The sequence below is a fragment of the Malus domestica genome, chromosome 11, assembly GCF_042453785.1.
Source record: "Malus domestica chromosome 11, GDT2T_hap1".
Lineage (NCBI taxonomy): Eukaryota > Viridiplantae > Streptophyta > Magnoliopsida > Rosales > Rosaceae > Malus > Malus domestica.
Genome location: NC_091671.1, coordinates 14,672,728 through 14,816,906, shown reverse-complemented (window position 1 = coordinate 14,816,906; position 144,179 = coordinate 14,672,728). Strand labels below are relative to the sequence as shown.

The 144,179-nt window shown below is 38.4% G+C and overlaps 8 protein-coding genes and 2 long non-coding RNA genes across 16 annotated transcripts; 5 read left to right on the top strand and 5 right to left on the bottom strand.

The window, feature by feature from the left end:
• Nucleotides 1–733: 733 nt before the first annotated feature.
• LOC103401158 (arogenate dehydratase 3-like) lies at nucleotides 734–2,892 on the top strand. Its single transcript, XM_008339871.4, has one exon. It carries the CDS (start codon nucleotides 1,518–1,520, stop codon nucleotides 2,811–2,813), a length of 1,296 nt encoding a protein of 431 aa, XP_008338093.1. The 5' UTR covers nucleotides 734–1,517; the 3' UTR covers nucleotides 2,814–2,892.
• A 12,824-nt stretch (nucleotides 2,893–15,716) lies between these two features.
• Nucleotides 15,717–19,455, bottom strand: LOC108169595 (histidine-containing phosphotransfer protein 1-like). Its single transcript, XM_017323095.3, has 6 exons — nucleotides 19,360–19,455; nucleotides 18,569–18,696; nucleotides 18,417–18,485; nucleotides 17,302–17,376; nucleotides 16,223–16,295; nucleotides 15,717–15,981 (listed from the first exon to the last, which is right to left on the bottom strand). Exons 1-6 carry the CDS (start codon nucleotides 19,405–19,407, stop codon nucleotides 15,934–15,936), a joined length of 441 nt encoding a protein of 146 aa, XP_017178584.1. The 5' UTR covers nucleotides 19,408–19,455; the 3' UTR covers nucleotides 15,717–15,933.
• Nucleotides 19,456–51,823: 32,368 nt separating this feature from the next.
• LOC103447991 (uncharacterized) lies at nucleotides 51,824–52,809 on the top strand. Of its 2 annotated transcripts, none has more exons than XR_011573205.1 (3): nucleotides 51,824–52,168; nucleotides 52,350–52,426; nucleotides 52,564–52,809. It is a non-coding gene; the product is annotated as an uncharacterized lncRNA (long non-coding RNA). The 2 variants fall into 2 exon arrangements; XR_011573206.1 differs by having other exon boundaries at nucleotides 52,561–52,809.
• Nucleotides 52,810–55,346: 2,537 nt separating this feature from the next.
• Nucleotides 55,347–64,687, bottom strand: LOC103447992 (DEMETER-like protein 3). Of its 6 annotated transcripts, none has more exons than XM_008387227.4 (21): nucleotides 64,546–64,687; nucleotides 63,609–64,346; nucleotides 61,780–62,715; nucleotides 61,230–61,544; nucleotides 61,039–61,129; nucleotides 60,656–60,944; nucleotides 60,107–60,478; nucleotides 59,857–59,936; nucleotides 59,666–59,750; nucleotides 59,487–59,578; nucleotides 59,342–59,410; nucleotides 59,215–59,251; nucleotides 59,032–59,114; nucleotides 58,237–58,656; nucleotides 57,344–57,380; nucleotides 57,200–57,257; nucleotides 56,908–57,023; nucleotides 56,728–56,793; nucleotides 56,491–56,605; nucleotides 56,301–56,339; nucleotides 55,347–55,706 (listed from the first exon to the last, which is right to left on the bottom strand). In XM_008387227.4, the coding sequence occupies exons 2-21, from the start codon at nucleotides 64,321–64,323 to the stop codon at nucleotides 55,573–55,575; spliced, it is 4,149 nt and encodes a 1,382-aa protein (XP_008385449.1). In that variant the 5' UTR covers nucleotides 64,324–64,346; nucleotides 64,546–64,687; the 3' UTR covers nucleotides 55,347–55,572. The 6 variants fall into 6 exon arrangements, with proteins under 6 accessions (XP_008385449.1, XP_017191408.1, XP_070663901.1 ...); XM_017335919.3 differs by having other exon boundaries at nucleotides 60,107–60,388; XM_070807800.1 differs by having other exon boundaries at nucleotides 63,609–64,308; nucleotides 64,546–64,667.
• Nucleotides 64,688–66,161: 1,474 nt separating this feature from the next.
• LOC103447994 (beta-amyrin 28-monooxygenase-like) lies at nucleotides 66,162–78,610 on the bottom strand. Its single transcript, XM_008387228.4, has 3 exons — nucleotides 77,449–78,610; nucleotides 67,518–67,705; nucleotides 66,162–66,589 (listed from the first exon to the last, which is right to left on the bottom strand). The coding sequence occupies exons 1-3, from the start codon at nucleotides 78,464–78,466 to the stop codon at nucleotides 66,284–66,286; spliced, it is 1,512 nt and encodes a 503-aa protein (XP_008385450.3). The 5' UTR covers nucleotides 78,467–78,610; the 3' UTR covers nucleotides 66,162–66,283.
• Nucleotides 78,611–87,316: 8,706 nt separating this feature from the next.
• LOC139189443 (uncharacterized) lies at nucleotides 87,317–87,889 on the top strand. The gene has a single exon (XM_070808398.1). It carries the CDS (start codon nucleotides 87,317–87,319, stop codon nucleotides 87,887–87,889), a length of 573 nt encoding a protein of 190 aa, XP_070664499.1.
• A 1,460-nt stretch (nucleotides 87,890–89,349) lies between these two features.
• On the top strand, nucleotides 89,350–90,015 carry LOC139189442 (uncharacterized). The gene is made up of 2 exons (XM_070808397.1): nucleotides 89,350–89,729; nucleotides 89,820–90,015. The coding sequence occupies exons 1-2, from the start codon at nucleotides 89,350–89,352 to the stop codon at nucleotides 90,013–90,015; spliced, it is 576 nt and encodes a 191-aa protein (XP_070664498.1).
• Nucleotides 90,016–116,681: 26,666 nt separating this feature from the next.
• LOC139189683 (uncharacterized) lies at nucleotides 116,682–117,493 on the bottom strand. Its single transcript, XR_011573528.1, has 2 exons — nucleotides 117,101–117,493; nucleotides 116,682–116,984 (listed from the first exon to the last, which is right to left on the bottom strand). It is a non-coding gene; the product is annotated as an uncharacterized lncRNA (long non-coding RNA).
• A 278-nt stretch (nucleotides 117,494–117,771) lies between these two features.
• On the bottom strand, nucleotides 117,772–123,287 carry LOC103447995 (beta-amyrin 28-monooxygenase-like). Its single transcript, XM_008387231.4, has 3 exons — nucleotides 122,142–123,287; nucleotides 119,634–119,821; nucleotides 117,772–118,271 (listed from the first exon to the last, which is right to left on the bottom strand). Exons 1-3 carry the CDS (start codon nucleotides 123,154–123,156, stop codon nucleotides 117,966–117,968), a joined length of 1,509 nt encoding a protein of 502 aa, XP_008385453.3. The 5' UTR covers nucleotides 123,157–123,287; the 3' UTR covers nucleotides 117,772–117,965.
• Nucleotides 123,288–125,498: 2,211 nt separating this feature from the next.
• Nucleotides 125,499–129,766, top strand: LOC103448076 (protein TIC 100). The gene is given in 7 exon segments (XM_029088627.2): nucleotides 125,499–125,567; nucleotides 125,675–125,741; nucleotides 126,312–126,415; nucleotides 126,579–126,705; nucleotides 127,027–127,689; nucleotides 127,692–127,756; nucleotides 129,064–129,766. Coding segments are annotated over 7 exon segments (1,527 nt in total). The 3' UTR covers nucleotides 129,496–129,766.
• The last annotated feature ends 14,413 nt before the right edge of the window (nucleotides 129,767–144,179 follow it).

Below are 144,179 nucleotides of genomic sequence, written 5' to 3'. Positions count from 1 at the left end.
TCAGGATAGTTAGCAACTTTCATATTTTGATCTTCTCGTTCTTTCTTTTCGGATATCCTTCTCATTCTGCCATTTTACACAATAATATGTATTGTCTGTCTTTTAAGCCACCCTTCAAAGACCAAATCTGCTCAAAATCAAGAAAATAAAAAACCATTAGGGCTTGTTTGGTACACATGATTGGATTGGAATGGAGAAATCTCAAATTTCAAGGTATATCGAAGGTGGAAGTGAATGTTTTTCATTTGGAGGGAATTAGACAAGGATTAGCTATGAAAGAAGTCCATCCCTTCTAATCCGACCATTTTAAGGAGGATTGGAATAGATAAGTTTTCTTCATGAATAATTCTTCTGTCCTCTAGGTTGTCCGTAGTCATAATTGTATAAATTCTCCCTCAACCTATCCTTAACTTAGTAGATTATCCATTCTAATTTAATTATGGATACCAAATGAGCTCATAAACATGTAACTATTGTGTAATAAATAGACCAACCAGTTATTTAGTTAAACTCTCAAACATTAATCAAATAGTTATACAATCTCAAAAGCTGATTTTTAAATAGTGAACTAAAAATGAACAAATAGACCTAGAAAGTTCGACAAAAAAAAAACACCAAACTTCTCATTCGTTTATCTAATAAAAAGTGCCCCACCTTTTAAAATGCAATATTAAACAAAAACCACAAATGGGACCCCCACATTTTAGTGGATCCCACACGTGTTATATTTTTTTTTTCCCAAATACTGCACTTTTTTACTGAATACTAATAAAATTCTCAATATATATATATATAACGATAAGAAGAAGGGAACTTTAACGAAAAGCTTCCGGTACTGATCACTTTAACGAAAAACCACATTTTTACACTAAAAAGTCAATCCTGATACTATTCACTTTACCCTTTATTTTGTCCTTATCGTTAAAACTCAAAGCTTTCAAGCTCTTTTCATTAGTTTTTCTTAAGAATAATCCAAAAGAATAACGATAAGAATAATCCAAAAGAAAGAACTAAAAAAAAAAGAAAAACATTAAAAAAAATTGTAAGAAGAGAAATATTAAGTAAATTCTTTAAAAATAAGGCTTTTCATGAATTTTTTGTCATCTCACCATTTAAAGTTAATTGCTGTACTAGCATTATAAAATATATTCTAAAAACTTTAAGTGATAAAAAAATTATATAAAATATTACTTTGAAAAAGCCATTATTGATGTAAAAAATGAGGGAAGGTGAGGCGAGCGAGGGTAGGTGTGGGATTTTACCAAACCCGGCCTCCAACTCCTCCCAACGGACTCGTTCGCTGCTTCGCCCTCTCTCAATAAATACCGAGCGCCAGGCTCCTCTCCTCTCAGCTTGACGTTCCCTTCTCCCAAAGAGAACACCAAGCTTCTTCTGTTTCCCATTTTTTTCACCAATAAAACAAAAAACACAACAAAATCTCAACTTCCGTTTCTGTTCCCATTCTTTTCTCTTAATTCCGTCCGAGTGCCCGACACTATCTCACACACAACAACACAATGCAGGCTCTTCTTCCACCCTCACCTAACTACCTCACAAAACCCGCCCTCCGCCTCCCCCGGGTCGCCCCACCCCGCCTCGCCGTCTTCAAATGCGCCTACCGCTCCGACTCCGTCCACTTCCCCAACAGCGTCGGCTCCAGCCGCGCTGACTGGCAGAGCTCCTGCGCCATTCTTGCCAGCAACGTCGTTTCCCAGCAGCCCCAGCCGCCATCTGACAAATCGAGAACCACTGACCATGTCGGCTCGGTCAACGGCCACAAGACCTCCGTTGACCTCGAGATTGTCCCCATGGAGAAGCTCTCCTCCTCGTCGTCATCCCCGGACGACAAGTCGTCTTCTCCGCCTCCCAGGGCGCTCACAATCACCGACCTCTCTCCGGCTCCGATGCACGGAGCCCAGCTGCGTGTCGCCTACCAAGGCGTCCCCGGGGCGTACTCCGAAGCCGCCGCTGGAAAAGCCTACCCGAAATGCGAGGCCATCCCCTGTGACCAATTCGAAGTCGCCTTCCAAGCGGTCGAGCTCTGGATCGCCGATCGAGCAGTCCTCCCAGTTGAAAACTCCCTTGGCGGCTCAATTCATCGCAATTACGATCTCCTCCTCCGCCACCGCCTCCACATCGTCGGAGAAGTCCAGCTTCCGGTCCACCACTGCCTCCTAGCCCTCCCCGGAGTCCGGAAAGAGTACTTGAACCGAGTCATCTCGCATCCTCAAGCCTTGGCTCAGTGCGAGCTGACTCTCACCAAACTCGGCCTCAACGTCGTTCGCGAAGCCGTCGACGACACCGCCGGCGCAGCCGAATTCGTCGCCGCCAACAACCTCCGCGACACGGCGGCCATCGCTTCGGCACGCGCCGCCGAACTCTACGGCATGGAGATCTTGGAGAACGGGATCCAGGACGACTCGAGCAACGTGACCCGGTTCGTGATGCTGGCCCGGGAGCCGATCATTCCCCGCACGGACCGGCCGTTCAAGACGAGCATCGTCTTCGCGCACGACAAGGGGACATCGGTGCTGTTCAAGGTCCTCTCGGCGTTCGCCTTCCGGAACATCAGCCTGACAAAGATCGAGTCGCGGCCGCACCGGAACCGTCCGATCAGGCTGGTGAGCGATTCGAACGAAGGAACGGCGAGTCACTTCGAGTACCTGTTCTACGTGGACTTCGAGGCGTCGATGGCGGAGGTTAGGGCACAGAACGCGCTGGCGGAGGTTCAGGAGTTCACGTCGTTCTTGAGGGTGCTGGGAAGCTACCCCATTGATATGACTCCTTGGAGTCCATCCAGGGGGGGTGATTAGTGCAATTACTTGATTCTTTAGCCCCGTAAATTGTAAAATTATTACTGCAAAGAACAAGGACTTGGGAGAAAATTTGATATTTTTCGATTTTTTCTCTCATTCACTTTCCTACTTTTTTTATTTTTGTCTTTTGCAATTTTGATGGGATCTGAATCGAGATCGACGGTTGGATCCACTCCATCACAAACAAATCAAAAACAATTTGGAACGTGTTTGGGTAAATATATTTTAAGGAAAACTAATGAAAAAAACTTGAAAATTTTGAGTTTTAATGATAAGGACAAAATAAAAGGTAAAGTGAATAGTACTAGGATTGATTTTTTAGTGTAAAAATATAGTTTTTCGTTAAAATAAATAGTACCGCGCGGGTTTTTCGTTAAAACTCCTTATATTTTATTAGAGTTTACATTTTTAATTTTTTAATGAACTTTTCGTATGGGGTTACTCACGTGTCAGAATGTAAAAGCTCCCCTCTTCCCGCTCCATGGATATGGGTTCAAATCTGGGTTGGGGCGAGGCGAGCCATGGTACGACGGGAACCAACGAACGGCGACGGAGATCGGATTCTCGATCTTGGGGTTTGGGTTAAAAGAAACCTAATTTTATTCTTTTGTTTTTTTTCCTTTCTTTCACAATAATCAATTCATAATATATTCGAAAAAGAATGGGAACACAATTTAAGCATAATCTATAATTCAAGATGCGTAAAAGTTAAGTTCATGTATCATGGTGAATGTTGTATGCACTCAAGGTTGAAAAGTATTGATAATTAAGACTGCGTTTTTATAAGAACCTAGATTGCGTGATGATAATTGTGAACTAGTTTGTAGCAAAAAATACCTTACACATTGCTTAGTGCAACGACATGAGCATGCTTATAACGTATTGTGGCGATTTGCTAAACGAAGAGAGAGTATGTGGCGAGAGAGAGAGAGAGAGAGAGAGAGAGTGTGGAGAGAATAAGGTGTAGAAAAATTGTAGGATGTATTCTCCCTATGTCAGTGCCTATCTAAAGTAAACTATGAGGAGAGAGGAACTTGTTTCCTAAGTAATATAAAGTCTAATAAAAAAATCACTTGAATAAAGAGTAATCATAAACTTATACTACCTAAGATTTACACAATTATACATGTGCTAAATATTAATTAAAATATTTTTGAGATTTATAAGGCTATCGCAACGCCCATTTTCCCAAAATATGATTTCCATTTTGTCACTAGCTTAGCCTTCATATTTTATACTTTTTTGAGAATTAAGTAATTTTCTTTTTCAATTTTTATCAAGCGTTGACAGCGTTTAAAATATCGATATAGCTCAGAATATTGACATGCAAATTTATGAAGATATTGATATTGATTGCCTTCGATAGAATTATGGAAATTTGCAATTGGGTGGGTATCAACTCATTTAAATTTAGTCAAAAATAGAGAAATTTTTCTAAAAAAATTATTCAAAAGTTTAAATTCTGCAATGGGTTCCGGAAAATTTCTGTAGTGAATCAATAAATATCATCGATATTTGAAACATTGAGTGTTGCTTGTATACCGATTTTGCTTGCTCTAAACTTTTAAAACATTTCCTCAAAAAAAAATTTAAGAAACATTTAACAGTGTATTTTCCAGGACAAGCATGCAAGCACCATTTCTCCAAATTAGAAACATGCAAAAATGCTCAATTTAGGGAAGCATTTTTACTTATCACCATAACTATGGTATATGCTCATTATACACCTAATTATTTGTCATGTGTTCTTTCACGTAATTTTAGTTAACTGTCACATTAAATGTTACTTTTTCAATTTTTTAAAAAATTAATCAAAATTAAATGAAAAGATACATGATAGATGATTAGATATATGATGAGCATACAACAAAATTTGAAGGCCTAATTGAATAAATGGTCTCCATGGTCATAAAGTATTCGGATGATAACCCCTGTGGTAAAAAAATTCAGATTTAAACCCCTGTGGTCACAGTCTGTTAGGATTTAAACCCCTGTGGTCTAAGTCTGCTAGGATTTACTCCCTTCTGTCATTCCTCCATTAGGTTTAGGTTGGCCAAATCGGATAAATGGTCTCCGTGGTCATTAGGAATTCGGAAGATAGCCCATGTGGTAGAAAAAATTCAGATTTAAACCCCTGCGGTCTAAGTCTATTAGGATTTATGCCTGAAATTAGAAGTTCTGTCATTCCTTCGTTAAGCTTACAGGTAGAGCAGAGTTTCTCTGAGTATCTATCAATAAAAAAATATCTTACAATAAAAAGAGGGGGTAGAGAAGATTTTAGTTTATGGTAAAAAAATTCATTCATCTCAGTTATTTCACAAGAAGAAAAAGACAAAAACAGAGAATCTGTTGAATTTCAAATAGTTAGTTTCACCAATAGGATACGAAGACTTACTTCACATTTACAATTACACAAAAAAAAAACTATTTATCTCAGAGAGGTTTACGTAAAATTATGGGAAAACGCCAACGATTACTGTCTTATTTGTCAAAGAAAAATAGAATATGTTATAAAGAATTAATTAATCAGTTGGATATTCGGGAGTCAAAAACTCGTTAATTTTATAAAGGCATTTTGAATTATTAGATTTATTAGATCTTGAATTTTAATGAATTATGTGATTTATTAGTTCCACCTCGTTCTGTTGCGTCTCCTCAAAGAAACTATGCTCCACCCGTAAGCTTAGCAGAGAAATGACAGAACCTCTAGTTTCGGGCATAAATCCTAACAGACTTAGACCATAGGGGTTTAAATCCTAACAGACTGTGACCACAGGGATTTAAATCCGAATTCTTTTACCATAGAAGTTATCATCTGAATACCTTATAATCACGGGAACCATTTATCCGATTAGGCCAAATTTGCCAATAAAAATAGAAAATGAGAGACCCAAGGTGAATGTGGCGCTTGTGTTCTCACCCTTGTGTTTAATTAGGTTTGACATTTTAGAAATATGTCATTTCTTGAAGTTGGCAGTCTGACATTTTAGAAATATGTCATTTCTCGAAGTTGGCAGTGGCACAAAAACGGACAAGGATTGTCTGCCCTTCTAGTTGTGGTGCTCTTCCATACCCTCTTATTTTGTGCGGTCACGGTTAAATCTCGTCAATATTTTATATTAATTTTTTAATGAGATAATAAGACAAAAAACAATAAAAATATAAAATATTGACGTAGTTTAACTGTGACCGCACAAAATAGGAAGGCATGGAAAGACACCACAACTAGGAGGGCAGACAATCCTTGTCCCACAAAAACACCTAGAGGATGAGGATCCGGGAAAGATCTTCTAATAACATTTATTTATTATATATTATACGATAAAAAATTATTGTAAATTTTTTTATTTAAAATTAAATATAAACAGTACGTGATAAAAACTGACCGTATGATATACGATGAACAAATATAATTAAAGAATTCCTCACGAAAATAATCCTACGAAAATCCTCTCTTCAGAAACACTAATATTTCTTGTACTAAATGTTTCTAATTCTACCAATTTATAGCATTTTGGTGATTTCCATTTTTTTATATATTCACTTGAATTACATATTGTGTTTGAAACTCCATCAATATAAGGTGGTTTGATTGTCAAATCACACAATTAGAGAGATAATATTGGCCTTGATACTTGATAGCAACAACTCCTCTCAAAATGTTATGGTGGGGAAGACCATTTCTCGTCCTGTGGAGACAAATTGTTACAACATTTTTGTTAATGGGACAAACTATATTTTAGGGGGCATCAAACTCACAGATTCCCCCATCTTCTTTTCTTTAAATTCAGGAACATACCGTCTTACGACATGTTTGAGATGCTTCTGGAAGATTGAAAGCATTTTTATTACATTTGAAAAAACTTAGAAATGTTATTGACTTATAGATTTTATTTTATTTTATTTTACATAAAAACACCTGTCTCAGCAAGCATTTAGATTTTTAATAAAATGTCAACGTATTTATACTAAAATAATAAATCCTAACCAAAACGCTTAAGAGAGTGCCTTCTAGAAAAACAGACCTTAGGTTCTACAGGAACAAAATAGTCAAATTATGATACATATTTTATGTTTTTTTTTTTTTTAAAAAGGGACTCGTTGGTGGTTTCACCATGACAGTCCACCTTTCTGAGGCCGATAAGACTCACAGAGGCAATCCATACTCCATCTGGCCACCATCTTGTGATTCACCAGTATCAGGAATCGAACTCAGGACGTGTTGTGTGAAATACGGGTCTAGAATTCGTCTACAATCACTAGACCACCCCGTGATGGTTATACAGATTTTATGTTCACATACTATTTTTTCTGTAAATCTATTATTGTTAAGGGGAGGGAGGACGGTTCGAAACTTGCCCAACCATTTTTATAATCAAGGGAAGTGGTAGAGTTAAGCAATAGAAGTAGTTTGTGAATGGATAGGAATGTTTGGAGAGGCTCGTGCTTGGGGTCGTTCAAAAATTTACGAAGGCTTGTTTTCACCAACCAAAACCGAGTGACATAAGTCTAAGTTTTGATTCAAGCTATTGCGTGCGAATTAGTCAAGTCTCCAAACTATATATAGAATAAATAGGGGTTCATGCACTTGTCTTTGTTCCTGCTTCTACACCATTTTCTCGGCTTCACCAACCAAACAAATGACTTCGATCAACAACATCCCTAAGGTTTCAAATTTTCATTTTTATACAAAATGTGAAATTACCTTCTATTATGATGAACTATTCTCGCTTAAAAAATGTCATCGTCAATCTTTTGCGCACACGCTTGGAAATTGACAATTTTGTGTAATTTAGATCTCAAGGTAGGAGCTACATTAATTAATGGCTTTTAATTGTTGATGCACGAAGCAAACGCTTGGAGCATATATATATATATATATATATATATATATATATATATATTTAGGATTGGTCCAAAACTTTTACTGTATTTTAGATTTGGTTCATGATCTAAATTCAATTAATTGGGGTCCCTGAATTTAACAAAAACCATTGATCCATCAGTGGGATATCTTATTTTGATTATGTTGACAGGATCCATGAACTTTCACCCTAATTTCGATTTGGTTCATAAACTATTACCTTAGTTTAAATTGATCTATGAACATATATTTAGAATTGGATCTGTATATGCCCTTTAACGAAAGGGATCCTCATTTTTGGGTCAAAATGGGGACTAGTTGCAGAGTCCACTCCACATCGAACTTCAATGATCTATCTATTTTGTAAGTCTCGGTTCATAATTCATCCTTGCAAAAATTCTATTTATTCCGAAACCATTTACCTATTTAATTATCACGATGAAATTTCATTGTTTCTTATAAAATAAAATATTCGTCAATTTCTTTGAACTTAATTAGATGTCTCAAATATTTTCAAATTGGCTAATATTTTGCAAGGATGATCTATAAGATCCCACTTAAAATAGACGGTTTAGATCGTTGAAGTTCAATGTGATGTGAGCCTCACAACTAATCTCCATTTAAAAAATGAAGATCCTCTCTCTTAAAGGCTTTCTGAATATGTATATTATTATTATTATTTTTTTAATTCAGCAACCTCAGTCCATGAATTTCTAGTGTATGGACCTATTGTAAACTATGACGAAATCTAAGACCATTTTTAAATATCTATCGTTCCTTGTTTCAAAGTGCTACGCAAAGGAATATCAACCCAAAACAAATGTGTACATGTCCTATATCTTAATAGGAAAGTCGACCCTTAAATGATTGGATTATGACCAAAATTATATTCAAGTGTCATTAAAGTAGAACAATAAACGAAAAAACCAAGAATAAGATAGGATTAAGTGGGTGAATATGTATAGACCCAAAACGAATATTAATCCAACGGTCATATGGTTTCAAATTTAGATAATTTTTTATAAATATAATTTTTTAGGGAATATCTAAAAAATAAATAGTTCAAATCGTTGAAATATATTACGAAGTAAGCTCCACAAAAATATATTTATAACGTTGTGTAAAAAAAAAAAAACGTATGCCACGAATCTGTTCAATGTCTATAAACAATGAGAAAGAGAGTTTGGTGGGGGAGAGGAGGGGCATGATGGAGAAAATGGGTTGTGGTAGGTGGAGCATTGTGCAATTTGTGCTTTGCCACCTTTGCTTTGCTTGCTAAACAAGTGGTTGATAGCTACTCCACTTCACTCTCCCTTCACCGTGACGCCCTCCCCACCTCTCCCTGACGTTCGTAGGTGTTCCCTTACATATGAGTGGGCCATATTGGTCTTAGGGCCCATGTAGCATCAATAATATCTATCTTAATCATAAATATTGGATATTGGCCCATGTAGAGAATTATTTGTATGGGCAATTGATATAGACGTGTAGTCTGTATATGTGTGAAGTTTCATCGCAAAATTTCACTTAGTATAGTTGATTAATTTTGTTCAATTTTTCTTTCATCGAAGAAATTTCTATTAATTAAAGAAATATTACATGAAGTAGAAAGCCCAAAGACAGTCCAATAGAAAATACAACATAAAAGCTTAAAAAGAGCAAGCCCACAACAATAAAAAGCTCTAGATCTGGAATACTGCCGCCTCCACCATAGTAGCTACGCTGCTATCACCGATCCGCCACCAGCACCAAGAGCAAGAAGCCAGAATAAGCTGGATGAACGAAAAATGATGTGAGCAATCCTCCCACGCAAAAAGCGCACCCATAATCCTACCAAATAGTGCTAAAAGCACTTTAACAACCACCCGATACCAAATTACTCCGTCGAGTGGAAACACAAGATGGGCTGGGTAGCAAAGGTCAACAGTGGAGGACTGGCGACGACGAGGAAGAAAATGACATAAAAGCTCAGATCTGAGACAAGCTCAGTGAGGTTGAGACAAACTCAAGGAAACTAGAAAATTAAGGAGGGTTACTGAAAAGGAAAACATGAAAGAGAGGGGACATATAAGATAGGAGGGAAAGGAGTGGGGCTAGGAAGAAGTAAGTGGAGATAAGCTGACAAGATGGGAGGGAATGAGGAGGAATTAAGGGAGGGGTAGCAGGTTAGAGAGGAGTAGGAAAAGGGGGGAGATCGGGGAGAGGGGGGGGGGTGACATGCCAGACCCTAACCAAAGGAAGGAGTTGGTGACGAATAGCAGGGAAATTTGGCACTATTACCGTTACAACTTAAAACAATGTCATTAATTTTCTTCATTTGTATTTGGCTTTAGAATTCCTAATAGTATTGACCATTTTTTGCAATCATCTACACATCAATATCAAGTGACCTTCTATCACAGTGGTGGAGATATGCGTTGCCTTTGCATTACACCGTGGTTTCGAACTCCATTAACTCCTTAATCTAACATCTAATCTATAAATCTATCGTTTGATAAAAAAAAACATATCAAGTAGGAATGAGCTCTCTTTAATAACGATTCGAAAACTACTTAATGACCAACGACTCGTTTGGTATTTAAATAATTCACTATATTCAAAATATGAGGATAAAATAAACAAATGTTTCTCCAACTTAACAGTTGAAGATAAATTACTAGTAAAGAAAACTTAATAACTTATCCCTTTCAATTCCTACAAAATGGTAGAATTAAAAAGGACAAATTTTCTTTATACATTTTTCTTGTCCTTTCAAATTGAATAATCATTTAGCTCTATATACACACGTGAATGTTGACGAAGAACTAATCTCTTACAATCCTTACGAAAAAAAAATTAATATGAGTTATCTAATCCAATTCAAACCTAAACTTTAGAGTGGTAAAATAAAATAGGAAGAAACTAAATGTCCTTAAAAGACAAACCCTTTTAAGTTGAGATTCAAAATTTCCTCAATTGGTTGGTTATGCCTTTGTTTGGATTTTAAATTTTATGCCCTTTACCAACCACGATCGCATTGCACTTGTGCATTTTATACCAAGTCATGGGGTGGAAAAGTTCCAATTGCCCATTTTTTGTTAGGTCTAAAATTGAGTTGGTGCCAAAAACATCTGGGTGTTGTGTTGGTGGTGGCTGCACAACAAAAGGATACCCTGCATGCACGTACGTCGTCAAATGGTATATTTGACTCTAAATTTCATTCAAAACCCTCCCCAATACACCAAAAAAGTTGACATCATGTATAACTCTGGTGCTATATACAAAGTTATTGTTTACTTTATATATAACTCTCTAGAGTTAAAAGTGGAACCTCCATTTTGGGAGATACCAAAATTATGTTTAGCTCTAAGATTGACTGTCCATCTCTAATGCATAAGAGTTAGAAGCTAAAAGTAAATTCTGACTTTATATGTTGATTTGCACCAATGCATTTGGAGTCAAATATAACTTTATAAATTTTAACTTTAGCCTTTTGGATTGGTGATAACTAAGTCCATTGTTTGTTTCACTCTAATAAAAAAGGTCCTTTTTTTTTTGGAAAATTACACATAAAATTTATATTTTCTTTTCAAAAGTTACACACAAAAATTTATATATCCTTATGTAAGGTAATTAATATGCTTGTAAAAATGTCAGATGAGTAATATTTTTGTGATACTTGTTGGAAAATGGACTCTAATTACTATTTTAGTCATATATAAAAATAATAAATCATTTATGCAACTAAATGCCAAATTTAATGAATGCTCATAGTGAAAAATAATGTCAAATGAACATGAATATGGATTAGAAAAATCTGAAAATTAGTCAAGGCAAATGTTAGACATTTTTTTAAGACAAGTTTACGTTCCACTATGGTGCTCATGGCTGATTGAGGTGTATCTCCAGAATACGACCATGTCCTTGTAGAAGTAGTACTCCAAATCACAAGGTTCTAATGAACCACAATTGTTTTGAATACTTTCTCATATAGACTCATTTAGAGACTACAAAACTCTCTAACATTAGTGCACTATGTGTATGAATATGTGAATGTAAAAGTGATTTATGCCTATAGGGTGGCCTCCTAATTTATAAAAGTTGACACTGATGTCTCTTTGCAAAGTATGTGATCATTCATGAAAAATGTAAAGTTGCAACAGTTCATATTAAAAATATACACATCTTTTCACCAAACGCACCACTTCTAATTTCCTATATCAATTAACAAAATTTAATATTATAGTACAATAATATTAAATTTTTCCAGCAATACTTTGATGCAATTAAAAATTATGTGTTTCGATTATATGTCCTCTTGTTCTTATGTTTCAATCTTGATTATGCTAAATAATGGTGCTATAAGATGACTATATACATTTTCGAATTCTTGTAATGATTTTTGGGAGTCCTTAAAAAACCAGACTCAAATAAATCCATATGAAGAGTTTAGGGACCATTCCGATGGTTTGCATCGGGGGCCCAAAATTTCATGACCAGTCATCTTCTGCGTATACTTTTTTAACAAACGATAGTATCTTCATTAAAGGTGAGGGAGTAGAGTAAGCCTTACAATAAGTTAGCAATAATGTGGTTCAAATTCGTCTTAACAATAATATGGTTCAAATTCGTCTTAGCAATAATGTGGTTCAAATTCGCATTTGCCGATAATTGAACCTAAAATCTCTCATTTACAAGTAAAAATGAGTATCACTAGACTATTGCGAGTAGTCTCTTTTTTTTGTTTAAAGCACTAATTACTTACCATAAATAAGAATTATAATCATTTTGATCCATCTACATTTATTAAAATAGGCTTCTGCTTTTGCTTACTTGTTAGAAATAGGGGAAGTGCAAGTTTTTTATTAAAATCCGTAATCAAATACCGAAAATACGGAATCAGATTAACTTGTTGTTTGGATTCTCTTTCCTTGTCTTATTTTTAAGTTTTCCACTTCGTTACTTTTCTCATTTATGATAAGTAAACATGTCTGAAATCATGAGTAAGATTTTTAGTTGTTTGTAAACATTTGAACACTCGAATCGGTAAAAATCTTGTAATATCAATCCAACAACATGTGCTCGTTGGGTATTCCGAAGTGCATATCCTGTATCAGTATGAGCCACTCAATTCTGGTATAATTGTCACCTAATACTATGATTAAGTTATTGTAGATTTGAATCTTGTGAATGACAAAGTTTGATTCCAATTTAATCTTCTTCCTTCGGTGCAAAGAGGAATGCTGGGCCGCGAACAAGTTGAAGTTGATAAAGGACCAGGGTCAAAATGTTTTCTTGGGCTTGGAAAGGCCCAAAATGAACTGGGCTAAAAGGCTAAAACGGTAGTTTTGTTTTACTTTTGTTAGGATAATAATTAAGTACTCATTTTTTAGATTTCGGTCAATAAAATTTTAACATCTGTTTTATTGTTTTAAAATGGGTGATACTATCTGCATACTTATTTTTACCTCTTTATATATATGTTGTTAGTTTCTTTCTTTGATCTTTTTAATTTATTAAATTCGACGGCCGAATATTGAATGGATGTGTGGGAGGCAATAAGGGGTGTGTGGATAACACCACTCTTAAAAAAATAGTGCATATGTTATTTAATTTTTCTTAGACTTTTTCTTTTGATTGGGACAACTTAGAAAGTGAGTATTTATGGTACTCACTAGTGAGTACATACGTATTATCCATTTTGTTATAATCGTTGGCTAAAATGCTATTAATGACAAAATTCTATGGTACCACTGTTGAAATTGTTTTTTGAGTACATCGATCGATATTTTTACACTAGGGAGAGAGGAATTTCGGCTAAACCACATAATGGGCAGCCTAATTTGGTATCAAATTCGTCATCCACGAGATTCATACCAAAGACTTCTCACTTCTAAGCAAAAATGAATACAACCAGACCATAATACTAAGTGGCATGTACTACTATTGAAATTTATTAATTTATTTTTTGTTTTTCCATTCCTATGGTAGTGAGGGTGGGTAGGTGATGAATAACAGGTACAGTATTGGAAACTCTCCAATGGTACAGTAAAAGGCGTGGGAAGTTTCGAACTCAAGAATGGTTGCAAGATCAAGTCCTATCCATCAAGATGGAGTAGGATTATCTCCTTTTTTTTTTCTCTCCCTTTCCCTCTCCTCCTATTTGAACAATCACGGTTAAGTCACGTCATTATCTTATATTAATTTTTTATAAAAAGAGAAAGACAAAATAAAAAATGTGAAGAGGAGATGGAAGGGGATAGAAAGAGGAGGGAGATAATCATAATCCCGAAATATCTCGAGTTCAAAACACTTGGATAGCAGTTTTTTAGTTGAAAACACTTGGGTTGTTTCAGTCCTCTATATTTTCATTCTATCTATTAACCATAAAAAAAAAAAAAAAAAAATACAAGCTAAAAACCTAAAAGTGAAAATGTTATTCGACATGCTCTAGAAAGGAAAGAGATCCTCTTCCACCAAGGTTATCGGATCAAGTCATTCGGGCCTTTGAAATTTCATCCAACAGTAAAAAATTATTATAGCTTTTAAGGGATCAAAATAGGTGGGCCATTGGATAAAATTTCAAAGACTCAGATTACTTGATCCGATGGCCATGGTGGAAGAGATCAAAAGAAGATCTCTTTCCCTCTAGAAAATCACTCTTAGACCATATCCAATCCATGAGATAAAATTTAAAATATAAGCTTTAAACCCCTGGAGAAAATATATCTTTGGGTTAGATTTTCCAACATTTAAGTTTATAATCCAACGGTTGTGATCAAATGTGATCAAATCTAATGGCAAAAAAAAAGATTTGACGGGCAAAATTAAACCTGTCGCCTTAAATGATTATTTAATAATCTCAGGCTAAAATGATTATTTAATAATCTCGGATTAAAAAATTAGACTATAATCATTATTTAAGAGTTTAAGGAAAAAATAGTTTTTGGGTTATGACTTAAAATTTTGCTAGCTTAAATTTTTAAGCTTTATCCGCAAGGTTAAAGATGGTCTTTAAGGGGTGGTTTGGGAGTGAGGTGCTTAAAAAAAACACCCATGAAAAAAAGATGTGAGGGTTTTAGGTGTTTGGTAAACTAAAAAAAAAGGTTTATTTTGGAAGCTGCTATGAGAAGAAGCTGAAATCAAAGGAAAAAGCTGAAATTGCTATTTGCAGCTTTGAAAAACTGGTTTTTTTTCAAAGCACACGGAGCTACAGTGCTCCTTTAATGAAAATACCCACTATCAGACTGTTTTTTTTTCTTTTCCAAAAGCACTTTTACAAAAAAGTTTACCAAACACTCTGCTGATTTATTTCATAGCCACTTATTCTCACAGCACAGCCGCTTATTCTCACAGCAGTTTTTTTTTCAAAGCACAGTCGGTTTTAGGTGATCCACAAAAAGAAAGACCTATATTAAAGGTCTTATTATACGCTACTTAATAAATCAATAAATTACAATTTAACGGTATTCTAAATTAATAATGTCATTTTTCGCAAAGTTAAAAAAGTACAAATATATTAGAAACAAACAGATCACTCACTGACTATAAATTTCATGTCTCATGCTCTTCCACGAAATCATGAGGAATGCAGCATAAAACATTATGTAAAATATAAAAAGACAGAAAAGGGGCAGACTGGTAAGTCAATGTCAACAGCAGAGAAAGCAGAAAGTTGAAGGGTGAAAGTTTCACTAGTTTAATTGACAGAAACATGACTCTCCAGACTCTATTACAAAAGAAACATCAAACATGCTGAGTAATAACATAATGCCCCTACTTCATATCATAAAACGTTGTATAGGAACATCCGTATATGGAGTGACTCACATAACAATTGAGCCTTACGTGTGTATCTCACATATGCTCATTCTTTGTGTGAGTGTCGTCGTATAACCTATATACAAGATTTATGATCTCTACATTATAGCATACAAGTTTATACCTAAAATTGACCATGAAAAGTAGAAAATAGCCATAAAAATAATATTGAAAAACACATAATATTACCAAATTTAATAATAAGATATACAGAAACTTATCAAATAGGTAGAAAATTAACCAACTCTTAGCACAATATATATATTAGTTCACTCCACAGTGAACTTATTCAAATTAACTAGTTCAGATGCCAAACCCAACATAAATTGAGCAAGTCATAAATCAGTCTATAACAAAGTAAGTTATGCTGATAGAAACTTATTCCATGGCTAATTAAAACAAAGAAAACATCACGTCTTCCGGAGACGATCGAACAAAGCGATCGAGAACTCTCTACTTTCCAGCCTCAGCCTGCTCATCTTCAGACATTTCACGCTCCAGCTGTGGGGAAAAAAACAAGAAGATTAGAAGATTCGTGGGAAGTCAATTACCATGAAAATTAGTGTGTATCTCTGTACTTGTCCAGTCTAGAAATTATCAGTCAATGTATGTATTTATTTTTTATCATATGCACGATAAATATGACATCTACATAAGGCGTTGAAGAAACAAAAACATTAATTATCCTATAGCATATAAGCTGAGAAGAGATCAAATTAGTTAAAAATTATATGTTTAGTACCTTGGCAATGCGAGTCAGATGCTCCTTCGTGGCATAATATTCAGTCTTGAGGCTCTCAAAAAGTATCGGGCACCTACAAACACAACACCTTCCTTAGACAAGAATTTGTATAAAGGGTGGTGTTTCTATAAAACCATACATACATAATTTGAAATTAGGGACACTTTAAATAAAACCCATAATTTATGGGATTAAAAATAATAAAATATAAATTATACTCTCTATTATACTGTGTGTGTGTATATACACATATATGTATGGGTACATTAACCAAAATTAACAAAAAAAGTTATTGTACCAAAACATGGATACATTCTCAAATCAACGAAAAAGAATGTACTCATATAAGTTTAAACATGGATTAAAAAATTTGAATGGATTTTATATTAAAAAAAGGGTACATTTTACATATAACAAATTGATATATTTGAGAATGGGTACATTTAAGATTAAAAAAATTGAAAAATTATATGAATAGGTACATTTAAGATTAAAAAACTGAGAATCTTTTTATATATAAAAAAAAACTAATAGGTACAAACTTAATTTAATTTAATTTTTTATTATTTTGGAAACGTTTGAATTGAAAATTAATTAGAAGTTCAATAGAGGTGTGAGTATTAAACCCTAAATTAATTACTAATTTTTATATTAAAAAATTATATAATAAACATGTAAATTCATTATCACATTAATGCTAAGGACTTGAATCAAAATTTGAGAACTAATAAGGTCTTAGTCAATGAACAGTAAAAACTAGGGACCAGATACTAATTTTTCCTTGAAATTACCATTGTTCTGAAAGAAAAAAATAGAGAACTTATAATCGTCTAAGAGACGAAGGCAATATATTACTCTAAATAATTGACGAAGAATTTGAAATTTTGTTGGTTGTGGAAATTGAAAACATGTTTTGTTCCCTCAAACTTGGTTATATATGTCGAAGAACATGATCAGCTGATCATTAAACATGTTAATTAGAAGCTTAATTAAGTGCTGATGTGTGTGTGTGTGTCTGTATATATATATATATATATGAATGATATGATATGATATATGGTGAGGGAACAAAGTCTTACTCTTCTTTGTTGTTTTCTGAAGCACATGTATCCCAGAGGTCTTGCGAGTAATTGGCCAACCGAGTACAACCGTAACTGTAAGTCCAAAATTAACGCATCAATCTTAGCTAGCTTTTGAGTTTGATCAAAGCAAAAGGTTATTATATAATGCACAACAAAAAATGGAGAGGTGATGAAAATTAAATTTTTTATGATCATGATCTATAAATTATCTGCGGATGCATGGTAATCAGTGGCAAAGCCAGAATTTCTTGTGAGGAGGGGCCTCACACAAGTATAGAAAAAGAAAAAAACAAATAGTGGTTATAAAATTATGAATGCAAAAACATCATAAAAATATTCAAATAATTAAGTAGTCAAAATTAACATATGCAGAGATAATTTTATATATTTATAGTAATCATAATTATTCTTGACAAATTTCATATTTTAAAACCATTGCATGATGTCTTCTATACTACTGAAAAAATTATTAAAATTAATGGAAAGAATTACTAAAAATTTTGCAAGCCCTAAAACTCAAGTAAGGTGGGATAGAATAGAAACAAATATTTTATAGAGAATAATAGAGTTTTACAAACCTTATTTGTCCTTTATTCAATAAGTTTGGGATTTGGAATGACTAAATATATGAAATTCAAGAAGAATATGGGGAATAGCTCTGCCAATGCATGAGTAAAAGACAATTTTATTAGTTAAAAATGAATGATGGGTTTTAATTTACGAGTTTTATTGATTTGTAATAAATGACCATTTGAAATATTACTCTTAATTCTAGGATGGGATTTGGATGAAAAGATAGATAAATAATTAGATAAGTGTTGAGAAGAGTTGCAAAGCAATAGAAATAGGTGTAATACTAATTTTGTTTTTTCAAGTCAGGGTAGGCTTAGGACTACTCTAGTCCTCATGTGGCTCCGCCAGTGATGGTAATAATATTTTTATTTAAAATTTTACTTATGTAGAAGCTTTATAAATTAATGCACTATATGTGATTCAGTTTAGATAGATCTTAGACACCAAATATCTTTTTCACAAGCATATTATTTAAGAACACACACATATATCATACACGAAACAGCTTAATATGAAATTATTAGCAATCAATTACGTACGTCTCGGCACATTCCTTGATCTTCTGGGAGAAATGTTGCACCATGGCATAGTTGGCATTAGCCTCACTCCTAAAATTGAATTTTCTCCAATCAATATATAAATAATGTAAAAACACTTGATTATTCTTAAAGGAAATGGTGAAGGAAATTACAGATTTGGTGCGAGCTCTTCTATTTTCTTTTCAATAGTAGTAAAGAACTCAGCGAAGAGATCTTCGTAAGGGCGAGGATCCTTTTCTTGTAACGCTTCCATGTCACCAAAAAAGTCTTCAAAAATGCCCTGCAGGAAGCATGGTTGATAATTAGTCTATAAAATTCCTATGCATGTGTTCAAGGCGAAACTGCGGTGGGGAATAATTGAGAAAAAGTATAAAAAAGTGGCAGAGAAAGTGAGTGTAAAATTTGAAATTAAATTACTGTAACACTTACATTGTTTAAAAGCAATAACTACAGCCTCTTTATTGCAGAGAAAGTAAGTGAGTGTTTAAACCCTTCTTTGATATCATAATCTTTATTCAAGTAATCGAAAAGACTACTTGATACACAACTAACATTATCATATGTTTTTTTCTTTCTCTGTTACATTAAAACTGAGAATATTGACCTAAGTCACAAAAAAAAAAAAAAAAAAAATCCAAACCACTGACCTAACGTTGAACATATATAGATTATCTGAAATTTCATATCAATAAAATATACTCTTTCCCAAGTTAATTAAACAAAAAGAAAAAAAAAAATAGATTAAGTTTGTTTCTTAATAAAATATATGCATTTCATTAAGGGAGACACAAACATCCATATAATCTTGCAACGGATGGAAGAAATTATAACATCAAACTCCAAACAATGACTTAAAAAGATAAATTAATCAAAATAAACATAAGCAGATCCATTAGCAAATAAACGGAATAAAGAACTAATGGGGTGAAGTGAACGTAATTACTCGTTGTTCCAAGGAGCCGACGAGTAGCTCGAGCTCTCGCTCAGCCATTCTCCAAGTAGAGAGAGAGAGAGAGAGAGAGAGAGAGATTAAAGGATGGTAATGCTGTCTCGAAAGAGAAATATGCATGCATGATTTTATAGCCTCAGACTGAGATTCATGTTGTTTTCATGGTTCATACGATGTCTGAGTGGTCAATTCGTATGGTAGAGAGTTTTGCATGTATTCGGTTTTCATGAGCTTCGCGCTGTCTGATCGGCTACTTTCTTCATTTTTGACCAACTACGATTGTCAAGTGGGGACCGGTTCAACCAAAACCCGGCGGACCCGAACTATGAATTTTACTTCATATATGGGCTGGTCTCATACCAAGTACTAGTTCGGTTTGGGCTGATAAGTTATCTTTTGGGCTAAGGTAGAAACTTGCCCGAATTAGTGCCTGCTTGGAATTTGAAGCACACGACCTCTATATGTTTCTTAATGAATGCGTGGCTGGAATAAAATCTCATTGTTACTCAATCTTCTACAACTTTGATCAATATAGTACTTTGTTACTTTGATTTGTTATTTATGGTGTAAAATTACCATGTAGATTAGTATATATTTAAGTCTTTAATCTCGGATGGGTTAAATGCTTAGACGCTTCATTCAAATCTTCCTCTTATTGTTCGTCATTCTTTGCATTTGTATGGTGTACTATGTTGCTAAAAGCATATCTTATGTAAAGATTTCCATTCTTAAAGGGGTGCATTGTGTATGGATTTAATGGAGTTTACCTGATTAAAAAACTCAGGTGTATTCTGAATCAATAAATCACATTGTATTGAAAAAAGGAAAAAAAATCCTTTTTATGACTTCTAAAAAGTCTCTAAAAATCTTGTGGTATTCCATTATAACTTTCTACAAATCTACAAAAGTTTAGGTGTATTCAAAAGTTCATTGGTTTTAAAGGATGTTAAAAAGTTATGGACTTTCACTTTTTATGCTATATTTTATGTCATAGCAAATCCAAACTCTCCCTATAAGATTTTGATGGACTTTCATAAACTTTGATACTCCACCACCCACCATAATGCAATGAGGATTACTATTTCCACTTCCATCACACCATGTCTAACCATGACCATCCCCACTACCATGTTGCTGCCATCGCCACTATTGTTGCAACTGTCATCACCACTGTTGGACCATCATATCACTTCCTCTACCACCACCTTGTCATACTCATAATCATCATACCACAACCTCCTACAATCATCTTTCTGCCGCCATTGACACGACCACCATGATTGCCACCTATATAGTACCACCATGTTACCTTAGTCGTCGACACCACTCCCACCACTATCTTTACTACCATCCCCCCGTCACAGTCCTCATCACCTTAACTTCGTACTGCCACCTTACAAAGTCTTTAAACTCCTTTTAAACTCTACAAAAGTCTTCATTAAACTCTCAAAAATTTGTTGAAGTCTACCATTAAAAAAATTGTAGATTTCATAGAGTTTCTAATAATCAATAAAAGTCTACGAAATCTACAAAAGTCTATCACATAAACAAACCTTTGCAAAAGTCTATAAATTTTGAATATAATGACTAATATAAATTTGGAATGCAATAAACCCCCATCGACCTACATATATTTTGAATTTTAAGATTTGAGAGTATTTACATAGGTTGAGAAACATTGGAGTCAATACCCAAATTTTGAGTTTTGGTAATTTTGAGTATGAGCATTTAATATGATTGGACTTATAACTCAAACTTTATTGATGTGATGTTTGGACCCCAAATACTGGTTTGGGCCGAGTTTAGAATTGTTCTCTGCCCGGAAGCTTTGCTTAGGGGCCGGCCGTGTCCTATTAGGATGAGGTAGTTGAATCCTCATACAATAAGGAGTCTCAGTAGGATGAGGATGCTGAAACTTGGGAATAAATGTGGTCTGATAAAGGGTTGAGTTCAAAGTCCTAATAGGAGTAGGATTGGTCGATATGAGATTGGATCAGGGTAAGGAGTCCTAATCCGAGTATAGTGTTGATTTGATCATAAGCAGGTTTGCTACTATAAATAGAGGCATGAGTGCACCATTCAAGGCCTCTCCAACTCAACACACAAACTACCCTGCGCAAACCCTCGTTATACGTTAAACCTCTCACCAACCTTGAGATTTTTATTTTCTTTTTTCGCCGACACATCTTTAGTTTGGATAAACAGCATTGTGAAGGCAATCGGCGAACACCTTCAGTTTGGATAAACAACACTGTTGCCGTAGAATCAGCCAACCATGGAACACCTTTAGTTTGGATAAACAACATTGCGTCGAGGCCGACTGGTTATCTATCCAAGTTTCGGTCGAGAAGGGTTTGTGAATTCTTATTGGCAGAGGTCATCTCACTAGCCTTCTCGGCGAGGTGAGATGTTACAAGTTACTGGGCTTGACACATTGAACGTCAAGTTGTTTTATGATAGGATATTCGCAAGTGAGTTTTAGAGTTCGGCATTCTGACGGCCGAACCACATTCACCATCAAGACATACATCTCTTTTGAGTACTTGTGTTCGTATAGTTTGATGTCGATTCGGCATGCTTATACTCTTACGAATATAATCATTGTAACCGAATCTGGCGCCGATGATTTGTGAACTTCGCAAAACTAGTAGCCTTGTCTTCAGGCTCCAGAATCCGAAGGCCGAGACGTGTTCCTTCATCGACCGCATTCGCAAGATTCAGAAGTTAGCATTGCACCCAAAGCAACATCAACAAATTTTACTTACCGGCCTAGCTTAGCTGTTGAGTTGGCATGCCCTGCACATAACTGAATGACGTAGTTAGCTTATTAATTACTCGGCATGCGCGCCACGTAGGCTTGGTAGTTTTTAGGGTCAACATTTTGGCACACCCATCGGGACCAAATGCTAAAACTACAAAGTTCATGACCATCGAGACACGATCAGTTAATAAGAAAATAATCATGGGAAAGTCAACGACCGATCTGCCAGTTCAGAATTCTGGACAAGAAGTGTGACATGTGCGAAATCCCCCCATTACTGTGACCTTTGAGGCTACAAGTGTGACACACCAAGAAAAGGAAGTTTGTCTCGGTACCCAACCCCGAAACATAGAAGTACCCAACCGAATATTAGGCGTTTTCATTGAAGGAATAATGAAGGACTACAATGAAGACGGTGGTGAAGGCTCTGACCCTCCAACTAGGTCGTTTCTTCGAAAATGACTTGACGAGCAATCTCAGTAGGTTGAACAGACAGTTATCCAAAAACTGAACAGTTGGCTCGAGGTAATATGAAGTAATGGTGAGACATACACCTAATTGCTTGAATTATTAGTTAGCAGAGTCTTCGCATGGGGACTTGCTGATCAGTCTCGACAATTTCCACTCAAAAGTAATTTGCTACAGGTCGAAGTAGGATCTACTCGGCTTAAAACAATTGACTTGGAAAAAAAAAGAAGGATCAAGTAATAGGTCAGATGGATCCAACCAGAGAGTGGAAGTAGAATCCGTCGATATGGTCAAGGTCCAAAGGATGATTGATTTAGCCATGAAAAAAGGGGTCGAAGTTCCTAAAATTCATCCATCCATATCCAACTTATGTGGAAAAATTCGAATATCCTAAAGGCTTTAAGATCCTAGATTTCAGCCTTTTTGCTAGAGAATTGTCCTTGTCCTCGTTAGAACATGTGGCCCAGTTCACTGCGTAATGCGGAGATGTTAATAGTGATTTCCATAAACTGTGACTGTTCAACTTTTCGTTGATGGGCTTAACATTCACATGGTATATCAACATCCCACCAAATTCCATCCAAAGTTGGGAGGAGCTAGTCAAGAAATTTCACGAACAATTTTATCGGTTGGGGATGGAAATGTCAGTTTCTTCATTGGCTAGGATGGCTCAAGCATCTGATGAGTCACCAATGGACTATCTTACAAGGTTTAAATCGGCCAGGAATTGGTGCCGAGTACCTCTACCCGAAGTCGAATTTGTTAGGCTTGCTCTAAATGGGCTAGACGTAGAGTACAAAAAGAAATTTTTGAGGGCAAACTTCCGAGGTATGTACGAATTAGCCCAACATGTTAAGCAATATGATTATTTGCTCTGAGAGGAAAAGATCTCGAAGTCCCCATCCCGAGGAACGATTTACAAAAATCCTACGGTCAGCTATGCATCAGCCGAAGGCGAAGATTCCCAATATGTCAGTATGGATGTGACTGAGATAGTAATAGATAAACCATATGTCTGCAAGGCATTGACTCAAATTAATTATAAGGATGCCAAAACCCGCTCACCCACTGAAGAGATGGTAAAAACATCAAAAGTTTACACTTTTGATATCACCAAGGTGATGTAATTTTCGACCAGTTGTTGTTAGCAAAGATTATCAAACTTCGGCTAGGACATAACATTCCTAAGGCCGAAGAGCTTAAAGGAAAGATGTATTGCAAGTACCATAACTCGACTAAGCATACCACAAACAATTGCGTCGTGTTCTGTGATGATATTCAAAGCTAGATTGATAAAGGCAAGCTAAAGTTTCCTGAAAAACAAATGACGATCGACGTTGATCCATTCCCTTCAGCAACAGTTGGCATGGTAGACGCCCATTTGCCCAAGAGCAAAGGGAAAGGGAAGGCCGAGTTTGTCCCAATACAACACGTCCCAAAGAAAAACTCTCAGCCACGACTCAAAAGGGAAGGCCGTAGTTGAATTTATGTCAGACTCTAGTGTAGAAGAAATTGACAGGCCGATGGTTTTGGGCAATTGGGCAGCAATTGTAAGTCGCGAGTCATATTAACCAAACCGAAGGAGAAACAGCCTCAGACTCTAACACCACGGCAACCATCCAAGGCCGCGGTGACACCTCCAAAGGAACTTAGCGAAGGCCAGAGCCAGAAAGTGTTCGATAGGCTCGGTCCTCAGGAACGGACAGACGGCCCTACCTCGGCCAGACGACGTCTTGATTTCGAAGTGCCATTTTATAACGAGGATTATTACTCGCGTAATTCCAGCAGTTCAAGTTCATCGGCGAATCAAAAAACCTTCAAGGCGCCTGAGCCACGCGACCAACGTTGGTACAGATACAACTCTCCCACTGGTATGTATACTGCACTATCAAAATCTCAAAAACGTCGACGCCAGTGGATAGATTACATGGCTCAATGACAGGCAACCCAGACCATTTTATCACCTAAATGGCACCCGAAAAAAGTAATAAGAAGCGGAGATGACCGACAAACCCCAACAATCATGGTTGAATTACAAAGGCGAAAGGGAACCGATCGCGACTTTGAAACCACCATTGAAAAGTCTGAGAAGCGCATCAAACTCCTCATTCGGCTTGGGAGATGAAAGTTCATTTCGAGCAGTTTGGGAAAGACGCCGAAAGCAAACTTCCCTTGTTACCCCCGCAAGAGTCATTAATAAAAGTTCGACGGAATCTACACCCTCAATTCCTTGGCGAATCCTTGGAGTACATGAGAGAGTTTCATAAATAATATACAGCTAACGATTTGTATGACCTACCCAAGGCATGTCAAGAAGCTCTCGACCTGGCACTAACTTGTCCTGATGCTGAACAGATTATCCAAAATACCATCGATCCAACAATGAAGGCCAGGATCCAGCACCTACGAGAAGCTAGGGTCCTTAGCTTCGAGGTCAATCCATACACGGACATTGATATGGCCGAGCTTCATTTTTCTCTTGAAGACCTTCAATACTTACGACACCACTTCGAAGTCTTCTCGGCCGTATGTCTCTTTGGTCTTACGGATAATGAAAAAGATCGGGTGGCACGTCTAGACACCTACCTAGACACAAGGGACGTCTGGATCGCCTATGAAGAATGAACTCGTAATGCACTGTAGGGGCAAAGTCAGACATCCTAAACAAACGAGCTCGAAGACGACAGTCAGAAGGAAGCAAGGTCGGGTTACATATCACAAGAGCAAGTACCTGTTGAGGCACATGATGATCAGGCCGAGGATGCTCTAACGTAAGATGTTGCAGTCATCGATAACCCGGAAAACGACGACCAAGATTCAATGGGCTCTTCAGTCTTTGAGAACATGGAAATCAATATGGTTTATGTTCTACTTGCTGAATTTCAGCCAACTGCACACCAACCAAATTTCTTGGATGGTGATGTGGTTGCCTAGGAAGCAACACAAGTCGATTTCGTCGCCACCGCCGAATATAGGCAAGCAAATAACGATGACAAACTTAAAGTAGCTCTGGCCATATTGTTTCCCCGCTCATCCTCAGTTAATCTTTAACATTTAAAGTCGTTGTATGTCACGGCTCACATTGAAGGTTATCGAATCTTTAAAATTTTCGTCGATTGTGGGGCGACGGTCAATATCATGCCCATATCCATCATGAAAGCATTAAGACAATCCAACAACCAACTCATCCCATCAGGAATAACCATGAGTAGCTTCGTAGGTGACAAATGCCAAACCAAATGAGTGCTCCCTTTAGAGGTAAACATTGCGGGTCATAATCACATAATCGTATTTTTTATCGTCGACTCCAAGACCAAGTATAATGCATTGCTCGATCGGGATTGGATTTATCAAACGAATTGCATTCCCTTTTCTTTATATCAAGTTCTCATCTTTTGGGACGGAAAATCAGTTGTGGTTCATCCGGCTGATAATCAGCTGTTCGAAGCCAATATGATTCAGGCATGGTATTATGATGATCATTTCGGTTATATTACCTTACAGGGTTTGAACAAGGAAGGGCGACTGACTTGAATTTCGGTCCAGAAAACGATCGAGGTAGGCGCCAAGACTGTCCATCAAGATTTGGCGAGACTTGGGTTGGCCGATTTGATCACCGACATTGTCTAAAGAAAGACAGGACAGACGTCGAGCCGCGGTTTTATCTACCATAGAAGGCCTGCTGGCCCACTGGTATGCTATTTCCAAACACCCATATTCGGCTGTTAACTTAGTCAAATTTTTGGCCGAATAAGACAACGGCCCCATATAATCACTAGACAAAGTTCAGGTTGCACTAGTCAAGCTCGAGGATAGTTAACCTCAAGTAAGATCCATTAGAGAAAATAAATGTTGGAACAGCCGAAGAGCCACGGCCTTTGTTCATTAGTGCTTTGTTACCCTAACATGTAAAAATTGAGCTTTGTAATTTGCTTAAAGAATTTAATGATTGTTTTTCTTGGAGTTACCATAAGATGCCTGGTTTAGATCGCACACTAGTTGAACATGAATTACGCATCAAACCTGGGTGTAAACCATTCCGCCAACCATCTCGATGATTCTCGATTGAAGTACAACTCGGCATAAAAGATGAACTCGTTTGACTTTTAAAAGCTGGGTTTATTCAGACAGCTCGATACGTCGAAGAGCTGGCGAACATCGTCCCCATTTTAAAGAAAAGTGGTGCCCTGAGCATTTGTATTGATTTTTGAAATTTAAACTTGGCAACGCCTAAAGATGAGTATCCAATGCCAATTTCAGATTTCTTAATTGACGCAGCGGCATACCATGAGATCTTATCCTTTATGGATGGACACACTGGTTATAACCAAATTTTCATCGCCAAAGCTGATGTCCATAAAACCACTTTTCATTTCCCCGGGGCATTCAGCACATACGAATGGGTCGTCATGCCATTTGACCTCAAGAATGCCGGTGCCATTTACCAACGAGCCATGAACACTGCTTTCCATGATTTGATTGGTACCATCGTCAAAGTCTACATCGATGATGTTGTAATCAAATCAGAACATCGACAGACATATTGGATGACCTCCGTTGGGCTTTCCTACGTATACATCGGCACAATCTTAAGATGGATCCCGCCAAATGTGCTTTCGACGTATCAGCCGGTAATTTTTTAGGATTCCTCGTACATCATCATGGTATTGAGGTAAACAACAACATGGCTCGTGCAATCATCAATGCCCCATCCCCAACGACTAAGAAACAACTAGAATAGTTGCTTAGCAAGATTAACTTTCTCCGTCGATTTATTGCTAATTCGATTGGGAAAATGAAAGCCTTCTCCACGCTTTTGAAACTTAAGGATTCTGACATCTTCGAATGGCGTGCAGAACACCAAGAGGCATTTAGGTAGATCAAGGTCTCCCTAACAACTCCACCCGTCCTTGTCTCACCATGACGTGGCAGGCTCTTAAGCTATATATCTTGATGGCCGAAGAATCCATCGGATGCCTTCTTGCACAAGACAATGACGTTGGGCAAGAACATGCCATTTTTTTACTTAGTCAAAATCTCAATCCACCAAAGATTAATTACTCCGCTGTTGAGAAGCTTTGTCTCGCCCTATTTTTTGTTACATCAAAACTCAGACATTACATGCTCCCGTCAGTCACTCAGGTCATTGCCCAGACTGATGTTATTCGTTACATGCTCACTCGGCCGATCGTAAAAGGCTAAATCGACAAGTGGACGATGGCCCTCTTTGAGTTCAGCTTGCAATATGTGCCCTAGAAAGCTGTTAAAGGCCAAGCGTTGGCTTATTTCTTGGCCCAACACCCTTCCCCGTACGAGTTCGAGGGCAATGACGTTGAAATCGGTATGGTAGAAACATGTGATAATTACTGGACGATGTACTTTGATGGTTATAGTACTTCAGACTCAGCTAGCGTTGAGATTGTTATTCAATCCCCCACTTATAGCCGCTGTTATTTTTCTCTCAAGCTCGATTTTGATTGTACGAATAATCAGGCCAAATACGAAGCCCTTGTCATCGGCCTCGGTGTACTACATGATTTACGGACGACTCGTGTTCTTGTTCTTGGTGACTCCGAACTTGTCGTTGCATGAGTTGTACTCTGGTGCCCTACCACATGGTTGTTAGCTATTTGGCCGAGTTTTTTAACGGCGTTACTTTCAAACATGTTTCACGAGTTCATAACACCGATGCCGATGAATTAGCTCAACTAGCCTCCGGAACACAACTCTTGGGGGGCAAATTAGGTCGAGAAACACCTGTGTCACGACAAGTACAATTGGCCTTGATTAATTAGCAAGTTCTCCAAATCGATTGTGTGATCCGTACACGGGTCATGTCCTTACCTTCGTTGTTAGAACGGACGGACACTATTGAGGTTTGTGCTATTGAGGCATTACCAGACAATTGGAGAAGGACGATTATGCGATATATTGATAACCCCATAAAAAAACACGACAGATGGACAAGGGTCCATGCCACAAACTATGTATTATACCAAAATGAATTATATCGAAAAGGTGAAGATCGTTTATTACTGTTATGCCTCGAACCGCAAGAGGCTGCCTAAGCAATCGCAGAAGTTCATGAAAGAATTTGCGAGGCTCATTAGTCCAGCCGAAAGATGCGATGGTTGCTTCGTCGACACGACTATTTCTGGCGAAGTATACTAAAGGATTGTATTGAGTTTGCACGAGGATGTGTACAGTGCCAAATTCATGGTCTTATATAGAGGGTCCCGTCCGAATCATTACATTCAATCACTAAGCCATGGTCGTTCAGAGGATGGGCCATGGATGTAATCGGAAAAATTACACCATCTTTCGGGTCCGCAAAGCATGCATGGATGCTTGTCGCGACGAACTACTTCACCAAATGAGTCGAAGCGAAGTCATATGCCGAGTTAACGTCTAAAGAAGTTCATAATTTCATAAAAGAAAACATGGTGACTAGATTCGACATACCAGAAACAATCATAACAGATAATGGTACGATTTTCACATTCGACAGGTTTAAAGGGTATATGACGAATTTGAAAATTTAACTTGAGCAGTCTACGCCATATTACCCGCAGGCAAACGGGCAGATCGAAGCAAGTAATAAAGTTTTGATTGGTATTCTTGAAAAAATGGTGAGAGAAAGGCCTGGTATACATCTAAAGCTAAACGAAGCGTTATGAGCCTATCGAACTTCTCTCCGATCAGCCACTAGAACGACTTCATACGGGTTGACTTATGGACACAACTTAATGTTGTCGGTCGAGCTAAGTATAAACTCATTGCAAGTAATCGAACAAAGTAGTTTGTTCAGTGCCGAGTACAGTCGGGCCATGAGACAAGAGTTAGAAGATTTAGGAGAAGCTCGGCTTGATGTTTATAACTTATTAGTAGCACAAAAGAAGGTCTCCGAGGGAGCTTATAATTAACGAGTCAGATAAAAAATGTTCGACGAAGGGGAGTTGGTTTGGCAAACCGTACTACCTGTAGGAATTAAAGACCCCAGGTTCGGCAAGTGGTCACTGAACTGGGAAAGGCCATTCGTTATTCATAAAGTTCTTGGCAATTGGGCATACCATCTTAGGGATCGAATTGGTGTAATTCACAAGTTGCCAATCAATGGGAAGTTTTTAAAGAAATATTATCCAGTCACATGGGAAATGCGAGAATAAAAGTTCACTTCATTAAGTTTGCCAAATGGTGTACAAATAGAGTTAGTTGATCATTTTATAACTAAATAATTCTAGGTTGATGAAGGAATGAAAGATTCAAGAATGACCTTTAACTCCAACCACTTCACCTCGTCCATGGTGACCTCAGCTTGCCGATTCCTCTTATCCATCTTTAGCTGTTCGACCTACTTCACACTAGCTGTATATTCGGTTAAGCAAGATTTGCCGCTCAACTCAAAATTTTCACCTTCAAAACTTCGACCTTTGGACGAAGAGCTTTTCGAACGACCGTTGCAGCTTTCAAGTCATCTTTGACCTAAAGAGCTTCCTTGAAAATACCAAAATATTCTCAGGTTTGTTCCAAGGTAGAAAACGCTTGAGTGATAGCTTCAATGCTCAATTGACCATCAGCTGCGAGATCGTTCAGACATGCATCTACTGAGTCGAGGTCCTGGCGTTAAAGAACTTGTGAAGTTACCAACAACATAATCATACCTCTTCCAAGATGATTGCTGATTGTTTTAGATTTTTGGGGAGACTTTTCCTAACCGAAGGTGTTACCTCCTCCAAGACGGGTGCAACGGTCGGCCCTGGAGTTGCAGGCTTTTCGACTAGCGGTGTAACAACTCGTTTGACCATGGCCTCATGAACATCAATGACGGGTTAAATTTGGGGTGCTGGGCTATTTGGAGTTGGCCATTTCTCCGTCGAGGCCTAGACAATGGGAGCAGAAGGAAAAGCACTAAGAGTGGTCACTCTCGTGGTCTTGCTGGAGATAATGTGAATCTCTCGTTCTCATTTCTTCGCCAATTTATTGACATGTTTTGTGGGACGAGGAGCTTCACCTGCCATCTCGATTTTCTAGCGAGGCCGTTTGCTCGGCAAGGTTTGCATGGCAGTTTTAGTTTTCTTGGAGGAAAATGGTAACTTTTTCCTGGCCGCAGCTGCGGTGATCACGTCTGCTTGCTTCAGTACTCGACCGCTTGAGAAAGTGAAATCAAGTTAGTAAAATCGAGTAAGTGTTTGAAGAATAATGGTAGAGATAAACATATACCTTGGGTCGTCTCTTTGGATTGAGGGGCAGAAGTTTGTTTTGGGTCGGTTGCCAAAAATTTTGTTGACCACGTTTTCGACTGAAGCGCCAAAAAAGTCATAAGTGTATCATTCCCACCAGTCGCCGAAGGTGTCAGTGCCGAGAGATTCAGGAACAGTTGGTCGGAGATGAAATTTTGTGCATCGTTCATGAAACTCTTTCTCGGTATCTTTGCACTTCCTCTCTGAGGAACCAGAGATGCGTCATCAGCTTAGGAAAAAACGGGAAGTAAGTAGAGGCACTGGGCAACCTTGGAGGTAGCTGAGCTGTTAGGCAATAAAGTAGGGGTGGTCGACCTCCCAGCTCGCTCAGCGAGCGTCGCAGCCAAGAGGAAGGTCACGTGTTATCACGAACGACCCCCAGTTTTGATGAAGACTAGCATCTTCACTTTCACTCCATGTTGATGTTGGAAGCCTGATGGTAAATGGGTACTCTTGACGACGACATATCAAAAATTTGTCGTCTGAGAGGACATCTAGGCCGAAGAAATATTTGAAGACTTCTTCGGCTCGATGATGAAGCGACGGTCGAGAGGCAAACTGAAGGTTGAGCGCTGCAATATACTGAAAGTTGGGGATTTTTGGCCGAATTGTGGAAAAATAGACTTGCAGCCAGAGTTGGAATACCCAGAGAGGTGCGTTCTGGTACGGGTCGATCTTGTTGATGGTCGTTTCAGCTAGACATCATAGGAGGTTGGTGAGGATAGCTGGACTGAGTGCCAGGGAGTGACCACTAGCCAGGGCTTTAGCCATAGAAATATTTTCGACCAAGCATTTATTTGACTTGGTACAACAGATAAACTTGTTGTACCAGTAAAATAGGAAGGCTTCGTGCTCTCCCTTCAGCAGACTCGCCTCCCCTCGGCCAGCAAAATGGAAGATGAGGGTGTTGTAGTTGAAGAAGTTCTTGTGAAACTTATGAACTTCTTCTTTTAAAGGCTCTTGACCTTCTCGGCTCAACGTCTCGATAGCCCGTTCGTCGAATAGTGCTTTAAGGTCGAGATTCAATGTGAAGGGAAATCTATGAGTTTCATGTGGGATTTCTTAATGACTAGCATGCATATACAATTCAAAATTTATATACATGAGCAACGGAAGCATGTTATCATATAATATCAAAGCTATAGTCATGCAAATCCCCTTCAAGGTTCATAGGTTTATATATAATGCATCAAAACATTTTATAGAATCAAGAACAAAGTGAAGGTTAGTCTTATACCTCTTGATCTTGATTTTAGACCAGGCATGGACCACCTCCAAGCTCTTTGCTCTTTGAAATCCTTGAGCCTAGCTTCCCTCCTTGCCTCCTCCACTTTGTTAGAATGAGTGCTCCTAGGTTCTCTTCAAGTTTCCAAAGTAGGAAACCTCTAAAGATCCTCACCCACAAGTGTAGTGAGAAAGATGAAGGAATAACCAAAAGGGTGAAAGATTGTTAGCTAAATCACTCCCTTTGGTGGCCGGCCCTTTGTAGTGTTTTTGAGAGATATTCTTTTGCCTTTTGTTGTTCTAAACACCCAAAAACTCTTAAGGAAAATATCAATATAAAGTTCCTTATATAGACAAAAGAAAACCTAGCCAACAAATTGACTAAATATCTCACCCAATCCACACCTATATGGCCGGCCTCTTTGTTGTTTATTTGGGCTTTGGGCTTTTATAATTTCAAGTCATCCAATGCTTGAATAAAAGCCCAATGGGTTTAGGCCCAATGGGCCCAATTAAACCCGAACGTTTCTTTAAACCCAAAACGATCTTTATCGCTTTTATGATTTCTTTAGACTTTCTAAATTAATCACAACAATTAATTAATCCAATTAATTATTTCCATCATCCATTAGTTACTCACTACAATAGTGTATTGGTGAACAATCTTTTAGGTTCTAATTAGCAAGGCAGTGAGGTGATCGGAATCAATCCAATTAATTCAATCACTTATTGAATTGAAACTTCATTTCAATTCACCATTCTTCTTTGGTGACTACATTTAATCATCTAGAAGAACTCACAAGCTATGAGTGACATCTAACCATATGTCATAGCTACCCAAGCTAATGTAGAAGTTTATTCGAAGAACCTATTCAGTTGGAATTACAATGTAATTCGATCCTTCTCTAATACAATACTCTCAATCACATCATTAGGGTATGGATATTATGTCAAACCCCTAATGTGATTATTCCTTCATATATGATTCATTTGAGTCGTATAGGAACGCTTTCCTTTTAATACGCTCGATACTTCGGCCGAAGATTCCCGAATCATATCTTAAAGTATTCTTCCTCTCTTATCGAGGATTAGAGATTCCTTGTTGCGCATACACTTGCCTTCATGACTAAGTGGCTTAACCCCAATCATGCCGTGGACACCCTCGAATGGGGAGACTTTGACATAATCAAAGATTAAGTACTTAACCACAAGACAACGACGATGCCTCAGGTCTAAGGATTACTTACATTATTCCAACCATTAGAGTTACTTGCTTGACATGTGAGTAGACCTCCATGCAAGTACTCTCGTTCGATTGTGTTCAGTGAACTCATTCCCCTAATGAGCACCTACATACTTGTCTTAGTGTCACAACACGAATGGGATGAGACTTTCCATCCTTCCATTTGAAGCAGACATAGTATGTACTGGTCTAAGCATTGTCAGTATCCCTCCGACAATCCAATGACCAGGAACCTTTTGGACATCTGGTTATGTGAAGAAGGTCTCTGTAGTCTAACATCATTAGATTACTTCTTCAATCGATCCATTGTCCATGGATACACTATTAAGGACATATTTCGTTTATTGAGATAGTCCTAATTCGTGTCTTTGCCTTTGATGTATAAGATTCATCCATACATTCATTTATTTGTCCTGAAAGATTTCTTCCAAAGATTGACTTTCAGGGCATATTTCCAACACAACGAGCACCCAAAAAAGGCGGCATCTACTAGGATGCCAGAGGGAAAAGTCCCAAGGATAGCTGAGATGTCAATGATGGTGGGGGTGATAAGGCCGAAAGGTAGGATCATGGTGTTAGTAGCCGAGCATCAGAAGCTCAGAGCTGCCATAAGGAGTTCTTTATCCATGGCAATCTCCATGGTCGAAAGTTTAATGGCTTCGTGGATGCCAAGAGCCTCTCATTCTTTGCCGAAAAATCTTTCCATCCGTTCGACCCAGGTCGCGTTGGTCGAAGGTAGGCTCCATGGGGCTTCGTTAGGCACAATTTCGACCAATCAAACCCTTACAGCAAAGGGTGTCAGGCAATGGTCTTTGAAGAGGTTGGTGATGGACGATGGCATTGCATCCTTGAAAAGTAGTCCCAAGATTTGATGAGTGGCGCTTAAATCACTCTCTAAGAGTAGAGTCTTGATGGCACTTCGGTCGATGAAGTTTTTGCACTTGTTGCATTCGTCGGAAAGCTAGGAGATGAAGGAGGCCATTGATGAAGACTCGAGGATTTATAGGTTAAGAGCTTGGGGTTTTTTGGGATTTTGAAAGCAAAATGGCAAGAAGGTTTCAAGGATTTTGGAAAGCGTAAAGTACGAATGGAAAGGATTTAGGCGAAAAGACCGAGGTTTTTGCGGTTTAAGGATGCACGATTGCGCGTTGCAGTGGATTTAATGTAAAAGAGACGTTTTGGCTGTCGCACATTTTCGAGGGTCATGATTAAGGGCTGCTAGGTTAACCAAGGGACCGACACGCATAGTGGTATTTCTCGAAAGGGTTTGATCGGATCATATTTATATATATTTTTACTTCGAATTCACTCGTCTTTTCTTAGTTAGTTCCTTATATTTTTGAGCTATTTACGTTATTTTTGTGAAACATCATCATATTTATGTTTTGTAGAAAGAATAAAGAAAAGAAATGAAAAAAAAAATAAAAATAAAGAAAGCTAAAGAAAAGGGAATCCAAGAGAGGACTGACGTGGGAGAGAAGTGAGTACACACGGGAGGGTGAAAAGAATAAAAGAAAGAAGGAGCTGGACACGTGAAGGAGTCAGAGCAGAAAAGAACGGTGAAAGAATCCAAGGGCAGCTGGAAAAAAGGGAATAAAAGAATGGAAAGCAGAGGCAATTGGGGGGGGGAGATGGAGCTACCTTTGGCAGCACGGGGTCAGAGAGGATAGAGAGACGTGAGGGAAGCGAATAAGAAAGAAGAAAGAAATAAAGGTGAGGGACTGACAGAAAAGCAGGGGGCGCAGCAAGAAGACAGAGGCGTGTGAGACGCGGGAGAAAGGCTGCGTTGGCAGCTATGTAGAGAGAGACAGCGTGAGCTGGAAGAAAAAAAGGGAAGAATAAAATAGCAGCAGGAAGGAGAGATCAGAAGCAGCAGATCATCTTCTTTCGGTTTAATCTTTCCAAACTTATATTTTATTTCTGTTTTAATAATGTGTAATTAAATTTATTTTGGCTAGAGGTTAATTCGAAACCATGAATATATTTGTAATATGAATTGATTACCTTCAGTTGTGATCTCTGAGTTGTGATTTAATTTGCTTAACTGCTTGATTGATAACTTATTTTTGTATGTTGATTAAGGATGCATACTTAATTTACATGCATGAATTTGATGCTAGAATATAAGTGAATTTCACCTAATCGTTATGAACTTATATTCACAAGTAGTGAAGGTTGCTATCCACAATCGTGTTAAGTAAATTCTTGCCAAGAGTATCATGCTTTTCATAGTTACGAATGCCTCGTCAATGCTTATAGTTTTCACAAAGTTTAATGATCTTTGATTGTATCTCTATTGTGCTTTTCACGTAGGGGACTTTTGAAGAATGGTTTGAATTGTTGTATGCGTTTTCCCGTCCAATTCAATAACTTAAGGAAAACTTGAAGATTAAAAAAGTGCTATTCACGGTTAATCTGAAGTGTTGAAATTCACAACTTATTGAAAGAACAACTGAAAATCAATTTAGGTTGCATATGTGTCATGTGTGGAGAAAAACCCTCTAGCTAGTCCGTCATTTATCCTTTCACCTTAATTTCATGTTTTTGTCAATTCTGTAATTTATTTAAGTTTGTCAAAACCAAACACCCTTCCATTATTAAATTATATTATTTAGTTAGTTTTCATTATTGTTAGTCTTTCAATTCGATTTCCGTCCATTTCAGTTCCTAGTGTTTAATTTGATTATTTTCATTATTTTGAGTCATCTTAAGTGTGTTTCGAGTTATTAGAGTTTTTAGCCTAGTTTTGTGTCCTTGAGTCTTGTTTAATATTTTTAAATTAATTTAGAATAGATTAGCAATCCCTCCTAATCCCCGGCCTAGAACGATACCCTACTTACATCTATACTACAATTGTCAAAAAGAGGGTTTAATTTGTGTGTCAAGAAATTCTCACATCAAATTTTGGCGCCGTTGCCGGGGATTAGCAACTTTGCTAATCCCTTTATTTTTGTTTTTGTTTATGTTTATATTGGTGTTTGTGTATTTTACTTTTGATATTTGATTTATTTTTCTTTCTTTGATTTTAGGTACAAATGGAGCAAGACATGGCACTTGCGACCATTCAAGCTCAATTGGCACAGCTCACTGCTCAATTGACTCATAATGCCGAACGGACCACAATGCCAAGTGTCCCTACACTTGATGTGCCCTATGGGCAAGGATATCAAAGTCCTCAATTTTCTGCAAATGAAGATGTTTGGGGATATCAAGGCCATAACCAATCAAGGGGCAACATGCTTTCCAACGCTTGCAATTCAGATTGGAGAGGTAATTCAGATTATATGTGGGATGAACCTCAACAATTTCAACAAGGTGGATATTGGCAGCAAGACGAGTTCTATTCAAGACCTATGCAGCCACCACAACATCCCCCACAACAATTCCAATCAAATCAAAGTATGCCCGTAAATTATAATGAAATTCTTGAAGGACTAATTTCTTTGACGCAGGGTTCACAAAAGAAGAACAATTGCCACCATCGGAAGAGTTCTATCAGTGGCCATATGAACCGTCACAGCCACCACAACAATCAGCCCAATTCAATTCAGGTACGTCCTTGAATAATGATACACTTAATAAGTTACTCACCTCTTTGAATCAGGGAGTAGAAAATCAAAACCAGGAGATGCAAGACCGAGTCAAAAGAGTGGACAAATTGGATATGCAAGTTGGGCAGATTGTGGAATTCATGGCACAGATTCGAGATCAAAGCGAACTTTCCAACTCAAACATTGCAAAGTCAAAGGCAGAAGTTGAAATCGATGAAGCCATCACTTTGGAAGGTGACATGAAGGATGAAGCTGTCCCAGAACCATCCAAACACAGCCCGAACATGGATGAATTGTTGCTGCAAGCAGAAGAGGAGGAGGACGACCTGGGCAGTTTAGAAGAATTCTTGCTGCAAGCTCCTCAAATCCCTATGTCATCCAACTCAGGTGAGGAAGTTCTAAATTCACTTCATTCTAACATTATTCCACCGAATGTCCTTTGTCCTTGCAGGTTTTTGATTCCAAATTTCAAAGAGAGTGAAAAAGACATTGTGGAAGCTCTTCCAAAGGTGCAAAGTGATATCCCAATTCTTGGTGCACCAAAACAAGTTCCCGATGGTATTGAAACGTTCAAAGAACCTTGCACACCAAGAAAAGAGATTCAAGAAAATGAAGTGGTTGAAGCATATCAAGAATACATCCAAGAGGCTGTGCATGAGACAATCAAGCCCAAAGCAGTTGAGTTTGATAAAACGGGACAAGCCACAACCATCATAGTAAACCTGGCCAAGTTCAAAGTCCCGGAAATGTTCAAAAATGTGGTGTTTGTCATTGAGTTTGTGTCAGAAAAAGAAAGTAAGCCATCTTCTCCAATTTTAATTTTTATTTATACTAACATTTTTCTGATTTTGATGATTCAGGCACCCACTCTTGAATTTAAACCATTGCCGAATCATTTCAAGTATCACCTCCCATTAAAAGATAAATTCCATGCTTTGGAGCCGAGGGGAGTTTAAAGGAAAGATTCGTCCGGCTAAAGACGTTAAATCAAGCGCTTCTTGGGAGGCAACCCAAGCATTCAACGAAGGGAGACTTTGGAATCGCTAACCAAATCAGATTTGCATTCTTACACCCTTATCTTTACTGATTTCATTTTGTTTTGTTCAGTTAGTTGTGTTATTTGGTTGATTTCTGTGAGTTTGTGTTATTTAGTTTAAGTGTGGGGGAAGGTTAAACAAAGTCTTTTTACATTGATTTACATATTTTGCATTGATAAAAAAAAAAACAAAAAAACAAAAAAAAAAAAGAAAAAAAAAACAAAACACACCTAAAAAAAAAAAAAACACATAAAAGTAAAAATATTTTACAATGATGTGTAAACTAACAGCATTCATTGGTCAGGTGGTGCTTCAGTAGTCGGCGGAGCTTCAGCAGTCGGCGGGGCCACGGAAGGAGGAGGTATCGGAGGTTGATCAGTTGGAGCTTCACTACGCGGTGCCGCCCCAGAAGACGAAGGCAGATGCGGTTGGAACAAACCCACAAACCTCCGGTGATCAAGTAAAATCTGACCATCATTTTCCTGCAGCTGGTCAATTTTCCTCTTCATGTTTGTGGCATAATTGTGTGCAAGCTTGTGCAATTGTTTATTTTCATGCTTGAGTCCTCTAATCTCCTCTTTGAGACTCTGTATTTCAGCCACCAACGATTCGACGTGACGGGTTCGAGCAAATAGGCGTTGGGCCATGTTGGACACAGAACCCGCACACTGCACGCTAAGAGCCAGAGACTCCTTAACCGCCAATTCATCAGACCGTCTAGCGAGCAGTCTGTTATCTCGGGGGGTGACAAGGTTCCGGGCCACCACCGCAGCAGTCATGTCATTTTTCATCACCGAATCCCCAACGGTGAGAGGACCTGTAGGGGATATGAAAGATGGGCGCCATATGTTGTCTGGTGAAGGCGGAGCTGCCTCTTCACCAATGTTCAAGTCAAAACGACGATCGGAAGGGCCAGACATTTTCTGAAGGTGGTGAAGAAAGAAGAGAGTCGGACTGATTAAGATTTTGGAAGTTTACAGGAGGGAGTGTTTACAAGAGGGAGCTCAAGTGTGTTGTGGAACAAAATTAGCGCCTCTATAAAAAGAAGAAATCGGAGAGGCGCTCCTCAGAGAAGCGTCCTCTCGCAAATCGAAGAGTCGGGGCTCCTTTCTCAAACGCCTGATTCTTTTCTCAAAAGAGGAGTTTCCTTTCTCAAAAGCCGGATTCTTTTCTCAAAAGAGGCGTTTCATTTCTCAAAAAATGGGCTTGCTCAGAAACCACGAGCCGAAACCCGGATTTCAAAAGATCAATTTGTCCAGACGTGTCGTCACTCGTCACATGCAACTTGCAGCTTTGCGGAAATTACGGGCAGCTTTGTCAGAAAGCGCGTAATTTGTACTATTCATCCATCCACCGGCTGCCGACAATAAGTGAGAGAACAGTTCCGGTTGTGAAGAAAAGTCCTATAAGTTTCCACCTTCGCCTTCCACAGCAAAAGCACTTCTCTCTCAGCACTTCTTCATCTCCGAAAATGCATTCCCAAAGAATCCTCCTAAGTTACTCTGTGTTCCTCATTCCTTGGGATACTCCTGCGAACAACCCATTCAAAGCAAGAGTATTTCATATCATAAATGTTGAAAGCAAGAGTATCTCATATCATGCATTCTCCATGTCCTTTTCCTTGTCTTTGTTCTAACCTGCAGGACATGGAGAAATTGCTCTCGAGTACTCGTCTTCCACTGCTGATGTACTTCCAAAGAAGCTGCCACATCTACCTGAAGAACAGATAAGGCAAGCGAAAATGATACCAGCAGCATGTGGAGACAACGTACAGAAGAAACAAGCAGAGAAGAATGCAGCTTGCACAATCATCCCAGCGGAAGGAGTCCGAGCTGAAGAACTAGAGAAGCTGCCACATCTGCTTGGAGAACAAATAAGGAACTGCAACATCACCAAAGAGCAAAGCTTCGCCGTACAATATCATCAAATCATCACTTGCAAGTAAAAAGCTAAGTGTCACCCCGTTCAAGAGGAAAGCTGTGGAAAGTCAACAAACACGACCAATGATTACTTATTAGTTCTATTCATTGTCTTTTATCGTGATTTTCAATTTTTCGTTTGCAATTTTTTTTATTTATTTTTTATTATTATTTTATTTTCTTGCGTTACTTAACTGAATTATTTCTTTTCTTTGCAGGAACTTTTGGTTATTTCCACCCTTGAAGTTGATTGCAGAATTTTAGCTTGGGGGTCATCGCTTGATTTTACTGCAAATTAGGGAAGTTTTTAGTCCAATTGCTTTATTTTGTTTCTTATTATTTATTTATTTTATTTTATTTTTATTTGCGTTATAGTGTTTTCTGACATTGGGGACAATGTCAAGTTTAAGTGTGGGGGTAGAAATCTCTAGAATTTCATTTGTTTCTGTGTTGTTGCTTTTTGTTTTCTTTAAAAATAAAAAATAAAAAAAATCGGAAAATTTAAAAATCCAAAAATATTGTCTTGTTTCCCTTATTGTTTTGAATTAGATTTTTGTTAGTTTCCCGACCCAATGATATAATTGGATCAAATTCGAACCATGATCATCAAGAACTTAGTTAACATGTGTTTTGTGAAATTCCTTATTCTCTTGTTAGTTTTGTACATGTTTGACCATCTTTGAAAAACCAAATGCACATAGCCTTGTTAATGTGAAACTAAAGTATGAATTAAAGCGTCATATGTGAATTTAGTGACCATATACATCCTATGTGAGTTTTTGAGCCTATTGAAAGTGTGTGCATTTTTTATACACTCCTATTCTTTCATGTGTGATGAACTTATGTGAGATACATCTCTAGAACTTGCGTAACGATCTTTCGAAATGTTTGTCATTGATTGCATGAACTTGGAAATGATAGAGGCATTAGGTTTACCACTATAGCCCAAATAACCATGTTTCCCAAATAAAAATGATATCATTAGATTGCCAATTTGAGCTGTGTATGTTGAGCCTTTTATTTCTTACCACCAGATATGTCTACCCTTATACCTGAAACATTCTTCTTTACCCTTTCCAAGCAAGCTAGTGAGCAATGTGAGATTGTCTTATGAGAAATGTTTGTGAAGTACTTTGAAGGTGTTTGGCAAAAGAATAAGTGTGGGGGTATTTCATGTTTGTATTTAAAGAAAAAAAAAATTTGTATACAAAGAAAATAAAAAGTTTTTAAAGTTTCAGTTTAAGGGTGTGGTTGGAGGTGCTAGAAGAATCGCTGGAAATATTGAGTTCTTATAAATCTAAACAAAAGAATTGCTTGCAATGTAGCTTGGAACTTGTGTTTACCTATTCTTTCATTTCAATAACCCTCTCCCTAAACCTCATTACGTCCAATAAAAGTCCTCTTGATTTAAGTTTTGCAATTATGACTGTGGAGAAGTGATCTTTATGCAAGCTTATGGTAGAAATTTCACATTTGATTCTTTGAGCGAAACACATTAAAACTAAACACATATGTGATTGAGTGTATATCCCGTGAGAATGTTACTAGTTTGCATATGATGATTTTAAAAATAAAAACTTGAAATTGCATTAGCATGGCTATCTCACACACTACACTTCAAGGATGATTCAAAGATTACTGCTAATATTTGAATAAGGAAGATGAACTTGGATTAGTTCCTTGATGCTAGCTATGGTTCTTGATGATTTGTTTTCTTAAATGAATTTCTATGAGGGTCACATAGAAGGAAGCTAATGTTTTTCTTGTTACTTCTTGTTCTTATTTTCTTTGTTTTGCTCAAGGACTAGCAAAAGTTAAGTGTGGGGGTATTTGATCGGATCATATTTATATATATTTTTACTTCGAATTCACTCGTCTTTTCTTAGTTAGTTCCTTATATTTTTGAGCTATTTACGTTATTTTTGTGAAACATCATCATATTTATGTTTTGTAGAAAGAATAAAGAAAAGAAATGAAAAAAAAAATAAAAATAAAGAAAGCTAAAGAAAAGGGAATCCAAGAGAGGACTGACGTGGGAGAGAAGTGAGTACACACGGGAGGGTGAAAAGAATAAAAGAAAGAAGGAGCTGGATACGTGAAGGAGTCAGAGCAGAAAAGAACGGTGAAAGAATCCAAGGGCAGCTGGAAAAAAGGGAATAAAAGAATGGAAAGCAGAGGCAATTGGGGGGGGGGGAGATGGAGCTGCCTTTGGCAGCACGGGGTCAGAGAGGATAGAGAGACGTGAGGGAAGCGAATAAGAAAGAAGAAAGAAATAAAGGTGAGGGACTGACAGAAAAGCAGGGGGCGCAGCAAGAAGACAGAGGCGTGTGAGACGCGGGAGAAAGGCTGCGTTGGCAGCTATGTAGAGAGAGACAGCGTGAGCTGGAAGAAAAAAAGGGAAAAATAAAATAGCAGCAGGAAGGAGAGATCAGAAGCAGCAGATCATCTTCTTTCGGTTTAATCTTTCCAAACTTATATTTTATTTCTGTTTTAATAATGTGTAATTAAATTTATTTTGGCTAGAGGTTAATTCGAAACCATGAATATATTTGTAATATGAATTGATTACCTTCAGTTGTGATCTCTGAGTTGTGATTTAATTTGCTTAACTGCTTGATTGATAACTTATTTTTGTATGTCGATTAAGGATGCATACTTAATTTACATGCATGAATTTGATGCTAGAATATAAGTGAATTTCACCTAATCGTTATGAACTTATATTCACAAGTAGTGAAGGTTGCTATCCACAATCGTGTTAAGTAAATTCTTGCCAAGAGTATCATGCTTTTCATAGTTACGAATGCCTCGTCAATGCTTATAGTTTTCACAAAGTTTAATGATCTTTGATTGTATCTCTATTGTGCTTTTCACGTAGGGGACTTTTGAAGAATGTTTTGAATTGTTGTATGCGTTTTCCCGTCCAATTCAATAACTTAAGGAAAACTTGAAGATTAAAAAAGTGCTATTCACGGTTAATCTGAAGTGTTGAAATTCACAACTTATTGAAAGAACAACTGAAAATCAATTTAGGTTGCATATGTGTCATGTGTGGAGAAAAACCCTCTAGCTAGTCCGTCATTTATCCTTTCACCTTAATTTCATGTTTTTGTCAATTCTGTAATTTATTTAAGTTTAATTTACTTCTAGTCAAAACCAAACACCCTTCCATTATTAAATTATATTATTTAGTTAGTTTTCATTATTGTTAGTCTTTCAATTCGATTTCCGTCCATTTCAGTTCCTAGTGTTTAATTTGATTATTTTCATTATTTTGAGTCATCCTAAGTGTGTTTCGAGTTATTAGAGTTTTTAGCCTAGTTTTGTGTCCTTGAGTCTTGTTTAATATTTTTAAATTAATTTAGAATAGATTAGCAATCCCTCCTAATCCCCGGCCTAGAACGATACCCTACTTACATCTATACTACAATTGTCAAAAAGAGGGTTTAATTTGTGTGTCAAGAAATTCTCACATCAGGGTTCAATGTTTGTTTTAGGTCGGTTTCGCTTCTTCAAGGCTGAGGCTCGAACCAAGGAATGTAGGTTGACAACCTCAGAAGCGAGAAGGCAATGTTTGGGCCCAAAGTACTGGTTTGGGCTGAGTTTAGAATTGTTCTTAGCCCGGAAGCTTTTGCTTAAAGGCCAGTCGTGTTCTATCAGGATGAGGTAGTTGAATCCTGATACAATAAGGAGTCTCGGCAGGATAAGGATGCTGAAACTTGGGAATGAATGTGGCCTGATAGGGGGTTGAGTTCAAAGTCCTAATAGGTGTATGATTGGCCGAGATAAGATTGGATCGGGGTAAAGAGTCCTAATTCGAGTATATATTGGATTCGATCAGAAAAGGTTTGCTACTATAAATAGAGGCATGAGTGCATCATTCAAGGTCTCTCCAACTCAACATACAAACTGCCCTGCACAAACCCTCGCTCTACGTGAAACCTCTCAATAACCTTGAGATTTTTATTTTCTTTTTCCATCGACACATCTTCAGTTTGGATAAACAGCACTGTGAAGGCAACCGGTGAACACCTTCAGTTTGGATAAACAGCACTGTTGTTGTAGAATTAGCCGACCGCGAAACATTTTCAGTTTGGATGAATAGCACTGCGTCGAGGCCGACTGGTTATCTATCCAAGTCTCGGTCGAGAAGGGTTTTCAAATCCTTATTTGTAGAGGTCATCTCACTAGCCTTCTCTGTCACAGCCCGTTCCGAAATACTTTTATCGAAGGTGTGAAAAGACTAGAATGCCCTTAGGCGTTGAGATGAGTCGTATGTGACATGGTTTTAGAAGTGGACCAATATAATTATTTTCCTAAGTTTTTGGGGCTAATGAGAACTAAACCTTGGTTAGTTGTGATTGGTGTGTAGATTGAACCACACACACACATCCACATTACTTTATCTCTCTCTTCCTTCCCGTGTTCTCTCTCTATCTCTCGGACTCTCTCTTTCTCATTCTTCTTGTACGGACAAACACCAAGGACCTCTCAAACCTCACTGATCGAGGAAGAAAATGGAACCATTGTGTTCATGAAGCCCAGACGAGTCGATTAGTACCCATTTCAGGTAAGGATACCTTCGAAAACCCTAGTTTTTCATAACCCCTGATTTGTGCACTATTCATGCACACGTAATTATGGATGTTTTTGGGAATTTGAAGCTTGTAGGAACCTCGGAGTGGTTCGTTTGAAGGTTTTGGACATCGGGGATCGTGTGGACGAAGTTTGGCTGGTTTTCTTGGAATTCTCCGGTGAGATTCTGTGACTTTTAGAACTTTAAATTAGTATGATTGTGTTCTACAAGTTAAGAGCTTCATTTTGGTATAGAGTACTTGAAAAATGGTGCAAAAATGAGTGAAAAATGGGCAGTTGCAGGTCTGCCCAGAATCCGGCACCCGTGACACAATTCTGGCGTCTGGAGGTTGAAGATGATGCACGTGGGCCACGCGTGAGGCCGTGCCCTCCTTGGCGCATGAGCCATAGAAATTTTTTTTCTAAAAATATCACGATGTTCGTGAGGTTGTGTAGATCACTGTGGTATATTCATATACCAAAATTGAGCAATGTATGAGAAGTTATTAGCTAGTTTTGTATATGTGCTTTAAAATAATGTTTTTATAGTTAATTCCCATATAGGTGAGGCCTATCCCGAGGACGAGGGTATCTATGGGTGACTCGGGGGCTACGACCCTTCGACATATCAGTGAGTGGGCTTTTGTTTTCAGTATATACTTATATACATGATATATTTCCCAGAAATGCATTTTTAAGGAAGTATGCATTGAAATAATATGCCAAATGCTTTTATAATTTGATTATGCATTTCATGGTTGCATACATATATAAATATGGTGCTGTGGAGGCATAGGTAAGTTCAGGTAAGTTATGTTTGATTATAGGAATCATCGATGATATGATATGCGATTGATTAATGTTGAGCTCATAAAACTACACCTAGGGTGTTTGTGATTTAGCCAAAGATGTGAAGTACATGCTTGTTTAATTACGTCACCTCCTGCACTATATGCTCATATTTGATTCAACTTAAGTGCACAGTCATGTCGTACAGACCTTATTTATGGTTCCGACTCGTAGGTGACTAGCGATTTATCGCCCGGCTATTATGAGAGATTAAAATTGAGCATAACTATATTACACCCAATCTTGTCGTGCAGACCCCTTTTTAGTGGTTCCGACTTATGTGCAGTATATTGCCGTATAGATCATTGTAGTGACTCTGGCTAGATTGACTTTTGAGCTATGAATTCAGCCGTACAGACCACCTCAAGGGTTCCGGCTAACATATCATATTTCCATGAAATCATTCTTACCTGGATTGTTTACTTTGTTATATTCTGGCATGGCATACATATGAATATGATTATGTGAAGCACGAAGTGAATTGTTATGATTTCAAATATATATATATATATATATATATATATATATGTATATCTATGTATATGCTTATATCTTAATTCTGGGAAAATCTTACTTGTTTTACAGCGAGGGATTAGTATGTTGATAATTGAAATGATTTTGCAAACCATTTGTTTTTACCCACTCACGTTTTCTGTTTTGCGCCCCTCCAAGTTTTAAGTAAGCTTGTTGTTGGGGGCTTGAGGACGTTGGCAGTTTTGACTTATTCAAATAATAGTAGGACATTCCTGGTACTGTATAATAAGTACTTGTCCTACTGGACTGCACCTAGACTTTTATGCTTTGATTAGGAGTGTTTATTGATGTAACTAACTCCTATCACTTTCTGTTTAGTAATGCACTCTAGTAATTTGGTTTTTAATTATTCGTATAATTCTTATCATTATTGCTTCCGCACTGTGCACATGGCTACGTCACTCTCACGTGACGGCCATCACGCCTTGATCTCGGTCGGGGTGTGTCATTCTCGACGAGGTCAGGTGTTACAAGTTATTGGGCTTGACACATTGAACGCCGAGTTGTTTTATGATATGATATTAGCAAGTGAGTTTTAGAGTTCGGCATTCTGACGACCGAACCACATTCACCATCAAGACATACATCTCTTTTGAGTACTTGTGTCTGTATAGTCTAGTGTTGATTCGGCGTGCTTATACTCTTACGAATATAATCACTGTGACCGAATCCGGCGCCGACGATTTGTGAACTTCGCAGAACTAGCAGTCTTGTCTTCGGGTTCTAGAACCCGAAGGCCGAGACGTGTTCCTTCCTAGGCTGCAGTCGCGAGATTCAGAAGTCAACAGCGCACCCAACGCAACATCAACAAATTTTACTCATCGGCCGAGCTCGGCCGTCGAGTTGGCACGCCCCGCACATAAGCGAATGACGTAGTTAGCTTATTAATTACTCGGTCTGCACGCCACGTAGGCTTGGTAGTTTTTAAGGTCAACATGTGAATAACATTTTTCTAAGCAACATGAGGTGGACTCAAATCTTACATTAAAACTTAACTTTAAATCTCACTTTGGCCGGAAACTTATATATAGATTTTAAATTTCTAGTGCATTAAACAGGCGTTTACACATATTAATTATATAAGATTTGAGTTCAAATTTTCCTCTACACTCGTAATACATATAAGCAAAGATAATCAAGCACTAAAACAATTACTAATATTTAAAAGGTTATATATGATATCAAGAACACAATGATCAGTTCCCAATGCTAGTGTGAGACATAACATGGTCATGATCATGTTCTCCAATCACACTTTTGGACTATCAGACGCAACCTTCCAATATTCCAACTCACTTCCCTAGAGAGTAAGTTACTATGATAAATATGTCTTCACACAACCCAAACCCACTAATGGCCTTTGCTTGAATAATTACTCGTGCTCAATAATGAGTCAATTGTATATTATATATTTAATTATATTTTTAGTATGCTCTGGTAATTATTTTAGTAAAATTCTGATACTTTGCTTTATATTCTTAAAGTAGGATTTGTGATTTCTTCTTGAGAAAAAAGTATTCAAATGGACGAATTTTGGAATGATTCCAATTAAAGGATGTTCGTAAGCCTTTTAACTTACTCATTTCAAAGTTTCAGATTTTTCTACCTAACTATTAATTTATAGCGATGAAATAAAGGACCTGGGTGCAATATTGTCAAAGTGATGTTTTGGGCTTGTTTGGACTTTTTGACGTCCAGTATGGTGTCTTTGGGCGATGAGCCCTTTTGGAAATATATTCATGACATCTTAAGTTTTTTTTTTTTTTTAAATTTAATTTAATTTAATTTTTAAAGTAATTTTGGATTGTTTTGGAGGTATCGAAGGTTCATAACGTGGCAGATTAGTTTGCTTGCAGTTTCTCCATGTTTGACTAGAAGATTGCTTCCTAGTTTTTCTTAATTTATTTTGTTTCCTAGATTTTAGAACATGAAGGATTTTATTTTGTAATAGTGTAAATAAGGCTAACTAGACACTAGGGTTCTCTACACACTACTTTGAAGAATTCGGTTTAGAGAGCTTTTGACGATTGAAGTTTATTTATCACGTGTTTTCTATCCATGTTCTTAATATATTTTGTATGATTATGCATAACTAACTTTCTTTTGCTAGGGCGAGACCATGAGTCTTAGCTTGAATACGTATTATTCAATTGCTTATGATATTATGCATGTATACTTTGAATTATTAATTTCTGTGTTTAAACTGTCTTTATGTCTTAATGCTTCGCAACCATTAGGTTGTTTATATAAGTAATCAGATGCAATTTCTATTGGAGCGTCACCCTGAAAATTGAGTAATACTTCTTGTGGTTAATAATTGGAAGTTCACTTAGGGTGAATACCACACCTTAAGGGTTGTATGGTTTTTTTAAAGGGTTTTCATGAAACTTAATGAGTCAGGCATGTCCACATTCGATTTGAATGCCACATACGGATTGCATGTCCTAAGGGTTATATGTTATATTCATATATGTTTCCATAAGAGTATAAATTTATAAAATTTGCTTAAGTGAACATGAAGTTTAATTAGAAGTAGTGGTTTTTGTTATTGAAAATTAACAAGGATGTCTTGGGTTCAAAACGCTATGTGTGTTTATTTACTTTCTACTATTACGAATTTTTTTCTTCATAAGAGTATAAATTTAAAAATTTTGGTCAAATGATCAAGAAGTTCATCCAAATGTGGTGGTTTATGCTTGTTAAATTAACGAGAATGTCCTGAGTTCAAAATGCTATTTTTGTTTTTTCACTTTCCAATTTTCTTTTCATAAGTGTATAAATTTATAAATTTGGTTAAATGATCAAGAGGTTTAATAGAATAAATGGTTTTTGTTGTTTAAAATTAACGAAAGGTCTTGAGTTTGAAATGCTATGTGTTTTTTTTTATTGTTTTCAATTTTTACGAATTTCTGTTTGGTTGTTAATTTTTTTAACTACTAGCTAATAGCTATGTGGGTTGCAGTTTTTAGACATTCATTCCAATTCAAGTCTAACCTTCAACAAAGAGTAATGTGTAGACCAAATTTTTTTATTAAATTTGCAAACTATATGACGTATCACCAATAAAAAATAAACATATTAATCAACACTTAAATAATAATCTAATTATCAACAATTACATTATGCGATCTGCAAAATTTGGTTTCAAACTTTGGTATTCAAATCTTCAAAAAAGAAAAGCATAATCTCCTTTTTACTATTTATATTAACCATTCTTTATTGAGAAGAAATAAGACACATCTTCAAACTCAAGAATTCGTGTGCACCCCACCATTGCCAAAAGACATTGACCTCGTAGTGACTGACCAAATGGTTCAATATATCCGCATGCATATATATTTGATTTTTTTTCTCATAATCTAAGTCATTGGTCATGTTGATTTAGTAAATCAAATTTACATTATAATAACAAAATTAAAGAGGTGCTATTCATATATTTTTTTTTATCTTCCACACATTTTCTATTAATGTTTGTTTTTTTATCATCTTCAATTAATTCGATTTGATAGCTGTAAATTAAAAATTGTGTTTGGAAAGTAAAAAAAAAAAGGTGTGTGTATAGTACTATTGTAAAATTATGTTTAGAACCTTAAGCATATGCAAACCCTAACACTTTCTCATAGTTATTTTTTGTGTTAATACTATACAAATACTTAAGTCAAAATGTATATTTTGTTGTTAAACTATGAATCTGATTTGTAGAATAAACAAAATCTAGATTCACACGTACACACACACATATATATATATATATTAGATTGTTCTAAATAGGGTAATGGTCTTTATAATACTTATACAAATTCAAATGTTCCCAAGATGATGCTGATGTTGCTAAATAAATATACTTATATATGTTGTCGACTGGTGTATCTCAAATACAAAATGAACTTGTTCAATACCCTAATTATTGTTCGGTTCGGAATGTAAATCACATAATCAAAGAGATCAACGGTCTCGATTGTTAATGTACCATCTTAGGCATCTTATCTTAGGTGAAATAGAAGACTAGAACACATTAAACAAAGTTGTGATAAAATTGTGCGCTGACACATATTTGATATTGTACGCTGACACATATTATTGTTGACACTGTCAAAAGGTTGACTTGTTCATACTGTCAATCAGTATATTATTGATTTCTGCAGCGTGTTTGGACTCTTTTGGACCACTATATGGCGGACAAATATATGGACAATAACCAAACCAGCAACAAAGCCCTTTCCCTCTCTCTCTCTCAAGACACACACACATATATATATACATAGGGAGAGCTTAAAGGGAGGGATCCCTATTTTTTGAAAAAAATGAGAATTAGGTGTTGGGGCCACTTCACATCAAATTTCAACGATCCGAACCGTCTATTTTGTTAGTCTTGATTCATAGATCATCCTTGCAAAAATTCAATTCAATCCGAAACCATTTGCCTATTTAATTATCAATATCAAATTTCATATTTTCTTATATAACAAAGTATTCGTTCATTTCTTTGAACCCAATTAGATGTCTTAAACATTTCCAATTTAGTTAATATTTTGCAAGGATGATCTATGAATCGAGACTAACAAAATAGACGGTTCGGATCGTTGAAATTCGATGTGGAGTGGGCCCCACACCTAATCCCTATTTTTTTCAAAAAATAGGGATCCCTCCCCTTAAGCTCTCTGTATATATATATATATATATATATTTTTATTTTATTTTATTTTATTTTATTTTTTATTTTTTTTTGGTCAATATATATATATATATATATATATATGTACATGATATATATCATATATCAAAAGTAGTGGAGGGGAGAGGACGCAAAAGCATGGAGTACAGTAAAATATGAAGATGGTGCTGTTTGGCCCCACGTTAACAGGTATTGCAATTGCATGCATTGTTTATTAATCCGTAATTAAATTGAGAAGAATTAAGTTGAGAATGAATTGGATTGAGGAAGAATTGAAATGAGACGGAATCAGAATTAGATTTATGTTGAAATTGTTTATTAAAACTATCTGGAATCGGAATAGAATTTCATAAAGTTATTTACTAATTGAGCAGAATCAGAATATAAATCAATATGATTACTAAAATGCTCTTGTCCCAAATCAAATATTTTATATACCTTTTTCAATAAAATTTGATATAGTATATAATAGTAAGAAAAAATAAATTAATTTTTTATTTCATAGACACACTAAAATGATTTTGTTAATTTTTTTTATAAATTTAAGTATTTACTTTAATATCTAAATTTAATATAATTACTAAAACACACTTTTTCATAAAAAATTATTTATGGTCTAATTTTTTTTCCATTATTTTGTTACTACTTAAATTATTCGTAATATAATTAAACTTTAATTAGTATAATTCATTTTTACCTATGTATTTCGCATAAATTATTTATAATCTCTTTTTTATTAGTAAATAATTATTTTATAGTCTAATCAAGAGAAAACATTAATTAATTTTTATTAAGAGAAAGAAAAAATTAGCCAAACACATCTGTTAGCATAGCACTCTCCCTCTCTCTCTCTCTATTCCTCCGCCATCACCGTCTCTCTATTCCACCACCGTAAAACTCTCTCCAGTGCAATGGCAACTCCTGATAAAGAACTAAGCCACCACCACACCGTAACTCTCTCTCTCAATTCCATTGTTCTCTTCCAAAATTCTCTAGAGACAAATAGAAAGAGATGGTCGGGAGTGGTTACAGTGGTATGAGATGTGGCCCTGGGCGGGGGAGGGTGCAGTGGTGAGGAGATGAAAAATTTGCAGAGCTGGGCAATATTGGGCGCTGGACAATGTCTCTCTGGTGAGATGAAGGGCCATGTTGGAATAATAAAAACCAACTGAGGACACAATTGGTAAAATAAATCTATTCCGATTACCCACTTCTCCTGGAATACAAATCCCTCCCTCATGCAGGGAATTCAAACCCTCCAAAAGCAGCAGTTGTATTCCAGAATTAGGATGGGACCCACATAAATTTTGATTCCTCCAAGTTAGGTAAACAAGGGAGTGTTCCGTAATCAGAATTTAATCCCGTGTTTTGTTTCCGATTACGGATACGTAAATGTGACATTATTTGACTTACAGAAGCTGAGTGAGTGCCTGCTGCATTCTTTTTGGCATGTATAGTTTCCTCCATCCTCGTTTTCCTTTTTTCCACCACCTCAGGTTCCAAACTTTAAGCTTCTCTCTCTCTCTCTCTCTCTCTCTCTCTCGTTTTCCTTTTTTCCACCACCTCAGGTTCCAAACTTTAAGCTTCTCTCTCTCTCTCTCTCTCTCACATATTTGAATTCGAAGCCATGAAGCAAAGCTTCAAATCAGGCGCTGTCGTTGTTCTCTCCATATTTTTCATCCTTTTTTCCTCAACATTATCGATCCGTCTCTTAGTGTACAAAGAAGGTAAAAACTTGTGCTGTTATACCAACTAGCTATTAATTTGGAAGTAGTGTATTTTATTACTTCAATGAAAAAAGATCTGAAATTTGAATCCTTCTTCCTGTTATTTTGTAAAAGAGAAGTTATTATTCATTAACTTCCCTTCTTATTTTTAGCAATATATAAATCTTCGGCATCTTTACAGGACAAGAGAAGGTGAAGCTCAATGAAATGGTTAATGGGGGTTCACTTGTAGAATTGAAAGGCAGTGAACTAATGAATGTATGTTTATGTTATTTTCTTTTTTCTTCTTCTTCTTGTTATTCTTTTTCTAACCCTAGCTAGAGTAATTAATCAAGTAGATACTATATATGTCTTATACTGCTTTTCTGTTGGGATGTATTTTTATATTGTAGCAGCTTATGGGGGTGGAGGATTGTGTTGATGGAGATGAGGACTGTTCAAAGAGAAGGATAATGGCAGAAGCTCACTTGGACTACATCTACACACAGCACCATAAGCCTTGATACTCCTCATATTTTCAACTCAATAATTCATTTCTTGTTATTTTCATAATCTCCTTTATTAGGAGACATTTGGAAAGCTAATTATCAGATTGGAGAGATATATCCTCCTTTTAACATAATGCAACAGTTACATCTAAAGTAGATAAGGATATTTAATTGTATAAGTGTGTCCTCAAACTCCCAATGAGTCTTTTTTTTTTACAAAGTACACAAAATAAGTGCTCTAAAACAAATGAAGTCACATTCACACTTAGTGAAAAAATGTTTTGTTGTTGTTGTATACAACCCTTAACTATAGTCTATATTATCATTTTTTTTAATGATAGGGTAGGGAATCTAGTAAAGCCTTCCGCACTAGAAACAGTTGTATAAGAATTAGTTTCAACCGTTTTATAAATAACTTGTACATTAGTTGCTTAAGAATATTCACGGGCACACACTCGAGGTATGTGTTGGATTGATCCCAATTTTTCTATATTGCTTGTGCTACTTCTGAGATTACGTGTTACATCATAAGCCATGAAAACTTACAATTGGTAGGTGATTTTGGGACATGGCATTAAATAAACTTTCCAATTAATTTGCAAACAGGTAAGGAGTTAGGAAGTTTAGGCTGAGTAAATTTAGACACAGTTGGGAAGTAAACAAGATTTTGACAACTTGTAGTCCGAAAGCTCACGTGAAGGCATTGTGGAAGCTCTTAATTCTCTCTTCAACTGGTTTGGTTGTCGGTTGAGTTCCGGTAGCTACTTTGGTGGCACTTAATACATTATATATGTGCTCACAGAAGCAAACTGCTGATTTTAATATCTGCTAATAAAGTTTCCACTAAGGAGAAACTAGCTAGACACTGCATTATTTAATTGATAGAATATTAAAGACAAAGTGGTCACCTTCCCAATTGTTTTGGTCCAACACTAGATAGTACATTGCAATATAGAATCCAACATCTGTATGTGTATATTCTTGAAGATAGGTAAAGTAAATTGCAAAGTTAGAAAATGAATTATGTATTTGAAGTCTTAATAATTTTCAACCATCCAATATCGATGGCAACAATGCCTCATGATATTGAATGATCTGGATCGGTCTCAATGTTTAAATCAGGTGTTTCATTTCCCCAAGTATTCTATCACTTATATTAAATTACAATATCACCACTTGAAATGTCGGACCTCCTCCTATTCTGGAAGGCATATCCACTGACTGAAAGTTTTTAAGTTATGGGGTTTTTGTGGGTGAGACACATTTTTATATTGTCTTTATTAATGCACTGCGTTTCTGTTATTTCAAAATTCTATATTTTTTAGTGTTCTTTCCTGTGGTAAAGAATACCTTTAATATTCTCCACCCAATCAATATCTCATGAAAATATCAGTGTATCAGCGAATATTTTCATCCTTGAATAGAGCGAACTTTTAAAAAGAAGTGATGATTTATATATATATATATATATATGAATCCGTGACACTATTTTTTTACATAACTTTTGACACAAGTTTTTGTGAGGTACCATCCGTAATGTATTTCCAACAATTTGAACAGTTTATCTTTTAGTTCATCATTCATAGATCATTCTTACAAAAAATTGGACATTACAAAACCATTAAGACATTCATTTGTAGTGAAGAAAATACACGAATACGCTCTCACAAAGAAACCCTAAACCCTTAATCCAATACTCGTATGATTTCAGATTTAGGTGATTTTTTGTAAACATGATCTTTGAGAGAAAACCTAAAAGATAGACAGCTTGAACGTTGACATACATTATGGAGGGGTCCTCACAAAAACTTGTATAAAAAATTGTGTAAAAAAAATGATGTCATGGATTCGCCCCTATATATATTGTATGTATAATTCAATTATCAGATATGATTAGTGCCTTGATAAAAAAATAAAAAAAAAATCGAAAAATAATTGAATGCTTTTTTTGTGTTACTATTGCTGCTAAAGTGGTCTTCCTCAGTGCTTTTTTCTTTCAAAAATTCTGTATTAGAGGAGGGTAGTGACTTCCTGCCTGTCCAGCAATTGGAGGTTCTTCAAATTCGGAAACATATTTTCTATCTAGACTTTAATAATACAAAGTAATCAGCCTTAAAATTTTCGTTCTTTTCGTTGAACTTTTTAGCTCCAATTCACGCCAATCAAAGTGGCACCAAGGCATTCAAATCCTCTCTTCTCCTTGACAATTTTTTGTTTCTACAATCTAAATGCTCGACCAATAATTCAAGGGTGGTATCATCCAGTTTGGAGTTCTACAATTAAATCCTAAACAAGATAGAGATTTTGCAAAGGACTTATATAGCTTAGTACGATAAAAACGTTCACCCATGAATTCCAAGTTTCAGCTTAAGTCTCCCTCCCCTAAAATCGTTTGTGTAAAAAAAAAATCTTCTCTCAACACTAAAAATGGGTGCATTTTTTGCTCACTACCATAAATTATGGTGTATGCTCACTATACACCTAATCATTTGACACGTGTCATTTCACTTAATCTTAATTAATTTTTTTCAAAAAAAAAAAATTTAATATGAAAGTTAATTAGAGTTAAGTAAAATAACACGTGACAGATAATTAGTTGTATGATGAGCATATACTATAATTATGGTGGTGAGCAAAATGCTCCCCTAAAAAAATTACATGCTCATATTGTGCAAAAGATGGCACATATATTTATTTTGTCAGAAAAAACCTACTTATATGACGTCTCTTTCTTTCTCATTAGAGGCTTCAAAGGCAATTGTTGATAAATGTTTAGATTCCGCTAAATTGGAAATCTACTTTATGCATCCAAATTTGACGAAAAGAATTATAATTAGTTTGTGTGTACGAAACTGCACATTTTAAGAATATTTTTATCATCTAGTGTTTGCATCATCATCTCCTCCGATTCACAACTCATCCTTTTTTTTTGTTCTTCTTGCCTCCCTTGCCTCCCTTGCCTCCCTTCTTAGTTGTTGAAACGTGGAATCTCTCTGAAAGTTCTTCAGGAGTGCGTGTTTTCCGGTTAAAGGCTCGGACACAGATAAAACCTGAAAGGAAAAAGTTCAAGATAATTTAGTACTATTGTTAAATTTCATATCGTAACATGAGATGGCTATATGCTTGCAGGCCAGATCAGATCGCTTTTGTATTTTCTTCCTTACAAATTTTCTTAGTAAAGTAGTTTGTTGTAAGATGCACATAGATGCAACTAAATTAAAAGATAATTTCATGTTTGCAACTTCAGTTTTCAAGTTATACCATTAAGACAATAGTTCACATTCGACAAATATCATACTTAATCGCTCTTTTTCCCTCCAATTATCAAGATGCGTGAAGATTACGAGCAAGACTGTTTCATCAAACATGCACAATTTGAAATATGTTATTTGGTTATTCTCGTTACTCTTTTTAATTTTTCTATGACAATTTGTATTATCATGCTTCGTTCTATTCCACAGTTTGAACCCATAAATCTTTTAGTTATTTCTTTCATTTTAATTCTTTTTTTTCCCATACTAATCTGACTTATGGTGATGCAAACTATCTAGGTTGTCATTGCTACTTCTATGAAAAACCATGGATTTCTCATACGAAATCGATGATGTAAATATTAAGTAGTAGCAGGGGCAGAAGTTACAAACCTTTCACAAAGCAGTCCTTGATTTCGTTCAATGGTAACCCTGCAATAAGAAGACATTATTGAGATGCTTGTTTCACTCTCTATATATAGAGTTTGGTCTTCACCAAGACACGATTCACCATATCAACCGTGTCATTTGATGATCTAGCAGCATAACATGCCAGACTGAAGGCGACTGAAGGTTTGTTTACCTTTAAGGATTGAAGATGTTGAGGTCCCACAGTATACAGTTAACCTAGCTAGACTCCATAAGCTTGATCTAGGAACTTCAATCGGGCGTATACTGGTTTCATGGTCAGCAAATATCTGCAAGGAGATGATATATACATGTGTTCTACTTCTAGTATGGTAGCTTGATCTAAAATACCTGACAGTATATGCTGACAAAAAAAAAAAAACATTATTGGAGAAATTTTGAGTAAACTCACCTCATTCACTTGAAAGTATGTTCCGTTGAGTGGAAAGCTCCCCCTTGTTGCAGTTCGACACGGTATCTGTTTATGCATCATTTTATGTTATGTCATTCTCCATAATTGTCTAACGTACTTACTGCAAGTTGGGACTTTAAAAGAATGTAGAAGAGTTTGTGCACCCTGAGTTTTACTCACCAAAAGTGTTCCACGAACCATTTGTGAAGCTGCTTGTGAATGATTATTAAGTGAAAAACATGGCTCCACAATATTGCTCAATTCTCTGGACTCCCGAGGATCGCATCGTTTTTCATCTGATAATCACATTTCCACATAATTTGATTAGCACATATTCCAACATTGAATCTTATTTTCAAGTTGGGACGCTCTAACTTTTAGACCTCACAGTCCTTGGACTTTTGAAAACACGAATCTTTCACATATAAACACATTGCAGTTATATAAATTGTTTGCTCCAGTCATGTAGTACCTGATGGCCATATAGCAAGAAGGTATTGGCTTGGATCATCGGGATCTCTGTTTTCTAGCTGTGACATTAAAATTATGAGAGGTCTACATACCACTACGCAGCTGAAAACACTTTTGCACAGGAAAAGAATAGTAAAAGACTTACAGTCTGCAATAGAGGATGATAATCTGGAAGAACATAGCTGCATGATAATTAAAATAAGTTACGATGCAATGAAATATCATAGCACAGCATTTTGGGGATTTATCTGAAAAATTCCCACAAGGATTATGTCATATGTCAAAACACAGACAATAGTTAACCTTTGCATTTATTTTATTTTTTCTGTGAAATAAAAATTTCTTAATTATTTAATTCAACCTTATTGGGAGCAGCCTCTCCATAAATGGGGGTAAGGCTAGCCGACATTCACCTCTCCCAGACCCTGTGTAAAGCGGGAGCCTTGTGCACTGGGTACGACCTTTTTTTTTTTTTTTTATTTAATTCAACCTTACCCTCTATATCCACCAATTATCTCTCTTAAAACAAAGATTTGGCATCATTTTTCTCTCATTGAAGCTCATGCTCATCATTAATCACAAATTTTCAACCTTCTGCTACTAGTTTTTCTCTTGCATTATATCAAATACGTCTTATGTCTACGATAAAAACAAAAAAAAACAGAATAGGTTTGATATCTCATATGTATAGCAGCATGAAAAGGACCAAATGAATGATTATACTAAGAAATAAGACCAGAAAATTTGATTTGTCTAGAAAAATACCTAATCATGTGAGTTTATATGAGAAGGAGAACCATGAGAGAGAAATGTGTCATGACAACTAACATGCAAGGAGCGGGAGTTTCCATTGAGGGATTTCTTTGAGAAATTAATTTGTATAAGAGAGAATTTGTGGACATGAATGGTTAAGGTTAAAAATTAAATTACTAAATTATCTTTTATTTCACGAAAAATAAATAAATGCAAAGGTTACTCTTTATTTTTCACATATATTTATAACTTTCTAAAGAAATGAAAAAGGCAAACCCAACTTACACTAGGTGCTTTGTGCATAAGCGGAAAGCATCCTTCGCTTTGGGAGCTCGAAAATTTGCATATCGGGAAGGAACTAATCCTGTTGCCATATCGTTTTCTTGAAATACACCCGTGTATGGCTCTAATGTTGTTGAAAATCTTTCATCTCTCATTTTAATTGTTGGCATGTCATTAGGGTCATCAAGAAAAAGATCTTCAATGTCTCTTAATGATGCTTCTGTATATTCAGGCTGCGGTGATGATGGTTCCTCAATGATAGGTTCACAACTTTTGCCTTGGTATTTTGAGTCAAGGCTGACCTCAAGAGAGGAGACAGTTGGTGGATTGAGTGCCTGAAGAGCCATCATCAAGGGATCTGTAGAACTACCGTTCTTTGTTGAACCTGGCTTCTTTTCTGGCCCTGGTAAGGCAAGCCTGGCGCTGTATCAAACATGTACATTAGACACATATGATACACCAAGAGATTCAAAATTACAATGCATCTGAAAAGGTCTGTAATGGACATAAAAGCAAGAAACTATCAAGATAATAAACTAATAGAAGACCAAGTGTAAAATATTTAATACCGTATTGTTACTATCCTTTTTTTCAATAGCGAACATTGCAATATCTAAAATTTCATTTAAAAATTCCCACAATGATATATCCTAAATCCCATCACGTGCCGTTAAATTACAATTTAAAATTTTTTTTTTTTAATCTTTTTGCAGTAAATACTTTCTCATTTTCTACATTTTTTTTTTAAAATCTCACTGTATATATAAGTGATATAGAGCTCGAATTAAAAATTTAAACCTTGCAAATGCACTAGCGTAATGTCTGCACTCTCCCTTCATTGGACAAGAATTGCAATTTGGCTTTTTCTTTGTACAAAAGACCTGCATAAATATAGAAACACACCCATTATGTATAAATATATTTAACGAATTTTAAAATCACATTGCTGCTTCAAATAATTACTCTGCAAAAATGTATTACCTTTCCAAAGGTTATCATTTGGTAATGTAGTTCGTACCTGTTAAAAAATATACTAACATGAGTATAAGTTTTACTTTATCAAAGATTATTTTTTGTAAAAATAATCCTAACAGATGTTGAAAATTACAATGTTTTTGGATCCAAGGTTTTTAGCCGTGGCCAAAGATACTTCTGAATGGTATCCAACAGTGGCATCCTACACATAGAAAATTTAGATACTGTCAACGGATATACATGTAATATCTCTTGTTAGTATAGCACTATATACTTACTGTTTTAATACATGTAGTTGAACTTGTTCAGGCAATGGTTCAAGGGGAGCCCACCCTAGACGAATTGCTATCCGGCCAACATTTACATCCACCTAATAGAAGACAAGAAGAATGCATCTTTGAATTTATGAAAGCATAGTTCACATTTAGTCGTTGAACAATAATCATTTAAATCATACCGGGAAAGCTACATGTTGGAGTGCCAAAAGTCTCACACACTCCACGCTTTTCAATCCAATGCCGTCAATTTCTCTTAGGTACTTCCTACAATTATAAATGGTTGAATGATTAAATTTTCACAAATCGATATATAACTAGGATTAAATAATAGGAACATTTTATCAAGCTTATCCTGTAAATGCATACTTACGTTACTAACTTAGGCGGGGCATTTCTTAACCACTCGAGGTCTATTTGTTTATGATCCTCATGTACTTGGTTAAGAAATTTCTGTAACATTGAGTAAAAGTAGTTGTTAGAATTTGTGAAGAGAAAAAAAATTGTGCAACATCAAATAAAAGTTCTTGACTGTTAATATGATGTTTCATGTAAAGAAAACATTATGAAAGTCTTTTTGTCCAAAATTCCTGAATATGAGAATAAAAATAAATTTGTTTTACCTTGACTCGTCCTGCAATCATATTGTGTTGGCCACGCACTTTAATAGCCGCAGCAATCTGACCAACTTCTGCAATTCTAACTGCCTCCCAGTCTACTGAATCCATGTGATTCCTATTTCTTTCTCTACTGGTTGAAAATATACTTTTACACCACCCCCAACTAAGTTTAGTCTTCACTATAGCCTTCTCGTTTTTTCTTCTTCGAGGAGCTTTCATCGTCTTATCAAATTTCATGCCTGATTGTTGCTCATTTAAATCCGGTTTCTGTCCTTTCTGATTTACCTGGTTGAAGTTGTTGGCCTCATTAGGTGGTTCCACAAGATTTTGGATTATAGTATCAACTGCGCTCTCAGGCTTATCCACCAGCATATTCTGAGAACAAAGATGACTCTCATCGTTTGGTTCTACAATTGCATCTTTTGTTTGGGAACACGGTGGTGACAGACTAGACATTTCTACAGATGTATGAAACTCAACTTTTTCGGAGATTACCTGAACTCCACAGTTATCTGACACAACATTATCTTCCAAGACTCTGAGATGATTTACCTTTTCACTGAAACCAATTTGGGAAACCTCAGGAGGGTTGTGGAAATCACAAGGAGGCGTTGACGCCCCTTCAAGGTCATTGGGTTTGTCAGAGCTTGACTCTTTGTGTCTATAGTCCATTGAGAGTGCCACTTCACCAGTGTGTAACTCCTCCTCAGATTTTGGCATGATAGCAAGAATATTACTTCCAACTGATTCTTGGGTGCCAACCATGTTTATGTATTCACAATCTGTTTCGTTGGAATGGGACTGACAAGGGAATCTGGCAGCAAGTGACATGAAGGCGTTGCTGTAGAAAAGAATAATATGTTAATAGTCTCATTAGGAACCTCAAACAGAAGAAATATAATTGAGAAAATCTACTATAGCAGATTTTGAGTTACCTTGAAAGATGATCCGACACATTTTGAGTTAGGAAAACTCCAACTATTGAGTCCACCACAGAACCTTTCCATGGTGAAAATTTCCTATCTCCTGTTCAGAATATAGTTTTACTGTTAGGAATTTAGCATATAATTTTCTGTAACATTTTCAACAAGTATTAGCTGGAATCACATTGCTAGTAAGGTTGTACCTTGGATTGTGTTCATCCGGGATATAAGTAGATTAATCCGTCCATGTAAGACTTCTCTTTCATTCGTCCACCATTCCTCTTCACTTTCTTTCTCTTGACCCTCATTAACCTTCGCTTGTAATTGAAGTTTCCATGACTTAACTCGTTCAAGGTCTGTGGGAGAAAGCTCTGGACGCCTTTTACTGTGCTTCTCCTTGTATGGAACTAGAATGCCATGGTCATTGCTGGGAACATGTGCATCTTTGTCATGGTTAACTCCATGGCTGATATCTGGACATTTCTGTACAAACGGACCGATATTATCTTCCTGTGAATCTGCACCAAATGCAAAAGAGACTCTTACAAAATGATTTACAGTGGCATTCGCTTAAATTTGCTTCCGATAGCGTACGCTCAATGAAAGAAAAATAATCTCTACCAAAGTACCTATTAATTTGTATGTCAGCCCCAATAACTCATTTTTCAGTAGGCTTCTGTCACTTTTATGGTTATGAAACTCTAAATTAATACGGGAGGGTACAATGTCCCAAATTATGCAAAATATAGATACCTCTTATGTTGGGGGAGCAAGGGCCCTCATGCTTAGATGGATGTCCTTCACATTCACCATTGTGAAGCTCTAAATTAAGGGAATGTCCCATGTTAGTCCATTTCTCTGTCACCAACCCTCCATTTCGTCCCCGAGTATGTCCCTTTGATCTTTTCTTCCTTGTTGTAATTAGTGGCTGCAGTGCACCAATTAGATCTGTGGTTTCTGTTTTTTGGAATGAAACCCGTCCCTGATTTTTGTCACCAAGCCCTTTGTGAAGGTTTCTTTCACTCTTAAGAAAATATCTAGCTATGGCCGACCATCTATCTTCTTCCCGCCTCCTCCTCGCCAACCTTTGTTTCCTGCATGTAGCTGGAATGTTCAGTCCTAAATTTTTTTTACAACTGAGATTCATAAGTGTTCCATGACTAGCTCTAACTTTTTGCGGAGGATTCGCCAGAATGATGACATTCTCCGTGTTTGATTTAGATTTCAGGTCACCATCTAGAGTTGCTCTGTCTGATACAGAAAATGCAACTTTATCCAAGGTGACTTCTATGGGGACCGAGTGTTTGGGGCTGCTTGAAGACTTCTCGGCTGACATATTTTGCTCGGAAGAAACATGCATTTTAGCTGTAGGCTTTGGTGTCTTTGGTTTTGAAGCAGGACGCTTTGGTGTTGCCTTCTTTGGGGTCTTAGGCTCTATAGGCCTTGGTCTTCCTATACATACCACTTTTGGCCTATATACTTTCTTCTTCGGTTTCTTGTGTGGCCCTTCATTCAAGTCTATACCACCATCTGGGCTTCTTTTCAAGTTTTTCTTTTTCTGTGATGGGCTCGAAGTGCTAGGAAATTTGGAGCCTCCCATAAAATTTGCTGCATTGGATGTCCGATTCTTGTTTTCTGCCCGATGGATGACATCCTCCTGCTTAACGCTTTCTTGATTTTGTTGATCACCTGCAGCCAATTACACAATCTCAGAATATTGAACGCAACCAGTAATATCAGCAAGAACTGAAAGTATATAAGCGTGTGATGCCATCTGGAATTACACTAGACATTACGCTGATAGAGGTTGAATGGATGCTTTCCAATTCTCACAAGTAAGCCAAAACCAGTAACTTGGGGTTGTAAAATTCATATTAATATTATAAAATCCTGTTCCTCAAGTTCAACAATTGATTTACTTTGTCTTAACATGCAAATTTACAATCCGTAAACAGTAACACAAAGGAAGAGGATCCTCTCCTCTTTTATCTCTTTTGCTCTCATTTTTCGTCCCTCGTCAAAATTGAAATCTCAACACTTCAATAAACTCAATCCTGCTATGCCCAAGCTTCGGTTATGAGGCCAATATGTAACAAGGCAAAATATGATAAATACAGTTATGAGGAATTATACTGGACCGGCGTAAGCCTACGTTCAGTTTGGAGATCCCGAGGAAAATTTCACTAATATCAAATGGAGACTACAAAAGCGTTTAAAGGCTCTCACAACCCAAATCACTCTCGCACACAGATGAGCCAAGAACAAATCTCAGATTCTTACAAAAGAGCCACTGAGACAGAAATTTATCAGATGAGCAGTAGCTCACAAGACCAAAGAAACGTTTCCTTCTTGCTTCCAAATGGTGCGACAATCTTTAGTAACAAAGAAGAGATGATTGGTCTCTTACGCTAACAATTAACGGAGACTTCCGTAACTTTAATTTTGGACTTAAATCCTAATGGACGGGTATAAATTTGTTAGTTTATACCACATAGGTTTTCTTTCGACTACCGGGACTTGTAATCCAACTAAGCCCAAAAACAGTAAGTAAACAGATAAATCAACTTCAACAGAATCCTTACCGGACTTGCATTGCGACATACAATCTGGAATGGCAGACCCCTGCTGCAGCTTTTCTTCATTGATACCAGTTTGCGCAACTGGAATGAAACAACAGTTTATATTTTCAAATAAAGCCCCTTTAGTTGCATTTGTTGATGACTGAGAAATTGGAGGTTCTACAATTATCCCCTGCAACACCAGCTCCTCCCCAACTGTCAAAATTTCATCATCATTCGCCGCAACCTCTTCTGCTGCCACTAATCCCTCTAAACAACCTTTCTCGGAACCCCCATAAGAAAAACTCACACAACCCTCATCACATTCCAACACAATCTTATTCAAATCGAACAACCCAACACAACTCAAATTTGTGCTCCCAATTCCACCCAAATTCTGCACCTTTTCCTCCTCTCTAGGACATTCTTCAATTGGGTCGATCAGGCAAGTCTTTTCCTCTGAAGAAGTTGCCGCAGCAGAAAACACAGAAACCCCATCAGAACGCTCCAATTCCACTCGGGAATCACTCATCACTATGCTATTATTTTGTCCCGAATTGCTCTTGAATCGTCTTCTGAAATATGATTTTTGTGTCCTCGCTGTAGCAGGCTTTGCAGGGGTTTGTGGCACCCACAAACCCTCCTTCCGATTCTGAACTACCTCCTCTTTCTCTTCTTCTTCCATGGCATTGTCTCTGGAATCAGGTTCTCTCCTCTGGTAGACCTTCAGTTCGGCCATGCCGAATTCAAGTTACCAAACAACTGAGAAACCAGTAATAAAAAAAAAAAACCAACTGAGAAACCAATAAAACGAAAACAGAGACAGTAAATTGATCACAAATAGTAGTATAAAAAATAAGGGCACACAATCACAGCACCAAAAAAAAAAGTCAATTACTTCAGCCATGCATGGCCGGCTGAGGGAAAGGAGAGCACAAGTTTTGCAGAAACGGGAATTTACCTGATAACAAACCAAGCTAGCAAAATCTGCCGTAATCTTTTACTTGGGTTTGGTTAATTTAAAAGGGTTAGAGGATCTATCTGCTACTTTGAATAGGAGTAGAGTTCTTTATGGAACCAAATACGTTATTTTAGTTTAGGGAAGTAATTAAGAGTTTGACTCGGTTCAACTTAACCTGAGTCTCAAGGAAGCAAGAAATTTTTCAACGTGAAAAACGAGAAATTTTCCAGTATGACAGTAATACGATGACACATGCTCATATGGTATTATGAAGTTGCACGTTAAATCGTTTAAACTTTTAAATTTTATGTAGCCGGTAAATTAAATTAAATTTATTTAACAGCAATATTTACTCATATCAAATTTTTTTTTCGTTAGTGCTTGGAAATTTTCTGGTTACCAAAAAATCTCAAGTCACTATTCAACAGTGACATCTTATATATGAAGCCAATGGAAAAGTGAATAGTGATATGGTGTAACCAAGTTTCAACAAAAATATTTGGACAAAAATGCCCCCAAAATAAAAAACTTCAAAGGCATTTCAAAATAATGCATCAAATAAGGTAGATGCATTTTTGTCATTTTAATAATATTTTTTTAATAATTAATATTTTTTTGCTGTTTTTTTATTTATTTTTAAATTAGTGTATTACAATAGGTTAGTAATAATGTGATTCAATTTCTCTATTTTTAAATACATTCAAAACATCTTAAGAGGCGTGTAATGCTGATTATAAAAAAAAGGTCATTCGCACACGGATAATAATGTGATTAAATTAGTTGTCAAATGATTGTTTTTTTAACAAATGATATTATCTACACTAACTCGAAAATGATTAACCATTTTCGAGTCGTTTTCTGGCCAAACCATAGTGAGCTAGCCATCGAGAAAAGTACCATTATCTTCGTCTCATTGACAAGTATGATTTTCGTTTTTTAATCACTCTATTTTGTTGAGTATTTAAGAAGTTATGAACGTTTAAAGTTTACCCAATTTCTGGCTGAGTTTTCCAATTTTCCCGCGGACCAGTCACCTTTCAACCTATTTTCTGGCCATCTCCGGCAACCATTGGGCTTCCAAATAGGTATAATCTTATTCTACACTTTCTTATCTTCATTTTGATATATTATGAGTCGAATTTTGTTAAGAAACGATTGAGTTACGAAGCTTTGAAAATTGCCCAAAGAGTTTTTACGGAATGACCAAAATCATGGATGGTGGACAATTTCAGGAACCATTTCTATTGATTTTCAATTTTAGGGACCATTTCTATTAATTATGCAAATCTTAGGGACCATTTTGGCTATTTAGCCTTTCTAAAATCATTAATTTGTTATTTTACCCTAACTCTCTTAAGTGTTTCATCCACAAAAAAGTTATTTTGGATTTTAGTTTTCCCTGTAAATAAGAGACTTGTTTTCGTTATTCTACAACAAGTCTAGTAAAATGTAGTTTTACGAGTTATATAGCCGTCTCGACAAAAAAATATTATTCGTAGTTTTATATTCTATGTATGCTTGTCACGTAATATAATTTTCAACTAAATTGACTAATCATATCAAAGAAAATCCTATATATATGGCAACTTAAAAAAAAAAAAAAAAAAAAAAGAAGGTAAATTCAAACAAGGTTAACTTTTACAATCTTTATTCATTAATAAAATCATATACATGAAAAGGATTCATGTGTAGACTACAAACAGATAGCACAGGTTAACTTTAAGGGCTTACGACGTTGTCATTTGGATTTATTGTGAGGGAAAAGCTTTATTGGAAGTCCTTTCGTAGGAAGAAGCACAGGTGTCCATATGAATTTCTCATCAGGAAAAACCTTGTCCCACTTGTATTTGGTGACCACGTTGTGCATGAACACCAGTATTTTGAGTCGAGCGTATTCTTTGCCGGGACACATTCGAGGTCCTCCTCCGAAAGGAACAAATGCGAAAGGAGGTGGTCCTTGTCCCTCAAACCTCGACGGATCAAACTTTTCTGGATTTGGGAAGCATTCTGGGTTTTTGTGTGTCGAATGCGGATGCCAATGCAACTGCATATCCATCCATGCATGCATATACATATGTAATCAAGTTTAAATTAAGTTCAGTTAGATATATTGTATTAAAATATTCATTTATATCATGTCCCGTACGCTCATATATATTCCCCATAACTTAAGACGGTTCCCCTTTTTAATATTTACCTGAAAGGAATCAAAAGTAGATCCACGAAACAATTATGTTGATTTTCATGGATCAACCTTACCAAGGAAATCAATGAAATCGGAAACCATAGTCATCTAACTATATAATAATGTTGTCGAGAAAAATGGAATGTTCATGGTGATGGTCATTTAGTCAAACAATTTCCAATTTTAGTATTTTCATACACAAATAATTCTCAAATGTTCACAATGAACCACATTGCAGAGTGACTCTAACAATGACCCCCTATTCATTAAAAGTCCCTCTTAATTAAGTAGGAGACTAGTGCACGTTTGGGATTTTCTTTCGTCCCTCGATTAGTCACGTAGTGTAATGATATTTCTCTCCAATTGTAAACAAAAGGTCTTAGATTTTAATGTTGTAAATAGCAAGTTCGATGTCAACTTATTATAACAAGCATGTGTAGCTTAACCCAAATTATTATAATAGAGTTCTGCTCTCCTATGGTTCTCATTTTGAGGACCTATGAGAAGCAAATGCATATTAGTAACAATATTATATTAGTTTAGATCTAAAGGGTTTATTGCGTTGTCAAATATTTTAAGCATTTGAATTTAAACTAATATAATATTACGGCTAATATGTATTTGGTTCTTACATATTCTCAAAATGAGGACCTTATGAGAGCAAGGTTGATTAAAGGTTTTTTTTAATACTTTTAATTTATTAATAATTAGTGAAGTAAGATTTATTTAATTTATAATTATCTCCATCCCAATAATAATAATCATTATTATTATAATTATAATTTACCTTCATTCCTTTTGGTATTAGATGTCCTTCATAAACGAAGTCGGTCGTGGCCTCTCTAAAAGTCCCAAGACTTGGTGGCAACAATCTCATTGCTTCACATGCCACGCTCCATGAATATTTCATCTTTTGTACGTCCCCCCAGTTCAGCAGCTCTCCTGCTGCTTTTGAGTTTGCAATCTCCATTTGTTCTGTTGAAGTTTAATTTTGGCCACCGAATTAATTAGTTAGGGTTTAATTAATACTCTTAACTTTGTTCAAAAGAAAAAATAAATAAAAATTAAAGTACTCTTAATAGAAACAAGCTTTGATGACATGTGGGTGAGTAAAGAAAAAAAAAATGTGTGAAATTATTTTAGTACCTATATTTTTTTTCCTGATATTTTCTTTTAATTATGCATAAAAATAATATTTTTCTTTATTTTTGGTTGACAAAGAGTCTTCTATTAATAGGTAGTACAGTATCAGTAATTAAGCAACCTATTCTTAATTAGTTGAATAAAGTGAAATTATGTAAATGCATATTATTAACTGATTAGCAAGTTAATATGGCACTAAGTCATTTTTGTCCACTCTACAACGTCATTTCATGATATACACCATTTATTTTCTAAATCCTTAGTTAAAGATAATTAATTTTACCCAAAAAAAATCTGAAGATACATCCTTGTAAAAATAAACTGTAAAACCTAATTAATACGTGTTTGGATTAAAACATAAACTTTGGGCTCAAAAGGGAGTTGGCCTAAAAGGAGGAGATAAGCCCGAAGCCCAGCCGAATCCCAGGAGGCAGAAGAGGCCCTTTTCTGACTAGGTACATGCTATATGAACCACTTGCTCACCTACCACAAAGACCAAGTGGTATAGACCAGCCAGCTCATCAGCCCAAAAACACTTTACAGTGGTAGTACAAGTAAATAGCTGATGAGTCACTACCCTTCAAGATGCATTCGGGCAAGATTACTGCTACAGGAGGCCAAGCCAAAGTGTCTATAAAAGAAGAAAGAGAAATCAAAGATAAGGACACTCAATCAAACAAACAAATACAAGCACAAACTCTGCTCAAAGCCAGATTTGCCTTCAAACGAAGCTGTAGTCAACCCAAGCCTTCATCCCTTTCGGGATAAACCCTCACCAAAAGCCTTTGTAATAGCTCTGCTACCTTGTCCTAAGCTTGCTGTAGTATCGATTTCTTTCTGTAAACTCATCTCCCTACCCCCCTTTTCTAAAGCTCTCAAACCCCTTGATAAACCACAAAGATAGGAAGTTGCAAGACGATCAGCCTTGCCCGACAAGGTTAAACCTTGCCCGACCCTCTTTGTTTTTGTCTTTTCATTCATTAATCTAGCAGTATGTTGTATACTTCCAGTTGTATTCAAGTTATTTCTAGTAAGATGATGATTAAAAGACTTTCTCAGTTCTTGAATCCGATTTGAATATGTTTTCACAGTTCAAACCAGATCTAAGTTCTAAGCTTTCGGGCATGTAAGATTGATCATTTAAAAGTCCTTGGCCTCAAGGCATAAAAAAGAACCTTATGTGAACTTAACCCATCCACGACAAGCTTTGATAACAAGAAGTCCGAAGTTACTTGGGGCGCAAGTAATCGATCTATCTCTTAGTTTTATTTTTATTATATTATGATTATAGTAGAACGTTCGAGTATAGAAGGAATTTTGATGGGAAGCCTCAAGGCCTATACCTAAGGCCCTACAAAGGCACTTATTTAGGTTCATTTTGCTCTGCGGGCTCGGATAATCAGAAGTATAATGGTTATAACACTTCTGCAAACAATAAAACAGACATCGTATATTCGAGTACTGGGTTAGTTCTTGATCGGAATCCTTAAGGCCTACACCTAAGGCCCCACAAAGGCACCTATCATAACTAACACGGCCTCTTGGGTATATGTACAACTAAAACTCAATATCCATTTTACATCTGCCATGCTAAAGATAGCAGTGGCACGCCTGAGCACTTAAAAGTTAACCTTGATTGTGAGCCTCAAGGCTTATACCTAAGGCCCTACAAAGGCACCTTTCAAAGTTAACCATGTCCTTCTCTTTCAGCCTTGCCTGACAAGCCTTGCCAGACAAGCTTTCCCCGACAAGCCCGACAGAAAGCATCAACCGGCGCCAACCTCTCGGGGAGCTGTGTGCTCGTCGGCTAGGAGACATCCCGACGGAAATTCTAGCCACGAACATAGTTTTGGCACGCCCAGTGGGACATACTTAATCAGAGAAATATGTCAAAGTTACCAGAGGATTTGCAAACTACCTTGTTGCAAATGTTGCAAAGATTGGAGAACGCCTCCGCAGGCTCTAGAAAGGAAGCTGACCCGGTTATAAGACCAACTATTCCTGTATCTTTACCTCAACTTGGGGAAAAAGATGATAGGGAGAAGAGGGGATTTAAAATCAACCAGCCAGATGAAGCAGTGATGGATAAACCTGCAGATCCCTTCTCAAAGGCCCCAATAAATATGATTAGTATGGCCTGGGCTGAGAAGGGAAAAGAAAAGGTCACAAGGGAAGAAGAAAGAAAATTGGTTGACAAACCCACAAAAGGGGTGGTCAACTTGCCCGAATATCCAAGAGCAGCTATAATCAAAGGGATGGTTTTGTGCAGTAAGTGCCAATGCGAGTATGAGCTCGAAATACCGTCCACATGAGCCCTCATAGATCATGAACTGATCAGGAAGAATGAAGAAGAAAAAAGAAAAGAGGCACATGAGAAAGCTAGGCAGACTGCAGGAAGGGATACCTCCCGAAGTGTTTTTCAGCGGTTAGGAGGCGATTCCCAACCTAGAGCTTTATCAGAGATATTTCGCAATCATGAAGTTTCTGAGGAGGCAGAAGATGAAAATGTCAAAAAGCCGAAAGAGAGGGGAATAGAGCGCTCTCAGTACGGCCATATGGGAAGAGAAGTCAGGAGGAATGATAGGATAACAAATCATGTCAAAAAAGATAACCTTGCCCGCCTTGGGTGAAAATGGTATGTGGTTGGGAAAAATGGACAGCCCGTTAAACAAATGGGAGCTTCCATGGTTAGAAGGGTCCAAAGGCATCACAAAGCCTACATGAACTCCTTAAAGACCCCTGCAACTTCTGAAGTATCCAAGAATCAAAAGTTGGAGAAAACGTCATCTGGGGGGAGTAGTCAGTTCCGCTGGAGAAGTAAAAAAGAGGTGGAAAAGGCTAATAGCAAGACAGAATGCGAGGGAAACCATGTGCCACAAAGCCTACACCCTGGGAAATATAGGATCTTGAGGAGAGCTTAAGAAGATTTGATCATGGTACCAACAGAGCAGCCTATTTGTTTTGGCACTGTTTCACCTGAAAGAAAACCATTTTCTCTATCATTAGTGGATCCTTTCGGGGAAGTTCCAAGGCAAACACCGTATTCAAGCATGAATCAATAAGAGGGGGCACCAGAACCACTACTCCCAGCAGATGCGATGGCTTGGTTAAATGAGTTCATGGACCAGATCGGGAGCAAGAAAGAAGAACTGCCAGAGCCTAGCAATTTTCATATCAACATGGTGTACGTGCTATCCGCCATGTTTAGTGACAGACCTAATCAGCCTGCCACGATGGAAGGTGACTATGTGACGACTGAGCCAATGATGGTCCATGTCAGTGTTGAGGTAGCTGAAGAGGGAGAATCGGGAAAAGCTGAATCATCTGAAGTATCCAAGGATGGTCCTTTAAGGATCTATACAAACAAAATGGTGTTCAGCCGCCCGAACATTTTGCTTGCCAATCATCTTAAACCCAACCTATATATGTTACAACTCATTTGGAGGGGGTGCCCTTCAAAATGATTTAATTGATGGAGGAGCAGCTGTTAATGTACTACCGGCCAAGCAAATGAAAAAGTTGGGAAGAGGCATAGAAGATCTTATTCCTACAAACCTCACGGTTTCTAGCTTCTCGGGCGCTATCACCAAGATTTATGGGATATTGCCTTTAGAAGTGGATTTGGGGTCTAAACAGATAATGCTGGCATTCTTTGTGGTGGACTGCACTTCCACCTATGGAGCCCTACTCGGAAGAGATTGGATCCACCAAAGTCTTGTCATACCCTCCATTCTACATCAATAAGTGGCTGTTTATCATAAGGCAGGAACGGAGGGACCAGGTTTTTGGGAGATGGTAGAGGCCGAATCACGGCCATTTCTTCCCACAGCCAATGTTGCTGAATCGAGTTCTACAATCCCAACGTAGGAATTTTGAAATGTTCAGGAGCAGATGAGAACGGCCGCCCTACCAAGGTGACAGCCCAAAAGCTTCTAGAATAAGGAATGCTCCTTACTAGAGAGGAGTGGGATAGACCTTGTATTATTCCAACGCCCCTACATCATCAATGATAGAACAAAAAAGGAAGGATCAGGTAATGGCAGTCAAATCCCTGATTAAAAGACTGTTGGTGTATGGGAAAGGAAGAAGGCAAGAAATGGAGCTCTTAGACAGAGAAAAGCAGGAATGGCAGGTAGGAGCTTCGACCAACCAGGATGAAAGCATGGATGAATCTTGTAAAGAAGAATTGGAGAGGGCCATCCAAATGGCCGAGTGTATATATGACCTAGATGGGCCAAACAACCTGCCCAAGAGCCCGGAGCTAGTCGAATTTTTTTGTGCAAAGCCTGATAAGCCACCACCAGAAGTCTAAGATCCTCTGGAAGTTATTGATCTAGGGACAGAGGAAGATCCAAGACCAATACAAATCAGTGGTTTATTGGAGAGTGAGGATCGGGCAAAGATTATCTGTCTTTTGCAAGAATTTAAAGATTGTTTTGCTTGGCATTATACTGAGATGCCAGGTTTAGATTCAACCTTGGTAGAACACAGAATGCCCATCAAGGAGGGATATAAACCTGTTAAGCAAGCATCGCGAATGATGTCAAATGAGGTAGAAGAGAAGGTCAAAGAAGAGATTAAGAGGCTAGTAAAAGCTGGATTTATCAGGCCAGCCAAATATGTGGAGTGGTTAGCCAACATTGTACCCGTTTTAAAGGCCATAACAAAAGCAGTACGATGTTGTGTTGATTACAGAAATATTAATGGCGCTACACCAAAAGATGAGTATCCCATGCCCATGGCAGATCTATCCATAGATGCAGTAGCAAAACACAAAGTTTTATCTTTTATGGATGGAAATGCCGGGTATAATCAGATAAAGATGGCCCCGGAGGATATACATAAAACAGCTTTTAGATGTCCTGGGCATGTGGGGGCATATGAATATCTGGTCATGCCATTCGGGCTCAAGAATGCTGGTGCAACCTACCAAAGGGCAATGAATGCCATCTTTTATGATCTGATTGGCCATAATATGGAGGTGTATATTGATGATATCGTGGTGAAATCCAAGACAGAAGAGCAGCATCTGATAGACCTCAGGCAAGCATTGACAAGAATGAGGATCCACAAATTGAAGATGAATCCAAAGAAATGCGCATTTGGAGTGAGAGTGGGCAACTTCTTAGGATTCCTAGTTCATCAAAGAGCTGTAGAAGTGGACAAGAACAAATCGCGGGCAATAATGGAGTCGCCTTCACCCACCAACAAGGTGCAACTCCAAAGGCTGCTAGGCAAAATTAATTTCTTGAGAAGATTCATTGCCAATTTAGTGGGCAAGATCCAGCCACTGACTCCTTTGCTAAGACTGAAGGATAAGGAGAGTTTCGAGTGGGGACCACCACACCAAAAGGCTTTCAACAGTATCAAAGCTTATTTGACTTCTCCACTAGTGTTGGTACCATCTCAAAGGGGAAAACCCTTAAAGCTATATATCTCTGCTTCAGATAAATCAATCGGGAGTTTGCTAGCTCAAAATAATGAAGGCGGGAAAGAACAGGCAGTGTACTACCTCAATAGAATTCTGACCAAGGTAGAAACAAGATATTCCCCAGTAGAGAGATTGTGTTTAGCTCTGTATTTTACTGCCAATAAGCTGAGGCATTACATGTTACCGTGCACATCATCGCCAAGATAGATGTGATAAAGTACATGTTATCAAAGCCAATGCTAACAGGAAGGATTGGGAAGTGGATTCTAGCATTATCAGAATTCAGCTTTCAGTATGTACCCCAAAGGGCAATCAAAGGCCAAGCAATTGCTGACTTCTTGGCAGAGCATCAAAAGTCTCAAGATGAGATAATCAATATCCTAGGAACCCTGGAAGTTACTAGTGTTTGGATCCCACCAAGTAAAGGTATCTCGGGCAAAGAGGAGTGGGTCCAGCAAGAGATAAGAAGAGTGGCTGGTCTATGGATTACTCATTGGAAGCTATATTTTGATGGTTCCTACACTCAGAAGGTTTCAGGAGCTGGGATTGTAATTATCAACCCTCAAGGGGTTTATCATTATTACTCATTTCTCTTATATTACCAAGGGAATACCAATAATCGGGCAGAGTATGAGGCCTTAATAATTGGTTTGGAAATCTTGATGGATTTGAGGGCAATGGAGGTAGAGGTATTTGGCGATTCAGAGTTAGTAATAAACCAGCTAAATGGGGAGTTCAAGTGCAGACATATCACCATGGCCGGATATTACTTGGCGGCCACGCAGTTGCTGAGTTATTGGGATTCTGAGATATCGGTTAGTCATGTTCCCAGAGGATCCAACCTAACGGCCAACAAGATGGCGCAATTAGCCTCAGGCATGCCAATACAAGAAAGAAAATATGGGTTGGATGTTGAGATTCAAAGAAGAAACCTTCCTTCTATCCTGGAAAGAGGATTTAGTCTGGATATAATGGTTCTAGAAACTAAGATAAACAATTGGAGGTCGCCCATCATCCATCGTTTAAAAGATCTCTCTTCACCCACAAGCAAGAAGAATAGACATCAAGCAACTAAGTATGTCTTGTGGGCGAAAGACCTGCTAAGGAAAACTCCCGACGGGTTACTATTGAAATGCTTAGGCCAAGAGGAATCTATGAGAGTAATGGCCGAAGTACATGAAGGAGTATGCGGAGCACATCAGGCTGGAACGAAGATGAGATGGTTGTTTAGAAGGTATGGTTATTTATGGCCCGACATGGAAAAAGATTGCAAGTCCTATGCCCGAGGATATGAAGAATGTCAGAGGCACGATCCTCTCCAAAATATACCCTCAATACCTTTAAATCCAGTGGTTAAGCCTTGACCCTTCAGAAGATGGGCAATGGACTTCTTCGGGCAGATCTATCCGGCTTCTAGTAAAGGGCACACTTTCATAATTGTAGCAACGGATTATTTCACCAAATGGGTAGAAGCCTCGGCCGTAAAATCCATAACCTCAGCTACAGTCAAAAATTTTATTGAGACCAAGATTCTGTACAGATTTGGAGTGCCTAAAACCATAGTAACGGATAGTGGACCATCTTTTATTTCAAAAGAAGTTGAAGAGTTTGCAAACAAATACAAGATAAAGATGATCCAGTCCAGTCCCTACTACCCGCAGTCAAATGGCCAGGCAGAGTCCAGCAACAAGATTTTGGTAAACATTATCAAAAGAATGGTGATAGATAGTCTGGAAAAGTGGCATGAAAAGCTGGGGAATACTTTGTGGGCATACAGAACTTCCAAGATGCTTTAACTTTCGGGCAAGATGCAGTGCTTCCTATGGAGATCAATGTAAGTTCTGTCAAAATTCAAAATCAGTTTGGGTTGCACAGCCGAATCCCAGCCGAAACCCAGCCGAATCCCAAAAGGAGGAGATAAGCCTGAACCCCAACCGAATCCCAGGAGGCAGAAGAGGCCCTTTTCTGACTAGGTACATGCCATATGAACCACTTGCTCACCTACCCCAAAGACCAAGTGGTACAGACCAGCCATCTCATCAGCCCAAAAGCACTTTACAGTGGTAGTACAAGTAAATAGCTGATGAGTCACTACCCTTCAAGATGCATTCGGGCAAGATTACTGCTACAGGAGGCCAAGCCAAAGTGTCTATAAAAGAAGAAAGAGAAATCAGAGATAAGGACACTCAATCAAACAAACAAATACAAGCACAAACTCTGCTCAAAACCAGATTTGCCTTCAAACGAAGCTGTAGTTAGCTCAAGCCTTCATCCCTTTCGGGATAAACCCTCACCAAAAGCCTTTGTAATAGCTCTGTTACCTTGTCCTAAGCTTGCTGTGATATCGATTTCTTTCTGTAAACTCATCTCCCTACCCCCCCATTTTCTAAAGCTCTCAAACCCCTTGATAAACCACAAAGATAGGAAGTTGCAAGACGATCAGCCTTACCCGACAAGGTTAAACCTTGCCCGACCCTTTTTGTTTTTGTCTTTTCATTCATTAATCTAGCAGTATGTTGTATACTTCCAGTTGTATTCAAATTATTTCTAGTAAAATGATGATTAAAAGACTCTCTCAATTCTTGAATCCGATTTGAATATGTTTTCACAGTTCAAACCAGATCTAAGTTCTAAGCTTTCGGGCATGTAAGATTGATCATTTAAAAGTCCTTGGCCTCAAGGCATAAAAAAGAACCTTATGTGGACTTAACCCATCCACGACAAGCTTTGATAACAAGAAGTCCGAAGTTACTTGGGGTGCAAGTAATCGATCTATCTCTTAGTTTTATTTCTATTATATTATGATTATAGTAGAACGTTCGAGTATAGAAGGAATTCTGATGGGAAGTCTCAAGGCCTATACCTAAGGCCCTACAAAGGCACCTATTTGAGTTCATTCTGCTCTGTGGGCTTGGATAATCAGAAGTATAATGGTTATAACACTTATGCAAACAATAAAACAGACATCGTATATTCGAGTACTGGGTTAGTTCTTGATCGGAAGCCTCAAGGCCTACACCTAAGGCCCCACAAAAGCACCTGTCATAACTAACACGGCCTCTCGGGTATATGTACAACTAAAACTCAATATCCATTTTACATCTGCCATGCTAAAGATGGCAGTGGCACGCCTGAGCACTTAAAAGTTAACCTTGATTACGAGCCTCAAGGTCTATACCTAAGGCCCCACAAAGGCACCTTTCAAAGTTAACCCTGTCCTTCTCTTTCAGCCTTGCTCGACAAGCTTTGCCCGACAAGCCCGCCAGTGAAGCAGAAACCCGACAGAAAGCATCAACCGGCGCCAACCTCTTGGGGAGCTGTGTGCTCGTCGGCTAGGAGACATCCCCGACGGAAATTCTAGCCACGAACAATACGTGCATACAAAATTCACAGAATTGACCTCGATCACTACTTTTCTTAATTAACATGGCCACTTGACAAGCAGGTTCTTAAAAGACTCATTTATTGAGGTGCCATATTAATCCCTCAATTTCCTAAATCACGTAGGATGAGAAGATTATGATGGTTGATTTTCTAAATTTTAAATAGAGAATTTATTGTTTCTACTTAGCTAGAGCTAGAGCTTTAGAGAATTACAAATTAGTTAGGATAATACTTGTATTTCTTTCTTGGAGAAAATGTGGGAATTCCTCCTTACAAATAACGTGTCTTGATCATAAGATTTCATAATCAGAACTGCACAATCTCTTAATCTTTATTTGAAGATCCTTACAAAAAACCATTCGAATCGGAGCCTGTTTAATCATCCAAATTTATCACAATAAATCAATGGTTTAGGTACCAAATAGCATATTCATAATGAACTGTTGATTTGTTTGATACATTTGAATGACTAAACGATATCGAATTTGAATAATTTTTTTATAGATGATCTTCAAATGAATATTAAGAATTTATTCTGATTATAAAGTTTTATCTGTGAAGATACATTATTTATAAGTGGGGAATAACCGATCATTCCCCCACACGGAAATGCAAGCATTATCCAATTCGTTATTGCAACTTGAGTAGAGACCAAATCTAGGGTTGTTATAATTTATATAATATTTCAATTTGACTACGACGAGGAATGATTCTAATTGAGGATATTCATGATAAATCCATGAAAATGTAGCTTAATTACCTTTAAGCACGGCATCATAGACTTGAGGAAGCTCCGCCAGATACATCATAATGGTAGTCAACGCACTGCTTAGACTGTCATGGCCGGCAACTATAACACCGTACAACTTGTCGGCAATCTCTGATTCGGTTATCTGTTTCCCGTCACTATATGTCTCCTCCATCAATAAGCTCGACAACATATCTCCGTGATCACCATCTTCGTCGACCATACTATTGGCACTAGCAGTGGAAAGCTTTATCCTCCTCTCAACCACAATCTTCTCAATTTCTTCCCTGAGTTGCCTCGATCCTCGAATGGCTCGGTTAAATGTTGTGCCCGGAAGATCGATTGGCAATGCCGTGAATCCAGAAGACAAATCCTTCAATAGCCTTTGTAGTTTTCCCAATAGTTGTGGATCCTCTGTATCTAACATGAGTTTACATGCCAACGTAAACGCATATTTCTTTGCATGTTGGTGAACCTTCACTTGATCTTTATGGTCACAATAGGTAACCAAATATTTTTTGGTGACCGAATCCATGGTTCCTATATACTTTTGGAGGCCGGCAGGCTTCAGATACGGAGCGAGAATCATGCGAAATCGATTGGACTCCTCAGTAATATTGAGTGTTTTTTCTGAGTTACCAACGATAAGCTTATCCAAGTAAGCCGGCCACCACGACTTGACCAGTTTTTCCTCGTTCGAAAAGAGGAACTTGTTTCCTCCCGCAGTGCACAGCACTGCCATGTCTTGAAGCAACAGCGATGTCTTGAAAACCTTGCAAGAATTGCCGGCGGATGACAAGTACTTGTTTATCCTGTCTAACACGAAATTTTCCGGGACACCCTTTTTAGCCGTGCTTAGGTACTCTAGGGTTTCACCGATGATTGGCCATCCTGTGCTTCCAGGTGGGAGCGGATGACGATCAAGTTTTACATTTTTCATGCCGCCGGCGACATGGATATTGTTAAAAACGTAGTAGAGAGAAACACAGGTAAGCACAGAACTAATTAAGATCATGTACAAAAGCTCCATTACGCTCGATCTACTTATAATTCAAGTATTGAACCCTTAATCCTTGAAGCAAGCCATAAATCGATCCTATATATATATATATATATATTAAGAATGGAAGGATCAATGAATTAAAAGAAAATAGCTGAGTTAGCTCGAAACAACAAAGCAAGCCTTCTCACGAATCACATAATTTTGTACACCAAATTCTAGTCTCCACACCAACCTCTATAATATTATTTTAACTTTTTGACTTTAGATTAATTTTTATATGCCCAGCCGTCTTTGTTTACCGTTTCCTTCTTCCAGATGAGCTAAAAAAATACATAAGTCATTATTTAAGTATTTGGACCTGATTTTACGCCATTGACCCAAGCAAACGAGGTCGTTGAATGAGCATATTTTTAGACCATTGGATGACAAAGTTATTAAAATAATTTTTATTATTGAAGGATAATATTATGATTTTAGTTATAATAATGATCTCTTAATAATATATTCAGTTATTTTGACTTAATATTATCTAGATCCTAGCTAGTTTGAATGGTGGTGGAATAATGTGGATGTACATTCAAGCACGGTTGTGTTTATTATAGATATGATTTTCAAAGCAAGAAAGATGGGATGATTATCACATGAAGGCAAATGGTATATTCTTTTTATTATTCATTTGTGATGTTGCTTTGGCCACCTTGGAGATTTTGACTCCAGATGCAATGGTCTGGTGATGAGAAGTGAGAACTGATTGAATGGAGATAAAGTCTGACATATGGTATTTTAAAAGGGGAGATGGTATTTAAAAGGAGATGGCATTTCGAAGCTACATGTGGTCTTCTATTTGGATAAATATGAGAAGGATTATTGTCATTCAAAAATGGGTGGAAGGGATTGTCATGATATATCTTTATATACTAAAACCCAATCAGGTGGTACTGTGGATGACCAGTGTGCTGATCATTTTGCCCCTCAGTTTCTCCCCGCTCTACCCCTTCCTGGCCTGATTCACACAGTGAAAAGACGATTTTGCCCGTTCCTTCCACGCGTCAACCATCGTTGAGCTCTCCACTTCGAGAGTCTTCTTTTAGGTTTAGCCTTTTCTTTTCTGCTGATTCTCTGATCTCTGTATTACTCTCTTCGTTTTTCTCAAATCCTCCGTTCCTCTCAAATATTCTGTTCTTTATTTCACAAAATATTCAGGAGAAAGTTCCTGATTTTCTTTGCGTCTCTGCTTTTGAGGGGAGTTGTGCATCCCTGCAAACCTAGTATATCCTAGAGTTCAATTGGATGAAAAGATTAAAGATGCATGCGCACGTGGCCTTCATTAGCATAGTGGCTGATTGAGTCAGAGTGTGGTAGTGTCGCTGCACTATTAGCAGGTGGTGGTTGGTTTTTATTTTTTTATTTTTTTTATTTTTTTTACGACGGTGGTGGTTGTGTTAAGAGTTATAAATGGATTCTACATGAGTGCTAGGCCGCGTGGAGCAAGAGTTGTTAGCCTTATAAGGTTATACAATTAAAATACAAACGAAAGAGTGATTGATCTGATTCCAACGGCGGTCATGGAAATTGAACACGAAAGGAAGTAGGCACGGCAAAACCAAGATCTTCTATAAGTTCCTAGCCGAATACAACTACTCTATGGGAAGCATTATGTTGTGTGTTCTAGGGCTTATAGGGACCAAGGTTTATATATAGGCTAAAAGCTAGGGTTTCCATCCATAAAGGAAACCTAAACTTACTTTCTTAGCCTCTAAGTTAAGTATCATAATTATAGTCAATTAAGGATTCCATCAATCCTATTTCCAATATAAGACACATGATATAGGATTAATATCTTTAAGAGATCGAATCACAATCAACATTATTTCTCCAATATTACATTCCTATTACATGTAGTAGACTACTTAAAGGCTGATTTATATTGGATAAATCCAACAAGAGTATCACTATAAATACGAGGTGATTCGCAGATCTTCAATTCAACATACAGACGTTAAACGCAAACTCTCGCTTGGATAAACAGTATTATGAAGGCAATCGACGATATATATGGAATGTTGAGGACCGACGGTGGTGGCATTACGAACGGAGCAATAAATTTTCAGTACGTAGTGCTTATTACGTCGCTCAGGGACTGAATTTAACAAATGGAGAGGGTGCCACGGGTTCATCTTCCTCATCTAGTGGTGTGGTGGGGAAGTTAGGGAAAACGTTGTGGAATGCCTATGTCCTGGGGAAAGTGAAGATTTGTGCCTGGCGTGCATGTTTGGACTCCTTGCCAAATCGGTTGAATCTTAGTGAGCGGCGTGTGACGAGTGGTGAGTTGTGTGTGGTTTGTTTGGGGGGGGGGAGGAGGGGAGAAAGAGAGTCAACAGAACATGTGTTTCAAGAATGTAGCTTGGCAAGGGCGGTGTGGTTTCGTAGTTTGGGCATAAGAGTAGATACGGGGAATCATATGTCTTTATTACATTGGTTGGAGAATATTTATGTGCAATTCCCTTCAAATGGCTTCGAGCTATGGTTGATGATGATCTAGTCTCTTTGGCAGCATATGAATGATATGTTCTGGAGTGGTTCTTTGTTACCTTCACACGAGATTGTGATTAGAACAGAAGGATGGAGCATGAGTTTCACAGGTGGCATAAGATTGCGGGGCATACGGTTATTCGCGAGGTTCAAAAGTGGCGCAAACCAAAGGAAGGCTGGCTCAAATGCAACTTTGATGGGGCTTAGAGCCAACATGGTCCTCGGGGGGGGGGGGGGGGGGGAGGGGATATGGGTTTGTGATAAGAAATTAGCTAGGTGAGTTCATAGCAGCGGCTGCAGGTCCCATTGTGAGACCAGTCTTTGCAATTCACACGGAATTCTGGGCTGCCCGTCAGGCGGTGATGATGGTGCACCAGTGGTGGTCGGAGGACTACCATAGTATTTTTGAAGGCGATGCTAGTTTGGTGTTGGCTGCTTTGAAGAGACAAAGGGATGCCTCTTCTCTATTAGGGCCTATAGTCAACGATATGCAATTTCTCCTTGCAGGACTGCTTAATTCGAGGGGCAATCATGTTCAGCGTGAAGGAAACGAGGCAGCGCATCGACTTGCTCCGATAGGTCTTACTAGTTCTCAGGAAGTGGTGTGGTTTGAGGAGCCGCCAGATTTGATTCAGGACATTTTAGTAGAGGATGGTTTATAATTTGTTTATTTATTGTCAAGTGAGGATAGGTTTCAGTTTGTGCAAGACGCTCTTTTCCTTAGACCAGGTTGAAAGCCCCGACAAGGTTTTTATCGAGGCCCATTGAGCATATTATCCTCAGTATGTACGTATTATATGTTGCTTAATGAATATTGTACTTTCTTCGGAAAAAAAAAAGGCAATCAACAGTAGAGTCAGGCAATCAAGGCTTGAGTTTGGATAAATAGCACTGCTTCGGGTTTGGTTGGTTACTTGTCCAAGTCTCTATCAACAGGGAATTTATGAGTCCTTGTTGGAAGAGGTCATCCCATTAGTCTATTGGAAGGTGAGGTGTTATACGTTGTTCAACACATTGAAAGATGAACCCATTTTATAATTGGACATTCACAAGTGCATTTTAAAGTTTGTCATTCCGACGGCCGAACCACATTTACAATCAATACACTTATTTCTTTTGAGTATTTGTGTCCATACAACTGATACTAATTCGGCAAACTTTGATTTTCACGAATATAATTAAACCAGCCGATAAGATTTAACATAGGTTTAAATATTTTATTTCTTATTTTTATGTCTATTTTGCCCTTAGGCTAATAAGAACAAAATAAACTCTTTAATTTCATGCATCCTTTTATTCTTAAATTTGAATTTTTGAATTTTATATATTTGATTGTACACATTAAATTAAAGAACTGAAAGCTTCACCAAGGTCCAGGCAATTAATTTAATTGTGCTTTATGATTGCTTTGCGAGACTGTTTTGGAGTGAACATAAGGAATTCGATGTTCGATTTCAAACCCAAAAGACATGCTATACTTGTAAAAAAAATTCTTCGATATAAACTCTTCGACATTATCCAGTCTTTTAGACTTTATGGGATAATCCAATTGGTGTGCCCTTAAAGTAAAATTGACCCAGAGGTTAGTAGCAATGTGTGTGGACCAATATATGACTAGTGTGCCGATACATCAACCAAAACCATAACTATTTACATGGTCCACATTTTGATTAAATTAGTTCACAATTATTCCCTTGAATCCACTATGAAAAGAGGATCATGTAGTATATTTGCTAGGGATGATATAGAAATCCAATTTCCTTAACAAGCAGACTTGGCAAAGTGTGCTTGTAGGTGCTTACTAAACCCAAGTGCAAGTGTCGCGTAGCAATATAAACTCGAAGTCCGAGAGTCGTATTCCTTAGAGTGTGTTGAAAAAGAACGCATAATTATCGAGACTGGAACAAAGAACAATATCGAATGAGATGTAACTTATAGAAGAAAAGTTCAATAATTAAAAACACAAAGCATTAGGGTTCCCCCCGCAACAACTATGCAATTTCACTATTTCGAATCCTTTTTATAACTCAACTAAGATACCAACAACAAGTGCTCTCAACCGGAAAATATAGCAGTTAAATTTTCCACATACAAAACTACTTGAAAAGTGATTTTCATTGTAGATATTCAAAACAAAATGCCCATTCAATTTCTTATAGAAATAATCCCAAATATAATTTGTACCTACGACACAAAATATTAAGAAATTACTCTATTGAAATCATACCAATCTACTAATTTATTAATCCACCAAAAGCATGAATGTGAAACAAAACTATAGGAAAAACATGATTAAACCTATGAATTATAACCAACATTCATCAATCTGAAAATAGAATAAATCAGAAATTCCATTGAACTTCCACAATATAAAATTGACATTGAAACTCCGAAATAGAATCGAAATAATAAAACTACATAATCGTAATATAGGTTTCCCCCTAACCTTAGCTAGGGAGATTAGTTCTCCATAAACTATAATAGAATCAGAAAATGTCTAAAATTATGAAAGGGCAAGCTGATCCAAAAACATAAAAATGGGAATGGTTATATTGAGCTGCTGCGCAGACAAGCTCCATATCGCTCTTGAATAATGGTCATTTATCAACCCATTATTAAGCCAATTATAACTTAACCGTTCCTTGTTCTTTGCCTTCCCATGTCTGTTTCATTTTCTTTCCATAACTGACAAGCTTAATCACCAATTTATTATCCTTGCCTCTTGGGTTAACTCGTTGCAAACAGCCCCATCTTCTCTTCTTCATCTCACCGTTTAACTTCTAAGAAATTCCAATAAATGACCTGACAAAAAAGATCAAGATAAAATGAATATCAATCCACATGTATATTGTAAGCCCCAAAACGTGACCTATACTTCAACCAATGTCATAAGGCATTCAAATTAAATTAAACTAACTGATTAAATTAAGGGAATTGTTATTGGCACTCCAAAAATCTCATTCTACACTCCAAACTTTCTATATTTGGAAAGATAAATACACTTGTGAAGAGTGTAGAATAAGATTTTTGGAGTGCCAATAACACTTCCTTATATTAAAACCAAGGATTTATAACATGATTGTTGTGGAGCTAAAAATATTCGCTAGGCGACACGTGGACTCTTGGACAAAAGAGGACAAAAATACCCACGAAGCATACTAGGATTCCTACGTGCGAGCAGTGGGCAATCATCTTTCAATCAAGTCAAAAGTGCCCAAAAAAGGTAACAATTAAAAACCTCTTTTATCAAATCCTTTCTATAAGGTATTTCCCAAAACCTAGTATTTTCTATTTCATTATTTAGCGAATCAATTAGCTAAATAATATATACCTACCATGTCTCCTAAAATCATCCTTAATAGTCAATAAAATCACCCAATTAATAGCCCAAAACCGGCCCCCACTATTCACATCCTCATCTTTCCCATTTTCCTTATCAAAATAGTCAATCATTTTTATAACCACCCATTTATTCTTTTCATATTTAATTAGCCAATAAATTGGCAAATTAAACATGAAATTAACCCCCACAAAAACCCTATGGCCGGTTACTATTATTCAAAATAGGGCAAACCCTAACTCTATAAATAGACACATATTCTCACCAAAAATTCATTCCAAACCTCTTGCAAAAAATTCCAAATACTCTAAACACTATTTCTCTCTAAAAATTCTAACTTTGGCATCGGAGTTTCTTCGGCCAAAGCCCTCCCCCCCCCCCATTCATCGTGGGCGCGTGAGGCTTTTGGCCTTAACCTAAGGTGCTAGTTGTTTTGTAGGTGCAAAATCGTCCAAGATCGAGGAGGAGAAAATTTGCATCCACAAATTGGTGCTTTCATTGAGAGTTGAAATCCATACTCGTAGAAGACTCTCGCACAAAAAGGTTTTTTTTTTTCTTTATTTTCTAGTCCATTTGAATATTTTTCATACGTTCTTATTATTAGAATTTTTTACTTGCAAAGGTTCTTTGATAAAACGTATAAGAAAAATATAATGGCTGGAAATTTAGAAAATTCCGCAAGTAAAAATTCTAATATTCAAGAAAGGGAATTGCGGAGATCCGTGAAGCAAAATGCGACAATAAAGGGAGCGGCATCATCACCACGAGCTTCCACCATGGGAACCACCGTGGTGGCTACCTCGGTAGCCACCCGCAGCGAGGTCCATGGTGCCTTCACCACAGCCACCATGGGAATCACCGCGGTGGCTACTTCGGTAGCCGCTCGTGGCGAGGTCTATGGGGCCTTCACCACAGCCACCATGGGAACCACCACGGTGGCTACTTCGGTAGCCACTCGAGGCGAGGTCCATGGAGCCTTCACCACGGCCCGAGCCGTGCCATCCAAGTTTACGTGGACCCAAGCCCAAGCTTCGCATTCACGTGCACCGCGCATTGAGCAGCCTGCTCTTGTAGCCCAGCCTGCTCCAACGATCCAGCATGCCCCAGTGATCCAGCCTGCCCCCGCAGCCCAGCCTGCTCTCATGGTTTCCCAAGCTGCCCAAATCGGCCCGAGACAATTTCAACCATCCGGACCAATCATCGAGGCTGAGGCGTTTTCACCACATTTCTTTGCAGATTTGACATTCCCCAACTCAAATCTCGCACTTGGAGTCAACCACCCTTTTATTGTTCAAGGTGGTGCATTTCATCCAAGTTCTTCCAATCCGAATGGCGAACAAAACTTGTCCCGACAAGTCATAGAATTGACGAGCGCCCTTGCACAACAAACTACCTTGGTGAATCAACTTTTACAACGCACTGAGATGCAACGCGCCCACGATGAAGTTTCCCGAAGTAGAACAAAGGTAGACAATGAGCCTTTTAAGCAGTGTTCTGGAAAGCAGCCATTCAACCCATCACAAGTTGAGCATTCAGACAGTGCACACTCTCGATTGGGCCCCCGAAATAGCGTATACTCTCGTCTTAGCGCGCGGAGGAGCGTGCATTCTCGGTTAGGCCCACGGGCAAGTATACATTCACGGTTGGGGCCACGCTTTGATAATCAACATGGGCAGCCTTCCAGGCAGAGCATTCATTCGCGATTAGGCTCACAAGGAGTATTCTCCACATCACATCGGAGCAGACAGCCTGACAAACGGAAGGAAACAATCATTCAATCCGGCTCTAGTTCAACCGGTAGCCTGCAAAGAAATCCCTCGCCTGCTATGAATCTATCTCATCCATTGCAGCCACAGCGTAGACGAGCCGAGCGAGAAGAAGAGCAGCCTAGACCGGTAGAAAAAGACCAAGGGCAGCCAAAGGCTCCGCTACCCCAACAAAAGCAAATCCAAGAAGAGGTAGAAAGGCTTTTCAATGAACGGATGCGTGATTTTCGGCGCAACGAAATGGTTGATGAGGCACTAAGGCGAGATATGACCAACATAAGCAGGTCACCTTTCGCGGATGAGATCGAGCAGGCAGAGCCTCCGCGCAAGTTTAGCATGCCGCACTTCACATCTTTCAAAGGAGACGGGGATCCCGAAAGACACTTGAAGCATTACCGAAGTGCGATGGTCCTTTATCGGAATAATGACGCCCTTATGTGCAAAATATTCGCCACTACTTTACAAGGCGAGGCACAAGATTGGTTTCATACCTTGCCGGCACGATCTATCCAGAATTTTGATGATCTTTCCTTGGTTTTCACCAAAGAATACTCATCTTATCGATCGATCAAGAAGAAGTCCGATCACCTGTTCAACGTAAAGAAAAACTCAAAAGAGTCGCTTCGCGATTACGTGAAGAGATTCAAAGCAGAGAAGGCGAAGATCGTCGGATGCGACAACTCAATAGCAAGTGCAGCCTTCCAAAAAGGACTACTAGCAGACCACCCACTGTTTGGAGAAATGATCATGAAAGAAGACCTAACTCTAGCAGATTCCTTTGCTCTGGCAGAAAAGCATGCGCTTTGGGACGAGGCTCGACAAGCAGAAAAGGCTCCCGAACAGCCTCGAAAAGAGTTGGCAGCTGCTCAAAAGAAGGATGAAAAATAACCCAACAAAGGCAGGCAGGAGTTCAAGCGTAGGGACCGACCCACGACCAAAGAAGGCCCGATGACCAATAACTATTCTAAGTTCTCAATTCCGATTTATCAAATCCTTCGTGACATCAAGAATGAACCATGGTTCAAGTTGCCGAAACAGTCAAAATGAGATACTTCCAAGTTGGACCACACCAAGTATTGCGCATTCCACCGAGGTCCTGGTCACACAACCAACTACTGCTACACTTGGAAAAACTACCTAGAGAAACTCGTGAAAGAAGGCAAAGTCGATAGATATTTGGACAAGCCAACTGAGCAGCCAAAAAAGAATGCAGACGGAGATGAGGAACCACCAACTAAGATGATTCGAATCAATGGCATTTTCGCTGAATCCGAGCACTTGGGGGCCACTAATAATTCCAAAAAGAGGAAGATCCAGGAGGCTTTACTAATCTCACAAGTTCAAGCAGTCGATACCCAACCTGGACCTATCATTGGCTTCACGGAACAGGATGCAGAAGGAGTCGACTTCCCACACGACGATGCATTAGTAGTATTTGTCCAACTAGCCCATGCTATAGTCGACAGGATGATGGTTGACAATGGAAGTGCGGTCAACCTACTTCAACTTTCAGTCATTCAGAAGATGGGCCTGGAAAGTACAATCATACGTCGGGCAGAGGTACTTACTAGATTCAACGGACACACCTCAACTGCCATTGGCCATATCACACTTGACGTAAAAACACCGACAGTCGTCTCAAAGCAAACATTCATGATTGTAAGTGACCCGTTTCCCTACAATGGGATTCTTGGGAGACCTTGGTTGATCAAGCTGGATGCTGTCACTTCCGTCAGGTATCAAAAAATCCGATTCCGCATCCCGGGAGAAGGAGTCGGAGAGATCAAGTCTGACCAGGTTTCATCCCGATGATGCACTGTGCAAATATTGAAAGAAACAAAGAAGAAGACCTTTACCCCCTAGAGGTTACCGAAGTCCAAAAGGGCAAAGAAATTGCCAAATAGCAATTACAACAGGTGGATCGAGAAGATGGCACCCAAGCAGACAAGATAGGATGGAAACCCGAAGAGGACGCCGAAGACATCATTCTTGATCCCCAGTAGCCGGAAAAGACGGCTAAACTTGGCTCACGACTAAGCCCAGACGAGAAGGAAGAACTCACAATTTTCCTTAGGAAAAATCAAGATATCTTCGCATGGTCACCATCCGACATGCCCGGTATTGATCCCAAGGTGGCCTGCCACAAGATGCACGTCGATCCAACTGCCAAACCGATAATTCAAAAAAGAAGACATTTCGCTCCCGAACAAGTAGCGATCATCGAGGCAGAAATTGACAAACTATTGGAGGCCGGTTTCATAGAAGAGGTAGCACACTCGGCATGGCTTGCTAATGTCGTACTAGTCATGAAGAAAGAGAAGGGCAAATGGAGGGTTTGCGTAGACTACACCGACCTCAACAAAGCATGCCCAAAATACCATTATCCTGTCCCCCGGATTGATCTATTAGTAGATTCAACTTCTGGAAACCAGTTGCTTAGTTTCTTAGACGCGTACTCCGGCTACAACCAGATAGCCATGCATGAGCCCGACAAGGAGAAAACTGCGTTCGTGATAGAGCGAGGCACTTACTGCTACAAGGTCATGCCCTTTGGACTCAAGAACGCGGGAGCCACTTACTAAAGGCTAGTAAATATGATGTTCAAAAAGCAAATTGGGGTAACCATGGAGGTCTATGTCGACGATATCATGGTAAAGGGCAAGCAGCGATCAGATCACATTCGTAATTTAGCAGAAACTTTCAATATCCTTAGAAGGTACAAGATGAAGCTCAACCCCACCAAGTGCACGTTTGGAGTATCTTCAGGCCGATTCCTAGGGTACTTAGTAACCCAACGAGGAATTGAAGCACATCCCAAGCAAATCCAAGCAATCATAGAGATGAAATCTCCAACTACCTTGAAGGAGATCCAAAGCTTGACCGGACGAGCAGCCGCCCTCAATCGCTTCCTCTCACGATCCACCGATCGATGCAAACCCTTTTTCAAAGCTATCAAGAGGGCACAAAGAGACAAATGGGATGAAGAATGCGAAAAAGCTTTCCAAGACTTGAAGAATTATCTCACATCACCTCCCTTACTATCCAAGCCGGAAGCAGTGGAGGATTTGTACATTTATTTGGCAGTTTCTGAGGTAGCAATGAGCTCTGCTCTCATATGAGAAGAGCTGGGGGCCCAACTGCCGGTATTCTACACTTCTAAAGCTCTTCTCGATGCGGAAACAAGATATCCGAAGATCGAAAAATTAATTTTGGCGTTAGTTGTTGCGACTCGGAAGCTCAGACCATACTTTCAAGCTCATACGATCATTGTTATGACTCAATATCCCTTACGATCAATATTACATGGTCCGGACGCTTCTCAACGAGTGATGAAATGGGCATTGGAACTTGGCCAATATGGTTTAGTTTTTCGACCTCGCACAGCGATAAAGGCCCAAGCATTGGCAGACTTCGTGGTAGAATTCACACCTAGCCTAGGCAACGCAACAGTGCGGCCCAACGACGCCCCAGAAGCAGCCGAGAGTACCTTAGCCACACTTACTCCATCCAATAAAGATTTCTGGAACTTGCATGTCGACGGTGCATCCAACTATAAAGGCTCGGGAGCAGGTGTAGTTCTTGTTACTCCAGATGGCTCAATGCTCGAGCAGGCGATCACTCTAGGTTTCAAAGCATCCAATAACGAAGCAGAGTACGAGGCTTTACTAGCAGGCCTCCGAATGGCAAAAGACTTGGCGGTGAAGAAACTCGCAATTCATTCTAATTCCCAACTAATCACCAGCCAGGCTACTGGGGAATACACGGCAAAACACCCAAGGATGGCACAATACCTAGAGAAAGTACGCCAGCAGCTTGAAGCATTTCAGACTTACACTCTCACTCAAGTTCCACGGGCAGACAATGCACATGCAGATGCACTAGCTGGTTTAGGCTCCGCCCTTGACCACCAATTCAAACGCTCAATTCCGGTGGAATAGCTAGACAAGCCAAGCATAGAAATGGAGTCGATAGCTGAAGTGTCACAGGTTAGTGTAACTCCCACTTGGCAAAGTTCAATTATAGACTACTTGGTCAACGGCACATTACCCACAGAAAGATTGGAGTCAAGGAAGCTCCAAATTAAGTCGGCACGTTACTATATGTGGAATGGCATTCTCGTCCGAAGATCCTACACCGGACCACATCTCCGCTGCCTAGCACCTCCCGATGACTTGAAGGTTCTAAGCTCAATCCATGAAGGCGTTTGTGGGAATCACTCTGGAGGTCGATCCTTAGCCCAAAAGGCTCTTAATGCAGGCTATTACTGGCCTACCATGCACCAAGATGCTAAGGAGTTAGTGCAAAAGTGCGACCGCTGCCAACGCTACAAACCAGTACCAGCACTACCCGCCAGTGAGCTACACCCGCAAACGAGTCCTTGGCCATTCATGCAATGGGCAATCGACCTGGTAGGGCCTATGCCGCATGCTACGGGGGGCAGCTGCATGATGATCGTGGCAACCGACTATTTCACCAAATGGGTAGAAGCAGAACCCATGACAACCACGACTCAGATGGACATAGAACGCTTTATATGGAGGAACATCATTTGTCGATTTGGCATCCCTCAGTCCATCGTTACTGACAACGGTCCTCAATTTGTGGGAAAATATTTGGCAAAGTTCTTCCAAAAATACGACATCAAACAACACATGTCCACACCAAGATATCCTCAAGGCAATGGGCAGGCTGAAGCATCCAACAAGACGATCCTCGACTGCCTCAAGAAATCCCTCACCGACAAAAAGGGAAAATGGCCAGATGAGCTCCCAGGATGTTTATGGGCATATCGCACCACCAAAAGACGAGCAACCGGTGAAACTCCTTTCTCTTTGGCGTTTGGTTCAGAAGCAATCATACCTCCCAACATCATCGTGCCAAGCATCAACACTCTATTGCCAAGCGTTGAGCAGAACAGTAAAGAGATGGCCACAGATTTAGATCTGGCAGAAGAGATGCGCGAACAAACCATCACCCGCATCGCAGCCTACCAGCAGCAGCTCATTTCCAGCTACAACAAAAGGGCCAAGATCCGGCAGTTCCAACCCGGAGACCTAGTCCTAAGAAAAGCTTTCATCACTGCCCGCAGAGAAGGCTCGAAAAAAATGGACCCCATCTGGGAACGTCCTTACAAGATCAGCAGAGTCGGCGGCAAAGGCAGTTATACTCTTGCTACCATGAATGATAAAGAGATTGAGAAGCAATGGAACGCCTACAATTTAAGGAAATACCATGTGTGATTTCACACTATATCAAGACCCGAAGACTCGAGCAGCTCAATGGGCACCACCTCGTAAACCGAGGATTATCCAATCATCATGCAGTTTTGCAACCAAGTTATTTGCTCATTTTATTTTTCAATAAAGAATTCAAAAGTAATTTGTAACTTGGCTTTAATATATGTCTACAACTACTTATTTCTTTCTGCACTTCAAAAGAAGATTACACCCCCCAAGGGACCAACTGTGCTCTCCAAGGCGGGAGGATAAACTCAACACTCCGAATATCCAGACGTGGATGAGCTTGGCTACCCTAGAATAACTAGGTGCATGATGGCTTGTGCCGGGATTCCTAGAAGTAGCCACAATGGTCTGTTTCAAGGCTTAGCTAGTTGAAGGATTATGGGTTTATCGGCTCAATCCGCAGGGAACCGGGCCCTAGAGACGGAGGGGGCACATTATGCAGCACACCCAATGGGCGGCTGCCCTGGAAACCTAAAGCTGCTACCGAGTGCACTAAGGTAGCCTACGGATTTCCAGAAGACTGCCTACGGCTTGCCCTTCGAGCAGTAGAACCACGCTAGACTTATGCAACCGCACATTCTTGTGAAAGGTTACACAAGTTAGCGTGCACACGCGAAGATTTTATCCACTACCGACATGCTACGTAGTCGATAAACTTCACCTCTGCCAAACGTAGAATAACCTACACCAAGTCCTAAAGTGTTGTGATACTTGCTACACAGCCTACGGAATTGGAAAGAGCCAAGGTTGAATAGCCAAGTGGTTACGCGGATTCGTCTGCTTCTGTAAGTAAGGCATCCGGCTACCAACCCTATGGTTAACAACTTTGCAAAAGTTCTACATCAACACCTACGGCTGCATAGGCTATGTGGGCTTGTCTTCTTATAGAAAAGTAGCGCGCCTGCCACTGGCCTATAAGGACTAAAGGTTAAAAAAAAAAAAAAAAAAAAGCAAGGATGGGAAAAGCAAAAGAAGCAAGTTTATTAAATTTTATAGCAAAATTGATAAACAACAAGCAAATACCGAAGGAGTTCAAGCAAAAGCAACAAAGGAAAGAAAAGGAAATCCTAAAAGCTACTTAGAAGACTACTCTTCAGTAGTTTAGACATCTCCCAACTGCTCGGTCGTTACACCTTCAGCAACCTTGGTGTTTTCAGCAGCGGCATCCTCCGAATCTTTACCCTCGACTGCTCCAGCCTGGGTATCAACTCCTCCAACTATTTCACCGATAGAAGACTCAAAGGTAAAATCGAGCAAGTCTTCTGGAGAAATAGAGAAGGTCTCGAAGTCTTTACCGGAAAACTCAAAGTCAGATGGCCGCCCATAGAGATGATCTACATAGCCCAGCTTGTAGAAATCGGTTTGGTTCTGAATAAGCGAAGCCTCGAAACCATCTTTCTCACTCTTCAACTGCTCATTCTCCTCAAGCAGGCAAGCACGAACCCGCTGCAACTCTTCAATTTCTTTCTTCAGATTTTCGTTGGTCTTCAAAACACTTTGAAGTTCCGACACTTGAGGCTCAAGCCTGTCAACAACCTTTTTGAAGTGGATCGCTTGGTTGTAAGTAGCAATCAATTCTTCATCCTTTGCATAAGCAGCGGAGCGAAATTCAGATATGGAACGCTCAAGATCTTGAATCTGAGGTATGTAACGCTCAATTTCCTTCTCTGCACTTTCATTCTTTATTTGGATCGCATCAAGCCTAGTCTTCAAATCCATGATCTCCTGGTGAGCGGCCTCAAGCTGCAGAGAAGTGGGGGCAGAAGTATTAGATTCCTTTAAAGCAACAAGCTCAGATTCCAATTTCTTGATTTTTTCGGCCGAGGAATAAGCTTCGGCAGCTATAGTTCTTGCCATCTCTTTAGCAGCCTTGGTGTCCTCTTGGTCAAGGAACATAGACTCGGCTGCCAGAATTGTTGTTTTCTGCATCATGGCTAGCAGAGCAGTATTCCTATACTCGGGTGTGTGCTTTGGAAAAAGACTCGGACCAACAATCTCTTTGACGCCATCAACAAACTGGGCATATACATCCATGTCTTCAAGAAGATCTGGTTTCAAAAGCGCACAAATCTTAGCAGCCTCCCCAGAAACGGACTTGGCGGATACTTCAAGCCTGCCTGAGCGAGCAGCTTCATTCTTATCAGCAGACGAGTTGGTTGCAGCAGCGGAGGAAGCAGTTTTTGGTGCCACTTTAGCAGACAGGGGCACCTTATCACTCTTCATAGTAGCAAGCCTCTTCAAGGGTAAGCCAGGTTTAGTCCCGGACGGATGCTTCGGCACAAACTTCGGTACCAAAGGCACGGAAGAACTTTTACGCTGAGCAATTTTTTCAGCAATCGAGCTAGCAGCCTTCGAAGCAATAGGCGTTACCGGCACAAATGTAGCAGTTCGTTCTTTCTCACCCTTAGAGGAAGTCAGGTCAATCACAATCTTGGGAGCAGCCGGAGAATTCTCACGAGCAGTCTTCGTTTTCTTCTCAGCATGCATCTCTTGAGCAGGCGGGGAATGTTTCTTTTCCCACCTTCATTGATAGTAGGCTCCATCACAGTGATAGGACGAGCCATCGCGTCTGCCTTGATCCGTTTTATTTCTTCTTCTAGGGGCAGTCCACCTTTTTCCTTACGAAGAGGACTAAGCAGCCAATGCCACTCACGATACTCGGAAGGGATACCCAGAGCGACATGTACTTTTTTCATGTCTGGAGAAACCCTAGGAGTTGAGCCAAATTCCGAATCTACAAAAAAAAAAAAAAAAAAAACGGAAGACAATCAGAAAATTGAAGAATAATTTGGCACTAAAGCAAAGCAGCCGAAAAGACTAGGCAGTCTGCTTACCAGATATGAAGACCGTTGATACACGCAGCCCGGGAGAAGAATCAGATTCCCATTCTCCACTTATCTCCAAAGTCTCTTTGGCCCAATCATGATCTCCTTTGCTCGAATTATCAAAAAGCTTATGACGAATTCGCAGTTGTCCAACTCCATCAATACGACCTATGTCAAAGAAATACCAAAATTCGTTGGTGGTTAGTCCCAAGTCAAAGAATTGGTTCAAATTGTGGAACCCCACCATCACTCGGACCGCATTCGGGGAACATTGGGCAGGCGCACATTTCATAGAGCAAAGCACTTCTTGGAAGAAACGCGGCATAGGGAAAGTAAACCCTAACACAAAATAGTAAGGATGGAACTTGATAGCTCTCCGAGTTCCACTGCATGGTTCCCGGCTGCTACCATCCTTAATTCGCCTCACACGCACTCCCGACGGAATGGCATGCCAATACGTTTCAAGAAAATCTCTAAACAAATTGTCGGAGCTAATCTTGAGGTGAGCAGCTTTGAAGTAGCCAATCTTGCTCAAAGACCCGCCTTGACGATACAACGGGGGCACACCATCATCATTCTTGCGGCTCGAGGAAGACATGCTTGAAAATTCTACAAAAGTACAAGGAAGATTTGTTAGAGAGTTGTTTTCAAAAAAAAAAAAAAAAAAAAAAAGAAACAGCTCTCGGCAAAAAAAAAAAAAAAATGTTGAAAGCCGCAGGAACCCAGTCAAAGTGCCAGGCCCCACGGCTTGGCTAATCATCTACCCAGCAGCGCCCCAGCGCCCAGCAAAAAAAAAAAATATATATATATATATATATATATATGTATGTATATTTTTTCACGGCATTGCCATGCCATGGTTCACCAGCCCATCACAAGTCTCCGATTCCCATCAAGCCTAGAGTCAAGATCCAAAGATTCCAGAGAATCAAGAAGACAAGAAAAATAATTTTTTTCTTTTTCTTACCTAAAAACAACGAGAAGACGAAGCAAGCAACGAAAGACGGTCCTTTGCACGGGCAAGATGTAGAAAATTGCTAGAGGAGGGGGAACAAATATCCTCTAAGTTCTTTCTCTCTTGCAAGGTAGAATAAATTTTTCTCTAAAAGTTGATTTGATAATCCACTTAAGGTGGATTTAAATAAACTTTGAGAGGGATTTATTTCCTTTTCCTAGAAGGATCTAATTTCCTATTAAAAGAGAGAATCAACAACAAAATAGGAAGCAATTCATAGTTACCTAAAGCGAGAAAATCTCTACACCTGTTGCACTTTTCTGCAAGCAGCCCAACAGGTGTGGGGGCATTTGTGGAGCCAAAAATATTCGCTAGGCGACACGTGGACTCTTGGACAAAAGAGGACAAAAATACCCACGAAGCATACTAGGATTCCTACGTGCGAGCAGTGGGCAATCATCTTTCAATCAAGTCAAAAGTGCCCAAAAAAGGTAACAATTAAAAACCTCTTTAATCAAATCCTTTCTATAAGGTATTTCCCAAAACCTAGTATTTTCTATTTCATTATTTAGCTAATCAATTAGCTAAATAATATATACCTACCATGTCTCCTAAAATCATCCTTAATAGTCAATAAAATCACCCAATTAATAGCCCAAAACCGGCCCCCACTATTCACATCCTCATCTTTCCCATTTTCCTTATCAAAATAGTCAATCATTTTTATAACCACCCATTTATTCTTTTCATATTTAATTAGCCAATAAATTGGCAAATTAAACATGAAATTAACCCCCACAAAACCCTATGGCCGGTTACTATTATTCAAAATAGGGCAAACCCTAACTCTATAAATAGACACATATTCTCACCAAAAATTCATTCCAAACCTCTTGCAAAAAATCCCAAATACTCTAAACACTATTTCTCTCTAAAAATTCTAACTTTGGCATCGGAGTTTCTTCGACCAAAGCCCCCCCCCATTCATCGTGGGCGCGTGAGGCTTTTGGCCTTAACCTAAGGTGCTAGTTGTTTTGTAGGTGCAAAATCGTCCAAGATCGAGGAGGAGAAAATTTGCATCCACAATTGTGGTCCAATTCAATAGCCTGACCATAACAACACAAAGTCATATTATTCCTTTCATTTAAATTCAACATATTATAAAATAAAATAAAAGTAACTTTTTTCGGGGTGAAATAAGATATGCATCCATTATTGACCAATATTACATTACAATTACAATAAATTACTAGAGAAATTACTTAACGTATATAATGAAAAAGCATTAGACATGCACTTTTGAGCAATTATCACACTTCAGGGTAGGAGCAGATGATTGGCTAGCCGCTAATGTATGGGCCGTGTGGGAGGTGCGGCCGCCCCACCCTCGGGGACGGTCCAGCCTTCCTAGGCGGTGATACAACGTACATTGAGTACGTCCATCCTTGCATGTGCGTTTACAGCGGGTATATGCGATCTCGTCACCTTTGCTAGATCAGTAAAAGCATTCGGCATGCTTTGAGCGATGCTCTGAAGATTTAGAATACATTGCACTTCAGTTTCAGACTGAGGGGTGCGGGGATCTAAATGAGACATAGTGGGAGTAATCCACGACAATTTGCAGCATTCTACAGGAACGTTAGTGATCTTATGTCCCCCTAACGACAAGAAAACTGTTTCATCGAAGTGAGAATTCGCAAAACGTGTGGTAAAGAGATCTCCTGTCAAGGGCTCTAAGTAGAGAATAATTGATGGTGAATCATAACCAACATAGATTCCCATTTTTCTTTGAGAATCCATTTTGCTACGTAGTGGCAGCGCTATTGGCACATAGACTACGCACCCAAACACATATAAATGCGAGACGTCAGGCTCGTATCTAGTAACCAACTATAACGGTGAATGAGGTTGGGTAGCAGTGGGCCTTAGGTGGACCAACATAGTTTGGTGAAATATTGCATGGCCGTAGGCAGGTACCGGCAAGTTGGTTCACATAACCAAAGTTGGAGCTATCGTTTGAAGGCGTTTTATGAAAGCTTCTGCCAGGCCGTTTTAGGTGTGAACATGAGGTACAGGATGTTCGACTTCAATCTCAACAAACATGCAATAATTGTCAAAAATCTGTGACGTAAACTCTCCAACATTATCTAGTCAAATCGACTTGATAGGATAATCAGGATGGTGAGCCCTAAGCTTAATATTTTGTGCTCGAAGTTTTGCAAATGCAGCATTGCGTGTGGACAATAAGCAAACATGTGACCATCACATCGATACATAAACCAACACCATGAAGTAGTTAAATCGTCTGCATGTTGGTTGGATAGGTCCATAAATATCCCCTCGAATTCTCTGAAGAAACTTAGGGGGGTCGTGAATAATCTTTGTAAGTGAGGGTTGAATGTTCAACTTCCCCAGGGAGCATGCTTTGCAAAGTGGATGGCCGAGATAAGATTTTAGGTGATGCCCATATGATACTTTGAGGATACGGCGCATTATATCTCGTCCGGGGTTTCCTATTTGATCATGCCAAAGCAGGAGAGTGCTCTAGAACCCAGCCATAGGGCCGGCCGCATGATGGGTCTTCATGGATCAAATGGTTGTTATGTACAACCTACTCGGGAGACGTTCTAGTTTCTCATGAATACACTTCTGGCCATATTCGTAAGAAGTGATACAAAGAAATTCAGAACCATTCTCTTCAGTGGTTTCAACATGATATTGATTATCTCAAATGTCTCTAAAACTCAAGAATGTTCTATCAGAATGTGGAGAATAGAGTGTCTCTTTAATGGTTAATTCAGTACCATTGGACAACATAATACAGGCCTTTCCGTATCCTTCTATCAGATTATATGGGCCTGAAAGGGTTGTCAGAGATGCATTTTTAGGTACGAAGTTAGTAAAATAGTGTTTCTCACACAATATGGTGTGCGTGGTGGTGCTATCAACCAGATAATTAACTTCCCCACTAGTTATACCTAGAAATAAATTAATTGAATTGGTCACATGCATAAATATAATTCCATTCATTCAATTAATCAATTCAAGAAATAATATCCATAAAATAATTATAATTCAAAACAAACCAATCCAAACAAATAATTCCAAAGACTTAGAAAAATTGTCCAAAAATTAAACCATAAACCTAAAATTTAGAGGAGAGGTTCAGCCACTAGGGGTGTAAAAACGCCCTAACATGTCTTAGAAAAATAAAACTTTATTCTTCCATGGGAGTAGATGCCTCATGAAAATCTAAAACCTCCAAAGTTGTAGTAGTATCTTCGGGATGTTCTACATGCACAAAGTTAATCTCACGACGGGAATGATACTTAGCAATAGCCTCGGGGGTAGCTCGGCATACGCGTGACCAATGATCCTTTGATCCACAATGATAGCACATGTCCAGTTCAGTGGAAGTTGATTGAGCGATAGCTTTTCCCTTGTTCTTGAAGTTTAGGGCTTTAAGGGTAAGGAGTTGGCGCTTCCGGGTCAAATTTCCTCCCTTGGGTGAGCCTCTGATTTGTTGACCTTGGGCCCGTGGTGGGGCTTGCTGCCCATTTCCACTGCCACGATGGGGTTTCCATCGGTTATGGTTGCTAGAATTAGTCGCATACGCTTCAGGCGAAGCATTCGAGTTAGTGGGTCAAGCATGATGATTCTTCATCAAAAGTTGGTTTTGCTTTTCAGCGAGAAGTAAAACAAATATCAAATTCGAAATTTTGGTGAACTTTTTTGCCTTATATTGTTGCTACAGAACAATATTGGTGGCATTGAAGGTCAAATAGGTCTTCTCCAATAAATCTTGTTCGGTTAAGTCATATTTACATAACTTAAGCAATGATCGGATTCTACAAACTTCAGAGTTGTATTCATTCACAGACTTAAAGTCTTAGAAGCGGAAATGCTGCCAGTCGTTTCTTGCTTCAGGCAAGTAAATGTCTTTCTGGTGATCAAAATGATTGGCCAGAACGAGCCAAATGGTACGTGGATCCTCCTCTGCGAGGTACTGGGTCTGTAGTGCATCATGGACGGGTTCATCATCGGTAGGTTCCTTAATAGTAACTCTAAGACTCTTTGCAGTAAGATGGAGCTTTACGTCTTGAACCCACTTTAGGTATTTTCTTCCAGAGATTTCCAGAGCAGTGAAATCAAGCTTGTTCAAGTTCGACATGTCCCTAAAACATAGGGTACAACAAAACGTGGTTAGTCATATGGAAAGCCATAGACATATATCGTAGAACATGCTGGTTCTACAGACATGTATTGGTTTAATTTAAGCATGAAAGCTATGGGTTTCATGTGGTAAGTTTTAAATGAAAACTGCAGGTTTCAAAGACACTAAATTCGAAACTACAGGTTCAATTTAGTTATGAATGTTCGGTTTATATATAGGGGTACTTGCAAGAACATATAAGACAATATACAATAAAGTGTAGTGAATTTGTGGATTGCTTCAGGAACCCAAGTGCGAGTGCATCGAGACTACGAAAAATAGTCAACGGTTCAAAGAAACGAAATAATTTATTGAATCATTAATTGCCAAAAAGTGAACTTCAGGTAAATAATTTTGAATTAATTACCAGATTAATGAATTGCTGGTCACTTTAATTAATTCAATAGATCGTAACCATTCAGGTTAAAATTATAGCCCAATCTCGGTGGGCTTGGGTGTCGTGTGCAGGGTAAAGACCCAAAAAGGGTTTAATGGGCCACAGGTTAGCTGCGGAGCAACCCAATCATTGCTGCAGGCCATGAGCCGTGTGTCTAGGACAGGCTCAGCAGCAAAGCTGCTGGTTTGTGGGCCACAAAAGGAACAGGTGCACACAAAGCCCATTAAGAGCTAGCTTTGTTGTGGGCCAGTTCCAGGCAAGCCCAGCCACATGGGTTGGCTTTGGTGATCGCGGGCCAAGACAGATGGCTAGCCCAGCAAGCAAAGCTTGCTGTAGGCAGGCCGGGTCGCGTGTAAGCAAAGCCCAGCAAGCAAAGCTTGTTAGCTTGATGGGCTAAGACAAAGACAGAGCCTAGCAAAGGCTTTCTGGCCTGCTGGAGTGGACTCAGGGCTTTAGGCAGTGCATAAACCAACCCAGGCCTCGGCCTGGTTGCAGTGCAGTGGCAGCAAGCCCACGGGGCTGCTGCAAGAGGTCTATGGCGTCGAAACGACGCCGTCCTAGTTGTGGCGTGGCTGCTGGCCAACCAGCGTGGCTCGGCGATGCAGCATGGAGCCTTGGCTCAACCGTGAAAAATCCTAGATTTTTTTTCAAATTCTAGGGTTAAAAACCCTAGTTGCTTCTAAATTAATTTCGATGCTTTGACTCACAAATTTCACATAGCATAATTGCATATTGGATGAACAAATATATATATTGACAAAATATATGAACACATATGCAATATATATCATTGAAAGGAAAATATAAATATAGAGGGCTTATGCATCATGGGGAATGTTTTCATGCTTCAAGGTCATTTCAAATATCTTAATTTATTTTAAAAGAACCTGATTGGCAGAAAATAATTGAAAGCCTTTGATGTTGTAGAAGAAAGCCTCATCCACGATCCTTCAGTTCCTTAGCTTCTGGCAAGAGTGTGCTGATAACGTGTTGTAGGCCTAATTTACTGAACTGTATTTAGAACTAGATAGGGAGAGGGCCAGCGGCAAGAGAGAGAAGATAGAGATGTAATTCTGAGATGTGTGTTGTATCATCCCATTGTGCCTTTGTTTATCGTAGTAGGGAAGGTTAAATCCTGACCATAACAACACAAAGTCATATAATTCCTTTCATTTAAATCTAACATATTTGTGAACACGGAAATTTCTTGAAACAAGAACATGTGTACAAAATAATATTTTGGTATTTTGATTTTTTGGGTTATGATCTCTAATTTGATCCTCTGATTCGATTTCCGTAGGATGTTGGTCTGTGGATGTTGTTGATCTAAGGGCCGTCGAAGCTTGATCTTGGATGAACAGTTGTGTAGATTTGTTGATGGTTGTTGATCCAAAGGGCCGTCAGGGCTTGATCTTAGGATGAACGGATGGTTTCTTCAAGGACCTTCAGGGCTTGATCTTGAAAGTTAAGGGAAATTTCTTCAAGGGCCGTTGGGCTTGATCTTGAAGAATAGATGTGTGGATTTGTTGATGTTGTTGATCCAAAGGGTCGTTGGGGCTTGATCTTAGGATGAACAAATGATGAACAATGAACACTTTCTTCAAGGGCCGTCAAGGCTTGATCTTGAATTGGTGGAAGTTCTTCAAGGGTCGTTGGGGCTTGATCTTGAAGGAGAATTTGATGACGAACGAAGAGGGCTTTCTTGATCCTTCGGGATTTGCTTGAGAGCTTTAGAGTTTCAAAGCTTCAAGGATTTGGGGAATTCTCTTCCAATTTGGGAGTAGAGAAATGTATTTGTGAATTCCTTGATCATTGATACCTTGATGGAGAAGCCTATTTATGGGCTTTGAGAATGATATACCACCACAAAATTTTCCCACTTAAGCACCATTACCTAATTTTCCCACTTAAGGCAATATTGAAATTGAAGTGGTCTAACATATGGCCTAATTTCCCACTTAATACCATTTTAAACTTGAAGTGGTCTAACTTATGGCCTAATTTTCCCACTTGATACAATTTTAAACTTGAAGTGTGCTTGCTTTGTCATTGCCCAAATGAGAAAAACTTGTTTTGATCCGTAATGGATTGAAATGTACTTACCTTGTCATTGCCCAAAATGAGAAGAAAAACTTGTTTTCATCCATAATGGATTAAAGTGTGCTTGCCTTGTCATTGCCCAAAAATGAGAAGAAAAACTTGTTTAATCCTCCAAGGGTATTTCTTCCAATTTGTTGAGTCACATGCCATGTGTACAATTGTGTGACATGTGGTGCATCCCATGTATGTCGTGACACGTCAAAACTTTAATGCGTTGGTGAAGATTTATTTACCGAAATTTCGTTGTCTACAATATTATCAAAAAATGTAACTTTCCGGGTGAAATAAGATATCCATTCATCATTGACCAATATTACATCCCAATTACGATAAATTACTAGAGAAATTACTGAACAGGTATAATGAAAGAACATTAGACATGCACTTTGAGCAATTATCAGTAGGCATAAGATTCTTACTTCGAGTAAGGAGATGCTTCATGTCGTATATGGAAAAATTGTTCGACTTAAGTGTCCCAAATGGTCGCACCAATACAAGTAAAATGCTTGAATCACCCAGTTCCAGGCAAGCTACATATGGCACGTCCCAGTTAAAAGACAGCCTAATGGCCCCAAAAAATAGCTTCAGGCTTCATTTTTTAGGTTGTGCAAGTATTCCACTCTATTTTCAATAGTTTTGTTCATCATCATTGTTCTCTCGAATATCCTTAAAACTAAACAATGTTCTTACGAAATAGGAGAATATAAGACCCCTTAACGGTAATTCAGTACCACTCAAACAACGAGAAGCATTGCCAATGCCCTTAATCAGGTTTGATAGACTTGAATTCGTTGTCAGATGTGTGATTTAGGCATGAAGTTAGTGTGTGTAGTAACACATTCATCCAGACAACTAACTTTCCCATATTTATATACCTAACCACATGTTAATTGAATTCGGTCACATGTAGAAGAATATATGATTCAATCAAACTCATATTCGAGGGCGTTATCCAGAACTAAAACAAATACCAAACTTCAAACTGGAAACATATAAATGTTTTACAAGTAAACCAAATGTAAATAGGGGCATTTGGCCAACAAGGTCTTCCATGTCAAATTATGCTCTTTAATATGTGATAAGTGGATCAAAATTTGTCTCACATATTGACTACGAGAATGTTACTCCTAAATGACATTGGTAAAGGCACAGGCAAGTACGTAACTAATGATTTTTATCAAAACAAAAGTAGATTATGCAGGATGATGGTGGCATTGCTATTTCTTTTGTTCAGCTCCGTAGTGGAGGTTATTGAGTCCATGTCCAGGCTTCTGAGGTATGCGTATTCTAATCCACCTTACTCTGATCCTGGAAAATCCAAGTCTCACACATGGATGTATTGTTTTATGAAAACTTCGAGTTTCAGAAGCACTAAGTTCGAAACTTCAGGTTCGATTTCGATGAACTTCTACTTCAAAAAGGGGTACTTACAAATACACAAGATACAATATACAATTAGTGTAGTGAATTTTGGTTGCTTTGGTGACCTAGTGTGAGTGGCTTTGGGACTTCGAAAGAATGTCAACAATCCAAAAAAATAAAATAAAATAAAATATAGGGTAAATCTCAGTTTACTACTCTCAAGTTTTGTGGTTTTCAACATTTGGTACTTAAAGTTTTTTTCGTCCCAGAATCATACCTAAAGTGTTAATTTTGGGACAATCTCATACATCCGTTAGTCTGGCTGTTAAATCAACTGTTAACTGATGATGTGGCACCCACGTGAAAAATCACTGGGCACTACGTGTCAATATGAGCCCATGTGAATATTAAAAAAAATTTAAAAATAATTATGGGCTCCCGACCACCTCCCTCATTCTCCCTCACTTCTCTTCCCTACACCCACCTATTCCCCTCATTCTCCCTCCATTCTCTCCTCTGCATTCACCCTCCCTGCACACCCACCCACATCGCATACGTAAAACCTTAAAGAAGAACTCAACATCATCGCGCTCATCTCCCCCATTTTCCAAACCCCAAAACTAGAAGCACCGTTTCTTGCTTCTCCAAATCCCCCATTTTCTGAACACCAAAACCCAGAAAAAAATAATCAACCAAGTAGCCGGAGTCGAAGAAGACGGTGATGGAGAAGAAGGGGAAGAGATTGGGGAAGACAAGAGAATATTGTTTTTTAACCTTTTTTTTTTCGCCCACCTCCTTCTCCAGCAAGAACCATCCCTTCCTCATCTTCTTGTCATCAGATCCACATTTTCCGTGCCTCCATCTCCGTTTTAAGCTCTGGCAGTCTCCCCAATTCCTTATCCTTTTACGCCGCTATAATCGATTCCATCGCCGTCACCAGACAACGAATCTGCTTTCTCGCTTCAGCGCCATCGGATCCTGGCGACATCAACCACAATAACATCAGCGTGGACGGCAACGGAGCTGAGAACTCCTTCTCCAAAATGAGTGCGAGAAATAAAAAAGCTGAGAACTTCGTCGAATTAAAGGGGCTAGGGTTATGAGGCTAAGCTGCTAAAATGGATTAGTTTTTAGGGTTTGGAAAATGAGGGAGATGATCACGATGATGTTGGGTTCTTGCTTTTAGGTTTTTAATTTTTTTTAATTTTTAATTTTTAATTTTAATGTTTGATTGTTTTTATTTTTTTAATGTTTTAATTTTTAAATATTCCCGTGGACCCATATTGACACGTGGCGCCTAGTAATTGTCCACCTGGGCGCTACATCATCAGTTAATGGCTGATTTAACAGCCAGACTAACGGATGAATGAGACTGTCCCAAAATTAACACTTTGACCTCGTTTGGCAGCTTGGATTGTATTGACTATTTCTGTCGGATAGGATAAATAGCCACCGGATAGTAATGACTAAATTAGTCGGGCGTTTGGTACGGTATCAGACTAATGATCGTATTATTTATACTGTGTTTGGTATTATACTTGATAGAAGGAACTAAACTTAAAATAAAATTTAAAAAAAAATTGAAGTTATCTCTTAACTCTTTTGTTCCCCAGATCTCTCTGTTGCACCCCTCAAACTCCCTCCATCTCTCTCCCTTCTTCTTCCCCGACTGATTTCCGACTCCGAAGCTCTGCAATTAACACCCACGGACTCAATTTTCCTTTACTGCAATTCAGTCAAGAACCTCTTTGCAAATACACCATGTTTCTTTGCAAGACCCAGTTGCAGAATGAGCCTAGAAACATATAATCCCCGCCAACACCAAAGCAGGTTTGTCGATTTAGTATATTTTCTCGTTTGAAGAGATGACCAGGTACCTCAGTTGGCATCAGAGCATCTAACGTCAAATTTTATTTATGGAAATTTTCTATTGAAAAAGCAGCTCTCTACGAAAGGAAAAGAATCAAGGGTTTCCACTTTTGTGCCCCTAACAAAAGAGAATGAAGGGTAAAGTCTTAGGCCCTATTTTGGGTCAATGGTGATTTGGCCAACGGTGAAGAACAGAGGGAAGGGCAGAACTTAGGAAGAAGAAGAAAAATGAAAATGAACTGGGATTCAAACGAAGAAGAAGAATTTGAGAAGATGAACCTGAGATTTAGAAGAGAGAGCAAGAGTGCGTCTGGAGAGGAAGAGAGAGCATCTAGAGATCAAGAGTGCATCTGGAGAGGAGCTCGACTAAATTGTACCATGGTTTTGGACGGTACAAGCAAGTGGGTAAAGACCGTATAAAAAAGGTGGGCCGGATTATTTAATCCGGTGGCTATTTAATCCAAACGAACACCAAACACTGTACTCCGTATTATTAGCATTATTTGATGCCTTATACGGTATGCCAAACAAGGCCTTTAGGTATAACTCTGGGATGAAAAAAACATCATGTACCAAATGTTGAAAATCACGAAACTTGATGGTAGTAAACTGAGATTTACCCTAAAATAAAACATTGGATTATAATTTATAGAAAGTGGGTTGTGGGCCAAAAATACTTTTTTTTGTCGGATTAATGAATTGCAATCACTAAATTAATCTGATGGGTCGGGCTCAAATAGGGGTCGGTAGTGGAAGCAAAGAAGTATAGTGGTTAATGCCATATTGAGTAGGATAGTTGCAGGGCAAACTGGTGGAAGACCCAAATTGGTGTGAGCTGTGAACAGTGCACCCAGCAAAAGCTGGGTATGAGTAGGGATGGCAACAGGGCGAATTGGGTTCGAATGTGCCATCCTCATGCTCGAACCCGTTTATTTTCCCGGAACTCGAACCCGTTGAATCCTCGAACGGGTTTTCCCCATAACCGAACCTGTCGAGTAACGCATTTTTGATCGGGGAACGGTTTTCCCCATTATGATATTTATTTATTTATATTATTAACTAAATGAAGAATATTAAATAAACAATATTAAATAAATTGCTATTATTAATAAAATTGATACAATGCATCTAATAAGTAATATTAAAAATTTATATTACTAAGAAAACATTTACACTCTTGAAACTTATAAGCATATCATTTCTATTATTAATGATATAAAAGTAAATAATTAATTTCATATTTAATAATGCATGATTATTAACAACCCCTTTTCATATAATAAATATTTATATTTTTTTTTATTTATAGATAAAATGGTTCGGTTCGGGGTATGGGTTTGGGGCAGATACCCCAATAACCATAACCGAACCTAAAACCGAAAAATTTACCCAACGGTTATCCATTACTTACGGGGATCGGATTTGACAGATTGCGGGGATCGGTTACTTGCGGGGATCGGATTTGACAGATTGAATTGTCATCCCAAGGTATGAGATGAAATCAAAGAGCAACCTAACATGGGGCTTAGGCTGAGATGAGGGCAGCCTAGCAGCATCTGGCCACAATTCGTAACAGCAGGGGCATGCTGAGAAAAATGAGAGCTCAGCTCCTAGGCTTGGGCCTCAACAAATAGCATGCCCAAAGGATTTAGGGCGCTGAACAGAACGCCAAAAGGCGTCATATTAGAAGTGGCTTCAAGCACACGGCTTGGCATGACGCAGTGCAACTCAGTGGCTTAAGGTAGTGGCTTCGTTTAACTATTAGGGTTTTGAAAAAAAATCCTAATTTTGTTTCTACTTTCTTGTTTTTTGTTGTACTCACACAATTCACCATAGAATTATTGAATAATATAATAAAACATAATATTGCATAGCAAAGTTAACGAAATACAATATTGCATATGCATGCACAATATTTATATAATTGAGCAAGTTATGCAATATAGGCAATACAAAGCAAATATAAACTTGGAGTTTATGCATCATGTTGAATGTTTCCATGCTATCAGGTTCTTATAAAATATCGATTCTATGTTTTAGAAGAACTTGGATTGGGCGTAAACGATGAATGCCTTTGAATGTTAGTTGTAGAAGATTCTTTTCTAAACCCCTTCAATTCATTAGCCTAGCAACACGAGCCGGCCGATAACATGTTATAAAAGACCAGTTCTATTGTAGTGGTTGTAAGCCTATTTTAGTGAGGGAAGAAAGAGAGAGATTGGTCAGAGAGGACAGAGAATGACTTGAAGAATTCTGTGTGTTATTACTCATGCATTGTGCCTTTATTTGTACTAATAAAGGAGAGGGAAACTTTCTCTCCAAGTAAAATAAGTAAAACAAAAAATGACACACCCCGACCCAGAATGTCCACTAGGACTCCAAATTGAGCTGTGCTGACTGACACCTGGAAGGTGACGTAGCCATAACGTGTGATGATGTGGAAAAAAATATGAATAAATTTAAACCTAAGAGTGCCTAAATACCAGAGTGCACTGGTGAGCGGGAATAAACCCACTTCACACGTGATGTTAAAGCATAAGCAAGTACAGAAGAGTGAATTAAGAATTGTATCCTCGAAATAGTCTCCAATACTAAGAATCACCACGAATCTTCGACGATAAGAAAGCTCAGCTAATAAAACCTGGGGGTGAAGACAAGACAAGAGTGAGTGGCCCTGAAAGTAAAATATTAATAGAACACATATAAAACATTATAACCTCTCGCTACAACACCTGTATAATTTCCAGAAATATCATAATATACCACAACACAGCATCTCATCAATAATATTAAATAATCATGCGATTAATAACTCATCCTAGTACGCAAGTCAGAGTCACCTAGGGTGACCTGTACGACTTATCCATATCTCATCACATATACTAGTTCATCACATATTTCATCACATATGCTAGCTTATCACATATTCATCACATCAGCTAGCTCGTAAGTCGGAGTCATCTATAATAACATGTACGACTTATCCATATCTCATCAATCATTGCTAGCACATAAGCCAGAGTCACCTTTAGTGACCTATACGACATTACACTGCACACAAGTCGAAACCACTGAAAATGTCTGTACGACAAGATTGGGTGTAATATAGTTATGCTCAATGCTACGCACTCAAGATAGCCATGCAATAAATCGCTAGTCACCTACGAGTCGGAACCACCTATGATGGTCTGTACGACAAGACTGTGCACCTAAATTGGATCCAATATGAGCATAGGGTGCGGGAGGTGACATTATAAACAGGTCTGTACCATATCTCTGGCTAATCACAATCACCTGGGGTGCAGGTTTATGAGCTTTAAATGCATCTAATATAACATGTACAACTCATAAGCAACCTGTACGACAATGCCGGAGTTGCCTACTATTGCAACATGTAGGATAGTGTCGGAGTTGCTAAAAACATAAATGTAGTCATATCATAACCCCATCAATTCAACTAATACCGTATACTTACTTGAATTTACCTAAACTTACCTGAACTTACCTGATTGTCCTGCATTCACCTTTGCACTTCAGAGCGTTCACAGCACCACAATTATATATATATACAACCCATTCAACTCATCGTTTAAGCGTTATTCAATAGGCATGGCATTTTTAAAGCATAAATCATTTAATTGCATTTTCTGGGAAAAACATCAAGCGTATACATATATACTTAAAACCAAAAGCCCACACACATTGCTCAATTCCTTAAATAAGGCTATGGTCTCGATTATTTAATCTCATTTCTTATATGGCTGCATTTAACGTCTCGTTAGACTGCCTACGTACCCTAAACAGGGATTAAGCCATTCGTAGTTCGCAATAATCATTTATAGTAATACGCATATGGATATATCACGATGAAATCTAAACTCAACCATCTCATAGTATTTTATAACATATATATATATATATATATATATGTCATGGCATAAATTTCTCAGTTTTATTTAAAAGCATTTATAGAATTATCAATTATGAAACATATGATGAGCAAGGAAAGATCCACTCACCTAGAGTCCGCGCTACAACTTCCTAGCATAAATATCGAGGCATCACAAACGATCGGCGCCTGTGACCAATTATCAAACCATATCTCAGAATTCTCGTTGATACAATACATAACTTACATCGCACATCAGTCTACGCAATTCGCTTCAGAAGATCTACAAATCAGATCTCTAATCCGTAACTTCCAAGGATACACATTATGCTTCTAGAATAACATACAAAAATTTTAGAACGATCCAACGGTAGGATCTTCGCCAATTGCCCAAAACCAAGTGGCGGTTAACATTTTATATTACGAACTTACAAATCCAATTCGAGGAGATCCATACATCAGATTCCCAATCTATAAGTTCCTATATTCCTCAATTATTATGAATAATAACCCATTGAAGTTTGATGACGATCCAACGGTCGGATCGTCGATTCATATAATGGCCTATTAACGTATCTTAGAGAATTTTGGCTCTAACGATCAATCTACGTCATTTACTTCTCAAAACTGAATTCAAGACATCACATATAGCCTAAAAATAGCATTGGAAGCCCTCTGGCCATGCGCCGATGTGGGTGGCGGTTGGCCGCCCCGACTTGCCGGAAAAATTAACTATCTCTAAAAATTTCCAAAATTTGCAGATTTGAAGATCTCAATGAGTAGAACAACGTTCATACCTATGACCAATGCCAATTTGGCCTAGAAAAACTCCAATTTCATCAAAACTCGTCGGAACCCTAGAAATGGGTGTTCTTGATTCGTCCTCAATTCGACTCCGACGTTCCAACCAATGATTGGGCATTGTTCTAGGCCTCAAGGGAAGTCTATGGGTGGTGACAATTGGAAGAAATTGCTTCAAAATTGGGAGAATTGACACAAAACCCGTCGATGTCACCACCGCCAAAAAGTCACGAATTTGACCTAATTTCCATCGAATCTTGATAGAAGAATGCAGGGGAAGAGGTATGGTGATGATTGCAGGTGGAAATGGGGTGAAATTCGCCTGAAAAACGGCTCGAAAATGCTGGAATTCCACCGGTTTCGAAACCGGGTTGGGTGCGGGTTCAAGGGATATGGTCGATCGTCTCCTTTTCTTTCCTCGTCCTTTCCCTTCTTTCCTTCTTCTGGTTGGTCACTCACCTTCCTCTCTCTTCTCCTCATTCGACCTCTCCTTCCTTTTTTTTCCAGATTAGGCAGCTTTCCCCAATCCCTTTCTATCATTTATCCTCCCGACCTTCCTCTTTCTTCTTCCCCTAATTCTAACAACAATTAATAAATTAATAATACTTATAATCATATAGATATAAAAATATAAATAGTAACCAAAATAAAAGTACTTCTCGGTTTAGAGTTCCGTAGAACTTTAACCGTAACTCCAAATCGTCTTCTACTTGCGCCTACGAGCCCGTATTGTCGAGTACATCAGGAATACGCTAAGTATTAATTCGTACACCTCGCTATACGTTGGTCAACAGATGTCAGACCCTCGCCTCTAAAGGCATTTTCGTAAAATCACACTTTTAAATTTTGTAAAGACGTAAGATTTGGGACGGGTTGTCACAAAAAAACTATCTAAAAATATCGTAGAATCTTACATATAATCTACTAAGATTTATAAAATCACATTCCTAATAAAACTAGGACAACAACAATTTCCTATTATTAAGTTTGTGATTATGGGTTGGGTAACAATTTTAGATGGCAATGTATGTAAATAGTTAATTTGGTAGAGGTGCTATAGAATGATGTGGCATTGAATCTTACAAACTGGACTAAAGTTAGATTTTGAAAGCCATTAAGGTCTTTTTACAAGAAACCATAAATTAAAAAGCAAAGCCACGAGGACGGTCAGAATTCAAATTATCAAAAAGGAGAGCCTTGCCTAGTGCAAGCAGGAAAACCATTAAAAGTTACAATTTAAAAGGAGTCTTATTTAGGCCCTTAAAGTAAAAAATAAAAACACTCCAAAAATGATGCACTTTCTAATGTAGGCTTTTTGGGCACATCCTACAAATGTTTCTTCATTAAAAGTACACTTTAATCGAGCCATTAGCCATGCGATCAGCAAGACACAAAATTTGTTGGAAAATTAGTTATTTATTTTTTAATTATAGTTTTTTTAGATCAAGTAATAGACTTTTTTTGCCCGTTGGGGATTAAGGTTTGGTTTAGTTTTCTCCTATAAATAGGAGCCTTGTATTTATTATTTACAACAAGTCTAGTAAGATGTAGTCTTATGAGTTTGTAACCGTCTCCACAAATTTATAGTGTTTGATTTCGTTTCAATTAATAAAGTATTATTGGCCACGTGTAGGGTAAAATTCCCTAGAGCCTCTTCGGGCCTGAAAATGGTAAATAATTGTGGCTTGCCACCAGCATCAATTGTTTGCTTTTTGAGAAAAAAATAAAAATAAAGTATTATTTGTAATTTTGTATTAGGGTAAATCTTAGTTTACTACCCTCAAGTTTCGTGGTTTTCAACATTTGGTACATAAAGTTTTTTTCGTCCTAGAGTCATACCTAAAGTGTTAATTTTGGGACAATCTCATTCATATGTTAGTCTGGATGTTAAGTCTCCTGTTAACTGATGACATGGTGCCCACGTGGACAATGACTGGATGTCACGTGTCATTAAGGAGTCCATGTAGAAATTAAAATTTCAAAAAAAAAAAAAAAAAAAAAAAAAAAAAAAAACCCACCCGTCTTCTACCTCTCCCAACCCCCTCCATCCCTTCTCTCCTCTGCAACCCATATCCTCCATTCTCTCCTCTGCAACCCCCACCCAACCTCCCTCCCTTCTCTCCTCTGCAACCCGCACCACCCTCTTATAACCAATGGAAACATAAACAAAAACCCATAATCTTTATCTTCCATCAAAATTCAACTTGCCAATGTAGAAAAAGTAATGCAAACCAGCAAAAACCATTAAATCTTCTCCACAACAAGATCAAATAGACAAAATTCTGAAACATCAAACAATTGGGAAAAACAAACAAATATGAAACATCATAGTATTCACTCATACCGTGAGATCAACGCCGTCGCCGGTGTAATGCCAGGTCGAATCGACTTTAATTACCACGAAAGAGACGTGAATCGTGTCTCCCATGTATTTTGAAAAGAAAAAATGCTTTTCAATGATATGTGTATTTCATCTCAAACAAAGGTATATATACAACCCTATACAAATATGGGAAAGAATAAGGGGAAAATACTTACATCCTAACTAGGAAACCAAATATAGCAGGAATCCCACAATTATAAGAATCCTAATACAAGTCAACACTCCCCCTCAAGTTGGTGCATAGATGTTGCGCATGCCCAACTTGTCCAGAAACCTGGAGAACTTGTCACTAGAGACCGCCTTCGTGAGAATATCTGCTACTTGGTCATCCGTTCCTATGGGAGGAACCTCAATTACTTTACTATCTAGGTTCTCTTTAATAAAGAATCGGTCAACCTTTACATGCTTGGTCCTATCATGTTGTACAGGATTATGAGCAATATCATGAGCAGCTTTATTGTCACAAAATAACTTCATCGGCTAATCATGTTTGACCCCCACATCTTTTAACAGAAGCTTAAGCCACAAGAGTTCACAAATATTGAGTGCCATGCCTCTAAATTTAGCTTTTGCGCTTGACCTTGATACAACATTCTGCTTCTTGCTTCTCCATGTTACTAGATTTCCCCCAACGAAGGTGAAATACCCAAATGTCGAACGCCTATCATCCGTTGATCCTGCCTAATCAACATCTGTATAACACTCAATTTTGAAATGCCCATTTTTTTGAAATAAAATTCCTTTACCAGGGCTTCTTTTCAAGTAACTCAATATCCTCATAACTGCACTCATGTGTTGTTCTCCTGGAATATTATGCATATATTGACTAATCACACTTAAGGCATGAGCAAGATCCGGCCTAGTGTGAGCCAAGTACATTAATCTTCCTACTAACTTTTGATACCTCCCCTTATCAACCGGTACTTCGTTCTGATCGATACCCAACTTCATTTCTTCCAACAGAGTAGACACAGGCTTGCACACTGTCATACCAGTTTCTTCCAATAGGTCAAGAACATACTTCCTTTGTGATAGAAATATCCCAGACTTGCTTTTTGACACTTTAATCCCAAGGAAATATTTCAAAGAACCAAGATCTTTCATTTCAAATTCTGTGGACAAATAATTTTTCAAGGCTGCTTGCTCAACATGATCATTACCAGTAACCACCATATCATCCACATATACGATGAGGGCTGTAACCTTTCCATTCTGGCGTTTCAGGAATAACGTGTGATTTCAATTACTTTGCCTATACCCGAATGCTCTCATGGACTTGGTAAATCTACCAAACCAGGCTCTAGGAGACTGCTTTAACCCATACAATGATTTCTTGAGCCTACATACCTTTTATTTTCGTATGTCCGAATGATTGCACCTTGGTGGAAGGTCCATGTAAATCTCCTCAGTTAGATCTCCATGGAGGAATGCATTTTTTACATCGAACTGTTGCAAAGGCCAATCCAGGTTTGCTGCTAAGGGCAGTAGAACATGAACTATATTGATCTTTGCCACTGGTGTGAACGTATCAGTGTAGTTAATGCCATATTTCTGCATATACCCCTTTGCTACCAATCGTGCTTTAAAGTGATCTACCGTTCCATCTGCTTTGTATTTCACTGTATAAACCCATTTGCATCCCACAGGTTTCTTTTCGGCTGGCAAGTCAGTTATTTCCCAGGTAGCATTCTTCTTCAACGATCTCAATTCCTCGTTCATTGCATCTTTCTAACGGGAATCTGCTAAAGCCTCCTGCACACTGTTAGGAATAGATACAGTAGATAATTGATATACAAATGACTTATTTGATTCTGACAGGTGACAGGTAGACACATAATTGTTTAATAGGTATCTCACTCTTGAATCAGAGTTTGGCTCACTCACGGAATACTTGTGTTTACACTTAAGATCTACCTCATAAGTGGGTTTAGGAATACCTTGATTAATATGCTCGGGAAGGTTACGGAGTGTAGGTGCATCCGGTGTAGGAAACGATTGGTTATGAGAATTAATAGAATATGAGTTCATAGTCGGACCTGATATAACTTCGAGAGAAAAATCTTGTGACAAATGCTGCAATTGTTGCTCGGTTCCACTACAAATAGTAGGACTCGTGGGCTACTCCTCCTTCTGATTTGTTTGCTGCTCATCAGTGGGCTGATGACCAAAGCACACAAGCTGCTGCCCTTCTTCAGATGTCGTGGGCTGATCACTGCAACACATGGGCTGCTGCCCTTCTCCATATGCCGTGTACTCCAGGCGTGATGATTCCAATGGTTGCTCATCATGTAGATCATTTCTACCCATGTGAGAGTAATCAAATCTCAAAACTTCACTATTATCTCATGTCAGAACTTCACTATTTCGGTATTCCCCTGAAGTGAGGACGCAGAGGATCCAAAAAACATTTCATTCTCATGGAAAATCACATCATGAGTAATAAACATTTTTTTACTCGAAGGATCAAACAACGATATCCTTTCTGGGTAGTAACATAACCCAAAAAAACACAATGAATGGCTCGAGGCTCAAGTTTATTATTCCGTTGAGGGGGATGGAGATAAACGAAATCAACACACCCTAAGACCCGTGGAGGGAGATTGGGAGTTGGTGGGCTGCTAGTCTGAGATCTGAGAGCCTGAAATGGCGTATGGAAGTTGATAGTACGGGAAGGAAGACAATTAATAAGGTAGGCTGCGGACATAAGTGCATCTCCCCAATAATGTAGAGGCAGATGTGCCGCAATGAGTGAAGCACGAACCATTTCTAACAGGTGTCTATTTTTCCGTTCTGCAACCCCATTCTGTTGAAAAGTATACAGCCACGTGGTCTGATCAACAATACCATGCAATTCTAGGAAGGAACGAAGTTCCATATTAACATATTCGCCCCCATTGTCACTTCTAAGAACCTGGATATTCCTGTTGTATTGCACAGAAACCATTTTATGGAACCGTTGAAAGGCCGAACTAACTTCGCTTTTCAACTTTAACAAAATAACCCAAGTCATTCTGGTACAATCGTCAATAAAAGTAACAAACCAGTGAGCACCACCAAGAGTAGCTATTTTCGACGGTCCCTATACATCAGAATCCACAATCATAAAAGGAACGGTACTTTTATTTAAACTGGGAGGAAAGGAGGTTCGATGCCTCTTAGCCACTTCACAAACATCACACTTAAACTGAGAAACATCATTCTTGACAAACAAACTAGGAAATAACTGATGCAAATAACCAAAGGAATCATGCCCAAGGCGCCGATGCCACATCCAGATGTCTAACACTTTATTAGTATCCCCTTGAGAATCATCAACGGAAAGGGCTTGAGTTAGCAAGCTAGAACTACTGGTGGTCGACTCCAAGTAATAAAGTTTCCCTCTTTTAATACCATAACCAATCTTCTTCTGCGTCCGGATGTCCTTAAAAACACAAAAATAGGGCCAAAAAATAACCAAACAATGTAAGGCAAGAGTTATTTAAGCAACGAACAACAAATTATAATTTAGAGAGGGAACCACAAGAACAGTGTCAAGTTTTATGGTATCGAAAAAGGAAACAGTGCATTCCCCAGTAACAGGGATGACATTACCATTAGCAACATTGACCTCAGTCTGTGTGGATGTTTTTAGTGATGGAACCTGTTTAGAATCACAAGTCATATGTTCAATAGCTCTGGAATCAATTATTCATGTATTATTCATAACAGAAGTAGAAGTACTTAGTGCCTTACCATACTACCTGCCGTAGCAATCATGGCAGATGCCTTGTCCGCTATCTGGTCCGAATCATTCTTGGTTTCTACAACAGAGGCTCAAGATTTGTTGCAACGAGGATCACGAGTCATATCCCAATTCTCAGGATATCCAATCAGCTCAAAACAACAACTCTTAGAGTGTCCTGTCATGCCACAGTGTGGGCACTTACCTTGGGGACGATCCCGGCTTGTTTGGCTAGGCTGAGTTCTCATCAAAGTAAGATGCCTTAAGGGATTCCCAAATTTCCTTCGATGTAGACAACCGAATGTACCGTTTCATAATCTCAGGCTTCATTGAAGGCAAAAGCCAACTCTTAATTTTTTTTATCTTCAAAAAACCAATCATCATATTTAGGATCATCTTCGTTAGGTGTCTTGATAGACCCACGAAGATATCCCATCTTCTTCCTTCCAGCAATATGGATTTGAATAAGAGGAGCCCATAAATCATAGTTCTTTTCATCCAAAACCATACCAATATTAAAGCTTGAATTCTTTGACTGCACCATAATTGGAGCAACCGCTGGAACAATCTGAGAACCAACCCCCTTTTCTTCAGCCATGGGACCTTGGAACTGACTAATACAAACTGGGCAGAAAAAAAACTACAGTTTTGATGGGGCTTTGGAACAATACGAACGAATTGACGGGGCAACAACAACTTCTCAGTTGCTCGCTGCAATCGATCAGGAAACGGGCAGCAACAACTCTAAGTTGCTCGCTGCAATTGATCAGGGACACGGCAGTGGAAAAAATACAATTAGGGTTCGGTGTTTTCCTTTTCTAACCCGGCTCTGGTGCCAAGAAGAAAGAATGTTTTTCAATGATATGTGTATTTCATCTCAAACAAAGGTATATATACAACCCTATACAAATATGGGAAAGAATAAGGGGAAAATAATTACATCCTAACTAGGAAACTAAATATGGTAAGAATCACACAATTATAGGAATCCTAATACAAATCAACACTTTGCATCGTGAGAAAAGCACTCTTCCCTGTCTATCACGAACCTCAACCCTAGCGACCCTTCCAATCGGCACAAAACCAGAAAACCCACCAGCGCCAAACTCAACGCCACGTGTCCGCCGCCCCAGAACTCCATCTTCTTCCCTGCAAATCCATCAAAACAGTCAACAATCACGGGGATTTTAGCCACAAAATAATCGTTACCCAGATTGGTATTTAGAGATGTAAATACACAGATCGAGAAGAAGGTGAAAAATTACCTCGGAAACTAGTTCTAGTTTTTGTATTTGGCAGAGGTTTGAAGTTTCGGATTTTAGGATGAACTGGGATTTGGGAAGCGCCGAACTCGAACACGGCTGTCGGACCAGGCAGTTCTTGCAATTGGTTTTTCGGATTCGAATGTGAGTTCTGTTGAAGCTGCTGCTACCAGCAAAGGCCGCAACGCCCCCCCCCCACCCACCACCCACGGCTTTCCTCAGCGCCGAAATCAGGCAAGTTTCTGATTACTTGTGTACGAAGATGTTTAACTTTTGAATTGGAATTGTACTGCTGCCTGCTGCATTTGATCTTTGTTAGAAGGGAGGGTACGTGTTGCAGAGGAAAGAAGGGAGGGAAGGGGTTGGGGGAGGTACAAGACGGGTGGGTTTTGTTTTTTTTTTTTTTTTTTTTCCTTGAATTGTCTACTGAAAAACTCTAATGGATGTACGAGACAGTCCCAAAATTAATACTTTAGGTATAACTTTGGAACGAAAAAAACTTCATATACCAAATGTTGAAAACCACGAAACTTTAAGATAGTAAATTGAAATTTATCCTTTGTATTAAATATATATGTTTGTTGCGTACTCTGATTTTCAACTAAATTGACTAACTATATCAAAGAAAATTTTCTATATATATGACAACTTAAAGAAAAAGGGAAATTCAAACGTGATTAACTTTTACAATCTTTATTCCATTAATAAAATCATATACATGAATAGGATTCGCGTGTAGACTACAAACTATAGATTCATACAATAACAATAATTAATAGCTAAAACCAAATACAGTTTCCAATAGCATTACATGTATTCATAGGATCGTTGATCATCCATTAATTATTTTTAAGGGCTTACGACGTTGTTAATTGGATTTATTGTGAGGAAAAAGCTTAATTGGAAGTCCTTTGGTTGGACGAAGCACAGGTGCCCATATGAATTTCTCATCAGGAAAAACCTTGTCCCACTTGTATTTGGTGACCACGTTGTGCATGAACACCAGTATTTTGAGTCGAGAGTATTCTTTGCCGGGACACATTCGAGGTCCTCCTCCGAAAGGAACAAATGCAAAAGGAGGTGGTCCTTTTCCCTCAAACCTCGACGGATCAAACTTTTCTGGATTCGGGAAGCATTCTGGGTTCTTATGTGTCGAATTCACATTCCAATGCAACTGCTTATTCATCCATGCATGCATATACAAATGTAATCAAAGTTAAACTAAACTCATTCATATATATTGTACTAAAAAATATCATATATATCACGTCCAGTACGCTCATATATATACATTACCCATAACTTAAGAGGGTTCCCTCTTTAATCAATCTTCACCAAAAAGGGATATCACAAGTAGATCCACGACACAATTAAGTTGATTTTCAAGGATCAATCTCACAAGGAAATCAATGAAATATGAAACCATAGTCATCTAACAATATAACAGGACAAATACACGGACACAATGTTCCCAATACAAACGAAATATTCAGGGCGATGACCATATAGTTAATGATCTCCCTATTCATAAAAAGTCCCTCTTAATTATGTAGGAGACTAGTGATGAATGTCTAAGATTGGTTTTCGTAGGTTGATTAGTCATTTGGTGTAGCGATATTTCTTTTTACAAGGTCTTAGGTTTTAATGTTGTCAATAACGAGTTTGATATCAAATTATTATGATAAGTCTAATGTATGGCTTAACCCAAATTATTATAACAACCTATAAATGTTTTTTTGAATACTTTTAAATTATTAATAGTGAGTGAAGTAAGATTTATTTGATATTAAAATAGTGTTCAATAATGTTTAACTAGTTCTACATGTTTTTTATATTAAAATAGTGTTCACTAATGTTTAGTAGAACGGTCGCCAAACCAATGCTTATTACAATGAGAGCACTCGCAGCTTTCTAACTAGGTTTGGTGATGCTTAGAAATCTTAAGAAATTTATGAAAGAAGTTCATACAAATTTATAGAAACTTATATTAGAAATTAAAATATGTCAAAATCTATATAAAATTGTAGAGTCTATTAAAATGTCCATTAAAAATCTTCTAAAATCTGTCACTTAAAAATTTGCATAAAATTTTCTGAAATCTAAATTGACTACACCCCAAGATTTATTTAATTTATAATTACCCTCATTCCACTAACAATAATAATCTACCTATTAATTACAAAAACTTCTTTGTTAATTAAAACAAAGTGAAAACACAATTTAATCTTCAATCACAACACAAAATCATGGACACTAATGCAATTTCGCAAGAACTAAATTTTACTTTTTTTAAGCCTTACTCACATATGATCCTAATCTATCTCTAATATTAAAAATTAAAAAAAAAATTAAAAAAAACAAAGAGAGAGAGAGAGAGAATAAACACCTCTCTCCTCATTCCCACGTTCTCTCTCTTCCGCTCCGTTTTCCATTTTAAAACAACAATAAAAATTAAATATTCACATACATAAAGTTTGTGCATATAGTAGTAATAATTTTATCATTATATAAATTATAATAGTTATAAATAATTTACCTTCATTCCCTTTGGTATTAGATGTCCTTCATAAACGAAGTTGGTGGTGGCCTCTCTAAAAGTCCCAAGATTTGGGGGCAACAATCTCATCACTTCACACGACACGCTCCATGAATATTTCATCTTTTGTACGTCCCCCCAGTTCAGCAGCTCTCCTGCTGCTTTTGAGTTTGCAATCTCCATTTGTTCTGTTCAAGTTTAATTTTGGCCACCGAATTAAGTAGTTAGGTTTAGTTATTATTCTTAATAGACACGTGCTTTGATGATATGTGGATGGAAAAAAATATATACCAAAGCTTTTTTTTTTTTTTTTTTTTTTTGTGCAAAGTACTTAAGTGCCCATAATTTTTCTTTCCTGATATTTTCTTTCAATTAAGCATGGAAAGGTATAATAGCATTTTCCTTGTTTTTTGTTTGACAAAAAGTGTTTTACTAATAGATAATAGATAGTCTCTTAGTTTTTGGCTTACAAACAGTGGTCTATTAATAGATAGTATAGAAAAGTAAGCAAATATTATTATATATATTAGTTGAGAAAAGTGAAATTATGTATATTAACTGGTTTAGCAATGACTGAAGTCATTTTTGTCCACTCTACAACGTCATTTCCGTCCACCCTACAACCCCATTTCAAGATATGGACCATTTATTTTCTAAATCCTCAATTAAAGACCATGTTTTTTACAAAAAAATATCTAAGAGCAAGTCCACCGGAGTGGACTTTGCCCAGCACTCAGTCCAAATAGCAGCCCAGCACCCTGTCCATGTCCTCCAGCCCGTTCAACAGCCTGGCACCCATCCCATGCTGGTCTCTAGGCCAGCACAAAATAGGCTGACCAAGAAGCCGGGCCATTTGCTGGCGCGTGGCCATGTGGCTGATCCTGGCTCTTGGATTTGAATATTTTTCAAATCCAATGGTCCAGATTAATTAACTACATTAAAATTAATTAAAAAATATTAAAAAATACATATTTTTTTTAAATACAATAAAATTTTAAAAAAGTTTTTTTTCTTTCTATAAATACGTAACCCTCATCTTCCACCTTACACCACATTTATTTAGTGTGTTTTTTTTAAGTTTATTTGATGAGTATGTAATTTTATTTTAGTGTGTATTTTTTTTTAAGTTTATTTGAAATTTTATCCGAAATTGGTTAAAAATCTTATCCGAAATAAACTTAAAAAAAACAAACACACCAAATAAATACGTTGGGTGCCAGCGCATTTTTTTAGGGGTGGAGATACCTTGGCCTATTACTGTTCACTCCAATCTATTACTGTTCACTTGAGTGGATAAATGCGCTGGGTGCTGGTGCAAAGTTCTTAGGGGTGGACTTGCTCTAATGATCATGGTCGTAGTCATCCTTCTAATCCTTAAATTGTTGTTGCAAATTGAGTAATTTAGACTACGGGTTAGTTTGGTATTGATGTATTTTTTAAAAAATTATTTTTTCTGTATTGTAAAAATAAATTATTATAAAATAAAGTTACTTGAGTGTTTAGTAAAACTAGGTACTCATTACTATGCTTTGAAAAATAAAACTTTTTTTTAAAACATAGTAAACCCTACTCATACTTTTATATGCTTTTGTTCTGTCATTGATAGCAATTTAAAAAAGAAAAACACACACACATTTTATTTTATTTTACCAAACTCATTTGATGTTTCAAATTGTTTTTAGGGCAAATTATATTTTACCCTCTCAAATTTAGGTATAATTGCAACCTCATACAATATCTTTAAAATATTTCAATCTCATACCTTAGTTATTATTTTATTTCTATTTTATACCACCGTTAAAAAATCTATTAAATTAAATGTTCAGTAATAACGTGGTAGTAGACTACTATCGGGGTAATCGAGGACGGAGTTCTGGAATCAGGTGTTGCGGACGGCGAATAAGGTCGGGGCCGGAGAGAATGGCTAAGTGGAGAGGACGACGGCGGGGGTGCCGTGGGCTTGGAGAATGTGGGGGGCGTGGGACTGGGTAGGATTTAGGGTTTTCCTTTTTCTGTTTTTTTGGAAAAATTTGGGGTTTTCCTTTTTCTCCTTTCTATTTTTTTAAGTTTTTAATTATAAAACCAAAGGGGAGAGGATGAACGGCCTGGGACTGGGGAGGGTTTGGTTTTTCTTTTTTTTCTTTTTTTCCCTTTTTTTTACAAAAATTTAACAAAAGAATTGATATTTTATTAAAATATTTTTTATTAGTTGTTTTGCCACGTGGCACAAGCAAGCAATCACGTCAACAAAATTTTAGAGTCCACTATTACCATGTTATTACTTAAAGATTAACTTAACAGATTTTTTAACGATTGTATGAAATTGAAATAAAATGATAACTAATGTATAAGATTGAAATGTTTTATACATGTTGTATGAGGTTGTTATTGCACCTAAATCTAAGGTGTAAAATATAGTTTACCCTTGTTTTTATAAGCTGTTTTAAAAAACACCACTATCCCAAACTGGATGTTCATAATAAATCCATGAAAATGCAGCTTAATTACCTTTAAGGACGGCATCATAGACTTGAGGAAACTCCGCCAGATACATGATAATGGTAGCCAACACACTGCTTAGATTGTCGTAGCCAGCAACTATAACACCGTACAGCTTGTCCGCAATCTCCGATTCGCTTATCTGTTGCCCGTCGCTATATGTCTCCATGAGTAAGCTCGACAACATATCTCCGTGATCACCATCCTCGTCGACCATACTATTGGCACTAGCAGTGGAAAGCTTTATCCTCCTCTCAACCACAATCTTCTCAATTTCTTCCCTGAGTTGCGTCGATCCTCGAATGGCTCGGTTAAATGTTGTGCCCGGAAGATCGATTGGCAATGCCGTGAACCCAGAAGACAAATCCTTCAATAGCCCCTCTAGTTTGTCCAATACTTGTGGATCCTCCACATCTAACATGAGTTTACATGCCAACGTAAACGCATATTTCTTTGCATGTTGGTGAACCTTCACTTGATCTTTATGGTCCCAAAAGGTAACCAAATACTTTTTGGTGACCGAATCCATGGTTCCTACATACTGTTGGAGGCCGGCAGGCTTCAGATACGGAGCGAGAATCATGCGAAATCGATTAGACTCCTCAGTGATATTGAGTGTTTTTTCTGAGTTGCCAACGATAATCTTATCCAAGTGAGCCGGCCACCACGACTTGACCAGTTTTTCCTCGTTCGAAAAGAGGAACTTGTTTCCGCCCGCAGTGCATAGCACTGCCATGTCTTGAAGCAACAACGATGTCTTGAAAACTTTGCAAGAGTTGCCAGCGGATGACAAGTACCTGTTAATCCTGTCTAACATGAACATTTCCGGGACACCCTTTTTGGCCGTGCGCAGGTACTCTAGGGTTTCACCGATGATTGGCCATCCTGTGCTTCCTGGTGGGAGCGGATGACGATCAAGTTTTTCCTTTCTCATGCCGGCGGCGACACGAATATGGTTAAAAACATAGCAGAGAGAAACACAGGCAAGCACAAAACTAATTAAGATCATGTACAAAAGCTCCATTGTGCTCGAAGCAAGCTATAAAATCGATCCTCTATATATATTAACAATGGATGGATCAATGAAATAAAAGAAAATACCTGAGATAGCAGTCCCTCTATAATATTTTTTTTCTTAAAATGATAGATTTGTTAGATTAGATGTTATTAGGAAGCTGACGGAGTTCAAACCCATATCGTGGTGTATGTACAACACTCATCCTCACCAATATGGTAGTTGACCACTTGCAATATTATTTTAATATTAAAATATTTTTTCTATTAAAATATTGGAAGAAGCAAACAGTAAACAAAGACGGCCATATAAAATATTAATATTATTAAAATATTTTAATATTTAACATAGCTTAATTTTATATAGAATTAGATCTCATCTAGATCAACTTTGTGGGGATCCGTTTATTGTAATCGTACTGTCAGAAATTTTGACTTTTTTTTATTTAAAATTAAACACAAATAGTATCTGAAGAAAACTGACTGCATAATGTACGATGAGCGGTTAGGATGTGGGGATCCCTATGATCCTCACAAAGTGGATCCGGAGAGGATCATTTTCCATTTTATATGGCCCTCTTTGCTTACCGTTTGCCAGGAGAATCCTCACCGGATCCTCTTTGTGAGGATCCTAAGGATCCTCCAATCACATCCATTCATTGTACATCTTGAAGTCAGAAATCATTGTATATTTTATTATTTCAAATTGAATATAAACTGTACCTAACAAAAACTGACCGTACAATTGAAGGATCTCTGAGATCTTCACAAAGAGGATCCGACAAGGATCCTCTCTTTCGGATCCTCTCTTTACCGTTTGCTTCTTCTAGGTACGATGAAAATAGGGAAATTGTGAAATAGGTCCAATTCTATAGGCCTACTTTTGAAATAAGTTCAATTTTTAGTGACTTTTGACTTTTGAAATTGGTCTAATTTTTAGTTACGTTGGACCCATATCAAAATACCCCATGAAAATACACGATTCATATAAAGTCATGCACAAGGAATTCAAACTAAGGCTGCTGGCCCTTTTTCTGCATGAAAATCCCCTTTGAAATACACTTCGCATAATTCAAACTAAGGCTGCTGGCCCTTTTTCTGCATGAAAATCCCCTTTGAAATACAATTCACAGTGTAGAGTCCTTAATTATATTCAAATATACATTGGATTTTATGATTGATTGATTTAGACCAGTCATTTATACAAATTATTGTTGATTGTGAGGTTAAGTTCGTATTTTTCTCCTTAGTATAAAGAATATCGTTTGTTAAAAAAAAGTTATACAAATTAGGTTTAAATGTCAAAATGGTCTCTGTGTTATAGGCATATGGCCAATTTAGTCCATGTGTTTTTTATTTGGCTAATTTAGTCATCGTATTTGTCACTGTTAGCCAATTAAGGACATTTAATTCAATTTCTTTTAAAAAAAAACCCATAAGAAAAATTATATGAGATATAATTATCCTTTCTCTTCACAAAAAAATCTAAATCAATGAGAAATTACACATATAAGAGATAAAGCTTCCAATATGAAAAATGATTAAGGTTGTGACATAAAAAAAAGAGGGGGTAATGTTAGGGAGGAAGTTGGCAAGTTAGGAGGAGAATAATTTTTCTTTTAATTTTATTTCATTTTAAAATAATTTTAAATCAAATAATAATTTTATAAATAAGTTTGTAATAATTTATAAATTTTTTACATAAATTAAATGAAAATGTCCTTAATTGGCTAATGAAGATAAACACAAGGACCAAATTGACCAAATTGTAAACACATGGATTAAATTGACCCAATAAATAAAACACAAGGACTATTTTAACATTTAAGCCTACAAATTATAGGAAAAACCCACTTATCCACATCAGCAACTTGATGGCACTTAATATAGGTTTAAATATTTTAGTTCTTATTTTTATGTCTATTTTGTCCCTTAGATGTCACTTCCTGACTCGGGCCCCCATCACATCTCGGGCTCGACTCCACCGTAGCACGATATTGTCCGCTTTGGGCTCCGACCCCGTCCTCACGGTTTTGTTTTTAGGAACTCACACGAGAACTTCCCAGTGGATCATCCATCCTGAGAATGCTCTCGCGCGAACCCGCTTAACTCAAAATTAGATCCCTAGGTTACAACGACAGCCTCTCTCTAATAAACGTGGGACGGTGGGAAATCCCAGTATACTCTCGAGCAATACAAGATGGTTGTAGGGGATGCTAGTGAAAAAACTTACAGTGGAAAGTAATGAAATAACATGTAGGGCATCAAATAATGTGAAAGTTCTGCCCCTGTTTGTAACAGCTTGATACTATATTATGGTTGTTGAGTTAAGGTACTTTATCTTCTCTTTGCATGCAGGGTAGGTTCTATTTTGGGGACTTAGTGGAGGATGATACTGGTTGTGATGAGGATGTATCAGCGGTAAAAATATATGTTCCTTCTTTGATGCATTATACTTACATTACAAGTACAGAGGTGAAAGTTACCATCTGTGCGAAGATTTCACTAATGTGTTGGTTGCTTTTCAGCTGCATGCGGGTATTGCAGAAGTGGCTGCTGCTAAGGCTCGGATGTTTGTCAACAAGCCTGATGGAAGTATGTTTTTAATACTAATAATTGCCTTCCATGGATGTTAAGTTGCAAATTGTTGTATCCTGTAGAAACTGAAATTTGAACTCAACTTTTATAGTTGGAAGTTTCTGGCCAGAGGTTGACTAAATATGCACTAAAACATATACCGTTGTTGTCAGGAATATGACTTGCATATTGTTAGTATTTATTCATGGATAAAATTGTCCATATAGATACCATTTGAGGACATTGACCAAAAAGAAACGATAGCATTTCAGCAGACTATGGAATGTACGCATTATTTTTACTGAAGAGATGCCAATAGTTCTTGAAAACCCCTTATAAGTTTGCATAAGTTTAGTTGAGCGCTTTTTGAGGCCTTGCTTCATTTATTATTAATATTTTTCTGATAATCTGGCCCTCAGAAAATGCAGATTTTGTTGATTTTGTAAATTTGTGTACACAGGAACTTTGAATTACTATTGTAATTCTTGCATCATGTAGATCTGGTTTATACCATAAGATCCGTTCAGCTTCTGTGTACTCTGTGATCTCTCCTTGGTTCATGACAATGGAACTTCTTTTCTTTTAAAGTGGTTAGGGAAGAAATGGGACCTTATGGTGATCCTCAACATCCCTACTTTTATGAAGATGATGATGTTTGGATGGCACCAGGCTTCATAAACCAATTTTATGAAGTAAGTTATCATCAATTGTTTATGGCTGGTAAAAAATTTCACATAAAACAAATGAAAGTAAATCAATATACCTTAATTAGTCAGGAAATTGATTGGTTAGGTTTAAGAAGTTGAGTATGTAATATTTCTTTTCTCATAGAAAAGTATTTATACTCTTTGTCAGGTACCTGATTATTGGAAAACATATGTGCATGAGGTTGATGAAGAAAGGGAAATGTGGTTGAACTCTTTCTATAAAACTCCACTGAGGATACCCATGCCTGCTGAGCTTGAATACTGGTGGTCAAAGGGTATTAATTTCATCATCCATAGACATACCCCCTTTCCCCCATCTCGCATCCATTTAAAAAAATTTGCTCTGCACATCCACTATTTTTTCGGAGTGCAGAATGTTAGAGATCTTCCGAACATACGAAAAACTCAATTTGATGAACCCTTTTATCTTTCCATTGTAAAATTGAGAGGTGTTACCTGGCCACCTAAGCCAGTGGCTTCTTCATAGAATTCCCTTTGGTTTTCTGTTTCTCCGAATATAATGTGTGGTTTGGTCTTCGGCCAAAAAGGACAAAGTCAAGTTGCCTACTAAATATATGTTACATTTGCTTGATCAGATGAAACTCCAGAATTTGTTCTTGTTATCCCAGAGCCTGATCCTGAAGACCCATCGAAGCTTGTATATACTGAAGATCCCATAATCTTACACACATGAACTGGACGGTTAATCAACTATATTAATGATGAAAAATATGGGGTGCGCTTATTTTGGCAGCCGCTTCTGAAAGATGGGGAAGAGGTGGACCCAAAAAAGGTGGAGTTCCTTCCCCTTGGTTTTGATGAGTTCTATGGAAGAAATGTTGATGCGAAGAAGAAAAATTTATGGATGCGTGTAGTATCAGCAGTGGAAAATGCATGCAAGCCCATTTTTGAAAATGTAGAGAAATGGACTGAAGAGAAGAGGAAAGCCGGTGAGGTGAAGTTGAAGTTGATTGAAAAAGAACTTGAACTTGTAGAGGCTGAGTTGTGCCTCGAAGAGGTAATTGAGGATGTGGATGGGGAGTTAAAGAGGAGAGAGAAAGAGGAGGAGAAGGTCGAAATGGGTTTGCAGGAGGAAGAAGATACTTCTGCTGCATCGGCTAAGCAAGATGAGAAACCCTTAGTTGAAGAGGATGAAGATGAAGAGGAAGAGGAAGATGAAGATGAGGATGATGTTGCGCCATCAAGTTTTGGTTCTGCAACTGCAGATCAAGATGCAACTAAAAATGGCCAGAGGGGAAACAACCTGGTAAATCTCCATTTTCTTCGTCTACATTGGCATTTGCTTCAAGTAGCCTCGTCTCTGGAGTGAGTTCTGAACTTTTCTTTTACAACATATTTCTTGGAATTTCATTTCATAAAGTTGTGATAAGTCAGCGTTTATGAATAGAATATCTTGTGGTGTTAAGACATATATGCTATCCAGGGCCTTAGACTACCAAAAATGAAAACCGTAGCCAATCAATATATTAGCTAAGGCAGTACGAAAGTTTAAATTGTGGTAGTCCAAATGATGTCATGGTTTTGAATCAAATCAGCATCTTTTCCTTACCTCGTAGCCAAGCAACTTCATAAAGAACTTGTCTATAATTTTTGGATTAGAAATCATAGACTTATATTGCTGCACCAGGTTTATATTTATATTATTTAATAAGGATTTGGTATGTGTAAAATGCTAGTGCATAGTGTCCTCTTAATGAGTAGTTGTGCTGTCTGATTAGTTGTTTACTGGTTGATGGATGAGTCATGACGATTAGAGTTCTGAACTCATAATCCACTTTTGTAGAGGCTTTGATTGATCTTTTGTATCTAGTTAACGTTGATGACAGTTTATATTTGCATTAAGGATTTAAACTGTTGAACTTGATTGCTTTCATGATTGAAACAAGAACTCTTCTTGTCTTTATGAACTACACACTTCGTCATCTTTCCATGTGTAAAAATGCTCCTACGAAATTTATCACCATGCCTCGCCAAGAAGAATTTTGATAGAATACGCAAGTCACATATAAATTGGTAGAACTAGTTAATTAGTCTGTCTACAAAGTATGTAGTTGGAGCATAGGTTATATTTACAAATGAAATAATGGATCAGTTTTCTTGTGAATTAAGAGTTTAAAAAATTTAAATTAGTCTGTCTACAAAGTATGTAGTTGGGCATGTGCATCTATCGATGTGCAGTTGGGGACATTATTATGGTAGCTCAGATTTAAGATTCACTTAACCAAATGATTTTTGAGTTATGGGAGCTTATCCATATATCCCTCAAGTAGTTACAACTTATGGTAGCAGTGTCCTTCAGAAGTTAGACTATGTCTAATGGATTGATCATAAACGTTGTCACTTTCTAACCCATATTGTTTTTCTGAAATACGTTGAAGATTGAGGGCACTCTAAATAAGGCCAGCAGCCTTTATTTTATATTACGTTGCATTAGTTAATAATCCGTATTTGAAAGTAGAGGCTGGTGATTGACGCATAAAATATGAAGACTTTTAATCGGTATATCAGCTGGTGTTTTCAATTTGGCCGTACCCCGTAGTAAGAGAACGTAGTTTGAGTGATGCCTGTCAATTTGAACTAGTTCTTACAACTTTTATTTTTTGGCTGTGCAGGTTCCATCCAGGTTACAACGATCATTTTTTACTTGGAAAAAGAGTACAGCAATGCCGAACGCAACTATTCCCTCATGCAATGACGACTCTAGTTGCCTCTCAGCTGTTTCAGTCAGTTTCCCTCCGGTGGTTGGTCGAAAAGTAAACTTGAAAGCCACTAGTCAAAGACAGTTGAACTTCGAAGCCAAAAACTTCTCAAATGGGAGGTTATGTCGGATACGGCCAATATCTCAATTATGCTCACCTCATTCAACATCCATGGATACCAGAATAAGCTCAGAAGAGATGAGATCAAGAAAACATAGTTGGCCGCATGTAGCACAAGGGACGGAATCATGTAGCGTTTTGTCTCTCCACACCCCGGTGTATTGTTTGAACTCTTATGAAGAAACTATACATGGCAAACCGCAACTATCTTCCAAGTTAACATAACACTGGTACGCTATGGCGGTGAAAGAGGGTCAGTTTTGTAAGCGCCACATTTTTTTCTAGCTTAAATTTCATATACATACTCGAGGTTCTCCCTCCAAACCCAAGCAAGACGGAAATGAAGATGACGATGATTTGAGTTTGAATGTCTTTTAGGTGTCGTGAAGAGGGCCTATGCAGCGACATTGTCACCGTTATTGTATTCTTGTAATTCTCAATATCATTGTATGTATGCGTTTTAGGTTAATAATAATATGGAGGATGTTAAGTGTAACTCTTATTCCTCCGGGGCTCCAAAATTTTCCTTTCCTTGGATCGTCTCATACTTATGAATCATAGACAGCTTTTGGGTAGATTGCAAAAGATTTTGAGGTTAAAGATTTACGAGTAATGCTATTATCTGTGTTTGCAACCAGACAATACCAGCTTCCATGTTATGGTGATGGAGATGTTGCTTAGATTGCAAGTTTAGTTGGGAAGTCAGTGTCAGTAGTCGCATGGCAATGCCTACTTGTCGATAAGAATAGCATGTTAGTTGGATACAGTTCCTAAGTTCTTTGGTTTGTCCATCTCAAGTAAAAATAGTAGTGCACAAAGCAATTTGGCTGAAAAGTATAAAATAAGTTGAAATGTCTAATTAATGTTAGCCTCTCCCTCACAATTGATAATATTAGTGAGAAGCAATCAAATTGTAGAACGGGTGCAGTTACGGTTGGATTATTATTTTATTTTTTTTAGTATATTGATATTTTTAACTCCACCTGTGTAAGTTTATCTTACATTGCCGGTCCCAAGCCCGGATAAAGGAGGAGGGGGAGGGCGTCAAGTAGTCGACAGTCGGCACTCCTCGGTTACGTCGAATCCTTATGAAAATGAATCCAGAACGAAATCGCGCTAAAGCTAGGGCGTCACCCGTAAGTGGCGGGCTGTGTGGCCCGAGCACAGTGATAAGTGAGCAAGGGTCGTTGTATCTCCATCGGCACCCGGATGCAGTGTTAAATGAGCAAGGGGGCCATAGAAACTTCTTTTCGAACGACTCCACTCAAAGTTGTTTGGGAGCATATGCTCCTATCAACTTTACACAGGACACACAAAAGAAGTATTTTGATCCTATTAGACGGGGGAGGGTGAAGAAGCTAGGACAGAATGATAGAGTTCAAGAGAGTAGAATGTGTTTAGGAACGTGGAATATAGGAACCTTAACAGGAAAATCTATGGAAGTAGTGGAAATTATGGTGAGGAGAAGGATAAATATTATGTGCCTACAAGAAACTAAGTGGGTGGGTCTTAAGGCAAAGGATCTAGAAAACTCAGGGTTTAAACTTTGGTATTCGGGCACAAATAGAACGAGAAACGGTGTTGGCATCATCGTGGATAAGACCTTGACACAAGATGTTGTAGATGTCAAGAGGGTATGAGATATAATCATGGCAATCAAGATTGTAATAGGACAATAACTCATCAATGTGATTAGTGCATACGCACCTCAAGTAGGGTTGGATACGAGTTCGAAGGAGAAATTTTGGGAAGACCTTGGAGACTTGGTGCAAGGAATTGCTCAGACGGAGAAGTTATTTATAGGAGGAGATTTAAATGGACACGTGGGCAAGGAGACAGACAACTATAGAGGTTTTCATGGTGGCCATGGTTTTGGGGAGAGAAACGAGGATGGGGAAGCTATCTTGGATTTTGCAATGGCATATGATCTCTTCTTAGCCAACACCTTCTTTAAGAAGAGAGAAGAACATGTGATCACCTACAAGAGTGGGTCGTCAAAAACACAAATAGATTTTCTTCTAATGAGGAAAGGGGATCATATAACTTGTAAGAATTGCAAAGTTATACCGGGAGAGAGCTTGGCTAATCAACATCGCTTGTTGGTGATGGATGTACATATCAAAAGAGTGAGAAAAAAGAACAAGACTTGGAAGTGCCCAAGGACTAGATGGTGGAATCTAAAAGGAGAAAAACAAGCCATTTTCAAAGAGAAAGTAATCACCCAGTGTGTGTGGGATAGAGAGGGGGAAGCTAGCCAAAGGTGGGATTCCATGGCTAGTTGTATCCGAAAAGTAGCAAAAGAGGTATTAGAAGAGTCCAAGGGTTTTGCTCCACACCAAAAGGAATCTTGGTGGTGGAATGAGAAGGTACAAACAAAGGTGAAGGCTAAGAAGGAATGTTGTAAAGCCTTATACAAGGATAGGACCGATGAAAATGGTGAAAGGTATAGAAGAGCGAAGCAAGAGGCGAAGAAAGCTGTGAGAGAAGCTAAGTTAGCGGCTTATGACGATATGTATAAGCGACTAGATACCAAAGAAGGAGAGTTGGATATCTATAAACTAGCTAGAGCAAGGGAAAAGAAGATAAGGGACCTAAACCAAGTGAGGTGCATCAAGGATGAGGATGGAAAGGTTCTTGCTACAGAGAACGCGGTTAAAGACAGATGGAGAGGTTATTTTCATAATCTTTTCAATGAAGGACATGAAAGGAGTACTTCTTTAGTGAAGTTGAGTAACTCAGAAGAGTGTAGAAACTACTCATTTTATCGTCGAATCAGGAAGGAAGAAGTGGTTGTAACTTTGAAGAAGATGAAGCATAGAAAAGCAGTGGGCCCAGACGATATACCGATCGAAGTGTGGAAAGTCTTGGGAGAGACAGGTATAGCATGGCTCACTGACCTTTTCAATAGGATTTTGAAAACGAAGAAGATGCCAAATGAGTGGCGAAAGAACACTTTGGTGCCTATCTACAAGAATAAGGGCGACGTACAAAATTGCATGAACTATAGGGGTATTAAGCTAATGAGTCATACAATAAAGCTCTGGGAGAGAGTCATTAAGCATAGATTGAGGCAATAGACACGGGTTTCGGACAACCAATTCGGGTTCATGCCATGGCGCTCAATCATGAAGGCAATCTATCTCTTACGAAGATTGATGAAAAGATATAGAGATGGGAAAAAAGATTTACACATGGTCTTTATAGATTTGGAAAAAACGTATGATAGGGTCCCAAGAGACATTCTTTGGAGGATTTTAGAGAAGAAAGGAGTACGAGTAGCATATATCCAAGCTATAAAAGATATGTATGAATGAGCAAAGACTGCCGTAAGAACTCATGAAGGACAAACCGAAAGCTTCCCCATAACTGAAGGATTACATCAAGGCTCATCCTTAAGTCCTTACCTTTTTGTGTTGGTAATGGATGAGTTAACAGGACATATTCAAGATGATATTCCTTGGTGTATGCTTTTCGTAGACGATATAGTGTTGATAGATGAAACTCCGGAAGGGGTAAATGCGAAGCTTAACCTTTGGAGAGAAGTGTTGGAATCTAAAGGTTTTCACCTAAGCCGATCAAAGACAGAATATATGGAGTGCAAGTTCAGTGCAAATGGAGGCCAAAATGAGTTAGGGGTAAGGATCGGAGATCAGGAAATACCAAAAAACGATCGTTTTCTCTACCTATGATCTATTTTGCAAAAGAACGGAGAATTAGATGGAGATCTCAACCATAGAATACAAGCTGGATGGATGAAGTGGAAGAGTGCATCTGGCGTGTTGTGTGACCGCCGTATGCCATTGAAGCTCAAGGGAAAATTTTATAGGACGGCAATAAAGCCGGCGATGCTGTATGGCACAGAATGTTGGGCGATGAAGCATCAACACGTACACAAAATGGGTGTAGCGGAGATGAGGATGCTTCGTTGGATGTGTGGGCACACGAGAAAGAATAAGATTAGGAATGAGGATATCCGAGGTAAATTAGGAGTAGCCGAAATTGTAGGAAAGCTGAGAGAAAATCGGTTACGGTGGTTTGGACATGTACAAAGAATGCCTACTGACGCTCCGGTTAGAAGATGCGACTACGGGACAGAGGTTCAGGGCCGAAGGGGTAGAGGAAGACCTAGGAAAACTTTAGAAGAGACTCTAAGAAAAGACTTAGAGTACTTGGATCTAACGGATGACATGACACAGGACCGAGCACAATGGCGTTATAAGATTCATATAGCCGACCCCACTCAGTGACTTGGATTTTTCAAGTCTCTAACCGAGAAGTTTTCCTCACTCGGAAAATTAAGGGAACACTACCTCAACCTACATGCTCCACTCACAAAGCTTCAACATACAAGTTTCAACAAAAGAAAAATTCAAAGAACTTAGTGAAGAAGACTTTGGTGTATTTAACACAATACGTTGAAATGAAGCAAAGCTTATTTATTGATATCTCCGATAAGTTACAAATATGTACATATACATGAGTCAAAATAAACAAATAAGAAGGAGTCTTTACAAAGGTTGCTTAGGAGAAGTCTCAGCAGTCGGTAGAGCCCTAGAAAGAGAATACACCGGAGGGGAATCATTCAAAGCCTCAGTACTGGACAGAACCTTAGAAGGAGGAGGCATCGAAGGTTGATCATTTGGAGCTTCATTACGTGGTACATCCCCAGAAGACGAAGGCAATAAATGCCTTTGGAACAAACCCACAAACCTCTGATGATCAAGTAAAATCTGACCATCAGATTCCTTCATCTGGTCAAGCTTCCTCTTCATGTTTATAGTATAGTCATGTGCGAGCCAATGCAACTGTTTATTCTCATGCTTGAGCCCTCTAATCTCTTATTTGAGACTCATTACTTCAGCCGCCAATGATTGAACTTGGCGGGTTCGAGCAAATAGGCGTTGGGCCATATTAGACGCAGAACCTGCACACTGAACACTGAGAGCCAGAGAATCCTTAACAGCCAACTCATTAGACCGTTTGGAAAGTAGTCTGTTATCTTTGGGAGTGAGAAGGTTCCTGGCCATCACCGCAGCGGTCATATCGTTCTTCATCATGGAATCCCCAACGGTAAGAGGACCAGTAGGGGATAAGAAAGATGGGCGCCATATGTTGTCTGGAAAAGGCGCGGTTGCCTCTTCAACAAGGTTCAAGTCAAAACGACAGTCTGGGGGGCCAGACATTTTCAAAGGTGTTGAAAAGAGAAGAGGTCGGACAAATCAAGATCTTAGAAGTGCAAGAACGGAGCTTCTACTGGTGGAGATTCAAGTGTGCTTTGGAACTTAATGCCAACCTCTATAAAAATCTGCACTCGACGGAGCTTCAGAAATCAAAGAGGCGCCTGCTCAGAAATTGAAGAGGCGTTTGCTTTCTCACAAGTTGGGCTGCTCAGAGACCACGAGGGCCGATCTCAGAAATCGAAAAGGCGTTTGCTTTCTCAAAAGTTGGGCTACTCAAAGACCACGAAGGCCGATCTCAGAAATCGAAGAGGCGTTTGCTTTCTCAAAAGCTGGGCTGCTCAGAGACCACAAGGGCTGATCTCAGAAATCGAAAAGGCACCTGCTTTTTCAGCCTTGTCAGCACCTGTCACATGCACACTCAGCTTTGCGGAAACTACGGGCATTCTGTCGAAGATTTCTGGTGAAGTAGAAAGCATGTGAATCTTATTGTTCAATCATCTACTTTCCATACGCAACATCAGCTCATGGGTACCACAGATAACTTTGCCAAAGATCTCTAACAAAGTTTAGACACGTGAAGGGTAAAAGAATAGCAAAGAAACAGCACTAACAAAGTTTAGACACATAAATTTAAAGGTCTATCTACCATATTATTACCCACAAGGGTAAAGGAATAACACCACTGCTGGATAATTTGAAAGTCCTTGTGTGTCAACCTCTGTGCTCCGTGGCAAGGTAGGCTGGCAAACATGCCTAACCTTTACTCACATTCGAGAAAACACTCCCAACAAGATTGCTTGCTCCAAAATCAAAGAAGCACCGCCCTCCGAATCTCGAGAGCCAGACTCCCAACATGATTACTTTATCAAAAATCGAAGAGACACTGCTCTCCGAATCTCGAAAGCCAAACTCCCAGCAGGATTGCTTTCTCAAAAATCGAAGAGGCATTGTTCTCCGAATCTCGAGAGCCAGATCCCCGACAGGATTACTTGTTCGAAAACCGAAGAGGCACCGCTTTCTCAACTTCGAGAACCAGATCTCCTTAGATAAAGCTTGTCTGTAATCTTCACACGCAACATCAGCTTTCCAGATACCACAGACCATTTTTTCAAAGTGCTCTGACAGAGTTAAAACACGTGAAGCTGGCAGCTCCCACTACCGTGCTATGACCAAGCAGGGTAAAGGAATAGCATTACTACTTGTTGTTAGGGAGACTCCTATATATGTCGACCTTCATCCTCAACGGACAGGCAGACCTACAAAAATGCTCAACCCTTCCTCATATCTGAGAGGGCACTCCCAACGAAGCCTCTCGAAATACTCAGCTTTCTTTCCCCCCGATAATACATCTGCAAACAAGCTACACCAGAGCAAGAATATCTCATATCATCAGGGTTAAAAGCAAGAGTATTCCATATCATGCTTTTTTCCTGTTTTTTCCTTTGACCTTGTTCTTACCTGCAAGACAAGGAGAAAGAGAACAATCAGTCAGCAGTTGGAATCAAGCTTCTAATTAGGAACTGACTGCCTGGAACCCTTTACCTGATTACTTACCTGGCATTGCTCTCGAGTACTCATCTTCAACATCTTATGCTTCCAGAGAAGATACCACATCTGCCTGAGGAACAGATAGGGCAAGTGAGAAGGATACAAGGAAGCATGTGGAGACAAGCGTAACAGAACACGAGCCGATACATCCACTACTTTGTCAACAGCAAAAGTATCCCATATTAGCAGGGTCGAACGTACTCTAGATTTGATGGACTTGTTTTGACCCTCAAATTCTTCAGTCGGCCTTATACTCTACAGGAAACCAGAAAACCCTCCAGCCCAGTTCAAGAATAAGCATGTGGAAAGTTATTTCTTCAAAAGCAAAAGTATCTCATATCATCTCTTCTCATTTTTCTTCTCTTTATCCTTCATGCTGCCTGCAAGATAAGGAGAATGAGAACAATTAGCCGGAACTCGAAATCAAACTTCTGATCTGGGACTGATTGCTTACCTTGTCTGTCACCTCTTTCAGCAGATCCCCTAGTTCGGTGATTTGAGGGACTCCTACTACATGGTTTGTATCGCGCTTGACCAAGCCTGAAACTACAAGTAAGCTTCAAGTGAAATTGATACATTACCTTGTGCATCTCCACCAGTTAAAGATACCACCCATGGATGGAGGAAGAGTACTTCCAGAGAATATGTCACATCTACCTATGAGACAGATAAGGCAAGTGAAGACAATACCACACTTCGGTACTTAGAAGTTTCGTGATTACTAGATCATTCTCCCACAATATTTCCTAATGTCATTTATACTAAATTATTCACTTGTACTCACTAAAGGAGAGCTTGAACCTATGTACTTGTGTAAACCCTTCACAATTAATGAGAACTCCTCTACTCCGTGGATGTAGCCAATCTGGGTGAACCACGTACATCTTGTGTTTGCTTTCCTGTCTCTATCCATTTACATACTTATCCACACTAATGACCGGAGCAATCTAGCGAAGATCACAAACTTAATACTTTCTGTTGTACCAAAGTCCTCACTGATTTTTTGCATCAACAATCCTTAAGTCCTTACCTTTTTGCGTTGGTAATGGATGAGTTAACAGGACATATTCAAGATGATATTCCTTGGTGTATGCTTTTCGCAAACGATATAGTGTTAATAGATGAAACTCAGGAAGGGGTAAATGCGAAGCTTAACCTTTGGAGAGAAGTGTTGGAATCTAAAGGTCTTCGCCTAAGCCAATCAAAAACAGAATATATGGAGTGCAAGTTCAGTGCAAATGGAGGCCAAAATGAGTTAGGGGTGGGGATCGGAGATCAGGAAATACCAAAGAGCGACCGTTTTCGCTACCTAGGATCTATCTTGCAAAAGAACGGAGAATTAGATGGAGATCTCAACCATAGAATACAAGCTGGATGGATGAAGTGGAAGAGTGCATCCGGCGTGTTGTGTGACCGTCGTAGGCCACTGAAACTCAAGGAAAAATTTTATAGGACGGCAATAAGGCCGGCGATGCTGTATGGCACAAAATGTTGGGCGGTGAAGCATCAACATGTACACAAAATAGGTGTAGCGGAGATGAGGATGCTTCGTTGGATGTGTGGGCACACGAGAAATGATAAGATTAGAAATAAGGATATCCGAGGTAAAGTAGGAGTAGCCGAAATTGAAGGAAAGATGAGAGAAAATCGGTTACGGTGGTTTGGACATGTGCAAAGAAGGCTTACTGATGCTCCAGTTTGAAGATGTGACTACGGGACAGAGGTTCAGGGCCGAAGGGGTAGAGGAAGACGTAGGAAAACTTTGGAAGAGACCCTAAGAAAAGACCTAGAGTACTTGGATCTAACGGAGGACATGACACAAAACCGAGCGCAATGGCGTTCTAGGATTCATATAGCCGATCCCACTTAGTGGGAAAAGGCTTTGTTGTTGTTGTTGTTGTTTGAGTATATTGATATTTTTAAACTACAGGGAGGGAGAGTTCGGCTAAGCCACACAATGAACAGTCTAATTTGGTATTAAATTCACCATCCACGAGATTCGAACTTAAGATCTCTCACTTCTAAATGAAGAGGAATACCATCAGACCGTAATACTAAGTGGCAAACAATTACACTTGGATTTAAGGGGTAAATATCTACAAAATTTTGCTTTTAATGAAACGTTATTCACTTGGATTTAAGGGCTACGCGTTCGAATGCCACTGAGACTGCCTCTACATCTGATGGTCCATGGAGCTGACTATGAATGTGTTCATCTACGTTGACCAAACCTACCTTAATGAAACGTTATTCACATGATTAAGTTTGTCGTTATACACTCTTTTTAAGAGTATCTGTAAATAATAATAATAATATATATATATATATAAGGAAGATAATTTGTGGCAATCACGATTGAGAAAGTATATTAAAAAGAGAAAATTAATAAAAATAATTTGGAAACTTTGAGTTTTAATGATAAAAATAAAATAAATGGTAAAGTAAATAGTACCAGAATTGATTTTTTAGTGTAAAAATATGATTTTTTTTATTAAAATAAACAGTACCTAGAGTTTTTCGTTAAAGTTCTATATTAAAAATCGTAAGATAAGTAAGACATTTTACACGGTTTAAACTGCAAACAAACTTTTTGTGCCTCTTTCTTGTCAGGTCATCGTAAGATAAGTAAGACATTTTACACGGTTTAAACTGCAAACAAACTTTTTGTGCCTCTTTCTTGTCAGGTCACACCTCAAATTATTTCAAATGAGAAGAGAGATGGGTACAATGGTATATACACCAATGTCACTCTCGCATTCCTGTGGATTGAAACGACACATCTGCTAAGTGCTAATATTTGTTGCTAATAGACTCACCCAAATTTAATATTGAAGATAAGAATGGATATCAAATCCCACACCGTTTCAAATCCATCATTTACTCAAAAAATTAAATTGATATATGAAAGGTAATTTAGAGGTCAAATTAAATCTCTTCATAGTGGTTTAGGTAAATGTGATGTCTGTATATAAGAAATTAAGTATCGTAACTTCAATTTGCATTAAATGTATGATCCAATTGCTTTTTCTTTTTCCCCACCTTATGATTGGTTACCTATTTTCTCTCTCTTATCAATACATTAACGTCAAATATAAAATCAATCTTAGCACTCAATTTTTTAGGCCATTACGTCCTAAGATGTAAATATTTTCATCCTAACTTTATGTGTAAATATTTTTAATATACATACTCACCCAACTTTCGGAGAACGCCGAAATCTCACAAGCCAGCCAGCTACCTACAATTAATTGTTCTTGACTATTAAAAATGGCGGTGGCATGAGCATTCTAACATGGCTGCGCTTTGCTTTTAATCGAAATTAATTACAAATTTAAATTAGAATCAAATTAAAAGTGGTCCAAAAGATGGTGAGTCAAGTTTTTAAGTCCACATTCTTCAGCATAAAGATAGCAATGTTTTATTAGTATACTCATTTAGTATTACGATCTAATGGTATTTATCTTCACTTGTAAATGAAAGGTCTTAGGTTCGATTCTCACCAAAGGTGAATTTGAACCATATTATTATGACTGGCTCATTGTGAGACTTAACACACTCTCTCACCCCTAAGTGTAGATAATATTGTTTATTCAAAAGAAAAAAAATCTTTATTAGTATAGTTTGTATTGAAAAACCTTTATTAGTATAATTTAGTTTTTCAAGAGAGATGCTTTGGACTATTGCCTAAAAACTACGAAATCTCACCTAGCAAAAACCAAAGATTCGGCCAAACTTGAAACCCACGATCCCGATGTCCAAAACTCTCCAACGAACGTCCCCGAGCTTCCTTAGGACCTCCTAAAGCTCGCCACAAGCTTGAAATCTCCTGAAACACAACATTTTTCGTTCGCATGAACAGTACCTCAAAAATGGAGGTTCGGGATCTAGGTGAAATCGAAGGTTTCACTTCCTAAAACTAGTACCAATGAACTCAGGACGTCAAAACGATGAAGATACATACCTTATTTGCCTCGATCCGTCGAGTTTTTGGAGGGTTTGGGTGTGTGCCGTACAATGGGTGTGTTTGGGTGTGAGGTCGGGACAGAGAGAGAGAGACTGAGAGAGTGATCAAGAGGGAGGAGAGAAAGGGACTGATCTTGTGTGGTCAAACCAATCCACACCATCCAAAATCTCTCTTAAGTCCCTAACCACAAAAATATAAAATCAACTTCCAAAATATTTCTAACTTAAACAACTTCTTAAAAGTTTAGGGACCAAGCATTTTCAAAACGTAATACACCCATACCTTGATACCTGACAAGGGCATTTTTGTCCTTTCATATTCCCGCCAAAAGTACCTCCGAGACGGGCTGTGACAATCTCCCCTCCTTATAGAATTTCGTCCCCGAAATTCCCATAACCAAATCATAAATCAATACTCGTAGAATAATCTTGGGTACATCTCTCTCATCCGGTCTTCCGTCTCCCAAGTAGCTTCCTCTACAGAATGATTTCTCCATAATACCTTCACCAAACTCACCGTCTTGTTCCTTAGAACTTTATCCTTCCAATCCAATATAGTGACCGCTTCCTCATCATACGTCAAATCTGGATTAATCTCTAACGGTTGAGGAGGAATCACATGAGAAGGATCAGAAATATAATGCCGAAGCATAGAGACATGGAACACATTATGGACCTTAGATAACCCCGGAGGCAGTTCCAACCGGTAGGCAACTTCACCAACTCTTTCAATGATCACATAAGGTCCAATGTATCTCGGACTTAGCTTTCCTCTTTTCCCAAATCGTACCACACCTCTCCAAGGTGACAATTTCAAAAATACCAAATCACCCACATCATACACTCGATCAGTAGTATGCCGATCCGCTAAACTCTTCTGTCGATCCTGGGCTGCTTTCAGGTTTGACTTAATTACCTGAACATTTTGAGTCGTCTCATCTACGATCTCAGGGCCTTCTAATATCCGTTCGCCAACCTCAGACCAACATAATGGCGTTCGACACGCCCTACCATAAAGTGCCTCGAATGGGGACATACCAATGCTCGAGTGAAAACTATTATTATAATCAAACTCCATTAAGTACAGACGATCATGCCAAGAATCACCAAATTGCAGTACTGAAGATCTCAACATATCCTCCAACGTCTGAATGGTCCTCTCTGATTGCCCATCAGTTTGAGGATGATAAGATGTGCTATACAATAATTGAGTACCCAGAGCTTCTTGAAAAGCCACCCAAAATTTAGAAGTAAACCTCGGGTCTCGATCAGAGATAATATTTACTAGGACTCCATGATACTTTACAATCTTCGAGATAAACAACTTAGCCAATTTATTTAGAGGGTATTTCTCCCTCACCGGAATAAAATGTGCTGACTTAGTAAGTCGATCCACAATCACCCAAATGCCATCAAATCCATTTCGTGTACGAGGAAGTTTATACACAAAATCCATAGTTATATTTTCCCATTTCCACTGGGGAACGGGAAGTGGTTGCATTCGCCCAAAGGGCTTCTTTCTTTCTGCTTTCACTTGCTGGCAAATAATGCATCTACTCACATATTCTGCAATTTCTCTTTTCATACCCGGCCAATAATAAAATGGTCGAATGGTATGATACATTTTTCCCCCGGGATGCATCGCATAAGCGGAACAGTGTGCTTCATCCAGAATTTCCTTCTTCAATTCCTCATTATTCGGAACATACATTCTGTTTTCTTGCATGAGCATACCATCTGATTCCCGAATTCTGAGGTCTTTCTTTTTCCCCTCACTTCTTAACTGAACCAACTCCTGAATTTCCTCATCCACCATCTGAGCTGCAAGTATACGGTCCACCAAAACTGGCCTGACTTGAAAACTAGCAGGAAAGGCTCCATTTGGGTCTTCAATCTCCAACCTTACTCTCGTTGCCCTCAGTTCAGTAAGAAGAGGAACACGGCAAGCATATAAGGCATTGAGTCTGCCTTGAGGTTTCCTACTCAGAGCATCTGCTACCACATTAGCACGACCTGGATGGTATTCAATGGTACAATCATAATCACTTAGCAATTCCATCCACCTTCGCTGACGAAGATTAAGATCATGCTGGGTGAATAAGTACTGAAGACTCTTATGATCAGTGAAGATCTTACACTTCTCACCATACAAATAATGCCTCCAAATTTTCAAAGCAAAAACAATTGCTGCCAATTCAAGATCGTGAGTAGGATAGTTCCTTTCATGATTTTTCAACTGCCTAGAAGCATAGGCAATCACCTTATTATGCTGCATCAAAACACATCCCAAATCATTTAAAGAAGCATCACTGTAGATCTCAAAATTACCGCTATCATCAGGAAGTACCAACACCGGTGCATGGGTGAGGCAATACTTCAATTGCTGAAAACTCCGCTCACAATTTTCATCCCACTCAAATTTAACATCCTTCCTGGTCAACTTTGTCAACGGTAAAGCAATCATAGAGAAATCCTGGACGAACCGTCGATAATAACCTGCTAACCCAAGAAAGCTTCGTACCTCCGTGACGGTTCGAGGTTGCTCCCAATTCTCCACCGCTGCAATCTTTTGAGGATCAACTTGAATTCCTTGAGCCGATACCACATGCCCCAAAAATGCCACTTCAGTCAACCAAAACTGACATTTACTGAACTTTGCATACAACTGATGCTCCCTTAATTTCCTTAACACCAAATTAAGGTGTTGGATATGATCTGATTGGGATTTAGAGTATACCAGAATATCATCAATAAAAACAATAACAAATTTATCAAGATATTTCTGGAATACCTCATTCATCAATCTCATAAAAGCTGCAGGTGCATTAGTCAACCCAAATGGCATAACCAAAAATTCATAATGCCCGTACCGAGTCCGGAAAGCCGTCTTAGGTACATCATCTTCCTTAATCTTCAATTGATAATACCCAGATCTCAAATCAATCTTAGAAAATACACACGCACCTTTCAGCTGATCAAACAAATCATCAATGCGAGGCAATGGATAACGGTTTTTAATCGTTACCCGGTTCAATTGCCTGTAATCAATACACAATCGCAAAGTTCTATCTTTCTTCCTCACAAATAATACTGGGGCACCCCAAGGTGAAGAACTAGGCTGAATAAAACCTTTATCAAGTAATTCTTGCAACTGAATTTTTAATTCTCTCAACTCAGCAGGAGCCATTCTATAAGGAGTTAGAGATATAGGATCCGTACCTGGAAACAAATCAATAGCGAATTCCACCTCCCTGTCTGGTGGCAATCCCGGCAAATCATCAGGAAACACATCCGGATAATGTCTGACCACACCAACTTCTTCTATGCTAGTGGGAATCACATCATTTAACACCACATGTGCCAAATATCCCTGACAACCCTTCGATAACAATTTCCTCGCCCTTATGGCAGAAATAACCCCATGTCTCACCCCGCTTCTCTCGCCCACAAAAGTAACTTCGGGTAATCCAGGACGATAAAAAGTAACTGATTTACCATAACAATCAATATGGGCATGGTTATAATGTAACCAATCCGCTCCTAAAATCACATCAAAATCCACAATATCTAACGGAATAAGATCAGCGGACATAATCACGCCCTCAACCATCACTGGACACCCAAGATACACAATATCCACATAACATTTATCTCCTCTAGGCATGGCAAACTCTAAATCAAATCCTAGAGGTGAGGGGTGAGGTTGGGTTATTTGAGCAAACGTATGAGAAATCACAGAGTGCGTAGCACCACAATCAATCAAAACCTTAGCAAAATGACCAAGAACATTCAACGTACCCATAATCAAGTCTGGATGGTTCTGGGCCTCCTGCAGGGAAATATGATTAACTCGCCCCTGAGCTTGCTGACGTCCACCTCGGCCTCTATTGCCCTGATTACCTCGTCCCTGAGGATTACGTCCCTGGCCTGGCTGACTAGGCTGCCTGGATGATCATGCACCACCAGTAGCAATTTCCCCCTGACGGGGCTGGCCTCCCTGATGCCACTGCGATCCACCAGTTGGCATAGAGGAATAAGATGAATAACCTCCAAAATCCTGAGAATACCCAGCCTGAGAGTGAGGCTCCTGGGAATACTGATAAGATCCGAGAGCATACGGAGCAGCATCCCCCTGATAGTGGTAGGCACTACCACGACTCGGCTGGCCATAACCACCCGGTCCAAAACTCTGCTGAACTGGTGCTGGAGGTGGTATAG

Coding starts and splice junctions, on each gene's coding strand:
- LOC103447992 (XM_008387224.4), bottom strand. CDS start 64,323: ATGGCCGAACTGAAGGTCTACCAGAGGAGAGAACCTGATTCCAGAGAC. Junction 61,545..61,779: donor TTGCTCCCCCAACATAAGAG/GTATCTATATTT, acceptor CATTTGGTGCAG/ATTCACAGGAAGATAATATC. Junction 55,707..56,300: donor CAAGGACTGCTTTGTGAAAG/GTTTGTAACTTC, acceptor TTTTCCTTTCAG/GTTTTATCTGTGTCCGAGCC.
- LOC103401158 (XM_008339871.4), top strand. CDS start 1,518: ATGCAGGCTCTTCTTCCACCCTCACCTAACTACCTCACAAAACCCGCC.
- LOC103447995 (XM_008387231.4), bottom strand. CDS start 123,156: ATGGAGCTTTTGTACATGATCTTAATTAGTTTTGTGCTTGCCTGTGTT. Junction 119,822..122,141: donor CTATGATGCCGTCCTTAAAG/GTAATTAAGCTG, acceptor AAACTTGAACAG/AACAAATGGAGATTGCAAAC. Junction 118,272..119,633: donor TAATACCAAAGGGAATGAAG/GTAAATTATTTA, acceptor ATGAATAAGCAG/TTGCATTGGAATGTGAATTC.
- LOC139189442 (XM_070808397.1), top strand. CDS start 89,350: ATGACTCAATATCCCTTACGATCAATATTACATGGTCCGGACGCTTCT. Junction 89,730..89,819: donor GCATCCAATAACGAAGCAGA/GTACGAGGCTTT, acceptor ACTAATCACCAG/CCAGGCTACTGGGGAATACA.
- LOC108169595 (XM_017323095.3), bottom strand. CDS start 19,407: ATGGCTGAGCGAGAGCTCGAGCTACTCGTCGGCTCCTTGGAACAACGA. Junction 16,296..17,301: donor TCAGAAAACAACAAAGAAGA/GTAAGACTTTGT, acceptor TTGTGTTTGTAG/GTGCCCGATACTTTTTGAGA. Junction 15,982..16,222: donor ATCTGACTCGCATTGCCAAG/GTACTAAACATA, acceptor TTTTCCCCACAG/CTGGAGCGTGAAATGTCTGA.
- LOC139189443 (XM_070808398.1), top strand. CDS start 87,317: ATGATTCGAATCAATGGCATTTTCGCTGAATCCGAGCACTTGGGGGCC.
- LOC103447994 (XM_008387228.4), bottom strand. CDS start 78,466: ATGGAGCTTTTGTACATGATCTTAATTAGTTCTGTGCTTACCTGTGTT. Junction 67,706..77,448: donor CTATGATGCCGTGCTTAAAG/GTAATTAAGCTA, acceptor AAACTTCAACAG/AACAAATGGAGATTGCAAAC. Junction 66,590..67,517: donor TAATACCAAAAGGAATGAAG/GTAAATTATAAT, acceptor ATGGATATGCAG/TTGCATTGGCATCCGCATTC.